The 126,677-nt window shown below is 39.7% G+C and overlaps 3 protein-coding genes across 4 annotated transcripts; all 3 read right to left on the bottom strand.

Annotated features, from left to right (window-relative positions):
- Window positions 1–31,854: 31,854 nt before the first annotated feature.
- Window positions 31,855–86,019, bottom strand: LOC310932349 (paired box protein Pax-7-like; the record flags this gene model as incomplete). Of its 2 annotated transcripts, none has more annotated exons than XM_083895655.1 (9): window positions 85,769–86,019; window positions 84,440–84,675; window positions 84,214–84,343; window positions 83,429–83,557; window positions 61,835–62,034; window positions 51,215–51,380; window positions 50,423–50,622; window positions 35,610–35,877; window positions 31,855–31,970 (listed from the first exon to the last, which is right to left on the bottom strand). In XM_083895655.1, the coding sequence occupies exons 1-9, from the start codon at window positions 85,851–85,853 to the stop codon at window positions 31,855–31,857; spliced, it is 1,530 nt and encodes a 509-aa protein (XP_083751781.1). In that variant the 5' UTR covers window positions 85,854–86,019. The 2 variants fall into 2 exon arrangements, with proteins under 2 accessions (XP_083751781.1, XP_083751782.1); XM_083895656.1 differs by having other exon boundaries at window positions 84,199–84,343.
- Window positions 86,020–99,439: 13,420 nt separating this feature from the next.
- On the bottom strand, window positions 99,440–113,767 carry mfn2 (mitofusin 2). Its single transcript, XM_083895315.1, has 18 exons — window positions 113,446–113,767; window positions 111,842–112,023; window positions 111,298–111,433; window positions 111,005–111,167; window positions 110,779–110,903; window positions 109,594–109,702; window positions 109,332–109,439; window positions 108,335–108,488; window positions 108,105–108,172; window positions 107,743–107,864; window positions 107,124–107,250; window positions 106,680–106,784; window positions 104,959–105,061; window positions 104,016–104,236; window positions 103,714–103,869; window positions 102,623–102,819; window positions 102,350–102,484; window positions 99,440–101,878 (listed from the first exon to the last, which is right to left on the bottom strand). Exons 2-18 carry the CDS (start codon window positions 112,017–112,019, stop codon window positions 101,809–101,811), a joined length of 2,277 nt encoding a protein of 758 aa, XP_083751441.1. The 5' UTR covers window positions 112,020–112,023; window positions 113,446–113,767; the 3' UTR covers window positions 99,440–101,808.
- Window positions 113,768–119,627: 5,860 nt separating this feature from the next.
- LOC310931997 (zinc finger protein PLAGL2-like) lies at window positions 119,628–120,917 on the bottom strand (the record flags this gene model as incomplete). Its single annotated transcript, XM_083895251.1, has 1 exon — window positions 119,628–120,917. One exon carries the CDS (start codon window positions 120,915–120,917, stop codon window positions 119,628–119,630), a length of 1,290 nt encoding a protein of 429 aa, XP_083751377.1.
- Between the last annotated feature and the right edge of the window lie 5,760 nt (window positions 120,918–126,677).

Below are 126,677 nucleotides of genomic sequence, written 5' to 3' on the forward strand. Positions count from 1 at the left end.
TTAATCTTAACAAGAAGTAATTAATGAAAAACAAAAGTAATGGTTCCTTCCTCGACTGAAGGGAAACCCAGAGTTTGGTCACACCGTTGAACCCAGATCCAGATTGCCCCACGAGCCACCGAGGGTACGATTGAAATCAGTGCATGATTTAAAAATGTTTTTTCTTGACCTTAATACTAAGTTCTTAGTGTAACATTTTACTAAACTAACTGGTTAATTAGACAAACGCATACATACATACGTGTGTGTATATATACACACATGGAGCGGCACTAATTGTACTACTTGTGTTTCCAGCTGCTGGAAGCGAGGAGGGCTGTTTTAACCAAGGATGAGATGGACTTCCGTCCGTTCTCAACTATAATCGGGCGTTATGGGGAACAGGCGAACGTCGCGGAGGACGGCTGATAATGGCTGAGAATCACAGGCGTTCGGGGCAGTTATCTGGCGTGAGCGGCGCCGATAATCTGGGTTTTCATGCAGTGTTTACCCTGACGCCTCCCTCTACCCTCTCTATCAAACCTCTCTTGCCACATTTGATTGATTTTCCCCCAGATTACACTCTTAGCCTCTGCCTTACTGACACTCACTTCCATCTCTACTCTACTTTACCTTAATGCCCTCTTTGCCAGTTCATCTGCCCTCTAATTCCCCCTCACTCCTACATGTGCTGGTACCTACATAAATCTAATTTGATTTCCTCTCTTCATTATTCTATTTACTGACTGCAGAACTTCATACAGTACGTCCTGTCGGCTGTTGGAATGACATGAACTCATGCTCGATAGAACTGATGACGAATCAGAGCAAATCAGTATCTTATTATGTCTAGCCTCTTCTACCCATCTTAGTGCCATCAACACTGTGTAGACCCCTAACATATCTGATGTTCTCCTATTTAGTCCAATTCTCTTTGCTGGTACAGCTGCCCCAAATCCTGTCACTCCTGTTTCAGGTTCCTTAGCTCCATCTGTATATATGATTATAAATTCACTATATTCTCCCATTATATGACACTTAAATGCCCTTACCAAATCTATTTGGTCTTTTCCTTTCCTTTTAAGCTTGAGCAAGTGCCAGTCTATTTCTGGACCCTCAAGCATCCATATTGGTGTCACTGGGTAAACTATTGTAGGGCTTATTGTCAATTCTAATACGAGCACCAACATGACTTTTAAAGAGCCCATATTATACCCTGTTACCCCAAGTTAAACTAGTTCCTGATGAAATATTTTCAATGGATTCTTGTTCAGGGCATGCTTGACTATGACTGTGTACAATTTCAAGACATTCAAAGATACTTTTGGGGTCTTTTTTGAACAAAAAGTTAAGTCACTGCCTAAGTGCATGGATCGCTTTCCTGATTTTCAAAAATTCATTAAAAATATTCCTTAAGAGATATGCAAATATATTCAACGGATTCTTGTTCAGGGCGTCGTTGACTATGACTGAGTACTATTTCAAGACATTCCAACATACTTGGAATGTCCAAGTGCATGGATCGCATTCCTGATTTTCAAAAGTTCATTAAAAATATTCTTCAAGAGATATGCAAATATATTCAACGGACTATTCTTCACGGCATGCTTGACTATGACTGAGTACAATTTCAAGACATTCCAACATACTTGGAATGTCCAAGTGCATGGATCGCTTTCCGGATTTTCAAAAATTCATTAAAAATATTCTTCAATAGATAAGCAAATATATTCAACGGATTCTTCTTCAGGGCATGCTTGACTATGACTGTGTACAATTTCAAGACATTCCAAGATACTTTTGGGGTCTTTTTGGACGAAAAAGTTGAGTAACTGCCTAAGTGCATGGACCGCTTTCCTGATTTTCAAAAATTCATTAAAAATATTCCTTAAGAGATATGCAAATATTTTCAATGGATTCTTGTTCAGGGCGTCGTTGACTATGACTGAGTGCAATTTCAAGACATTCCAACATACTTGGAATGTCCAAGTGCATGGATCGCTTTCCTGATTTTCAAAAGTTCATTAAAAATATTCTTCAAGAGATATGCAAATATTTTCAACAGAATCTTGTTCAGGGCATGCTTGACTATGACTGTGTACAATTTCAAGACATTCCAAGATACTTTTGGGGTCTTTTTTGAATAAAAAGTTAAGTCACTGCCTAAGTGCACAAACTTTCCTCATTTTCAAAAATTCATTAAAAATATTCCTTACGAGATATGCAAATATTTTCAATGGATTTTTGTTCAGGGCGTCGTTGACTATGACTGAGTAAAATTTCAAGACATTCCAACATACTTGGAATGTCCAAGTGCATGGATCGCTTTCCGGATTTTCAAAAATTCATTAAAAATATTCTTCAAGAGATATGCAAATATATTCAACGGATTCTTCTTCTGGGCATGCTTGACTATGACTGTGTACAATTTCAAGACATTCCAAGATACTTTTGGGGTCTTTTTGGACAAAAGAGTTAAGTCACTGCCTAAGTGCATGGATCGCTTTCCTGATTTTCAAAAATTCATTAAAAATATTCCTTAAGCGAAATGCAAATATTTTCAACAGATTCTTGTTCAGGGTGTCGTTGACTATGACTGAGTACAATTTCAAGACATTCCAACATACTTGGAATGTCCAAGTGCATGGATCGCTTTCCGGATTTTCAAAAATTCATTAAAAATATTCTTCAAGAGATATGCAAATATATTCAACGGATTCTTCTTCTGGGCATGCTTGACTATGACTGTGTACAATTTCAAGACATTCCAAGATACTTTTGGGGTCTTTTTGGACAAAAGAGTTAAGTCACTGCCTAAGTGCATGGATCGCTTTCCTGATTTTCAAAAATTCATTAAAAATATTCCTTAAGCGAAATGCAAATATTTTCAACAAATTCTTGTTCAGGGTGTCGTTGACTATGACTGAGTACAATTTCAAGACATTCCAACATACTTGGAATGTCCAAGTGCATGGATCGCTTTCTGGATTTTCAAAAATTCAGTAAAAATATTCTTCAATAGATAAGCAAATATATTCAACCAATTCTTCTTCAGGGCATGCTTGACTATGACTTTGTACAATTTCAAGACATTCCAAGATACTTTTGGGGTCTTTTTGGACGAAAAAGTTAAGTCACTCCCTAAGTGCATGGACCGCTTTCCTGATTTTCAAAAATTCATTAAAAATATTCCTTAAGAGATATGCAAATATTTTCAATGGATTCTTGTTCAGGGTCGTTGACCATGACTGAGTACAATTTCAAGACATTCCAACATACTTGGAATGTCCAAGTGCATGGATCGCTTTCCTGATTTTAAAAAGTTCATTAAAAATATTCTTCAAGAGATATGCAAATATTTTCAACAGAATCTTGTTCAGGGCATGCTTGACAATGACTGTGTACAATTTCAAGACATTCCAAGATACTTTTGGGTTCTTTTTTGAATAAAAAGTTAAGTCACTGCCTAAGTGCATGGATCGCTTTCCTGATTTTCAAAAATTCATAAAAAATATTCCTTAAGCGATATGCAAATATTTTCAACGGATTCTTGTTCAGGGCGTCGTTGACTATGACTGTGTACAATTTCAAGACATTACATTCCAACATACTTGGAATGTCCAAGTGCATGGATCGCTTTCCTGATTTTCAAAAGTTCATTAAAAATATTCTTCAAGAGATATGCAAATATTTTCAACAGAATCTTGTTCAGGGCATGCTTGACTATGACTGTGTACAATTTCAAGACATTCCAAGATACTGTTGGGTTCTTTTTTGAATAAAAAGTTAAGTCACTGCCTAAGTGCATGGATCGCTTTCCTGATTTTCAAAAATTCATAAAAAATATTCCTTAAGCGATATGCAAATATTTTCAACGGATTCTTGTTCAGGGCGTCGTTGACTATGACTGTGTACAATTTCAAGACATTACATTCCAACATACTTGGAATGTCCAAGTGCATGGATCGCTTTCCGGATTTTCAAAAATTCATTAAAAATATTCTTCAAGAGATATGCAAATATATTCAACGGATTCTTCTTCTGGGCATGCTTGACTATGACTGTGTACAATTTCAAGACATTCCAAGATACTTTTGGGGTCTTTTTTGAATAAAAAGTTAAGTCACTGCCTAAGTGCACAGACTATCCTCATTTTCAAAAATTCATTAAAAATATTCCTTAAGAGATATGCAAATATTTTCAATGGATTCTTGTTCAGGGCGTCGTTGACTATGGCTGAGTACAATTTCAAGACATTCCAACATACTTGGAATGTCCAAGTGCATGGATCGCTTTCTGGATTTTCAAAAATTCATTAAAAATATTCTTCAAGAGATATGCAAATATATTCAACGGATTCTTCTTCTGGGCATGCTTGACTATGACTGTGTACAATTTCAAGACATTCCAAGATACTTTTGGGGTCTTTTTGGACAAAAGAGTTAAGTCACTGCCTAAGTGCATGGATCGCTTTCCTGATTTTCATAAGTTCATTAAAAATATTCTTCAAGAGATATGCAAATATTTTCAATGGATTCTTGTTCAGGGCGTCGTTGACTATGACTGAGTACAATTTCAAGACATTCCAACATACTTGGAATGTCCAAGTGCATGGATCGCTTTCGGGATTTTCAAAAATTCATTAAAAATATTCTTCAAGAGATATGCAAATATATTCAACGGATTCTTCTTCAGGGCATGCTTGACTATGACTGTGTACAATTTCAAGACATTCCAAGATACTTTTGGGGTCTTTTTGGACGACAAAGTTAAGTCACTGCCTAAGTGCATGGATCGCTTTACTGATTTTCAAAAATTAATTAAAAATATTCCTTAAGCGATATGCAAATATTTTCAACGGATTCTTGTTCAGGGCGTTGTTGACTATGACTGAGTACAATTTCAAGACATTCCAACATACTTGTAATGTCCAAGTGCATGGATCGCTTTCCTGATTTTCAAAAATTCATTCAAAATATTCTTCAAGAGATATGCAAATATTTTCAATAGATTCTTGTTCAGGGCATGCTTGACTATGACTGTGTACAATTTCAATACATTCCAAGATACTTTTGGGGTCTTTTTTGAATAAAAAGTTAAGTCACTGCCTAAGTGCACATACGTTCCTCATTTTCAAAAATTCATTAAAAATACTCCTTAACAGATATGCAAATATTTTCAATGGATTCTTGTTCAGGGCGTCGTTGACTATGGCTGAGTACAATTTCAAGACATTCCAACATACTTGGAATGTCCAAGTGCATGGATCGCTTTCCGGATTTTCAAAAATTCATTAAAAATATTCTTCAAGAGATATGCAAATATATTCAACGGATTCTTCTTCTGGGCATGCTTGACTATGACTGTGTACAATTTCAAGACATTCCAAGATACTTTTGGGGTCTTTTTTGAATAAAAAGTTAAGTCACTGCCTAAGTGCAAAGACTTTCCTCATTTTCAAAAATTCATAAAAAATATTCCTTAAGAGATATGCAAATATTTTCAATGGATTCTTGTTCAGGGCGTCGTTGACTATGACTGAGTACAATTTCAAGACATTCCAACATACTTGGAATGTCCAAGTGCATGGATCGCTTTCCTGATTTTCAAAAGTTCATTAAAAATATTCTTCAAGAGATATGCAAATATATTCAACGTATTCTTCTTCAGGGCATGCTTGACTATGACTGTGTACAATTTCAAGACATTCCAAGATACTTTTGGGGTCTTTTTTGAATAAAAAGTTAAGTCACTGCCTAAGTGCACAGACGTTCCTTATTTTCAAAAATTCATTAAAAATATTCCTTAAGAGATATGCAAATATTTTTAATGGATTCTTGTTCAGGGCGTCGTTGACTATGACTGAGTACAATTTCAAGACATTCCAACATACTTGGAATGTCCAAGTGCATGGATCGCTTTCCGGATTTTCAAAAATTCATTAAAAATATTCTTCAATAGATAAGCAAATATATTCAACGGATTCTTCTTCAGGGCATGCTTGACAATGACTGTGTACAATTTCAAGGCATTCCAAGATACTTTTGGGGTCTTTTTGGACGAAAAAGTTAAGTCACTGCCTAAGTGCATGGATCGCTATCCTGATTTTCAAAAATTCATTAAAAATATTCCTTAAGAGATATGCAAATATTTTCAACGGATTCTTGTTCAGGGCGTCGTTGACAATGACTGTGTACAATTTCAAGGCATTCCAAGATACTTTTGGGGTCTTTTTGGACGAAAAAGTTAAGTCACTGCCTAAGTGCATGGATCGCTATCCTGATTTTCAAAAATTCATTTAAAATATAACTTAAGAGATATGCAAATATTTTCAACGGATTCTTGTTCAGGGCGTCGTTGACTATGACTGAGTACGATTTCAAGACAGTCCAACATACTTGGAATGTCCAAGTGCATGGATCGCTTTCCTGATTTTCAAAAGTTCAGTAAAAATATTCTTCAATAGATAAGCAAATATATTCAACCAATTCTTCTTCAGGGCATGCTTGACTATGACTTTGTACAATTTCAAGACATTCCAAGATACTTTTGGGGTCTTTTTGGACGAAAAAGTTAAGTCACTGCCTAAGTGCATGGACCGCTTTCCTGATTTTCAAAAATTCATAAAAAATATTCCTTAAGAGATATGCAAATATTTTCAATGGATTCTTGTTCAGGGCGTTGTTGACTATGACTGAGTACAATTTCAAGACATTCCAACATACTTGGAATGTCCAAGTGCATGGATCGCTTCCCGGATTTTCAAAAATTCATTAAAAATATTCTTCAATAGAAGAAGATTGTATGTATGTAAGATTTTTCCTACATACAGTTTTAATACATGCTTAATATTTACTAATAAAGGGTTAATATGCTACTCATATTCATGTTAGTAAGCACCTAGTTAATAGTTAGTGAATCTTTTATTCCCTGATCTAAAGTGTTACTGATATTTTGAATGCTAAAATGCTAAAATAAATATATTATTATGCATGAATGTTCAAATGTAACAAAAACATAGTAAAGTGAATTATTATTTCTTGATAAAGATGTCAAAATTATAGTTATTTTTCTTGCATTCCTGAACAGAAACATTGGTTTTAGTGGTTGAACGTTGATTCATTTCTGACTTCTCAGAGCAGAAGTCCAGTGATTCGGCTCAAATCTGGGTTAAAAAAAAAGGTGAATTCAGTTTGTTATTTGCCATATAATTAACAATAAATAATTCGTTTTTTGAGTATAAAAACCGAGTTAAGAAATGGAAAACATGTTGAATTGAAGTCTATGGGACATTGAGTCTATCTCTCACTTGATTTCTAAAGTAAGTGAACATTTTCCTCAGGAGTCAACGGTTTAAAGCCTAGTTTCAGGTCTTCTTCACGTGATTTTGATGCCCATTTGTATACATTTTGCTCCCATTCAGTGGAAAATAGACGTCTGTGAACGTAGTTGCGTGATCTCAACACGGCGCCAGGCAATAATCATGAATCTAGAGCAGGGCTCTCAAACTCAAATGACCTGTGAAACCAATGCGCATCTATTGTGGTCAAGTGGGAAAAAACTGGCCAAAAACATGTAAAAACAACTGTTCACAATATCACATGTATACTTAATAATACTATTTAGGATGCAAAATTAATGTATTAATATCAAAAACAGACATTTATTTTAAATTATATAAATAATAGTGTGGACAACTGTAATTAAAATTCGTACCAGGAGCCGTTTTGGCCACTGCCGTTCGTTTAATAATGGGATAATTATGACCAAATGTCTTATTATTACTGTTATAAAAACATATATTATATCACCTCACTGGCAGCTGTGCTTTAGCTAAAAGACAGTGAGGTCCATGTTTTCATTATAACATGATATTAAGTAGGGGGGGCCACATGTAATCGATTGGGGGGACGCATGTGGGCCCCCGGGCCGCCAGTTTGAGACCCCTGATCTAGAGGCTTCGAAATAGCAGTTCAGATTCCTGTAGGTGACGTTACGACCTGGTTGAAAAACAGCTCTAACAGACAGACGTGGAGGCTTCAAACGTCCTCTGTGCGTCGGGATGCGTTTTGCAGACTTGCACACCCGTGATCCTCTTGTCGCCGCTCTATTGTAGCGCTTTAATCTGGAGCTGCTTACACGTGTACAGACCTGCGCTGATCCTGAAGCACCTAACGCCGCTTTACTGCCTGCATGAAAAGGAGGACTTTTTAGGGCCACGGGTAAAAGGAGCCTTCGCATTAGGCTGGTGTTTGTTAAAGCTTTGGGACATTTTCATAAACACTGACCTTGTCAGGACCAGTCGTCCTCATGGAGACTCATGGAGAAGCAGAACCTCGTTACTCATGAGAATTAAGGCTTTTAAAAATGTGCTCACCATCATGTAAATGACTATATTTTAAGATAAAGACATGTTTTAAGGTTAGGATTAGGATTAGCCAGTAGTAGTTATGGTTAAAGGTAACAGGTATAAGTTTGTCATCCCTTAACATAATGTATAATTACTCAAAATATTGATTTTATATTCTTTTATACCTTTATTTTAATGTGTGTGTATTGCGTGTTGCCCCTCCCTTTTATTTCTTCTTCGTGGGTTTTTGTTTTAAATATAATATCTTGACTCCGCCCTCTCCCCTTTCACTTTATGATGTCAGAGAGTTGAGTGTATCTAAATACATCCTGTTGTTGTTTTAATGTATTTTTGTTAAATCCTGTTTTATAATATTTACCATTATTGTTTTTGTCGTGTATTTAAAAACAAAAAAAACAAAAAAAAAAACATGAAATTTATGAAATTATTTTTTATTAAATTATTATTTTACTCACTGTTATTGATTATTGGTATTTTCTATCATTACAAAATCCTTCGCTGGTTTTCTGCTAATCGAGATGATGAGGAAATTCATGAAGTTCACAAAACACTAAATTGTGCAGGGAGAGACTGAGGAACACGTCTCTATTTCTTTATTTTAAAGACAACAGTTCTAATATATCACTATGTTTCATCAACGATGACCACACATGAGGAAAATAATAATAAAGATGATAGATTTGTGGATAGAAAATGTCTGCTTGTTATTTTCAATGATGTCATATTCTGGAAAGTGCAAAACACATTTTAAAAATGCTGAAATGTACAAACTCTGAAACACTTTTACAATTGTTGTCTTCACCGCAGATGTAGCAGAATACTTAGGCTTATTTTTTGCAAGATCTTCTCGTCGAAGCCATTTCATTCCCTTGTAATATATAAAAAAAACAATAAGTCATAAGTTGGCACATGGAAAATCTTGAGAATGTGTTTATTGCAAGAAATGACGTGAAAATGTAAACAAAAACGTTAAAAAAACAAATATATAGTTGACCTGATTGAGCAAAAACAAAGTGATTTTTGGATTCAGCACATCAACATGATCCTAAATCAGCTAAAAAAAACAAAAACTGAAACAATACATTTGGTGTTGACCAGTGTTATTGTTTCTTGCTGTTGTGACTGTTTGTTTGTCCCAACTGTGTCTAAGGGTGAATTCCAATTCCTTGCTTAACCCTCAATCTCAAAAATGCTCCCTCTAGTGCAAGTGCTGTCCTGATTCTCAGAAAAATTAAGTTGAGGGGCGAGTTTAAGGGCTGTACCGCCCTCAATGTTGAGATTTTCCCAGACCACCCTTGGGAGCAAGGGCTACCCAGAATGCATTGCGTGTTTTGACAAAACAAAGATGGCGTCGAAAGCAGTGAAACGAGTACGCTACAAATTAAGCATTTTCTTTGTTAATAGGGATATAAAAATGATGAAAACCATTGTATTATCTTAGTTTAGGCCGATATTATGGATTACTGACGTCATTGTTGCGTAACATTTCTTTTTATTTTACGATCTTTTGTCAATAGCCGGCGCGGACAAGCGATCGTTTGCTATGGTTTACTTTTCAATAAGCCGTGGTGTGTGGTAACTGTCAGCTGAATATGTCCGTGGTTGTGGTATTTGTATGAGTGTCATCTTATAACTAACTGACGACCTAATAACTTGACTGACAAACGGAATCGTAATAAATAATCCTGACGTAAATGTGTTCTTCTTCTTCTTCTTTTTTGGAGTTGACAGACTGGAACGCAGCTTTCGCGTTATACTGCCCCCTACAGTCTGAAGACGTATCTGCATTTAAGGGGTGTCCCATTTCTAAGTGACAAAATAACTCTCAACACTTGGTTTTGAGGGCCAGTTAAGATTGAGGGTTAAGATAGGAATTGGAATTGGCCCAAAATGTCCCACTCGTGCTCGTCTTTAGTCCAGACTTTTCTGTGTCGATTTCCTCACTACCTCGTTACCTCATCCTGAAACACGACTCCGTCTCACAGACACTGGGTTGTGCAGCTGTCTGCAGCAGATCCAGGTTCTCAGGAACCGGTCCCGAGCCTCAGCTGCTCAGTGACCCAGAGCCTGCGTCACTTCTCCACGGTCTCAGCTGACGTCTGGACCTTCTGCTGCATTCCTGCTCTCCTGCGCCACTCTTCATTCCAGGATTTTCTCCTGCTCTTTCCTTGTGTTTTTTTTCCCTCCACTAAAACCCCAGCGGTGTCCACTCTTCTGTTCACAGAGTCGTTTCATGTGAGTCCAGCGGTTCCTGTTTCTGCTCTGATCCCCAGAGTCGCATCGTTCTGCTCTTCCTTCTGTTCCCTCAGAGTCTTTTAGGGTTGGATTTATTGTTTGCACTGTTTGTCTGCCAGCTAATTCCTCTGTAAGCCTCTTTATTTCACATTAAGCCATCCACACTGTACCTATACCTGCTTCACTACGTCTGCATGAGAGTCCTGGTGGAACCAGAGCTGTGTTCAGCCACTGCTCGACCACATCACAGACACTACTGTTCAAAAGTTTGGGCTCACCTATACAATTTATGTTGCGTTTTCCATTAAAAGTCAGACTTCTATTCATCAAAAGAGTTGAAAAATGAATAGAAAATATAGTCAATGTCACGATCCACATTTCATGGCGTCTATTTTTATTGTTGTTGTTGCCTGCTGCTCTCTGTGCTTCTCTCTGTGTTCACCCTGCAGGGGGCGTGGTTGACCTAGTTCCCACATGACGCCAGAGATGACGTCCACCTGCGCAGTTCCTGCCCAGCTGCGCCTGATCAGCAATCATCCGGGCATATAAGGCAGGACTTCGCGTCTCTCTGGTGTCAGTTCCACGTTTTCGCTTAGCTGGTAAATGCTTTCATACTACGCTACTAGAATTCCTGACGTTTCCAGTACTCACCTCAATCTCCGTATTCAGGTCTCCACGTCTCCTGCCGAGAGAAGAACACCGAGTCTCCGCGGATTTCCTACCACTCCTGGAATCGCCTACTCCTGTTTTTCTCTACCGCATTCGTCTCTTCCACCACGACGACGCGGCTTCACCTCTCCTCAACCTTCGTGGATCATCACACCCTCCTCGCTGTACATCTCGAGTGAGTCCGTTCCGTGGGAACGTGAAAGAACGAACTGTGTTTGCCACGAAGGAGTCACTGAGGATCTGGTCTGCTGCTGTTTCACCCTCTCTTGTACTGTCACATTCTACACCCTCTCTAGCGCGTGTATTTGTGTTTATATATATAGATATATATTTATGTTCTCGTTCTTAATAAATATTATTATATATATACTCGCCTGTGTCCTGCTCTGCATTCGGGTCCAACTCCCTAAAGATCTAGGTTTCCCCTTTAAAGGGAAACGTAACAGTTGGAACTGACCAACTATGGACCCGGCAGACAGAGACTTGATACACCAGGCGTTAGCTTCTCACGGCGAGGCCATATGCAGACACGAGGGCCTGCTAAGAGACGCAGCCAACGCCGTTCATGAGCTAACTGCTAGCCTTCAGCCGCTGCTAACTTCCGGGTTACCTGTTCCACTGCCTGCTCCTTCTCCACCAGCTACCCCTACGTTAGCCCCCGCGCTAGCTTCCCGCGAACCATTTGTTCCTACCCCCGAACGATTTTCGGGGGAACTTAATAAATGTGCGAGTTTCCTGTTTCAATGCTCACTTGTTTTTGACCTACAACCTAGCACTTACCCTACAAGTCATGCTAGAATCGCGTTTGTGGTAAACCTGCTTACTGGTAGAGCCGCTCAGTGGGCCACGGCCTTCCTTAGAGATGATCACCACCGCTCCATCTCATATACTACGTTTTCTACGGAGTTAAACCGGGTTTTCGACCAAGCGTTTCATAATAGTGACATTTCAAACCAACTACTTTCGTTGAAACAGGGTAACTCATCTGCCGCTGATTTTGCCGTCAGTTTTCGCATATTGGCATCTGAGAGTGGGTGGAATGACGCTGCTTTAAGGGCCATTTTCTTACGTGGGCTTACAGACGAACTACGGGACGAATTAGCTACTCGCGATATAGCACCCCATCTTGAAGTGTTAATCGAACTAGCAATTCGCATTGACTGTAGGCTCCGTGAAAGACGAATGGATAGACGACGTCACTCTACTGTTCGTACCCCAGATACCCCACATTCTTCCGTCTCTTCTTCTCTGCCTTTCCCTTCTGCTAACGTGGTTAGCCTTCCTGAACCCATGCAGCTGGGGCGAACACGTTTATCGCCCACGGAGAGAAGACGACGGTTACAGTCTGGAGCTTGCCTATACTGCGGACAGACTGGTCACGTCATGTCGTACTGTCCACATCGCCCAAAAAGCCTGAGTTCATCAGCGCACGCAGGAGTGCTGGTGAGCAGGACCATCTCCTGTCCTGCACCGACCCGGGTCTCCCTGAAGGCTCAACTTCGCTGGAACCAGGACTGTTTTTCCACCACATGCCTGGTGGATTCTGGAGCCGACGAAAGCTTCATCGACACGCATCTGGCAGAACAGGCTGGCATTCCTACGATCTCCCTGCCACAACCCAAGATCATCTCGGACCTCAACGGAAATCGGCTGGCTGAAGTGACTCTTCGCACCATTCCCCTCACCTTGGTCTTGTCTGGTAACCACGTCGAGGAGATCCAGTTGTTCCTCATTCCGGCTTCCTCCGCGTCAGTGATCCTGGGTCTTCCGTGGCTGTCCCTTCACAACCCCTCCTTCGACTGGTCCTCGGGTCGGTTGTCCAGCTGGAGTATCCCGTGCCATTCCCGCTGCCTCAGATCTGCTCAACCTTCGCCACAGAGAACGGCCGACGTCCCACCAGTGCCTCCCGACCTCTCCGGCGTCCCAGAGAGTTATCACGACCTGGCGGAGGCATTCTCCAAGGATCGGGCCCTCTCGTTACCTCCTCATCGTCCATACGACTGCGCCATTGATCTCCTTCCCGGCGCCACTCTTCCTTCCAGAAGACTCTACAACCTCTCACGCTCCGAACATCAAAGCATGAATGACTACATCAACCAGTCATTGTCTACCGGTCTCATTCGCCCCTCTTCTTCTCCTGTAGGGGCAGGATTTTTCTTTGTCGAGAAGAAGGACGGATCCCTTCGTCCATGCATTGACTATCGTGGGCTAAATGATATAACGGTGAAGAATCGTTACGCCCTTCCTCTTCTAGACGCTGCTTTCAACCCCCTCAGTAAGGCCAGAATATTCTCCAAGCTCGACTTGCGAAATGCTTATCACCTGGTTCGCATCAGAGAGGGGGACGAGTGGAAAACGGCGTTCAACACTCCCATGGGACATTTCGAATATCTAGTCATGCCCTTTGGCCTCACTAACGCTCCTGCAGTATTCCAACACCTGGCTAATGACATTTTGCGCGACATGCTGGACAAATTCCTCTTCGTATATCTGGACGACATCCTGATATTTTCTGAGACTGAAGAGGAACACGTCCAGCATGTCCGACTAGTTTTACAGAGACTTTTAGAGAACAAACTGTTTGTGAAGGCCGAGAAATGCATGTTTCACACAAAATCTGTTCCATTTCTTGGTTTTATTGTTGAGCAAGGCAGTCTTGCACCAGATCCTAATAAGATCTCTGCAGTCAAGGACTGGCCGACACCCACCACCCGGAAGCAACTACAACGCTTCTTGGGGTTCTCTAATTTCTACAGAAGATTTATTAAGAATTACAGTCGCATTGCTGAACCTCTTACCAGACTTACCTCTCCCAAACAGGCGTTCCTGTGGTCCAATGATGCCGAGACTGCTTTCCTCCGCCTCAAGGAGATGTTCACCTCAGCCCCTATCCTCTCCCACCCGGATCCTGAGCTCCAGTTCGTGGTCGAGGTCGACGCTTCTGACACCGGGGTAGGGGCGGTCCTCTCCCAGCGAGACCACAACGACCAGAAACTCCACCCCTGCGCCTTCTTCAGTCGCCGGTTATCCCCTGCGGAGAAGAATTACGATGTCGGAAATAAGGAACTCCTGGCCGTGGTCTTGGCACTACAAGAGTGGCGACACTGGCTGGAGGGGACCGCCCAACCTTTCATAGTATGGACCGACCATAAGAACTTGGCCTACCTCCAGAACGCCCGTCGCCTGAACTCTCGCCAAGCTCGCTGGGCTCTGTTCCTAGGCCGCTTCAAGTTCTCATTGACTTTCCGCCCTGGTTCCCGGAATGTGAAGCCTGATGCACTGTCTCGACTCTACTCACCAGATCCTCCGGAGCTGGAACCGGGGACCATCCTACCGCCGTCTTGCATTCTGGGCGCTGCTACATGGCCGGTGGAAACAAGAGTCCGCGAGGCCCAGCTGACCGAACCTGATCCCGGAGGAGGACCTCCTGACCGCCTCTTCGTCCCAGAGGCTACCCGCTCGGAAGTTCTCCAATGGGGTCACTCCTCTAGACTGGTTTGTCATCCTGGTTCTGCGCGCACACTCCATTTCCTGAAACAACGCTTCTGGTGGCCCACCATGTCCCTGGATGTCGCCACCTTTGTCTCAGCATGCCCCGTCTGTTCTAGAGGCAAGTCGTCGAATCGCCCGCCTGCTGGACTCCTGCATCCCCTTCCCATTCCCCATCGCCCCTGGTCTCATATCGCCGTTGATTTCGTCACTGGACTCCCTCCCTCCAATAACAACACGACTGTCCTCACTGTCGTAGACCGCTTCTCCAAGTCGGTTCATTACATCCCCCTCCCTGCCCTCCCCTCTGCCATGGAAACAGCCGAGACGTTGGTCCAACACGTATTCCGGATCCATGGTTTCCCTATGGACATCGTTTCAGACCGTGGGCCTCAATTCTCCTCCCAGGTTTGGAAGGCCTTTTGTGCGGCACTGGGGGCGTCCGTCAGTCTTTCATCCGGTTACCATCCACAGTCCAACGGCCAAACAGAAAGAGCAAACCAGAGCATGGAGGTGGCGCTACGTTGTGTCGCCACTCGCCACCCTGGAGACTGGAGCAGTTTCCTTCCATGGATAGAATACGCACACAATTCTCTCACCTCGGCTTCTACTGGCGTCTCCCCATTTATGGCTTCCCTGGGCTACCAGCCTCCACTCTTCGACTTCCAGGAGAGGGAGGTAGCGGTTCCGTCAGTCCAGGCCAACATGGAACGCTGCCAGGCTGTGTGGGTGGAGGTCAGAGCATCCCTCGAAAAAGCTTCTCTCCAATCCCAGAAGCAAGCTAATCGCCATCGCATCCCCGCCCCTGAATACTTACCTGGCCAAAAGGTTTGGCTCTCATCGAAGGACCTCCCTCTACAGGTAGAATCCCGAAAACTGGCTCCGAAGTTCATCGGCCCCTTCCCAGTCGACAAGGTCATCAACGCCACCTCCGTTCGCCTCAAGTTACCCCAATCCCTGAAGATTCACCCGACGTTCCATGTGTCACTCCTGAAACCTGTGATCGAGTCGGATCTGGTCCCTCCCTCTGACCCCCCTCCACCACCCAGGATGATCGAAGGCGGTGAGGCCTTCACAGTTAACCGAATTTTGAATATTCGCAGACGCGGCCGGGGACACCAGTACTTGGTCGATTGGGAGGGGTACGGTCCGGAGGAGAGGTCATGGGTTCCACGCCACTTCATCCTGGACCAGACGCTGATCCAGGACTTCCACCGTGACCACCCAGATGTTCCTGCCTTGGCGCCAGGTGGCGCCCGTTGAGGGGGAGGTACTGTCACGATCCACATTTCATGGCGTCTATTTTTATTGTTGTTGTTGCCTGCTGCTCTCTGTGCTTCTCTCTGTGTTCACCCTGCAGGGGGCGTGGTTGACCTAGTTCCCACATGACGCCAGAGATGACGTCCACCTGCGCAGTTCCTGCCCAGCTGCGCCTGATCAGCAATCATCCGGGCATATAAGGCAGGACTTCGCGTCTCTCTGGTGTCAGTTCCACGTTTTCGCTTAGCTGGTAAATGCTTTCATACTACGCTACTAGAATTCCTGACGTTTCCAGTACTCACCTCAATCTCCGTATTCAGGTCTCCACGTCTCCTGCCGAGAGAAGAACACCGAGTCTCCGCGGATTTCCTACCACTCCTGGAATCGCCTACTCCTGTTTTTCTCTACCGCATTCGTCTCTTCCACCACGACGACGCGGCTTCACCTCTCCTCAACCTTCGTGGATCATCACACCCTCCTCGCTGTACATCTCGAGTGAGTCCGTTCCGTGGGAACGTGAAAGAACGAACTGTGTTTGCCACGAAGGAGTCACTGAGGATCTGGTCTGCTGCTGTTTCACCCTCTCTTATACTGTCACATTCTACACCCTCTCTAGCGCGTGTATTTGTGTTTATATATATAGATATATATTTATGTTCTCGTTCTTAATAAATATTATTATATATATACTCGCCTGTGTCCTGCTCTGCATTCGGGTCCAACTCCCTAAAGATCTAGGTTTCCCCTTTAAAGGGAAACGTAACAGTCAAGACATTGACAAGATTAGAAATAATGATTTTTATACAAAATAATCATTTTGACCTTTTGTCAAAGAACCAGCAGAACTGTTTTCAGCTGTGCTAACATCATTGCACAAGGGTTTTCAAGGGTTTTAGCCTTCTAACACAATTAGCATTTAAGTTTAAATCTAGAGCTGCAACTAACGATTATTTCCATAATCGATTCATCGTTTGGTTCAGAAAATGAAAAAAAAAAACTTTGAGTGGTGTTTGTCAAAGCTGGAAATGACAATATTTTCGAATGTCTCATTTTGTTCACAAACCAAAGGGATTCAGTTTTAATCATTTCTTTGTTATATGAAGCAAAGAAACCAAGAAAATATTCACATTTAAGAAGCGAAAACAATCAGAAATCTTGTTTTAATCATGAAAAAAAGCTTCAAACTGATTATCGATTACCAAAATAGTTGGCGATTCATTTAGTAATCGATTATTAATCGTTTCAGCTCTATTTAAATCCAATTAAAACTACAATAGTGAATAAACTGCAGCGTTTATATCAGTGGATATAAACGCTGTGGATCAGTGATATTTTCATGCTTATTTTATGATTTACACTACTGTTCAAAAGTTTGGGCTCACCTATACTATTTTGTTGTGTTTTCCATTTAAAGTCAGACTTTTATTCATCAAAAGAGTTGCAAAATGAATAGAAAATAAAGTCAAGACATTGACAAGATTAGAAATAATGATTTTTATTCATAAAATAATCGTTTCAATCAAGGGTTTTCTCATCATCCAATAGTCTTCTAACACCATTAGCAAACACAATGTACCATTAGAACAGTGGAAATGGGCCTCTATACACCTATGTACATATTCCATTAAAAACCAGACGTTTGCAGCTAGAATAGTCGTTTACCACGTTAACAATGTATAGAGTGTATTTATGATTCATTTAATGTTATATTCATTGAAAAAAAGGGATTTTCCTTCAAAAATAAAGGACATTTCTAAGTGAAATCAACTCAGGCGTTTCGTCACAAATAAAAACGTAGTTCTTCGTCCCCTTGTTTCCAATCCTTGTTCTAAACCTGGAAAGGTCTCATTTACTGTGAGCGTCAGGGTCACGACAGAGGATGTAAAGCGCTCGTTTCGACATCGCGGCATAAATTGAACGGCCCCGAGTGCGAGTGTGGACGCGGCTGTGAGCTGCAGAGTTTTTCATTTGGGAGTTTGTCACATTTAATCTGTGAAGAGGCCTGGAGGACTGGTAAATATCAATATTAACACTTAGGCCACATCATGATTCATATTTGATTTGGCCACAGTGGCACAGGCAGCTCATGCATGCATAAAGAGGCCTGCTCCAGCTGTGTCTCCATGTGTGTGTGTGTGTGTGTGTGTGACAAAGACTCACCATCATCATATACTGTGTGGCGTCTTATTCTCTGCGTCACTCACAGAACGATTGCTCTTAAAGCCCAAAGAACTCTGCACACGTCCAGGTTTTTGTGGTTTATTCGTCAAAAACACAAACCAGAAACAACAAAAAGGTTATTTTACACATTTTACATCAGTGTAATGGAACAACATACTGTATATAAATAATTGTTTTTTCACTTATTTTCACTCATAGTATTTGTGAAAGTGTCAAAGTGGACTTGTTGTTATTTCTGTTTTATTTGATCTTTTTTATGGTTTGGTTGTTACTTTTGTATGTCTTGTAATGTATTGTAGTTGTTTTGAGATGTTCATCTTATTGTCCCTTAAAAGTGCTTTACAACAAAAAGTCACACTTTAAAGGTGCCATATGCAGTGTTGGGGGTAACGCGTTACAAAAGTAACGCAATTACAGTAATGTATTACTATTTGCTGTAACGCAGTAATATAACGCATTACTAATACATTTTCGGTAATATTTTACTCGTTACAATCTAAGTAACGCGCGTTACAACGCATTTTAACCCGTTTAGCTGTTGTTTTTTAAATAATTCACCAACACCGCGAGACATCCCGACAACAGAAAAAAGCCGGGACTCGGGAGCAAGCGCGATTTCCTGTTGTTGTTTTTTTCTCTCCTGTTGAGGCTGATGATGACAACAGACACGGCGCAGCCGGACTCTACGTTTGCGCGATGGACATTCGCCCATTATTTTCAGTTCCTCAAAGAGAAGGAGAAGAACATCATTGTAAAATGCAACCTGTGTGCGACACCGAGGGAACTCTCGACGTCAAAAAATAGCACCAGTAACTTAAAGAAACACCTGGACCGGTGCCACGCTAACACTAAGCTGGAAGAGAGGGATGAACCTGCGGAGAAGAGAAAGAAAAAAGAGGACGAACATACGGGACAGACAAAGCAACAAAAGTTAAGTTTCTCTCGGTCTGCCATGGTTGAAGCCAGAGAAGTGAGGAGACTGGTGGCAGAATTTATTGTGGAAGACATGCACTCCCTATCAACGGTAGAATCGCCAGCGTTCAGAAAGCTTGTCAGCAAAATCCCCGTGAGCAGCAACGACAAGGTAAGCTAACGTTGTCATAGAGAGTGGGCCATGCGGCCATGTATCTACCTTGTTATCATTTTAAATAACAACCTAAATAGCGAGTCCGTGCTGTTGAGGAGAAGTGAATCTCTCATGTTTTTTATTTTTTTTTATTTATTTTTATTTTACGGATATGCGAATATAGTCTGACCAATTTAAAAACAGCATGAGTTTAACATCTAGCTATCTTCTTAATTTTTCAGCATGTACTGCCTGACAGAAAAACATTCGCCAAAGATTTGGACAAGGCATATGCTGTCATGGAGAAGGAGCTGAAGAAAATACTCGAAGCCCAGCAGTATGTGTCAACAACAGCAGACATATGGAGTGCCAACAACAAAAGTTTTATGGGGGTCACCGTGCACTGGATTGATGCAGATACCTTGGCACGAAAGAAGGCTGCAATAGCTTGTAAAAGATTTAGGGGTAGACACACATATGATGCAATTGCAACAGAGCTAGAAGACATTTTTTCTCAGTATGGACTGACATACAATAAAGTGACTGCATGTGTGACGGACAATGGGAGCAACTTTGTTAAAGCCTTCAAGGAGCATCAGCAGCTTCAAGTGGAGTTGGAGGAGGAGGGGGAGGAGGAGGAGGGTGATGGTGAGGTGGAGTTCACAGACCTTCATAGTGTGCTTACTGCCGATGATGCGCAGCATGGACAATGTGTACTGCCTCCCCACCATAGATGTGCAGCCCATACACTTAATCTAATTGCAAACAATGAGGTTGTTAAGTGGCTGGTATCTAATCCAGAATCAAGGGCTGTGTATCGTAGTGCTACAGCTAAATGTTCAGCAATGTGGACAAAGGCCAGCCGCTCCACCATCGCATCAGAGTGCCTGGAAGAGGTCAGTGAAAGAAAGTTGATTGTCCCCACAACAACGCGGTGGAACTCATTCTATAACGCCTATGCTCGTGTCATAGAAATGCCCCTCACTGACATAAATAGCCTATGCACACAGCTTCAGATTAAATGTATGAATGACAGGGAATACCAATTTCTCAAGGAATATTGTTACATTATGAAGCCTTTCACAGTTGCATTGGACATCCTACAGGGTGAGGACACTTGCTTTTTTGGGACACTTCAACCAACACTCGAAGTTTTGATGGCCAAAACCTTGGTAATGACACAGGGGCAGGGCCTATCGCAAATGACCACTGGGCTGCCTGAAGTTATTGTGGGAGCAATCAAAACTCGATTTGCTGCGACGATTGATTCCAAGGATGCACTTCAGGCTGCTGTTTCGCTGCCAAAGTTCAAGCTGCGCTGGGTAAAAGAAGAATCCAGAAGAGACCACATCAAGCTCCTCCTCACAACGGAGTGCCGCTCCCTTACAACAGAAGAGCCTACAGCCCTAATGCCTGATACCCCTCAACCTGCTGCTGCTGCCTCCAGCGAGGATGACTTTTTTTCTTTTGAAGTACAGCCCAGTGCCACAGCTGATGCGCCCATGTCAGTGGAAACAGAGGTAATGTCTTATCTCAGTTCTGCCCCTGTGATGGAAAGCCTGCACATGTTTCCAAGGATTAAACAAATTGCACTCCGCTATAACACCCCAACACCATCCAGTGCACCAGTAGAAAGACTTTTCAGTCTTGGGAATCTTGTGCTCACCCCAAAACGCAACCGTCTTGGTGATGGACGCTTTCAGCGCCTTCTCCTGATGCGCTTCAACAGATATTTCAGTCAAGAGGGTGGTGGAATAGGCTAGTCCCCCCCACTACACCCTAGAACCAGAAGTAGGCTATGTCCAGGCCATAACTGCCTTTATAGTTCTGTTTACTTTACCAGCCTTCTAGGCTGCATGCTACCTCTGTTATATAGGCCATTTGACAGGAACAGGTTTCTGTGAAGAATTCATTTTTTATTTTCAATTTTATGTTTATTTATTTATCCAGTCTTACATTTTTTGTGAAGTTGGGAGTGAAATGACTGATTTGTATTTCATATTTGCCAAATAGGCCCATGCACTTTATTTTATTTTCAGTATTCTTGAAGTACCGTATGTGCTTTAGCTAGAGTTCTAGCTATAAGTGATTGAAATTTTACCAGCCTTTCTGTGGTAGCCTACGTTGTAGCCATTTTTTTGGCAAATTTCCTGGCTTCTCTGGCCTGTGTTTTATTGATTAGCCGTTGTAGTCTATGTTTAGATTACATGTTAATGTTTGTTGGACTCATAAAACAGAAGTTGTGTCCATTCAGTGCATGGCATCTTTGTTCTGTAAGCTTGAATTAAAAGAGAATAAAACAATATAAACTAAAAGAAAAAGAGATTGTGTGTTTGTCATATTATAAGGCTATAGGCTATGTTATAGTGGGCTCTAACTCTATTTTGTTTCATATGAATAGGCCAGGACTTTAAATATTTGCAGCATCTCCATCATAACTTACAGACTTTGATCATTTGTCTGCTTATATGATTCTAACTGTCATTGTTACTCATTGTATTGTGCCATGAGCCTTTACTGTGCCTATTATATTAAGTTATTAGTAGCTTTAGGGGCCTACACAGTCATTATGTTACATCATCCTCCACTGAATGTAAATAATCAGCTATAACAATCTGCAGTTTAGCATTTTTAAATGCTTAGTCATATATTTCTGTGGCTATTTTGTTGAAAGTAACTCAAAAGTAATACACAAGTAGTGTAACGCATTACAATTCAGAGATAGTAATATTGTAATGTAACTAATTACTTTCAAATGACAGTAACTAGTAATATATAATGTATTATATTTTGGATGTAACTTGCCCAACACTGGCCATATGTAAGAATGTGGCCAAAAACGGTTACTACACTCAAATTCAAAAAACAGAGGTCTTTTAGGTTTCGTTTTCTGACGTAACTGCCGAGACTCTACCGACTGCAATGATTGGTAGACGGCGGTAGGTGGCGCCACATGCCAAAACATGATTTCAAAACATAAACATGATTTGCAGTCTGCAAAATAGTTTTTTAATGCAAATATTTTGTCTGTACTGTTGTTGTTGGTGAGTTCAGTTTGTTATATGAACATTATTCCTGAGTCTCTGTGACATATTAGGAGGATTTTATGGCCAGTTGATTTAGATTTATTACATAATGCACCTTTAAAGGTGTTGAGATAATCACGAGATAATGGCAGGAAATGCCCTAACGTTCAAAAGTTTGGGCTCACTTAGAAATGTCCTTATTTTTGAAGGAAAAGCACTTTTTTTTTTCAATGAATATAACATTAAATGAATCATAAACACACTCTATACATTGTTAATGTGGTAAACGACTATTCTAGCTGCAAACGTCTGGTTTTTAATGGAATATGTACATAGGTGTATAGAGGCCCATTTCCACTGTTCTAATGGTACATTGTGTTTGCTAATGGTGTTAGAAGACTATTGGATGATTAGAAAACCCTTGATTGAAATGATTATTTTGAATAAAAATCATTATTTCTAATCTTGTCAATGTCTACAATGACTATATTTTCTATTCATTTTGCAACTCTTTTGATGAATAAAAGTGTGATTTATTGTGTTTTAATGAAAAACACAACAAAATTGTATAGGTGAGCCCAAACTTTTGAACAGTAGCGTAAATCATAAAATAAGCATGAAAATATCATCACACGTCAGATTAAATGACTCCACTGATAACAACACTGCAGTTTATCCCCAATTGTGATTTTAATTGGACTTATACTTGTTTGCTAATGGCGTTAGAAGGCTATTGATGATTAGAAAACCATTGAAAACCTTTGTGCAATGATGTTAGCACAGCTGAAAACAGTTTTGCTGGCTCTTTAACGAAAGGGCAAAATTGTTATTTTGAATAAAAATCATTATTTCTAATCTTGTCAATGTCTTGACTATATTTTCTATTCATTTTGCAACTCTTTTGATGAATAAAAGTCTGAATTTCAGGTGCTGCAGTATCCAAGTTTTAAATATTAGACAGTTGTTACCTGCTCTTGTTGCTCCCATAGATCTGTAAAATCATCCACAGCAGCAAAGCTTTGTTCCTCAGATTCCTCTCCTCTGGTTAAAGATGTTTTAAAGATGTTTTTGAGATTTCTAGCAGCTACTGACAGACCAGTATTTAAGTGTCTGACCATGTTTCCCTGCTCCATCACACCTGATTCACACGAACGCCTCGTCATCAGGCGTCTGCAGAGCTCACTGATACTGATGACTTGATCTGGATCAGCTGATGGAGCAGAGAAAACCTGTAAACCCTGTAACACAGTGGGTTTACTGAGAAACTGTTACTGTTATATTCATTGAAAAAAAAAAAAGTGCTTTTCCTTCAAAAATAAGGACATTTCTAACTTTTGAAAGGTAGGGTAACAAAAAACAAACAAAAAACAAACAATTAACACAGAGACGGACGATATCGTCTCAAAATGACACCATAATAATCCATGATGTCACAGTAATTATATTTGGATTTCACAGCATTTCAAAGTAAAAGTGTTTATTTTTGGTGTAAAGTTCACAATAATTTAAAAAAAAAGGACATTTATGATGCAAAATGAATCCATAAATAACCACAACACACAGATTACAGATAAAAATGATGATGATGATGACCTCTGATTTACATCATGTAGATTTAAGCTGCATGAGGCAAATCATGGGATTTGTTACATTTAAGTAACTGACAATGACCCAGTACTGGTCTAAATTAAAATATATAATACTGACAATAATAATACTTATTTATAATGCTTAAGTTAAAACCTCTCAGTAAAGATGTGTTTCTATATTATATATAAATATAAAAATATATACACTACCGTTCAAACATATAACATTAAATGAATCATAAATACACTCTATACGTTGTTAATGTGGTAAACGACTATTCTAGCTGCAAAACCCTTGAAAACCCTTGTGCAATGATGTTAGCACAGCTGAAAACTGTTTTGCTGGTTCTTTGACGAAAGGGCAAAAATGATTATTTTGAATTTCAAAAAAAAAATCATTATTTCTAATCTTGTCGATGTCTTGACTTTATTTTCTATTCATTTCTCGACTCTTTTGATGAATAAAAGTCTGACTTTTAATGGAAAACATTTCGAACGGTCGTGTACCTTTAAGCTCCGTGAGGCAAATGTGTGATTTGTCACATTTAAGTAAGTGACAATGACCCAGTACTGGTCTAAAAATATAATAACAACAATAACACTTATTTAAAAGGCTTAATTTCAATAAAAATACATATATATATATATGTGTGTGTGTGTTATTTGTTGAATCCAGTCGGGCGTTGGTAGATCATATGTGCGGCTGTCAGCTCAGAAATCCTCTCCCCTCGCTGAGGCTGATTGAGGTCCTGGTGTCAGAGCAGAGAGGTTAGTAAGACTCCCAGCCTCCTTCCTCCTGGCTTAATTTCAAAGTGCTACTGGAATGATGAGATTAGAATGAGAGAGAGGTATAGTGGGATGATGTGAGGGGTGGGGGGGGGGGGAGTGGGGGGGGCAGGGGTACGAGAGCAGAGCAGGCCATGATGGAACAACAGAGGATCTCGGTAATCGTACTCTTCAGGAGGCTGCTGCAGTCAGACATAAAAGACGGGAGATTTAAGGGAAAAAGCCTGACACTAAACGAAAGACGTGGACGTTGATAGCGGCGGTGTGTGGGTGTGTGTGTGTGTGTGTGTGTGTGTGTGGACTTGTACTTGCGGCATACTGAGGACCAGTGAGGGTTTTTAACCAACAGAGTGAGGTCATTTTTACGAAGTGAGGACATTTTTGACCGGTCCTCACTTTGTTTTCATTGAAATCACTTCCTTAGGTCGTAAACATGCTTTACGCTGTTTTCCAGCCCTGGTGTTTCACATACGTTTTGCTCTAGGGCTCCACCTGCAGACATGTTATGGTACTGCACCCAGTAGTTCTTTATAGATGTCATTCATGAAGTAGATATTTGTAATTGTGTTGATTTATAAAGTGGAAATGCTGGTCCTCACTTTGTCAGCACTTTTACCCGGTCCTCAGTATGCAGCAAGTACAAGAATATGTGTGTGCTGTTGTACTTGTGGCATACTGAGGACCAGTGAGGGTTTTTAACCAACGAAGTGAGGATATTTTTGGCCGGTCCTCACTTTGTTTTCATTGAAATCACTTCCTTAGGTCGTAAACATGCTTTACGCTGTTTTCCAGCCCTGGTGTTTCACATACGTTTTGCTCTAGGGCTCCACCTGCAGACATGTTATGGTACTGCACCCAGTAGTTCTTTATAGATGTCATTCATGAAGTAGATATTTGTAATTGTGTTGATTTATAAAGTGGAAATGCTGGTCCTCACTTTGTCAGCACTTTTACCCGGTCCTCAGTATGCAGCAAGTACAAGAATATGTGTGTGCTGTTGTACTTGTGGCATACTGAGGACCAGTGAGGGTTTTTAACCAACGAAGTGAGGATATTTTTGGCCGGTCCTCACTTTGTTTTCATTGAAATCACTTCCTTAGGTCGTAAACATGCTTTACGCTGTTTTCCAGCCCTGGTGTTTCACATACGTTTTGCTCTAGGGCTCCACCTGCAGACATGTTATGGTACTGCACCCAGTAGTTCTTTATAGATGTCATTCATGAAGTAGATATTTGTAATTGTGTTGATTTATAAAGTGGAAATGCTGGTCCTCACTTTGTCAGCACTTTTACCCGGTCCTCAGTATGCAGCAAGTACAAGAATATGTGTGTGCTGTTGTACTTGTGGCATACTGAGGACCAGTGAGGGTTTTTAACCAACGAAGTGAGGACATTTTGGCCGGTCCTCACTTTGTTTTCATTCAAATCACTTCCTTAGGTCGTAAACATGCTTTACGCTGTTTTCCAGCCCTGGTGTTTCACATACGTTTTGCTCTAGGGCTCCACCTGCAGACATGTTATGGTATTGCACCCAGTAGTTCTTTATAGATGTCATTCATGAAGTAGATATTTGTAATTGTGTTGATTTATAAAGTGGAAATGCTGGTCCTCACTTTGTCAGCACTTTTACCCGGTCCTCAGTATGCAGCAAGTACAAGAATATGTGTGTGCTGTTGTACTTGTGGCATACTGAGGACCAGTGAGGGTTTTTAACCAACGAAGTGAGGACATTTTGGCCGGTCCTCACTTTGTTTTCATTCAAATCACTTCCTTAGGTTGTAAACATGCTATACTCTGTTTTTTAACAGAGGTCCTCACTTTGGTACAAAACCCCGTTTTCCAGCCCTGGTGTTTCACACACTAATTGTATCACTTTTTAGGGCTCCACCTGCAGACATTTTATGGTACTGCACCCAGTAGTTCTTTATAGATGTCATTCATGAAGTAGATATTTGTAATTGTGTTGATTTATAAAGTGGAAATGCTGGTCCTCACTTTGTCAGCACTTTTACCCGGTCCTCAGTATGCAGCAAGTACAAGAATGTGTGCGTGCGTGCGTGCGTGCGTAAGTGCTCTTGTACTTAGGACCAGTGATGCTTTTTAACCAACAGAGTGAGGTCATTTTTACAAAGTGGGGACATTTTGGCCGGTCCTCACTTTGTTTTCATTTAAATCATTTCCTTAGGTTGTAAATAAGCTATTCTCTGTTTTTTAACAGAGGTCCTCACTTTGGTACAAAAACCTGTTTTCCAGCCCTGGTGTTTCACACACCTTTTGCTCTGGGGCTCCACCTGCAGACATTTTATGGTACTGCACCCAGTAGTTCTTTTGTAGATGTCATTCATGAAGTAGATATTTGTAATTGTGTTGATTTATAAAGTGGAAATTGGAGATGCTGGTCCTCACTTTGTCAGCACTTTTACCCGGTCCTCAGTATGCAGCAAGTAAGCAAGTACAAGAATGTGCGTGCGTGCGTGCGTGCGTGTGCATGTGCATGTGCATGTGCATGTGTGTGTGTTCTTGTACTTCCGGCGTACCAGTGAGGGTTTTTAACCAACAGAGTGGGGTCATTTTTACGAAGTGGGGACATTTTGGCCGGTCCTCACTTTGTTTTCATTGAAATCACTTCCTTAGGTCGTAAATAAGCTATTCTCTGTTTTTTAACAGAGGTCCTCACTTTGGTACAAAAACCCGTTTTCCAGCCCTGTTGTTTCACACCCTTTTTGCTCTGGGCCTCCACCTGCAGACATTTTATGGTACAGCACCCAGTAGTTCTTTGTAGATGTCATTCATGATGTAGATATTCTTAATTGTGTTGATTTATAAAGTGGAAATGCTGGTCCTCACTTTGTCAGCATTTTTACCCGGTCCTCAGTATGCAGCAAGTACAAGAATGTGTGTGTGTGTGGTAACACAACGACTCGCTCAGTTTCTTTTGTCGTGACGTAAAATGATAAAAACCAGAGCGGCCCAACAACGGCAGCTCGGTAGGAGGCAGTGAGCGATCTGACAATTTATTTTGCCGTTTCTTCTTCTGTCTGTTTCACAGCGCTTAAGTACACGACTTACATGCTCGCATTATTATTAGCCAATCATAACAATCTGTCTCTCTCTTGTAAGCTGATTGTAGAGAGGTGTTAAAAAATCCCCTCACTGTGCTGATCAGACAGCTGGAGCCCAGGTACATAATATATCCCAGAATAATTATGGGATTTAGGGAGATGTTAGGCTTTGTAAGTGCTCTCATTGTGACAGCGTTTGAGTGTCTGACAAAAGCGCGGCACCCCGAACGCACACAATACCCCAGAGGCTTCTGGGAGGAGGAGGAGGAGGAGGGGTTGAATTTCTACAGACTTGTCCTTTAATCACTGCATTCCTTGAGCCACACTTTGACTTCGTTCGCTGCGACGTCGCTGTTAAATGTCTCATCTTCAAGATTATTTGTACTTTATTAAACATGGACTTTTAAGACACTGGATATAGACCATTGTCACTGCTGCATCATGGGTAAAACACATTTATAAATGAGAACTTTTAAGCTTTGAGAGGTCAAAAGTCAATATTATCAACATTAGCTGAGCACTCTTGTTACAGTCAATACTATATTATCATATGAGCACTTGTACATGTTCAACACTAAATATACAAGTACAAGTACAAGCTACATTATGGGTAATTTTGCCATTTCTAAAAGGATGCTACTACTTTGCGGCTAACTTGGCGGCGAACCTGTTTCCAAAGGTAAGCTAGCAAGGCTACGACTAGCATTAGCGTAGGGCTAACATAATACGAACACTGTGAAACCTTGCTAATTTCGACGCTAATGCTAATCGAAAATGAAAACAAATATGACCACTTGTACATGTTCAACACTCAATATACAAGTACAAGCTGCATTATGAGTACTTTTAGTCATTTCTACACAAACACATGAGTATTTACTTGTCCATTCTACTTCATGTAAGTACTCATGTGTTTTCTGCATTGTTGCATGAGAACAAAGTAGTCAATACTATATTATTATATGAGCACTTATACTGTTATATATAAATTGTTGAGCACTAAATATACAAAGTAGTTATTTTTTTGTACTTTTAGCTATTTCTACATAAATACAAGAGTGCCAATTTGTCAATATTACACTAAGTGAAAACTTACTATATTATCTAAACTATATTATTATATGATTACTTACGAACTCACTAAGTACTACATGTTAAAATGTTCATGCTAGTGTAGCTGTATGCTAGCTAGAGTGCTCAACTGTCACTATACTGTACTGCTACTGTTGTACTGTGTATATATGTATGCATTATACGTTTTTTTTTACCTTTTGTATGAATACGTTGTTGCCATTTCTACATAATCATGAGTGCATGTTTGTCAATACTACAGAATATTATGATTATTAGTACTTGTACTGTGTATATTAGCTTTGAGCAGTAGCCATTGTTGCATTGTGAGTATTCTATAGTTGTGTATGAGTTACTAAAGACATTTCTTGGTGGTCTTTTCTGCATTGTTACATGAGAACTTACAGTAGTAGTCAATACTGCATAAGTTGAGTACTACTATTATTATACAAGTATATGTAGCATGAGCAACACTTACGTACATGTGTTAATTCACATAAATAAGGAGTGAACTGTGGACTTTTAGCTTTTTAAACATTTAGAGTATGTGTGTATAGATGTAGATGCTTTTCATATATTGTTTGGACCCAAATGTGTATCTTTTATATATATATATATATGTACATATACATATACATATACATATACATATATATATATAATTGATTATAAATTAGTACCAAGTAGTCAATAAACACAGTAACAGTTCATTCCTCCAGTATATTTAGCTTATTTTATTCTATCTATATTTGTATATTTTGTGTCTCAGAGTTTATTGACTATTGATTATATTTACTCTATGTCCTCACCACTGTGCACTGCTGGACATTTAATTTCCCAAGGGATCAATAAAGTTGAAGTCTAAGTCTATTCCATCATTATTCTTATTATTATTATTATAGGACATTTTACAGTATGTGACGACAGCACAGCCGTGTGGTCTTGGTCCAGATGTAGAGCTTTAATGAACAGACAGCTACACCAGTGTTACAGCTGACACACCAAGGAGTAAATGCCAGTACATTATTATTATATTTTTTTTTTTCTAGTCTATTACGTCATACAGGTAGAATAAATTATATAACACACATGCCAAAACAGGAAAAAAAAAAAAAATAAATAACAGAAGGAAACAAGGAGAGTCAGGACCAAGAGGTAAACGGGAGGAGTGTGAGGGTGTAAATAAGCATTTCTGTACATTTGATCCTTAATGTTCTCCTTGGTTTGCAAAAAATATTATGTACACGGAAGGTAGAGTATATAGAATATTCCCACAGTCAGCGTTTTTCAAAGAGAGCGGCATCCTGTGGGAACATTCATCACATGGCGTTATCTTCATTATTAGCCCATAATGAAACACTGAGCGTCTGGAATGATATTAAATACTGAAAGTTGCATTCTTATGATTGGAATGACATGATAATGGAATGATCCTCTGTTTATCTCTCATTGGAATTCTTATCTCATCTTTCTCCACGTTAACGCGACGTCTATTTATACCATAGATTCTCAAATATTCAAACAATAGCAATGGAAAACGCCAGGAAACGTCAACAGCTAAGAACAAGCAATGATATAATAAATACGTCAATATTAAATTAAACACTTCCTTCAGATTTTACATTACATCGCCTGGATAAAAGATGGCAGAATAAGAAGTAGAAAATTACAGAACAACATATAGTGAGATTATTTGCAGCAACAAAGAAAGATAAGATGGGAAATTTGCATTAATAGTAAATTAAGATAAATTATAATAAAAGGGCTAAATTACTAAATATTATTGAGGGGAAATTAGACTAATACTGTAAATACTTTTATTTGAGAATTTATGGTATTTTCCTTCAAATTTTGACCAGTGAGCCGAGGCGAAAACAATTCAGAAATGGACGCAAAGCAAAGATTATCGATCATGTTGACGGTGTCACGGGCCGTTCTGCACGTATGTTCAATATGAACATAATATATACGACACAGCGCTACGTTTACTCACGTGAACGCGGACGAAAGAGTGAATCATTACGGAAGGCGAATGTACGCAAAGGTCGATCAGAAATCCATTTCTGATCAACGGCGGTTGTTGACGTCGGTTGTCGTGGCGACGCCCAGTCACGGTCGTCGTTTGGTATGGTCAAAGAGTTAAACGTGAAATAAGCGACGAGCAAAAGGAAATTAAGAAAAAGAAACGGTAACGGTTGGCTGATAGAAATCCTGCAGATGACAGAAAGACGGTGGTGTCGTCGACAAAGACACACACACACACACACACACATGGATTTCCGAAGGCCGATTGTTTCTTAAAGCTGCCTAAAGAGTTAAATTGATCTTTTTAAATTAAGTCAGTTTAAGGCAGAATCAATGCCATTGTTAACAGTAACGTTTACATTCATTTCTGACACTTAATCCAAGTCAAACTTGACCCTGGTTGGTCGATCGGATCGATCCAAATCTTAGTTTGAATAAACCGCTGAACTTTCATTGTATTCTGAATGTTTCCTGCTCCTGTTTGAGGGTTTTTTTAAATATTAAAATGATTCCGGTAACACTTTAGATTAGGGAACACATATTCATATATTAACTAACATGCATATAAGTAGCATACTAGCCCGTTATTAGCTAATATTAAGCACATATTAACACCTTATGCACCTAATGATTAGTAATAAAGGGCTAGTTTGCTACTTATATGTGTTAGTAAGCACCTAGTTAATGGTAAATATGTGTTCCCTAATCTAAAGTTTTACCAAATATTATATATAAACCATGCTAAATGGACCTTAAACTTAACCTTTAACAGTTTCATGGCCCACAAATTGTCATCCTAACATGTTTGAGCAGCTATATTATTATTATATCTTGTTTATGGATTGACTTGATCCATTTGGGAATGATTTAAAGGTTGGAAAACGATGATATAACATGTTAATATCAGCCCTGTATATGAAGCTATGACACACACACACACAGATCTGTACGGATGATAATAAGAGGTGCAGGTTCTGCTGGTGACCACGTGTCTTTGCTGTTGTTGTTGTTGATGTTGTTGTTGTTTAAACGTGGCGCGGTGAGCGCTAGTAGGCCTGACCCGTCTCCACCTGCAGCAGTCCCAGTACGGCCGAGTGGTCGGTGAGCTTCATCCTGCGCTGACTGGACAGACCCACGTTCTTGGCCAGGTAATCCACCGCAGCTGGAGACGACAGGAGGACGAGTTAGAGAGAGTTCCTACACGTTTGAGTCCACTTTAAACATCTGAATACCAATTATTAGATGCTTATTATGTAAATAAATGTATATTTAATTTTAGAAATTGAGATAATAGTCTGGAAAGAACACAAACATTTTTCCATACTTTTTTCCCTTTTTCCATACTTATCCAGACCTGGAAATGACTCACAAATAAACCCACAGGAAAATGTCTTAAAGACCATTTTTAAACACACACACACACTGTTTCCATGACTTCAGAGGCCTAATCTGAACCCTGACTCCAATTTTAATCCTAACCCTAACTTTAAATCATGTCTTCACCTTAAAATGTAGTCAATTACTGTATGGTGACGAGAGCTGAATCAAATATTAATCCATTACTAAATGAATCGTCAACTATTTTGATCATCGATTAATCGCTTTGAAGCTTTTTTCATGATTAAAACAAGATTTCTGATTGTTTTAGCTTGTTTTAGTGTTTTTTTGCTCCACATCCAACAAAGAAATCATTAAAACTGAATCATTTTGGTTTGTGGACAAAAACAAGACATTCGAGAACATCGTCAGTTCCAGGTTTGACAAACACTGATCAACGTTTTTTTAATTAATTGATTATGTACATAATCTTTAGCTGCAGCTCTAATAGTGACTTGATTTTTGTCCCAGAAAAACATAGACATAATGTGACTTTAAACAGTTCTGGTCTTGGGCTATTTGCTGTTTTTCTTTGGGCGCACACAGACCTGGCAACCCTGACACACACGATAATTAAAGGCGCCATACGTAAGAATGTGGCCAAAAACGGTTACTACACTCAAATTCAAAACACAGAGGTCTTTTAGGTTTCGTTTTCTGACGTAACTGGCAACCCGTGGTTGCTCGGCAGATGAGACTCTACTGACTGCAATGATTGGTAGACGGCGGTAGGTGGCGCCACGTGCCAAAAACATAAACATGATTTGCAGTCTGCAGAAGATGTGAATATTTTGTCTGTAGTGTTGTTGTTGGTGAGTTCAGTTTGTTATATGAACATTATTCCTGAGTCTCTGTGACATATTAGGAGGATTTTATGGCCAGTTAGTTTAGATTTATTACATAATGCACCTTTAATGCATGTGTTGTGTTGACGCCTCATCACGCCGACTGACACAAGGACACAGTTTGACAGACAGACAGACAAAGACAAGGACAGACACATAAAGACACGTCGTCACCAGAGTAAGTGTTTTTTGAAAAGCTGTCATTAGCGCGCCGCATGTTTTTTCCTCTCAGACCAGGAAGTGTCGCTCCTCCCTGCGTTTTTTCTGCTACTGATAACGCAATGTTTGTGTTTGCATGTGTGTGTTTGTGTGTGTTTGTGCAGTTGGGGGCTGTAAGTAAGTAAGTAAGACAGCGTCAGTTAGGATGTTAGCGTGTGCAGAAAGGAAGCTGTCAGTCTGTGCTGAGGAATGAAAGAAAGAAGAGCCACCTATGGGTGGGCAGGTCTGTCTGCCAACATGCCAGTCACTCAGACACAAAGTGGGGGAGCAGTGTGTGTGTGTGTGTGTGTGTGTGTGTGTGTGTGTGTGTGTGTGTGTGTGTGTGTTTCACATGGGTTTAGCAAGCCCCTTTAAAAAGGAGGCTGTTTTCCCTGTCAGCCAGGTTTATACCTTAAATCCCTGTTGAGCAGCTGCACTGAGCGTCCTCTGCCTCCGAGATACAGCTCATCTGATAATACACACTAAAACGTAGGCACGCGCACACACACACACACACACGCGCATGCACGTGCACACACACACACGCACCTCAGCTATTTTGACAGTATGTACTTTAATCTGTCGTGAGCTTCCTGAATTAGAACAAGAAAAGAGTCAAATGTCTCAAGTAAAGAAGTGAAAAGTGTTAAATCCGTCTGCGGGAGGGAGGGGAGGTGTGTGTGTGTGTGTGTGGGGGGGGGGGGGGGGGGGCAGATATGGTAGGTGGTTGTTGGGGCAACAACAAACAACAAACTTCATCTTGGTTCAGCTACAAGATCACATTTTCTTATCGAATTTCTTTGTTTAAAGTAAACAGCATAAGCTGTGTCCTGTTGTTAGCACGTGATGCTAATTTATATAGCAAAGTGCACTTTGTGTTGACTTAAATTTGTGTCGTCATTATTCACTCACACAAAATAGGTTTGCAAGCAAAACATAAATATATTCGAGAGCAAAAGAGAATAGGTTTGCAAACTCGCAAGTTCAAACGTTCTGTTCGCAAATTCAAAAAAATTGCTCGTGACTCGAGCTAAGTCAATATAGGATCATTTTTTTCCTCTTTGGCTAAATCCAGGAGCCAGGTCAAAGGCAACCAATAGAAACTCTTCTCTCATCCACCAGTGTAGGCCCCGCCCATTAAATGCAGCTGGAGCAAAACCTTTGAAGCCACAAGCTAATTTTTTTGAATTCGCGGGCAAACGTCCGAACTCTGACGCTCGTGTCTGTGATCCAGTTTCTTAAGGACGAGCTCAAACAAGGATTTTATAACCCTGGAAATCCCTCATGGAGGCAGAACTGGTTTAAACCATTTCCTTCCTAAACATGCATTTCGATCATAAAGTAATAAAACATAGAAAAAAAACATGCATATGAATGAATTAATGAATGAATGAAAAGGAGACACAAAATTAACCCTGTAACACCTAAGCTTCAAAATGTCAACCTGTCCCATTTTCAGTTTAGTGCTTTTTCCCATTTTTCCAGAACCCTTACAGTAGAACTTTAAAATACCTTTATACCAGTAATTTACTGCATTTTAAGAAAGGTCAAGAAAAACAAAAAACGTTATTTGATTTTAGAGTTTTATTTAAAAAAAAAAAAAACATTGTAGTTGTACACGAATAAGAGATTTTGTATATATTTTAATTTCGAAATGTGACCAGTATCCAACATATATAATACGTCTTTGGTGTATTTGTCTGTAAAATATGATATGTGATAAAAATGCGATGCTTTGTGTGTGTGTGTGTGTGTGTGTGTGTGTGTGTGTGTGTGTGTGTGTGTGTGTGTGTGTGTGTGTGTGTGTGTGTGCGCGCGTGGAAAGAAGCCGATTGGCCGGCTTCCTGCATGGATGTCAGTGAATTTTTCCGCGTAATTACGGTAACGCAAAGACACACGTGTCGCTCGGTGTTAAAGGGTTAAACACCTACACACAAACACACATATATGTATATATATATATACATACATATACATATATACACACACACATATACATATATATAATATATATATATATATATATATATATATGCATGTTTAATATACACACACACCAAATTAAGGAGCATAAACATTAGCATAATCCCCCCCCCCCCCCCACACACACACACACACACTCACAATGTGTTTATATGACATTATATGACATAATAGTTCTATCATTGACCTCCACAGTAATTAAAAAAAGGGATGAAAAGATAAACCGTTGTCCACCTTGACTTAATTCATTTGTGCAGCTTAAATATCATCAGGTTTCTGTGTAACGATGAATCTGTGGCTCTGTCCATGGTGCTGATCTGGTGTTTTTATCTGTTTTAAACGAGTGAAGTGGTTCTGAAGCTGTTTTAGGGGTTAGTATATGGAAAAGCAGGACTCACTCTGGCCGTACTGACTGTACTGGTATCCAGCAGCCGCCACAGCTGAGTCCATGCTGTAGCTGGTGGAGCTGTAGGTGGGCGGGCAGTAAGACTGAGACGACGGCAGGCTGTCCACCGTCTTGATGGAGGCCTCGGCCGAGCGCTGGCTGCAGCTGGTGGAGATGACGTTGGACGGAGAGGAGTCCAGGGCGCCGTGGAGCGGCGAGATGGAGAAGTCGTGCTGCGGCTGCGAGGGAACGCCGCCGTGGTTACTGAGGATGCTCATCACCTGCAAACACGCAGACACAAACTGTCAACGGGCGGTTTTTCTCCTCACAAAACTGGACATCTCAACCCGTAACAATCAGAAGACGAATCCTTGAGGTTGTGATGATCACGTGACTCAAATTTCCTCCTTATATGGGGTAGAAGTTTAGAAAAACGTGGTTATAATGGTCATTATGAGCCCTTATATATACATATTTTAGAACTGCAAGTAAATGAGCATGCACCCCAAGACCGAGGAAGCTAAATGGAACCCAGCAAATCATTCATTTGACGTATCTGCATCTGTGGTTTTCCTGTCAAAATGGCTCATTATATGATTCAGCTGACTCAGCTAACTACAAGTGTATCTGAGCTGTCAGACAAACCTAAATGATCTAAATTATTACAATAAAACAACAATAAAAACTCCAAATCACAAGGAAAATAAGGTACAAATAGTTTACTGGGTTAGTATAGATTTCATAGATTAAAAAGACAAAGCTTTTATGACTGTTATGAGTTTTTGTCTCTTTCATCAAGAAGCAGCAGGATTAAGACGCTGCTGAGGACACAGGTGCAGGTGGACGCTCATTTCTGTTGTGTGTTGTTGTGAATTATTTTTGAACCGACGGTGTTTTTGTCGACAGTGATCGCTTTAAATCAGTTTCACCAAATCAGATTCTCGATGCATTTGTTTATGGAATGATTTGTTTTGCTCAAACCAAGTAGTCCAGTGTCACTCAATTGACTACAATCTCAGATTAGTGAGTATTTCAACTCACCAGAGTCATGGAGCAATGGCAGAGTGGTGGTCAATATGCGTGACCAGTACACAGACACTCCTTATGGTCTGGTCAATAAAAGGGCACACCAAAATGTGGACTCTTGTCACTTGTCAAAGACTTTCCAATGCTGTGCGATTGGTCTGGACTGGACTTGGAACAAGCACGCGAGCAGAGGATCTCAAGTTAAATACTTCCTGTCATTACTCTAGGACTTTTGTTTTGAAATTGATCCTAATACTTGTAAATAAAAGCCTCTTTATTGATAGAGTTGTTTTTGGATAGTTACTCTGTTTTGTCACATACAATAAAGTTTTTCTTTGTGCGTTTATATGACGTGTGTTGAGAGCGTCTCCCGCTGAGCTACTGTCAACACTATAAACCCCTTAATCAAGCTAATTATAAAGCATCTCTGTCAGAGTCCATGCTGTGTGGATACAAACATGTTAGCTTCATTATATTCATTCAGTTGTTGATATTAGCAGGTTGGTTTGTGCAAATACATCTTTCAGAACTTGTGCGCCGTGATTTTTTAAGTTAACCTTAAAAACCTGACAGTTTTAGTTCTGTTTTTCAGTAAAAAACAGAGGAGGAGGTGAGGGTGTCACACAGGTGGATAAGAGGAGAGGGCGTACGGGGGGTAAAGAGCCCCCCAGGATTCTTCTAGGAGATGTCAAAGCCTGACTTGAGGTGAGAGGGTGAGGGTTTTTTTTCTCCTCCAGCAGCCTGACACGTCTATTCAGGGCAACAAGGAGGTGGCCTGTCACTGCAGAGCGGCCCATTGTGCTGCCTGAAAGTGGAAATTATTCAAATCTTCATATTTAGCATAAGCTCGCACACACATCAATTAAAAGCGCAAGGATTAAGGAGGGGGGGGGGAGAAATATTTGGGCGACCGTAATAAAGAAAACACAGGGGTTCCTGCCAGTGCTGGAGAATAGCTGCAGTCGACGACGCTGAGTTTGTGCGACCTCGAAACTGTTCCCCTCTCTTGTTATTGACGCTCAACAGCAGCCGCGTGTGCTCATACAGTGGGTTATACAGGCTGCTGTGGAGATATTCACAGGTTTGGTAACACAACCGTGATCATTACAGGACTTTAAATGTTGTCATAGTGAGTTTCTGAAAGGTTTTAAGTTAGTCCACGTGTCTACAGATGACCACATCAACACAAACGTGTCTTAAACTCTTTTGAGGAGATAAAGGCGATGAAAACATTTCCTGTCTATGAAATAACATGCATTTATGTATTTTACTACACACCATAGACTTTATAGTGTGCTATTGTTTTGGGTAATTTGTGATTTAGCAGAAAATCACTTGTTTTGTTCTTTATAGAATTAAAGATTATTTTAATTAAAGGTGCATTATGTAATAAATCTAAAGCAACTGGCCATACAATCCTCCTAATATGTCACAGAGACTCAGGAATAATGTTCATATAACAAACTGAACTCACCAACAACAACAGTACAGACAAAATATTTGCATTAAAAAAAAACATTTTGCAGACTGCAAATCATGTTTATGTTTTGAAATCATGTTTTGGCATGTGGCGCCACCTACAGCCGTCTACCAATCATTGCAGTCGGTAGAGTCTCAGCTGCCGAGCAACCACGGGTTGCCAGTTACGTCAGAAAAAAGAAACCTAAAAGATATCGGTATTTTGAATTTGAATGTAGTAACTGTTTTTGGCCACATTCTTACATATGGCGCCTTTAAACACCATATATTAAAGCCATATAAATGTTTGCTTACTACTTAAACAATGACTGAATGGGTATTTGTGTTATTGATTCAGTTCAGATTTTCATACTGAAATTGATCAAAAACAGTGATGTTAGCTAAGATGACACTCTTACGTCTTTAACAGACAGATCTTTAGGTCTTTGTAATGTGGCTAAAATATATATCTTCTAAATACAACCACAGAGCAAAAATGTACATACATTTGCTGTCATCATAAGAGGAGACGATAGACAGTGATTGTGACACTAAAAGGAAAGATGAATGATAGAAGAAGACAGGTCAGGGGGAGGAGACCAAGAACAACGTGGATGGGTAAAATCAAAGAAGAAGAAGAACTAATGTCAGTCCCTCATTAATCCTCAGTCAACCCCACAATCCACTCACTTATTTACTTTATTCAGCAGCAGACTTCTTAGGCTGCTGAGTTTCAAGTTGGCGTTAACTGTGCGAGTATTTACAGATTGTATAGGTGTACTTTGTGTACATGATATAAATAAAGCTCCACACAATTATCAGCAAAGGTTGTTGGTTTGATTCCTGCTAGTCTACATCCTGGGGCAAAGACAGTGTTGATGTTGCAGACACTTTCCAACGCTGTGCGACTGGTGGACAGACTTGGAACAAGCACGCGAGCAGAGGGTCTCAAGATAATTATGTGCAAATGTTTGGGGTCGCCTATTCAATTTTTGTTGTGTTTTCTATTAAAAGTCAAACTTTTATTCATCAAAAGAGTTGCAAATTGAATAGAAAATATAGTCAAGACATTGACAAGATTAGAAATAATGATTTTTATTCAAAAAATAATCATTTCAATCAAGGGTTTTCTAATCATCCAATAGTCTTCTAACACCATTAGCAAACACAATGTACCATTAGAACACTGGAAATGGGCCTTTATACGTCTATAAAACCAGACGTTTGCAGCTAGAATAGTCGTTTACCACATTAACAATGTATAGAGTGTATTTATGATTCATTTAATGTTATATTCATTGGAAAAAAGTGCTTTTCCTTCAAAAATAAGATAAGTGAGCCCATACTTATGAACAGTAGTGTATGTTCCAATGGTGTGGCTGAAGGAGACAATTTGGTTGATATCAAATTCAAGCACTTTTTAAAGACTCTCCAGGACCAATACACCACAACTTCAAGGACCAAATGTGGGAGGACAACTTTTAAGTCCACTGTTACTGATGTGAGACACGCTCAAGTGATCGTCCTTGAGATCTTGGACTAAACCATGTTTTTGTCTGTATACCTGAGCGTGTGCAGTGGTGGTAGAATAACGTTTATGCCGCTTATAAAAAACTCATCACATGCACTCACGCAAGAGCAGATGAAAGTTTTCAGTTTTGACGCCTACAATCAAACCACGGGAGCTTAGCACTTCTCTACCCACTCACACACTTAGTCAGTCAGTCAGTGAGACAGCACCCTGGGCTCTATTTAGAGACCAAACACACTGAGGGATAAATAAAGAGAAATATATCCTACAAACATTCCATCAGTGGGTATGATTTAAATTCCTCTGCCTTTTTTTTTTTCTGGCAGATTCCTTCAGTAGGACTTATTTATTTATCTATCTATTCATTTATTTATTTAAATATCTAAAGCTCTTTGCTCAGCCTCTTGCCAAAAACGAAAGCAGCGTCTGTTTTTCCAGGCAATTTTCTAATTAACATCTAACCCCCTCCTCCCCTCTCCACCCCTCCCCTCTCTGCTCCTCATTATAGGAGCGATGTAAATATAAGTGCTCATCCGTTTTGATTTGATGACATGGGCGCGTGCCAAATGACAGCGTGCCCAGTCTGAAGTCTGAAGGGCTTAGTGCAGAACTCTAACAGCAGCTAAGACTAATATTAGGCAGCGGTGTCATTGACATGCAGGTGAACACAGGGAAGAGGAAGCTTTTTAATCCTGTATTCAGGCCCTGTGCTGCCCACTGAATCTGCTACAGTGGCTTTTTAATTTAGCTTTAAATGAATTAAAAACAAAATTGACAAAACAACTGTCCTTTCAATCAGTGGCGAGAGTTCATAACATTTCAGTTTCATGTTTTATGAATATTTTTGATATCTTTAAAGATGTATTGACTCAACATTTCCCACCTAAATAAGTGGACCAGCGTGCATTTGACAGCGCTTCATTCAAAGTGAATGAGAAGCGTTTTTTTCCGTTGACCTCTCTGTTCTCTGCTGCATTTACATCAGGGGTTCTCAAAGTTTTGATACCTGAGGGCCAATTTAGGAACCCAACATTGGACTGAGGGCCGCCAAAGGAAAAAAAAAAAAAAAAAAAAATAGAAATAAATCCCATTTGTAATAATTTTAATGACCAGATTGCAGTTCTACAGTTTAGCGTTTAATTAAAAAGTAATTTAAACGTTAATATAATAACGCTTTATAATTTACTGGGTAATTACCCAGTATTTTGTTCTTACCTTCTAATTACAGGTTAATACCAAGTAACACATTTCTGTTACCATATATTTACTGGGTAAATAGCTAGTAATTGGGGGCTGTAGCTACCTGCTTATTACCAGCTTATAACCCAATAATACACTAAAATTCACCATATAGAAACCAGGTAAATACCCAGTATTTTTGTTTACACTCTGTATCCAGTAATGTCCAATAAACATTTAACAAGCTTAGTAGCTCCTGGATTAAAACTATCAACTGTAATTCATTGCGGGCCGCCAGAAATGTTTCTGCGGGCCGCCATTGGCCCCCGGGCCGCACTTTGAGAACCAATGGTTTACATCCTCTCATTCCTTATCTCTTGTATCGTTATGTATTTTTTAAGTGAAATTAAAATGTACTCTTAAAAGAGTCTGTTGATACGATACAAATGGGATATTTTGCAATATATTGGCTACTGATATAAAGCAATATTTCCCCCCAGCTTGGCCTATTTTAAGACAAAACTCATTGTACAATAACAGTGTAATACGCAAAAATAATATACAGATTTCTTTGTCTATAAAAAGGTGAAGAGATAATCAAATGACTGAAATCATGATGCCCTCTTCAAATATACCTGTTTATGTGCAGTGCTTTGTGCTCCTTTATGTCTAAAAATACCTCAGTTTTAATGTATTTGTTGGCTTTTTAAGACCATTTCTGGCAGAAAAAACCTGCCCCTGTCCAGACCAGGTGTCCTCATGGAGATCTAAACCTGGTTCTAATGAAGCAGAACCTCATTCTTGAGGCACAGATTACATTTAGAGCCAATATTTGACGTGTGGTTAAGGTAAGATTATGAATAATGATTCATTTAGGTCAGGGGTCTCCTCTGGACCACTGAAGGGGCCGGTCAAGTGTAAAAAAAAAAAAAAAAAAAAAAAAAAACTTTTTGAGAAAAAGATATAGAAATAATAATATATTGGATGATACTTCACATAAATTCAAAATAAAAGTGTTTTTTAATATGGAACAATAAATAGTTTCACAATATAAATGTATTTGTATGATGCAAAATCCATTAACAAAGCAAAATACAGAAATAACTCATAAATCATAATTTGACATCTGGTCACTGTCCTGATAAGAATAGCTGTGCAAACCTGCGTGTGTGTGTGTGTGTGTGTGTGTGTGTACAACAAGTAGAACAGGGGGACCCCGGTGTCGTTAAACACCCACAAACAGGGGACTCCACATTGAACAGGGGACATTTTTCAAGTCCGCTGTTTGTCATGCTTTAAATCGAGCTAAAATCATGTCTAAGACGCTGTGGTGACATTTTTTAAATATTACACTAAGTGGGGACTTAAGAGATAAAGCCCATACTCAGCAGTGCCCCTGCTGGCTGGAGCAGGGATTTTCAGACCTCATTGGCACACATCGTAATTGTTGTTGTCCAGGTGTGTGCGTGTATGTGTCCTTGTCTTTCTGTCTTTCTATGCTTGTGGGGACCACCCCCTGGACAACCACCTTTGTTGTGGGGACATTTTTCCTTGTGGGGACATTATGTCTGGTCCCCACAAGGAAAATGCAAGAATGACCCCGATGGATGATCTGTCAAAGTTTGAGCACAGAGGTCCTCATAGTGTGTGTGTGTGTGTGTGTGTGTGTGTGTGTGTGTGTGTGTGTGTGTGTGTGTGTGTGTGTGTGTGTGTGTGTGTGTGTGTGTGTGTGTGTGTGTGTTCTTGTACTTGTGGCATACTGAGGACCAGTGAGGGTTTTTCACCAACAAAGTGAGGTCATTTTTACGAAGTGAGGACATTTTGGCCGGTCCTCACTTTGTCTTCATTGAAATCACTTCCTTAGGTTGTAAACATGCTATACTCTGTTTTACTCAATTTGGTACAAAAACCCTGTTTTCCAGCCCTGGTGTTTCACACACTTTTTGCTCTGGGGCTCCACCTGCAGACATTTTATGGTACTGCAACCAGTAGTTTTTTATAGATGTCATACATGAAGTAGATATTTGTAATTGTGTTGATTTATAAAGTGGAAATGCTGGTCCTCACTTTGTCAGCACTTTTACCTGGTCCTCAGTATGCAGCAAGTACAAGAATGTGTGTGTGTGTGTGTGTGTGTGTGTGTGTGTGTGTGTGTGTGTGTGTGTGTGTGTGTGTGTGTGTGTGTGTGTGTGTGTGTGTGTGTGTGTGTGTGTCCAGAGGTGCAGAGGCTTCTCAAATATAATTCAACAGCCAGTTTTTTGGGTTTTTTTAGGGTTATTGTTAATGGAAGTGCATAAAGAGTGGTGGCACAGGGTGTAGTGGGTGGAGGTATAGGGGGTAGGGTGATAGAGGAGCCCCTGACTCCCCCCCCCCCACACACACACACACACACCCCACCTCCTTATCTCAGGCCGACAGTTGTCAGGAATCCCGAGCAGAGGCCTGAGTTAGCGAGGCAGGCAGGCAGAGGCCTGGGGATATGGATCAAAGAGACGGAGCTGGAGAACCAAAGCAGCTCTGATCCCCAACACTGAAACCCACTCTATTCTATCCTCACTCTCTCTCTCTCTCTCTCTCTCTCACCCTGACATCAAATAGCGAGCCAGTAGAGCTCCACCATTCCAAAGCAGGCTAAATCTTCCTCTCACAACAAACCAGGGAGGAAATGAGAGAGAAAAAGGAAAAAAAAATTGTGAGATGTGTTGATGTGTTTGGGGGGAGGAGAGGGGTCAGTGTGAGGAGGAACAGTTTCATCTTCACTGGCAGGTCACTAAGTTGTCTGACCTGACAAAAGGGGATTAGCTGGTCCAGCATCACTGTCTGTCTGAGTGAAGAAGAAGAAGAAGAAGAAGAAGAAGAAGAAAGAAAAGCCCTTCAACAGAATAGATTTATGAGAATTTGTCAAAAAAAAAGTGTGATTTAAAAAAAAAAATAATAATTTAAAAAGCTTTATTTTTTATTAGTGTGGGGGAGGAACATCTGTGACGGTGAAGCTTTCTATTTACACATGCAGTGCCATCACGGCAACGCCATTCCAAGGCTGTCATTTTGTCTTCCTGTCAATAAGCCGGGGAATTGGCTGCACACTCACACTCATGCTCACACTCACACTCACACACACTCACGCTCACACACGCTCACGCTCACGCTCACACTCACACTCACACTCACACACACTCAAGCTCACACACGCTCACACACGCTCACGCTCACACTGGCTCACGCTCACACTCACACACACACACTCACGCTCACACACACTCACGCTCACTCACACTCACGCTCACGCTCACTCACACTCACACACACACTCACGCTCACTCACACTCACACACACTCACGCTCACACACACTCACGTTTACGCTCACACTCACACACTTACACACACTCACACTCACACACACTCACATACTCACACACACTCACACACTCACACTCACACACTCACACTCACACTCACACTCACACACACTCACACTCACACTCACACTCACGCTCACACTCACACACACACCATCTCCATCTCTGCATGAAAAGTCCAAGCCTCTAATTCTCTCCCATTCAATTTGAGAGGAGGAGGTGCAGGAATGGCTCGTGTGAATTACATTCCAAATGCAATATAGCTGTTTCAAATTGAATTATTGCCTGTCAGACGTACGGCAGGGCACACTGGTGTCTCTCTGCAATTTTGAAGATGTGTGTGGGGGGGGGGGGGGATTCGCCCTACATTGTTATCTCATGTAAATGCCTGGGAACATGATGAAAGGGTCAATGGCGGTGAACCCGTAATGGAAAAAAAGCTTGAGCGGCGATTCAGAATTGACTTGAGAGGACGATAAACCCATTTACCTTCAGATGAATTCACCGCAGCAGTTTGTTTATGCTATAGTTTGTTTGTCGTCATCACAGACGCTGATGATCTGCTGTGAAACTTCACATTAGAGCTGAGCAATTAATGAAATTTGAAAGAAATCTACGAGTAAAGGCTGCAATTTTATATTTCTCTTTTTCTATGTTCAATGTTGCACCAATTTAAAATAAAGCGTTCATAAATACATGTTGGGAATAATTCCTCATACTTGCATAAGACTAATAAGAACAGTCCAGTTTTAAATCTATGGTGAATGTTGAATATTGTGCTTGAACACAAATCAAATTGCAATTCACAATATTGGTAAAAATTGCAGTCCTCCTTCACGTTGGATTCTAATTTTATTTTCTGTATTTCATAATTTTAGGGCATTATTTTTGCCGTCCCACCAATTAACACTTAGTGATGACACGGCACTGATCCTCCTTTGGGAAATTACCGCGGGAATAATGCACATCTCCTTATATGGATATCCTGTGTGTGTGTGTTTATAGGTCACATCTTCAGGCTTTTTTTTCCAAAATGCATTGAGTCAGAGTTATGATTCATTTTAAATCATATTTTGATATATTTTTATTTTTTATTTTATATTTGGTAATTACCGCGGGAATAATGCACATTTCCTTATATGGGCATCCTGTGTGTGTGTGTTTATAGGTCACATCTTCAGGCTTTTTTTTTGAAAATGCATTGAGTCACAGTTATGATTCATTTTATATCATATTTTTGAAAGAAAAACTCACAAATTAGACGTCAGACGTGGTTTATAGAGTTGGTGAAAATATATAGAATTTGATTAGATAAGACACCTATAGTATAGACACCAGAATGATTTTAATGAAAAATGTAGAATTTAAAAGAATTTGCATTTATTAGGTCCAAAAATTGAGGTCTAAAATCCTACAAAATTAAATATTGTACCTTACATATACTGTACACACACACACACAGTCTAATCCCTGATGCAAAGCAAAGCTGTGTTGTAGAGAGCGTGTGCAGCATTACACTCGTGCATTGAGATTAATAATCACACGCTGTAAAAACACCTCTCATATCCCCGGCTCTTTTGTTGCTAAATCCCCACCCCGGTCCCCGGGATCATATGTTGCCATTGTCTGCTTTTTTGCAAACCACAGATACTGCACATGTACGCGTGGAGCCTCAAATACTTGTCGACTGTGTCACCTTTTTTCTTTTCTTTCTACAAATCCTCTCACGTGGTCTTCTTGTTAAAGTAAAGACGGAGCGAGTGAACTTGAACGTTCCAGCTCTGCAGGAACAAGTGAGGATGAACTGTGTGGAATCAGAGAGTAATTACAGGCTAAACACACTGGTGGATTTAATCCACTGCAGTTGTTAGTTATGTGCATCAAAGCGATGTTTTCTGATTAGATCCAGTGAGTGTTTCTGCTCGGAATAATCACTCTGGAGTCTCGTTTGGATTGGTTTGATATGGGTAATCTTTCCATCCTCGTGGACACAAACAGTGATGCACAACTGATGCGGCTCCATCCCTTAAAAACTGAACATTCTGACAAAATATCACATTGGAGCCCAAGTTCAGACCAACATTATGACTGCAAGAACAACCAGACAACCAGAAAAATCAGTGTAGATTCTGACAAACCAAGCAAACTGGTGTCTTTACACTGTGGTCAGGGACAGATGATGATGAAATTGTTGGTTAATTAATTGTAGGTTTGTGACATCCATTTGTTAGATGTGAGTCCACCATCAACCACTCATGAAAAAGAGTCATTTGTGTCCATGAAAAGGCTAAAGGTTTTCCATCCCCTTCTCAAAAATGACAATTATATCTGTGCAATTACAAGCTCGATGTGAATGATCGTGTATCAAAATAAAGATAACGTCTCTAACTGCACAAAATATGATATGATAAGTGTCCGTCACTCCGTCAAGGGACAACGGAGACGGCAAGTGCTGCGATTGGTCCTCAGGACAGGCCGAGCTAACGCTGCTTTGTGCCGGCTCACAGTGCGCACCGAGTGTCCACAGAGGCGGAGCTGATCACCGCTGACAATGTCGCTGCCAAACTATAAATACGTCATATCTTAACACACACAGCACATGTTTAGACTCTAAATGGCCAATTTCTCGCCTCAAATTATCGTAAAACTGCGTTTCATGACACAGAAAAGTGAGAAACGGCCACTGTTTCAACAAGAGTCTTTCTCTCTCTTTCTCTCTCGGACGCCATTGCTCACTGTAGCCAGAAGCACAACAACCTTGCGCAGCGACCCCTACTGATCGGGCGTGAAATTGCAGCACGTATCTGTCCACGACGCAGAAGTATGAAGGCTCGAGGGGTCTACGTGGTTACGCAGACGGAGAAGTATAATGTGGCCTTAAGAGCCAACTGTAGCTATTGTATCTGAATATTATTGGTACTGTTACTTATATTTCTGCAAACAAAGCCTATTGTGGCCATCGAACATTAATGTTGTTTATATTGTGACTGTTTTACCCAAATGTTGGTGGTACTGTAACTGTACGCAAATTGTATTGTACCTGAATGTTGGTGGTTTTGTTACCTTTTTTGCACAAAACTAGCAGCCATTTCACTAAATAAGTGCTAAATAATTTATAACATTTTGTATCTATTTGTATCCGTTTACTGTACATGCAAAAACAAAACAGTAGTACAGGGGTTGCTGGACAGCCTTCTGAAAAGCTGGCCCTCCAGAAATTGTATACATGTATTTGCTACTAGTCAAAACACTTAGATCGTATATAATGGGTAATTTGATGAAATTAGAAACTATCATTTAAGTTCCAGATTATTAATTGCACTCACTGTTGAAGGTCTGTTTGGTAACTGGCCTTTTAATATAGAGATAAATGAAGTCAGTAAACTAATAATACAGACAAAAAACTGTGTCACACTGTGAATCCAAACACTGGACTGAAAAGTCATAATTCCTCTGAATGATGACACAAAACCAAAACGTCATAAACGTAAGGTCGACAGAGGATGCGACAGAAGGATATAAATGACATTTCATTAGAGCGGCCTGCAGTCACAGCAGTATCTGTTGACGACACAACGAGAGACATTAAATTAAAGGAGTGATCACACTCATTAGTCAGAGAGATTATTTCTTTTCTGCTTTTCCTCCCCTGAAGAGTCGAAAAGGATTTGTTCTTCAAATGAACATCTTTCTCTTTGAAAGTTCAAACCACCGCCTGTTTGGAGCCACGGGGTCAGACAATCTGGTTAAGTGTTGGCGCTCGGGGGATTCATTTCATTGTGAAACTACATTGTTTTAATTTGGCCGCGAGCGCCGACATACGCGCGGTTAAAGAAGCAATTAACGCCAAGTCCTCTGGATAACTCTGAACAGCTTTAATCTAATAATAAAAATACTGGTAATGTGGACATAGATGTTCACATGATTGCGATTCACGTTTGAACTGAAATTGCAGAGCTAACAGAATTCACAGAGGATTTGAAGAAGAATAATTATGTCTGTTTTAATCTGATCACTGGACTCCAGTGATTATACGAGACTCGACACAATTCTAACGGTTTTTTTTTACTACTCATTCTTTGTGCATGCAATATTTTTAAAGGCGCCATACGTAAGAATGTGGCCAAAAACGGTGACTACATTCAATTTCAAAATATATTTTAGGTTTCGTTTTCTGACGTAACTGGCAACCCGCAAAACATGATTTTGAAATCATGTTTTGACATGATTTGCAGTCTGCAAAATATATATTTTTAATGCAAATATTTATGCTGTACTGTTGTTGTTGGTGAGTTCAGTTTGCTCGGCAGCTGAGACTCTACTGACTGCAATGACTGGTAAACGGAGGTAGGTGGCTCCACATGCCAAAACATGATTTCAAAAAATAAACATGATTTGCAGTCTGCAAAGTATTTTCTTTAATGCCAATATTTTGTCTGTACTGTTGTTGTTGGTGAGTTCAGTTTGTTATATGAACATTATTCCTGAGTCTCTGTGACATATTAGGAGGATTTGATGGCCAGTTGCTTTAGATTTATTACATAATGCACCTTTAAGTAACTGTATGTTCAATGTATTTATATAACGATTTTTGGGAAATTTGCAAATATCCCCATGTGGGATGGATAAAGGATAATGTAAACTTTAGATTAGGGAACACATATTCACCATTAATTGGTGCTTACTAACATAAATAAGTCACATACTAGCTCTTTATTAGTAATCATTAAGCACGTATTAACACCTTATTCTACGTAACCCTATTCAACCTTTATTACGACATGAATTAAGATTTTTCCTACATAAGGTGTTAATACATGCTTTATATTTCCTAATAAAGGGCTAGTACGCTACTTATATGTAAGTTAGTAAGCACCTAGTTAATGGTGAATATGTTAATCTAAAGTGTTACCAGGATTATTTTTTCTTTTCTCGTCTTGATGACGACTCAAAGCTGCTTCACACTAGAGTTTTGTTATTCACACTCATTCACTCACACTGTCATACAGCGCCTCTGTGTGCTTCATACCCATTCATAATATGCTAACATTCACATATGCTACCGACGCAGCCGTCAGGAGCAATGTGAGGTTAAGTGTCTTTCCCGGAGACTCGGGAGTCGAACCCGCAACCTTACGACTTGAGAGACAAATGGATCTACCGCTGAGCTGCCGTCGCCAAATCCAACCCTGATATTTTCAGAGCCGCTGCTCTTTGGAAGAAGCCTGTGTGTAATTACGCAGAGGTCAAAGTGTCAAAGTCCTAATAACAGCACAAACCCTGTGTGAGGACTTTCTCTGAAGCCGCCTTAACCCTTCAACTCTGACATTCTGACACAACAAAACTAAAGCAGTGGAATGAGAACGTTCACCGCTAAAGCTATAGTTACAGTGAGAGACTAGAAATGGTTTGAACACTACACTCTAAGGAATAAGGGTTCCAAAAGGGTCCTTCGACAAGGGCTGAGGTTCTACCTGGAACCATTTTGCTTCTGAAAGCTTTTTCAAGGGTTCTTGGTAACACTAACTGTTCCAGTGAGAACCATTTTGATCCAGAGAACCCTTTAAAACCCCTTTTCTGGAGGATTTTACCTCACATCTTCAGTTCAAAGACATGCAGATTTGGGCAAATTGGACACTACATTGACCTCACCTTTCACCCTTTGTCAGCTGGGATTGGCACCAGCGCCCCCTGTGATTGATGGATCTTGCAGGCTTGTGCACATCAGGATTCCCCATTCTCAACTGCACTACACTCTTAGAAATAAGGGTTCCAAAATGGTCCTTCTAGGGACTGAGGGCTGAGGTTCTACCTGGAACCATTTGCTTCTGAAAAACCCTTTCCCCAAAAAAAGGGTTTTTCATGGGTTTTTGGTAACAATAATGGTTCCAGTAAGAACCATTTTGACCCAGAGAACCCTTTAAAAGCCCTTTCCTGAATAAAGGGTTTTAAAAGGGTTCTTGGTGGAACCCTCCAAAAGGGTTCCAGGTGCAACCTTTATAAAAAGGTTCTACCTGGAGCCAAAAAAGGGTTCTCCTATGACCTTGTATGGTTCTACTTAGCACTTTTATTTCTAAGAGTGTACCTCACACATCCTCAACAAATCCTCATCACAACAAATCCACGTCTTTGAGTCTGGTTCTGTCAGAGATTTCTTCTTCTGTTTAAAGGCAGTGTTTTCTCTCCACTGATGCCTCTAGCGTTTGCTCATTGTGTGAATTGTTGGGTTTCTCTGCTCTGCATGATTTGAACTGAGTCCAGCGTGTCTTACCTGCGGGGCGAGTCCATTGCTGACCGGGTTGACGTGGTTGCTCGGTGCCGCGGAGCTCATGAAAGTGTCAGAGTAGCTGGAGAAGCCGTGGCGGTTGGAGGTCAGGCCGTAGGCGGAGCTGCTGTCCGTGCCGGACAGACTGCTCTGGTGCATGGTGGACGGAGGTAAAGGCTGAGGACGGTGAACTGTGCCGACGCCATCTGAAGAGCAACACACCACCGTATGACACTACTGTTCAAGAGTTTGGGATCACTTAGAAATGTCCTTATTGTCCTATATGTCCACTTTTTTTCAATGAATTAAATGAATCATAAACACACTCTATACATTGGAAATGTGGTAAACGACTGTTCTAGCTGCAAACGTCTGTTTTTTAATGGAATATGTACATAGGTGTATAGAGGCCCATTTCCTAAACCATCTCTTAGAACCAGTGTTCTAATGGTACATTGTGTTTGCTAATGGTGTTAGAAGACTATTGGATGATTAGAAAACCCTTGTGCAATGATGTTAGCACAGAAAAAAACAGATTTTGCTGGTTCTTTGACGAAGAATAGTCAATGTCAATGTCAATGGTCAATGTCTCGACTATATTTTCTATTCATTTTGCAACTCTTTAATGAATAAAAGTGTGACTTTTAATGGAAAACACAAAATTGTTTAGGTGAGCCCACACTTTTGAATGGTTTTGAATGTCAATCTTAACAGGACGTGTGAAGATGTAGCGTCTTAAAAACATGCTGGTATTCTGCTATACTTACAGCATGCAAATGCAAATAAAGTCTGTTCTACCTTGAGACAGAGTGTTGGTTTGGTAGCTGGAGTCTGGCAGCTGGTACGTAGAAAGCGTCGGCATCCCTGTGGGAGGAAATCCACCCGGCAACAGGTGGTTGAACGCCGCGAGCTGATTGGCTCCTGCTTGTTTTCTCCACCTGGCTCTGCGATTGCTGAACCACACCTGAAGAAAAACACACAAAGGTATATCTTTGTGAACTTTGTCGCCTTTGCTGTGATGTGACGCGTCACGACACATGCCCTGTCGGCGTCTTCTTCAGGCAGATTAAGTCTGTTAGTGTTAGTAATAGTGAATTAATGGAACCGTTTATGTGCATGAGCTCGTACAGACGACACTCACCCAGGACCATATCTTTGCCATTGTATAATTCAGGACTTGTTTGACATGTCTGCAGACTGCCATAGTGTTTTAACTGCTACTGAGGTTTAGGCATAAAAATCATCTATTTAGAGCCAGAAAAATATCATGATTTCCCCCTCATAGCATGGCCCATGGCCAGGTGGAGAGGAAAGCAAGGTCCCAAACAAACCCCGGGTGCTGCCCAGTGGCTGCCCACTGCTCCTAATCCTAGGAAGGTTTGTACACTCTTAGAATTATAAGTGCTAAGTAGAACCATATAAGGTTCTTGCACATGCAGATGCGAAGGCAAAACCCCAGATTATTTAATTTATTGATGTAGTATTCAAGTTGGTTTTCTCCTAGTAGAAAATCTGACCGAGATTACCAAGATTACCTCGTCAGAGCAACCCCAACATACACTCTTAGAAATAAAAGTGCTAAGAAGAACTATATAAGGTTCTTCGGCTTGTCCTCATAGGAGAACCCTTTTTGGCTCCAGGTAGAACCTTTTTTATAATCATAATTTTATAATTTGGCGGGTTCTGCCAAGAACCCTTTTAAAACCCTTTATTCAGGAAAGGTGCTTTAAAGGGTTGTCTGGATCAAAATGGTTCTTACTGGAACCATTAGTGTTACCAAGAACCCTTGAAAAACCCTTTCTTTGGGAAAAGGGTTTTTCAGAAGCAAACGGTTCCAGGTAGAACCTCAGCCCTTGTAGAAGAACCCTTTTGGAACCTTTATTTCTAAGCGTGTAGTAGAGGATGAGTTAAATAAATGCAGACAAGGAATTAACCCTGCGGGGATTAATAAAAGTAAGAACAGAGAAACGGGATTAAAGCAAATGTTGCACCACAAGATTGAGTCTTGAACCATGCCGTAAAACTGGTGGTTACTATGTGAGCAGCAGAGCAGTGTGAAACTGGTTCAGTGTGGTTGTGTTGACACCAGTGCAACTCTATTACCATATATTTACTGGGTAAATAGCTAGTAATTGGGGGCTGTAGCTACCTGCTTATTACCAGTTTATAACCCAATAATACACTAAAATTCACCATATAGAAACCAGGTAAATACCCAGTATTTTTGTTTACACTTATTGGTCTGTATCCAGTAATGTCCAATAAACATTTAACAAGCTTAGTAGCTCCTGGATTAAAACTATCAACTGTAATTCATTGCGGGCCGCCAGAAATGTTTCTGCGGGCCGCCATTGGCCCCCGGGCCGCACTTTGAGAACCAATGCTCTGAATGAACCCAGGGTTAAACGGGGTCATAACTGCTGTAATTTCAATATTCAATGCTGCTATAACTGTGCAATATGATCACATACATGAACTCATGACGTCTGCTGATGGTTCATGATTGTTCCAAACCACATCTCGTGGTTACTTGTACGGTGACAATAAAGTCGTCTAAAGCTAAATCTGATAATAAAAATAAATCAACTTTCTATGTCATCAATGTCATTTTTAAAGGTTTTTTTGTTTTAATCTACAAGAGAAGATCTTGAATCACAAGGAAATCCAAACAAAATCCTTGGCATGGAAGAGAAAGTAAGCGGTATGCCGAGGGAGTGTGGGTGTGTTTTATAATGTGTAAATGGAGCGTGTGTGTGTGTGTGTGTGTGTGTGTGTGTGTGTGTGTGTGTGTGTGCGTGCTTAATCATGCGTTGTTCCTCACTGGTCCTGAATGCAGCCTCAATAGAATGAATAGAGGGCCAAAGAGGAGGGTCAGGAGGCGTCAACATCCGACCGCTAAACGCTTCGCTCATGGCCGCTCAGAGCGACCGCCACAACCCGCCCACCGCACCACGTATAGATCTATAGTGTTACAGCTCATTCCGTTAAGTCGCTCTACGCACACGCAGTTAAGTCGGTTGTGAAAAAAACTCGAGGTCTGCCATTCACTCGCACTTCTGCCCTTGTCCCAGTGTTTACTGAATGAAGTGTGTCAGCCTCCGCTGAGCTAACGCCAACCGCTATGAGTTTGTAATTAGCTGGTTTCCGGGTTTTGTTACCATGTAGAGTCCATTCTTTATGAGGACAGAGGATACAATCCGTCTCCTTGTCAGTCAAATAAGTGCATTACCGTTCAAAAGTTTGGGCTCACTTAGAAATGTCCTTATTTTTGAAGGAAAAACACTTTTTTTCAATGAATATAACATTAAATGAATCATAAATACACTCTATACATTGTTAATGTGGTAAACGACTTTTTTAGCTGCAAATGTCTGGTTTTTGATGGAATATGTACATAGGTGTATAGAGGCCCATTTCCAGTGTTCTAATGGTACATTGTGTTTGCTAATGGTGTTAAAAGGCTATTGGATGATTAGAAAACCCTTGTGCAATGATGTTAGCACAGCTGAAAACAGTTTTGCTGGTTCTTTGACGAAAGGGCAAAATTATTATTTGGAATGAAAATCATTCTTTTTAATCTTGTCAATCTTGTCATTTTGCAACCCTTGATGAATAAAAGTGTGACTTTTAACGGAAAACACAAAAAAATGGTATAGGTGAGCCCAAACTTTTGAGCGGTAGTGTATATTGTTGTTATGTTTTGTCACTGTTGTCTTCTGCATAAATATATATATTTATATATATATATTATACTTTGACTCCCAATCACATTATCTGTCATCTATGTGTTCGTGTCGTCCAGCTTTGATAATTTCGATGAAGTCCAATTTCAGTCAGCTAAAATGTTGACATAAATCCTGCTCACACAATAATTCATTTGGCAACACTTTAGATTAGGGAACACACATATTCACCATTAAAGGGCGCCATATGTCAGAATGTGGCCAAAAACGGTTACTACACTCAAATTCAAAATACCGAGGTCTTTTAGGTTTCGTTTTCGGACGTAACTGGCAACCCGTGGTTTGTTTCGGCAGCTGAGACTCTACTGACTGCAATGATTGGTAGACGGCGGTAGGTGGCGCCACATGCCAAAACATGATTTCAAAACATAAACATGATTTGCAGTCTGCAAAAAAAAAAATTTTATGCAAATATTTTGTCTGTACTGTTGTTGTTGGTGAGTTCAGTTTGTTATATGAACATTATTCCTGAGTCTCTGTGACATATTAGGACTATTTTATGGCCAGTTGCTTTAGATTTATTACATAATGCACCTTTAACTAGGTGCTTACTAACATGCATATAAGTAGCAAACTAACTGTTTATTAGTAAATATTAAGCATGTTTTAACACCTTATATAGGAAAAATCTTAATTCATGTCAGAAAAGAGGTAGAATAAGATTAATACGTGCTTAAAGATTACTATTAAAGGGCTAGTATGCTACTTATACACGTTCGTAAACACCTAGTTACTGGTCAATATGTGTTCCCTAATCTTAAGTGTACATAATCCTTTAATCGTCCCACATGGGGAAATTTGCAAATCTGCCAAAAATGTTATATAAATGCATTGAATATATAGTTACTGAAGAATATTGTCTGCATGGTGGTGCCATTCATTTTATTCTAATGTCATGTAAACATAGTGTTTGTGTCTATTGTGCAGTGACACACACTAATCTGATCATCTAAAGTATTTAACAGTACATTGATCCATAATTTACTAGATAAAAGTGACATTATCTCTTGTTTTTACCTTGTCATATGTCATAAATCATAAAAAGTCAGTACCTAAATATTCACTATTAAATGCAGTGTAACAGACATCAACTCAGTGTCATTACATTTAACATGTAGAGCACGCACTGTCAGCTACAGCAAAAACAGGAGCCAAGAGCAGGGCTGAGATAATAAAAAAAAAAAGAACTAATTATTGAAAAAAATGTAGAAGAGAAAACAGTTGAGGGTCAGAAAACATGAAATAACTGAGGAACAAAGAATCAAACAAGACAGAACAGATGAAGTCACAGAGAGAAAGAGGCAGGAATAATAAAGACAACACACAACAGAGGGAAAACTCAGGAAAACCAAAGTCCAGGAGTCAGACAAACACACAGTTTCTCCACAGTCAAAAACATCACTTTTTCACTTTTTCACCTTCATCTGCCCTCAGTTTGAACTCAATATGACACTCGTTTCATTTTCAGCTTCTTAATTAAAGACACCGAACAGAGCAAAACTAAAAGAAAACACTCACTCACAGAGACAGAGACACTGTGATGATGCTGCTCACACTCTGTGTCCCACTTTGACCACATAAACGTACAATACTGTTCAAAAGTTTGGGCTCACATAGAAATGTCCTTATTTTTGAAGGAAAAGCACTTTATTTCAATGAATATAACATTAAATGAAACAGAAATGCGCGGGGGCCAGATGTGGAGTGATTAATTGGTCTTAAAAATCTGTGTTAAAACAGGTCTATGCTGCTTTAAGGCGTGAGTTGACCATAAACTACATTTCCCACAATGCACGGCGATTGTGTTACCCGCAAAGTGACGGCACCGCCACCAGATCGCAGTGTATCATCGTATATGCATCATGGGACGAGTGAAATTGAATAAGTAATAAATACAGAAAGTTATTTAGCAATATGTTACGTAGTAGTTAGCTTTATTTTACGTTATATTTGGTTACATTTAGTTACATTTATTCTCTATGACAGTTATGACGTCTGGTTTTTAATGGAATATGTACATAGGTGTATAGAGGCCCATTTCCAGTGTTCTAATGGTACATTGTGTTTGCTAATGGTGTTAGAAGACTATTGGATGATTAGAAAAACCTTGTGCAATGATGTTAGCACAGCTGAAAACAGTTTTGCTGGTTCTTTGACAAAAGGGCAAAATTATTATTTGGAATAAAAATCATTATTTCTAATCTTGTGTCAATGTCTTGACTATATTTTCTATTCATTTTGCAACTCTTTTGGTGAATAAAAGTCTGACTTTTAATGGAAAACACAACAAATAATTGTATAGGTGACCTCAAACTTTTGAACGCTAGTGTAATCCATGCACATGCACACAGCAGAGCACAGCACACCATGTCCAGAGCTGTAGCAGAAAAAAATAAAATAAAATAAAATAAATTATATGCGTCGCCTCCAGCTTTCCACCCAAACTCACTTTCTCCAGGAATCGGCCTTTTTTTTTTTTTTTTTTTCATTCGGAGCAAATGAAATTATGTCTTTCAAGTGGAGAACATCATTTGGGCTCCTATTTCTGTTCAGGAGACTCAAATAATTAGAACAGGTGCTGAAACCCTGAGGTTCTTCTGTAAGAGAGGCAGAACAAGTAGAGTGTGATCAACTCACAGTCCAGGCTGCCTCTGGCTCTGTGTGTGCGTGTGTGTGCGTGGGCTCTTGTCTTTCTATGCTTGTGTGGACCACCCCCTGGCAAAACACCTTTTTAGTGGGGACATTTTTCCTTGTGGGGACATTATGCCCGGTCTCCAACGTGGTCCCCACAATGTGGTAAAGACATGCAGGTGTACGTGCATGCTCGTAGGACCCTTTTTCTGCTATAAACACTGACCTTGTAGTCCGCATGGAGACCAACACCTGGTCCTAATGAGGCAGAAATCTTGTTTATTTCAGTTTAACTGGTTATGGCTATCCATATGCTGTCAATGCAGTGTCCTAAGAAGAATAGCTGCACACACTTACACTACCGTTCAAAAGTTTGGGCTCACCTATACAATTTTTCTATTCAAAGTCAGACTTTTATTCATCAAAAGAGTTGCAAAATGAATAGAAAATAAAGTCAAGACATTGACGAGATTAGAAATAATGACTTTTATTCCAAATAATAATGTTGCCCTTACGTCAAAGAACCAGCAAAACTGTTTTCAGCTGTGCTAACATCATTGCACAAGGGTTTTCAAGAGTTTTCTAATCATCCAATAGTCTTCTAACACCATTAGCAAACACAATGTACCATTAGAACACTGGAAATGGGCCTATATACACCTATGTACATATTCCATTAAAAACCAGACGTTTGCATTTACCACATTAACAATGTATAGAGTGTGTTTATAACTCATTTACTGTTATATTCATTGAAAAAAAAAGGACATTTCTTAGTGACCCCAAACTTTTGAACGTTAATGTATGTCCACGCCTGCTCCTTTAAACTATTATAAGATGATTTTAATTTCTTCATTTGCCTTTAAACTAACTTTTTTGTTGTTTTTCCCCTTATTCTGCATCATCTGACGTGTATGTGCAGGGTTTTGTGTGTTTGACTCAAGAAGTGCATGAATAACATGGTTGTACAGCTGTTCCTAATAAAGTGAAGAAATGCTCTGACAAATTTTAAAATGTAAAAATAATACCCCAAAAAATTGCTATGTCAATAATTAATTGGTAAAACAATGGAAAAAAGCAGCAAATACAATCATAAAACAGCTGTTTAATAAGAGAAGACGACGCCTGCGTTAAATTCTGTTGCTGTAACAAATACATTATGACTAATATTGGACGTAATTCCAGTGGAACATAAGATGAAAGTTACAGGACAAGGAAAAATCCCCCAGTGAAGTTCAGGCAGCTGAAATTTGAACTTAAGTCGAGCACTTAGGAACATTCCAGCGCTGACATGACACAAGACGAGGGGAATGCAGGTGGACGACGGAAACTGATGACATGTTTCTGCTTGTATCGCTTCTTATTATTAAAGTGACTTTATCTCCATCTATAAATCTGTTAGAACAGCTGACAGCTGAAGTGTCTGACACACGGACTGACATCAGACACATCCTGCACAGTCAGAAGAAGACTTCCTAGGTGGTTTTTTCCTTTAATAATTTAATTTATTTAACCAAACACCAATTGACAATCAGATTTAATCAGATTAATCACATGGTAGCTGTGGATTAATCACGATTAATTACCATTCGTAAATATGCCAATTTTCTCTTTATTGTAGGAACGGAGAGATAAATAAAGTATGTGAAAATATAAATGTAAAGAACAATAAAACACTGTAAATAACATGTAAAACCCTATACAAACTTAGTAAAAAAAAAACATTACATTGTAAAGAACCTACACTACTTCTACTAGTTAGCGTTAGCATTAGCATTAGCGTTAGCTAGCATTCTGACGCTAACGTTAGCTGCTGTCTGCTGTCAAAATAGTTAGACAATTTTGACAGCCCTAGTATTTATATATGTAATAGAATGTTGTATATGATACATTTAATAATGGGATAATTATGACCAAATGTCTTATTATTACTGTTATAAAAAACATTGCTAGGAAACATATAATATATTACATTCTATCACCTGGCAGCTGTGCCTCAGCTACACACTGTGTTTAAAAGATGCTGAGGTCTAGGGGCCATGTTTTCATTAAGTGGGGGGGCCGCATGTAATCGATTGGGGGGCCGCATGTGGCCCCCGTGCCGCCAGTTTGAGACCACTGGACTAAACCAAGCATCTCTGACGTTTACAGACGATGGTGCCGTTTCTGTGAGAACATGGTCAGAGGGTTAGGACTGTTTTGAAATGATTATCAGGCTGAAGTGAATCATATATCCACGGTCAAATGTGAGCTGTGATGATTCTGAAGTTGAATCTGCTTTTATTAATAATGTGGCTCGTAATCGGATCCTAGAAGAGCGTCTGTGAACGTACAACATGAACTCAGAGCTCGAAGCAGAGGAAGTGAGATGTTCAGACTGTTCAGTAAAGGGATAGGAGCTTGAATTCATATCAGAATATTCAATCATAATGTTGTCGTAGCATATAATATTTGTGACGATATTTCACAGAATTTCAAAATAAAAGTGGAACGATAACGGTTTATATAGACAATAAAAGCGTATGTCATCAAGACTTTTAAGACGAGAAAGGTGCTATATAAAATACAGAAGATAAACTAGTGCTGGGCACGTTAACGGCGTCAACGTTTTTTTACCACCGACTTAACAAATCAAGCAGTGATTAGGCAGTTTGTGGTCTAGCAGCTAGCTAGTTGTTAGCATGTCGAGCACCACGCCAAGTCTTCCTGCCCCCCAAAAACTTTAAAATATACAATTCTTAAAGTTGACAGAGCATTAAATCAGTCCCAAGATATAATGTACCAGTCTGGATTTGATCATGTTTTTGTAATAAACAGACTGCTCTAGTTCAACTATAGGCACGCTAACGGCCCTAAAGGAGCTAACGGAGCTAACTGGTAAAAGTGCCTGGACTTTGGGCACGTTAACGCCGTTAACCACCGCTAACACGCTAACCCAGCGCTAGAAAAAAACTCATTATAACTTGATAATAAGTGCCGGGCCACATGAGGCCATGATCCGTGGGTTTGACACCTCTGCGTTAGCTACACATCTTACTAAGAAGTGGCTACTAAAAGTGTAAATGTTCAATTTGACCATTTCAACTCAATGGACAGTTGATATTTGACAGCAAATAAGCACTGACGTGTCTTTATGGATCATTTATTGCTATTGAAGACCTTGAGCTGTGACCTTGAGCTGTAGCCAAACATGATTATATAGTGAATCATGTTCAACAGTGGACGTCGGACGAACACTGTGTAGGTTTAGTCGGTATCAGAGCTAAGTGCTCTGGTGAGGTTTTTCTCACTCTCTGAGTTCCTCTGGCTCTTGATTGATCCACGTTGCTGCTGTGGATTTAAAACAAAAATCCCACGAGACGCTCGTCCAGACTCTGATGTGATCTGCTGTGAATTTTTTTTCAATGAGTGGTGGGCTTGAAAGTGGTGGGAAAAACAGATTCAAGCCAAGATGTTGGGCAGTGATACATCCATGAGGAATGTGGCCCAGCTAACAGCTGCTGTGAGAGCTCCACAGAGCTTCCTCCACAGGGACACGAGTTCCCTGAGCTGAGATGGCACAGTGTGTAGCTTCACACTGTAATACAGTACAGTCAGTCTGAGGCCTGTTTTCAAACAATCAGCATTGGCCGATTATTATTGAATTAATCAGTCTTATACATGTAAGTTTATAGGTTTTGGGGTATTTTTAATTCTTTTTTTTTTGCATGCTTTTGTTTAAATTTTTCTATTTCTACTCCTATTTCTGTTCTTATTTATCTACACATTATGCTATTGAATCAATTTAAATTCCCCCGATAGAGAATTAATAATGGTGCAGTTAATTTAGTGCTAACGGCGGTTAACAGCGCTTCCATGACGACTGAGGGGAAAAAGATGTGCGTGACGTTATGTTTATGTGACTGCGCATTGTTAAAGAGTCTCTAAAGTAATGCTAAAGTTTAAAAACAGAGGCACACATACGCAGTACACAGGTACGCTGGTTATTTGTTTTCGTTTCATAAACAGACCACTCCAGTTCCACTGTAGGCGCGCTAACCGGCGCTAAACAAGCTAATGCAGCTAACGGAGCTAACTGGTAAGCGGTGCCTGGTGTCGCGGCACATAAACATGACGTCACGTGTGTCTTGCGCTAACGTGGGCTAAACTAGTGATCTTATTCCATGCAGATGATACTCTGTTGTATGTGTTTGATATAAAACAGTGTTTTCTGTTTACCGTTGCATTTCAGTAATTGCTAACACTGTAACCTCTATTCCTTTGATACTCTTGATTTTTGGTCATTTTATAATGTCTATAATGTTATGTCTCTTTTCTTATGTTGTTTAATGTTTTATGTAAAACATTAGCTTGTTGTTGAAAAGTGCTATACATGCCATTACTTTGATATTTTTATTTAAATTTCCAGCAACTTTTACTTTACATTTCCTCTAACTGTCTTTGTTGCTCGTTACTACCAAATAAAAGCAGAAGAAGAAGAGTTGGTCTATTATGGTCTGTATTCATATAGAACTTTTCTTGTCTTGATGAGCTGCTTTACATGAGAGTTTTCACCCATTCACACATCTTTCGTATTATCCATTCACACGCTGCTCAAGGACACATGTAGACTAGCAGAGCCAGGAATTGAATCCACAGCCTTCCAGACGTTTGATACTTAAAGTTGCCATACGAAAGAATGTGGCTAAAAACAGTTACTACATTTAAATTCAAAACACAGAGGTCTTTTAGGTTTTGTTTTCTGACGTCACTGGCAACACCGTGGTTGCTCGGCAGCTGAGACTCTACTAACTGCAATGATTGGTAGACGGCGGTAGGTGGCGCCACATGCCAAAACATGATTTCAAAACATAAACATGATTTGCAGTCTGCAAAATATTTTTTTTTAATGCAAATATTTTGTCTGTACTGTTGTTGTTGGTGAGTTCAGTTTGTTATATGAACATTATTCCTGAGTCTCTGTGACATATTAGGAGGATTTTATGGCCAGTTGCTTTAGATTTATTACATAATGCACCTTTAAGTATGGAGGGCAGTACGTTACCTGGACCCTGGCCTCGGTCAGTTTGGTCCTCTGAGCGAGCTCCTCTCTGGTGTAGATGTCGGGGTAGTGAGTTCTCTCAAACGCCTTCTCCAGCTCCTCCAGCTGCTCGGCCGTGAACGTGGTCCGACTCCTGCGCTGTTTCCTCTTCAGAGGAAGGTCGGGCTCCGACTCCACGTCTGACACCTCGTCCATCCGACTGCCTGGACAAAGACACACAGGGACTCGGCGTCAAAAACCAATGTGCACGGTCAAACAGTCTCACAGATCCACCAGGAGATTTCAAAGTGGGTCACTTTTTATTTCACAGATTATGCAACAAACTTAGCATGCTAATTACATAGATAGATAGATAGATAGATAGATAGATAGATAGATAGATAGATAGATAGATAGATAGATAGATAGATAGATAGATAGATAGATAGATAGATAGATAGATAGATAGATAGATAGATAGATAGATAGATAGATAGATAGATAGATAGATAGATAGAATCTAGCTTGGTAGCTCGTGAGCTAACTACATAGATAGATAGATAGATAGATAGATAGATAGATAGATAGATAGATAGATAGATAGATAGATAGATAGATAGATAGATAGATAGATAGATAGATAGATAGATAGATAGATAGATAGCTCGCAAGCTAACTAGCATGCTAACTAGCATGCTAACTAGATAGATAGATAGATAGATAGATAGATAGATAGATAGATAGATAGATAGATAGATAGATAGATAGATAGATAGATAGATAGATAGATAGATAGATAGATAGATAGATAGATAGATAGATAGATAGATAGATAGATAGATAGATAGATAGATAGATAGATAGATAGATAGAATCTAGCTTGGTAGCTCGTGAGCTAACTACATAGATAGATAGATAGATAGATAGATAGATAGATAGATAGATAGATAGATAGATAGATAGATAGATAGATAGATAGATAGATAGATAGATAGATAGATAGATAGATAGATAGCTCGCAAGCTAACTAGCATGCTAACTAGCATGCTAACTAGATAGATAGATAGATAGATAGATAGATAGATAGATAGATAGATAGATAGATAGATAGATAGATAGATAGATAGATAGATAGATAGATAGATAGATAGATAGATAGATAGATAGATAGATAGATAGATAGATAGATAGATAGATAGATAGATAGATAGATAGATAGATCTCTATATCAATACATCATTTCCCAGCATGCCTCAGGGCACAGTGCAGAGAGGTGCTAATCTCTCAGGACCACCTTGGTGATGTGTGTTACACCATTCTTTCACTGCCTGAGGGCAGCGCTGGAAATAGTCCCCAAACATGTTTTACTGTGCAGCTGATTTCACTCACATACACTCGCACTCACTCACACAATGTGTCCACTCTGCTGTGCACGAGGAGCCATGAGAGATTATCTGATCCATGCAGATACCCACTTCAAATGAAGCTGCCAACTGCTTACCAGGATCGGAGAGCATTCATAAAAGAGACATAATGCTGCGCCGTGTGTTAGCGTCGACTGTGGCGTGATGTCATACTAACACATGAAAACACGTCAGCTGTCACACGGGATTTCCCACATTTCATAACCGGGCCAGATTTCTTATTTCTTATCTCTGCTTTTCAAAACTTCTGCAATAAAGACAATCTGAAATTTGAAAAACAACCTGAAGACAACGAAGCCTTCACTGTGGCATTTTATGCTGAATGTATTTATATATTGTGCTTTTCTTGTCGTGATGACCACTCAATGCTGATTTACACAACACTTTTGCCATTCACTCATGTATCCATACAGCACAGCTACTCTATGTGCTATCAAACCCATTCACACGGGCTTAAGAGTCTTGCACAGGGACACGTGGAATCAAACCCTCTACCCTCAGGTTTAAAGACGACAACAACTCCTACAGAAAGATGTTAAAATAAAACCTAAATGTTTCCTCTGTGACAGAAACACTCATTGCAGTCGCTCGACTGGAATATTTAGAAGAGAGTTCATCTGCTGCACGTCGTCTTACTGTACAACGACAACTTTGTATGAACGTATGATACAAATGTCAATAGTTTTGCTTTGAATCAACTTGGTTGAATTGAAATATGTTTATCCCAGAGCAAAAACTACACACTGAGGACTACATAAAAGTACAATACTGTCTATATTATAGACATAATATATAAATAATATATATATTAAAATATATATTTAACGAAGAAGGAAATATATATTTAAAAGGATCTATTGTTTTTTTTATGTACAGTTTTTATCTAATTTACTGTGCCTGTTGTCTCTCGTACCTTTTTGCACTGATGGGAGTGTTTCTACCTCAATTTCGTTGTACTTTGCAATGACAATTTAAGATATCGTTAGCCTAACAGCATAGTTGACTAAGTCATATTTGAATGTTTTCGGAAAAAAAGAAAAAACACATTTTACAAGTACATTGGTAAAGTTATAGGCAGATATCACGATTACCAAAAAAAAATGACTTAGGCAATTATGCTATTAGGCTAACGATATTCTATTCTATTATATTCTATTTCCTGCCAAGTGTTGGGTTTGTGTTCACTCACAGAAGTAAGGCAAGTAAACAATAAACAATAAGAAGAGCATAACACATAACTCGGTTTTAGTCCCATGGATATAAATCTTGTAAAAGCACGACGGCAATCAATAAATCACCAAAAAGAAAAAGATGTTGGTTAAAAAAAAGCAGGCAACATGTACATCTTTGATCTTTGATTTCAAACAATGTGACACACGACCCGACGACCTTTAATTTAGTCTGTAGAATTGTAAAAATGTGAAGTAAATATCAGTAAATAAGTAAATGGATGTTAACTTAAGGTGAGGAACAGAGTGGGCGTTTAAATCATCATTTTTATTTTTCAGTCAACTTAATAAACCACAATATGGACTAAACGAAGTCTAGCCAGACTATAAATAACCAGAATACAGTCCAATATTTAATTATTTTTAAAAACACGTGTAATCCAGACTGATTGAGGTGTTTATCGATGGTTTATGAATCATATTCCCTCTCTACTCGTCGTTCTCGTGCTGGTGAAACGATGAAGAAGCGGCTCGTCGTCAAACTGAGCCGAGACAACGACAGGGTCGACTCTGCACTTTAATTAAACAAGGAATTATGGGATTAGTGTGAGGCTCCTATTACAGCCCGGTGGAACTGTAACACACACACACACACACACACCCCCCCCCCTAGCTGCACCCCTGTGGAAGCTCCTGTTAGAGAATCCTCAGTGGATTACATGTGGCCCAAGGACATGCTGCTGCATTCATTAAATCAATTCTTTTTTTTTTAGCGTTGCAAAGATTTGTTTTCCTATAAACCAAGGTAAAAAAAAAAAACACTGATTTAATTTTTTTAAAGAACCCCCCCCTCCACACACACACACACACACACACACACACACACACACAGTGTCTGTTTTGTTTGTTGCTGGTGGGGTTGATGCAGGACTCGGGGGTGAGTGAGTGAGGGAGGAGAATGGAAGAAGGAGCAGTAACTCAGCGTGACAACACTTGAGGCCTCTGCACCGACTGCATTCACTTAAGTGAAGGGAGTGAGCGGCGAGTCCTCGGGGGGGTTGGGCGGGGGGGGGGGGGAGTTTCCGTGAAGGGACGGACTCTGTTTGTTTTCCCTCCACATCACATGCTGCTGGATTGAGAGGTGGAGGGAAAATACGGTTTTGGCCTGCACCTGAGAATAAACTGCCTTCAGACTTCAGTCTTTCTTTCGTTCTTTCACAGGATTATGGGAATTGCGGCCTTCACACTTCACAGGTGGAGCTTCTGTGTGTTGTAGCAGAAATGCTAAAGGAAATGAATAGAAATTCTTATTCTTCTATGGATTTAATGGAGCATTCTGTTTCTATTAAAAGGCAGAACTGGTTTGATGATTGAATGATGAAGTCATTCTCTTAGTTTGCACTATTTATTCCTGTTGTTTTGTTTAAACAAACCTATATTTTTAATGTTATATATTTGACTTGTATTTGCCTTGTGATTCCAAATCTGTGAAAGGTGCTGTATCAATAAAATGTACTTATACCTTCTTACGTACGTACTATTTCATTATCGTTCTTTGTTTTCGTAGCGTTTATTTATTTTATTTACTATCCTTATTTATTTACATATTTATTATTTTTGTATTGTATTTTTTTTGGAACCTATTTCTTATTCTATTTTTTTTTCTTTCCTTTATAAAACCTCCAACTCTATCACTTTATTCACTGCATTTCTACGTCATAGTCAGACACTGAGACTCATTAACGGTGATAATGTTGCCTGTTGTTGCAGGACGTTACAATAAAGTATCTATAATATATATATATATATATATAATATGATATATAATGATGTCCATGGATTAAAACTGAACCGTAATAAATGTACGACTGATTTAACGTGAATCGTAGGGTTTTTTTTTTTTACTGCTAACGCAAGTGGCAGCCATCTTGGTATCCTAGACTCTTAGAAATAAGGGTTCCAAAAGGGTTCTTCTACAAGGTTATGAGGTTCTACCTGGAACCATTTGCTTGGAGGGTTCTTGGTAACACTAATGGTTCCAGTAAGAACCATTTTGATCCAGAGAACCCTTTAAAACCCCTTTCCTGAATAAAGGGTTTTAAAAAGGGTTCTTGGTGGAACCCTCCAAAAGGTTCTACCTGGAGCCAAATAGGGTTCTCCGATGAGGACAAGTTGGAGAACCTTTTTCTCTACTTAGCGCTTTTATTTCTAAGAGTGTACGTTGGGGTTGCTCTGACGAGGTAATCTTGGTGATCTCAGTCAGATTTTCTACGAGGTAGAAAACCAACTTGAAAACTACATTAAATAAATGAAATAATCTGGGGTTTTGCCTTCGCATCTGCGTGTGTGCACGTATCTGAGCAGAGATTAAATTAAAAAACTGGGTCACCTAAGAGTGGAGTGTGGAGTTTACGGCGCAGCGTTTGGTATCACGCGCTCACAGCGGCTCCACGCTCGCTTTGGAACGGCAGCACAATGAGGATCCCCGGGATGAAGGAGAATAAAGTTTGACAGGCCCCGGTGCATGAGGAGGGTCAGCCACTCACACACACACACACACACACACACACACACACTCTCTCTCCAGCTGATAATGGAAAGCAGAGATTATGCTAATGAGACAGACGCCCAGAGCCGATAGAGAGGCTAAACCTGGACTTCATCTTTGTCTCAAACAGATCCCTCGATTGGCACGCTACGTCTTATCGGGAGAATGGGTGCATATGCACACACACACACACACACACACACAGGCGCGATATAAATAACAAACAGCCTGGTTTTTGTTTTGTTGCAGAGTGAATACGATTGTATAGAAAAACACATCCCTGCTCAGATCACACTGGCACTGTGTGCTGCAGCTACACACACACACACAATGTCAAACACACACACACACACACACACACACACACACACACACACACACACACACACAGTCTTCCTCTAAAAACACAAATCTAATTAAGCAATTATGAACATTGTGATTAATAATGATAGCTGTAATTCCATTCTCCTGTTCCAGGGAGACTCTTTTATCACCATGTTTAACAGCCTATTGTGTTTTTGCAGTGTGTGTGTGTGTGTGTGTGTGTGTGTGTGTGTGTGTGTGTGTGTGTGTGTGTGTGTGTGTGTGTGTGTGTGTGTCATTTATCTTCAATAGAATAAAAAAGTGAAAAAAACCACTGAATTCTTCTTTAAAAGTTGACTTAACGTCACAGTAAGAGTATGTATTTTTATATATATATTTATATATATAATGTGTATATATATTTATTTTTTTGCGCCCCAATAGAGTTGATGTTTAGCCTCAATATAGAGATGTTTGCATTTTTAATTAGTTATAGTTATAGTTAATTATATTACACTTTATTATTGTTTATTTATATACATTTTATTTTAGTTTTTTATTGTATGGCCGTTACTTTTGCCCATTTTTATGTCTTTTAATTCATTTTAGTGCTTATATTCTATTGCTTTTGTATTTTATTTTGTTTTATTTTATTGCACTTTGGTTCACTGTGGATTGAGATTGGACGTCAAAATGATCAAAATCAAATAAACATGTAGCTGATATGATATATGATATATGATATGATATTATAAACCACTTAGAATTAATATTTAATGAACAAAACCACGTCATGTTTGAAAGTAGTGAAGTTTCTACCTTTTAATGCACCTGCATCAACAAGAAGTTTGCGAATAAAGGAAGATAAAGACTTTGAGGGCGTTTCATGAACGTAATAATTATGGGTTATTTTGAAGATCATATTAGTTCCAGTACATTTCGGTTTTGTTTCACTGACGTTGACTCAACCACTGACTACAGTTAATAAGGAGAATGTTGTTGACGATGCCTGGGTTTTTGTGAGGACATGAAAGACGGAGAAAGGTTTGATAAGAATCTGAGCTTCAGGGCAGGATTTACCTGTACACCGACACCTTCTCCCACCAAGTCAAGTCAAGTCACTTTCACTGATTTCACTTGCACATAATCCCAGACCAGGAGTCTGAAGTCTAGGTCGAGAACCCACAGATCGTTTTAGAGTCAACAAATACATTTATGCTAAATATTTTAAAGGTTTAAAGGTTGCTTTATCTTTTCAAAATAATGTGCTACAAAAATGAGTGCAAAATAATCAGAAACATTATATAAAGCACTGATTTGCTGTTTGGGTCACATTCTGATTCTGGGACACTGTGAGTGTTTCAGAAATATTAGTGCTGGGCGCGTTAACGTGGTAGCGGCAGTTAACAGCGTCAACGCTAACGCACGTTAACCCATGACGACTGACCGGAAAAAGACGCGCGTGACGTCATGTTTACGTGACTCCCGATTGTTAAAATGAGTCTCTAAAGTAACGCTAACCTTTAAAAACAGAGGCACACATACGCAGAACACAGGTACGCTGGTTATTTGTAGCGCTGCTCTTTTCCTTTAATAAACAGACCGCTCTAGTTCCACTGTAGGCGCACTCACGGCGCTAAAGGAGCTAATGCAGCTAACGGAGCTAACTGGTAAATGGTGCCTGGAGTCTGGTGTCGCGGCACATAAACATGACGTCACGCGCGTCTTTTTCTGGTCAGTCGTCATGGAAACATGTCATGCGTTAACATGCGTTAACATGCGTTAACCTAGTGCCCAGCACTGAGAAATAATGTTATTTTATCTGGTCCCAATGCACATTTACTGTTCTGTAAACAGTTGAGTTTGGACAAAAATCACCATCCATTTTCCCTTTATATATCTAATGTTAAGCGTAAATGAACCTTAAATCTCATGGCAGTTTGGAAAAAGCTTGCATTAGCTAAACTAGCATAATTGATCAATCCAAGCCAATCTTGTCAATGCCCCCTTTCCTGAAAAAAAAAAAAAAGAAACTGGTTGTTCATGTTTACCACTGACTTAACAAATTTAGCAGTGATTAGGCAGTTTGTGGTCTAGCAGCTAGCTAGTTGTTAGCATATTGAGCACCACGCTAAGTCGTCCTGCCACCCAAAAACTTTAAAATATCAAATTCTTTAAGTTGACAGAGCATTAAATCAGTCCCAAGATAATGTACCAGCCTGTATTTTGTCATTTTTTGGCGCTGTCATTTTCTTCTTCTGTGAACTGACTTCTTCTATTATTTCCAGGTGTTAGCTAGTAACCAGTAACTAGCACTTCCAGTGACAGTTACTGGTCTTTGAAACAAGGGAATCTTGTTTTTTTTACACATAAATTCTACAAACAAACAAACAAACAACTATAGAACAAGTAAACACGATAATTATAATGGTACATATCACCAGAGAAATAACACACAACGAGCAGCTATTTGTCGACAGGCTTCGTTTCTGCAACGCTGTCCATCAAAAACTGGCTCCGCCCTTTCAGACCTAGCGACTCCCAGAGAAGCCGAGCTTCCGTGGAAGAGGCGTTTTTGCCACATTTGTCGTCCCATGGAGAACAGGTGACGCTGAGCTTCGAGTGGTTTCAACGCATATATAAATATACAAATCTGAGCAGCTGTGAAGCTCATGATGTCATCAGTGTTGTAAATGTACAAGAGTACAAATACTTTGCTCCTAAGTACAAAATTCACGTACCTGTTCTTTACTTTGTTATTTATATCCCCACTACATTTCCTCTAACTGTCTTTGTTACTCGTTTCTACCAAATAAAATCAGAAGAAGAAGAAGAGTTGGTATTATGGTCTGTATTTATATCGAGCTTTGTTACACAGCTTTCACCCATTCACACGCTTCAACGTGGGGTTAAGTGTCGTTGCTCAAGGACACATATAGACAAGCAGAGACAGGAATTGAACCCACAACCTTCCGTTTGAAAGACAACACACCCTACCACTAACATACTTGTACTTTTACCCAAGTATCACTTTTAAATACTGCATACAAGACTGATGTTGACAGGCTGCAGAGGAGGCCGTGACAGTTCTTTAGCCATTAAGGCCTTTTTCACGCGTCTTATTGGTCGACTGCATCAGTGACAAAGTGAGCTCACCTTCAACAACAGAGGAGCGAGAGCTTTTCAGGGCCAATAGAGGCAGAACAGCAGGGGGGCCGGGGGCCATGAAAGAGCACAAAGTGGCCCAGTGAACTCTGTAGGACTTCAGTAAACACTTCCACACTGAGTCACTGAAGCCGAGCAGCCGAGCAGTTTAGAGAATAAAGGAGGTCAAACGGTGCAGAGGAGCAGCAGCAGCAGCTGGGGGAGGATCATGGAAACGTGTTTGTAAAAAGGTATCACAGATTATAATCCTGACAAACACACAACGCAACGTCTGCATGAAGTCTAACTGCTCACTTTTCTACACAAGAGTATTAGAGACACAAAAAAAGATCATTCAAGAATTCTAGAGTTTTATTTTAGAATTCTGACTTTTTTTGTCACATTATCAACTCTCTGACTCTAATCTCAGAATTCATATTTTCTGACTTTAATCTCAGAATTCATATTTTCTGACTTTAATCTGAGAATTCTGATTTAACTCAGAATTCAGATTTTCTGACCTTTATATTAGATTTCGGACTTTCTCTGACTTTTTTCTCACAATACCAACTTTCTAATCTCAGAATTCTGACTTTAAATCTCAGAATTCTGACTTTAAATCTCAGAATTCTGACTTTAATCTCAAAATTCTGACTTTAATCTAAGTATTCTGAGTTTAATCTCAGAATTCTGACTTTCTGAGTTTAATCTCAGAATTCTGACTTTCTGACTTTAATCTAAGTATTCTGACTTTAATCTCAGAATTCTGGCCCTAACACTCTTGCATACTTTTCAGTATAATCTCACCTGCTGCTGTGAGACTGATAAAGGACTAAAGCCCAATTTATACTTCTGCGTAAAGTGCTCTGCGTAGGCTACGTAGAGACTCTGCGTCGACGCAGAGACTGTCGAAGAGCCTCTGCGTCGTCTCCGTCTGCACGAAATATTTTTTAAGTGTCCGTCACTCCGTCAAGGGACAACGGAGACGGCAAGAGCTGCGATTGGTCCTCAGGACAGGCCGAGCGAAGCTGCTCTGTGCCGGCTCTCAGTGCGCTCCGGGCGTCCTGACAGAGGCGGAGCTGATCCCCGCCGATAACGCCGCTGCCGAACTATAAATACGTCATATCTTAACACACACAGCACATGTTTAGACCCTAAATGGCCAATTTCTCGCCTCAAATTATCTTAAAACTGCGTTCCGTGACACAGAAAAGTGAGAAACGGCCACTGTTTCAACAACAACAGTCTTTCTCTCTCTTTCTTTCTCGTACGCCATTGCTCACTGTAGCCAGAAGCACAACAACCTTGCGCAGCGACCCCTACTGATCGGGCGGGAAATTGCAGCGAGTGTCCGTCACCACGACGCAGAAGTATAAATGCTCGAGGCGTCTCCGTGGTGACGCAGACGGATAACGCATACGCTCTCTATAAGAACGTGAATATCACCACAGATAAATAAATTCATCCACATTGTTTCCTGTAGCTAAACAGTTTCCTGCTGACTCTGACGGTTCCATTCGATAAACTGAGAAAATCCCAGTTTGCTGAAATCACACAGTTTTCATGTGAATTGCAGAATAGCAGCAACACTGAGGAATCTGAGGGTCTGAACAGTGACTAATGAGGCTAAAGCCAAAGTTTTTTTTGAAAAAGAAGACAAAAGAAAGTAGAAATAAAAATCTGCCAGTTGGCACGAGGGGCTGCTCCAGCAACAAAAGGCCTGAAAAACTGCGACGTACGCTGCTGCTGCTGCTGCTGCTGCTGCTGCTGCTGCTGCTGCACACGCTCACATTCACACAGTTCCACCATTGTTTCTCTGCCTTTTGTTTCCCACACGGATCCACACAATTGTGTTTAGACAAGAACTTATGCAGGCAGGAGTGTTACAGTAAGCAGCAGTAAGAAGAAGAAGAAGAAGGTGCAGCGTTGTTTTTGCAGCGCCCGCACTTTTCTCGTGATGCGTGGAAAGTGTGTGTGTGTGTGTTCTTGTACCTGCAGCATACTGAGGACCAGAGGGTTTTTAACCAACAAAGTGAGGTTATTTTTATGGAGTGAGGACATTTTGGCCGGTCCTCACTTTGTTTTCATTGAAATCACTTCCTTAGGTTGCTATAACATGCTATACTCAATTTGTCAAAAAAAAAAAAAATCAAATTTTGGATAACATAGTATGACGTTTTTGTCAAATTTGACCAAAAATATTTGGTCAAATTTTGGACCAACAATTTTTGGTCAAATTGTTTTTCAACTTTTGGATGACATAGTATAGTATGACGTTTTTGTCAAATTTTGGACCAAAAATTGGGGGTACATTTTTTTTTTCAAAGTTTGGACGGCAGTATAGTATGACGTTTTTGTCAAATTTTGGACCTAAAATTGGGGGTAAATTTTTTTTTCTATTTCAAATGTTGGACGACATAGTATAGTATGGCTTTTTTGTCAAATTTTGGACCCAAATTGGGGGTAAAAAAATGTTTTCAATATTTTGGACGACATAGTATAGTATGACATTTTTGTCAAATTTTGGACCAAAAATAATAATAAAAAAAATAATAAAAAAATGTTTTCAAGCCCTTTTTGCTCTTGGGCTCCACCTGCAGACATGTAATGGTACTGCAACCAGTAGTTCTTTGTAGATGTCATTCATGAAGTAGATATTTGTAATTGTGTTGATTTATAAAGTGGAAATGTTGGTCCTCACTTTGTCAGCAACCCAGTCCTCAGTATGCAGCAAGTACAAGAATGTGTGTGTGCGTGCGTGCATGCGTGCGTGTGTGTGTGTGTGTGTGTACAAACACAGAGCAGCAGAGTTCTAAAGTGGCTCTGAACTCAATCCAGCCCACACAAAGATGTTGGCTTTATTATGTCTTAGCAAACTGATATTAATGCAAAGTCTTTATCTTCTTTCCTCCACAGGCTCTGGCGTGCATGTGTCTTTATTTAGTAGATATAAAAAAAAAATAGCCATAAACAAAAATTGCCGACTGTCAATATAAATAGCGATAAAGATTAGAGCCTCGGGGGAGCAAATATAATAATAAGACGCTGCTCTTAAGATATACTCGACACAGCAAAGCCCTCGGTGGACAGCTGCAGGCTTAGAGGGAGCAACTGCAGGAAGTTTTTAAAAAGACCAATAGAATAATCTTATTTTGGGAAAGAAAGTAGATTAACAATCAGTGTGGGGGTTTTTGCAGAGAACATGGAGTGATTTCTCTCTCTCTCTCTCCGATTGTGGCTTTTAAAAGCTTTGAAAAGCAGCGATGTGATGGAGGGATAGAGGTGAGCGTTTCATCTGCAGCTTGTCAAGAGCCATTCTTCTGCTCATATCACTTTTCATGTTAATCTGGGGCAGCACAAGCTTCTTTTTCCCTCATATATTATGTGACACACACACACACACACACACACACACAGTGTGCAGTATATGGTCATAAACCAGTTCAATATTTTTCATTTATTTTCCGTTCTCACCCCCGAGGACACGTTTCCTCTTCTAATCCAATCACGTGTCAAACTTCAAAAATCGTCCCTGACGCCTCGACTCACACTTTGATTATTACGGGCTTCAAAGAGACAAAGTGTTTGTTATTATTGTGTCACCATTTCGTCACGTCGTCGCCTCTGACTCTGCAGAAAATACTGAGAAACAAGAGACGGCGAATTCAAGTCAAATCTGTCTTCCTGCTGAAGACAACCAGGAAATAAACACATATTAAATAGCCACTAGGTGGCGACTAAAAAGAACTCTGTGAGTCAGTATTTCTCAGACTTTAAAGTCTTTTTCCAAATAGAACCTGTTGTCACTTTTGTGAATGATGTTCTCATTTAGAGGAAATAAAGATTATAGTACGACATATTATCAATATTAACAGGATGATTTCACTATTTTTGGAACAAAAGTTAGCTGGTTGTTTTTTGAGTAAACATGACTTTTACTCATGTGGAGAGACTAAACCTATGGAGGACCAAAAAATACAAAACAATAAATAATTAAATGCACATATAAATATTTAAATACATAAATACATTTAAAAAACAATACATTTCCATCATGAAAAGGGCTTTTTGTGTATTTGTACACGTATGTATTTATTTATTTGTCTATTTAGTTATTTATACATTTATTTATTTATGTATGTATACATTTATTTATGTATATATTTATACACTTATTTACATATTTATACATTTATTTTTGTATATATTTATTTATATAGTTATTAATTGTCCACATTGATTTATTTAATAGATAGATATTTAATAGAATTTATTCAATAGACAAATAAATAAATAAATAAATGTGATATTTCATAGAATTTCAAAATAAAAGTATCTGTTTTGATATGGAACAATAAATTTCCACGATAAATAAATGTATTTGTGATCGAAAAATTATATTGACGAGCATAATCCCTCACTTAAGCCTTAACCTTAATCTTAACTTGACCTCAACTCAAATCTTAGCCCAAACTTAAACCAGTTCTGTCTCATTAGGACCAGGTTTTGGTCTCCATGAGGACTGGTGGCCCTGACACGGTGTCAGAAAAGGTCCTAAAGAGGTAAGCATCAGCAGCAGCAGCATCAGCAGCAGCATCAGCATCAGCAGCTTCAGCATCAGCAGCACAGAGAGCAGAGGAGAAGCGTTTCCCTTTCAGCTTGAGTTGTGCTGTTGTCGAGCTCGATCGTGTCACTTTGAGCCGAGTCTTTTCAGAGGTATTCAGGCGTCTGCCTTCAGGCCACAATGGCCGCCTCTCTATAAAGTGTCAGGCTGTTCTGCCTCAGGCTTTTGCTTCTTATTGTTTCCTTTCCTTTAATAAACTTGGAGGAGTTCATCAGCTCCTTCAATGCAAATGTGCCGAGCACAGAGACGAGAACACACAGGGTTTGCTCCAGATTCTCCACGTTCACATTCAGGGTTTTTGCCTGTTTTTCTGGTTAAAAGTAAAAGCACACATACGTGTATGTGTGTGTGTGTGTGTGTGTGTGTGTGTGTGTGTGTGTGTGTGTGTGTGTGTGTGTGTGTGTGTGTGTGTGTGTGTGTGTGTGTGTGTGTGTGTGTGTGTGTGTGTGTGTGTGTGTGTGTGTGTGTTCACTACAAATATAAACAACTGTGGTGACGTTAAGACGGAAAATCAACTTATCAGACTTATTTTCAGTTTTCAATATACATTTTCAAGCTTACAACAATTTTTAGTATATATTTAATATTATAGACTTAAACCGATGCATTATGTGTATTTAAATTCATAAACTCATTGGTTTCTACTCTAGTTTTGAAGCTGAAATGGAAATATTTGATATTTCTGAAACGTAAATGGCACGATTTGGAGAAAGTCATTCCCCTGAACTAATACTTTAAATATCACAGTATTTTACTGATTTAATACATATATATGTATGTGTATGTGTGTGAATATGTGGCTAAAATGACTTAAATGCAGTGATGAGAGAGAGAGAGAGAGACACGGCCATTAATCCACTTTCACACCTTTCAGTGGCAGGAACGTTTAACCCAAACACACACACACACACACACATATCAAAAGGAATACCGAGGCCTTTATGCTTCAGTAATCTCTGTATATTTAAGGTCATTTTCCAGCCAATTACACTCGGATGGCTGCGTTTCCTCCGTGGATTGATGGAGGAAAGCCAGGAATAAGCCACCTAATGTCTACACACACACACACACACACACACACACACACACACACACACACACACCTCTGTATGGAGATTTCAATTTCCACAGCATCTTTAGATTCACTGCTATTATGAATAATCACATACATTATTATAATAATAATAAACACCTTTCAGTCTGTGTGTACAGAGATTTAGACCAAGAAGAAGAAAAATAACAGATTTTAACTTTATTTTAACATCTAATAACAGCTTTTCTGTCCATTTTAAAGGATCAAATCAACATATAATCTCCTGAGGATCATGAAGATTGTTCTAGGCACTTTGTCTCCTGCAGATTCACATGTAAATGAAATAATAAATGAACATATATACGCATATATGTGTATATAAAGTTGTATATAAAGTTGTAGTGCGGTGTGTTTTGTTCCTGCAGCTCCACAGCTCCTCGTTAATCTGTAATCTAGCTCTCGGCCGTTGTTATGAGCTGGATTAAAGCTTAACATCGATATATAATTTACTGCATGTTAACAATTTAAAACTGTTTAAAATGAAGAAAAACACAAAGTTTACTAACACTTCAGATTAGAACACATATTCACCTTTAACTAGGTGCTTACTAACATATATAAGTAGCGTACTAGCCCTTTATTAGTAAACATTAAGCATGTATTAACACCTTTATGAAGGAAAAATGTTAATTCATGTGGGAATGGAGGTAGAATAAGGTGATAATACGTGCTTAATGATCACTAATAAAGGGCTAGTATGCGACTTATGTATGTTAGTAAGCACCTTGTTATTGGTGAATATATGTTTCCTAAACTAAAGGTTGATTTAAAAACACAAACACCATGTTTTTGCCGTGTTAGCTCTGAAATGAGTTTTTGTCTCAATGCCCCAAAAACAGGCGATTCGCCGGAGTGAAATTACCGCAATAACCACGTGTTGTGCTTTGACGTGTGACAGAAACCGTTGGATTTTTTTCCGACGTCGCGCAATTATGGCAAAGCAGAGAGTAAACGGGTTAAATGTAATTATTCAGATTGACACTGCCGTTCAAAAGTTTGGGCTCATATAGAAATGTCTTTATTTTTGAAGGAAAAGCACTTTTTTATTCAATGAATCTAACATTAAAGGTGCCATATGTAAGAATGTGGCAAAAAACGGTTACTACATCCAAATTCAAAATACCGAGATCTTTTAGGTTTCGTTTTCTGACGTAGCTGGCAACCCGTGGTTGCTCGGCCGCTGAGACTCTACTGACTGCAATGACTGGTAGACGGCGGTAGGTGGCGCCACATGCCAAAACATGATTTCAAAACATAAACGTGATTTGCAGTCTGCAAAATATATTTTTTAATGCAAATATTTTGTCTGTACTGTTGTTGTTGGTGAGTTCAGTTTGTTATATGAACATTATTCCTGAGTCTCTGTGACATATTAGGAGGATTTTATGGCCAGTTGATTTAGATTTATTACATAATGCACCTTTAAGTGAATCATAAATACACTCTATACATTGTTAATGTGGTAAATGACTATTCTAGCTGCAAACGTCTGGTTTTTAATGGAATATGTACATAGGTGTATAGAGGCCCGTTTCCAGTGTTCTAATGGTACATTGTGTTTGCTAATGGCGTTAGAAGACTATTAGATGATTAGAAAACCCTTGTGCAATGATGTTAGCACAGCTGAAAACTGTTTTGCTGCTTCTCAAAGTCATTATTTCTAATCTTGTCAATGTCTTGACTATATTTTCTATTCATTTTGCAACTCTTTTGATGAATAAAAGTCTGACTTTTAATGGAAAACACCACAAAAATTGTACAGGTGAGCCCAAACTTTTGAACGCTAGAGTAAAGCTGCAGTACACCCGCTTCACCACAGGACGCAGCAGAGAGAGCTCATCGGCCCACATGTTGACATTTCATTAATTTGTTGTTGTCGTATTGTTTGTTTTGTGTATCATTTGTTCACGAGACGCCTCGAGGCTTCCGACCGCCCTCGCCCCCACTGTTTGTGTGTTTTTTTTGTCGCCCGTTTTGCTCTTTGTGCGTCGCCTCCTCCTCTTTTGTTGCCTGATCGGTTTCCCCTCGGCTCCTCAGACGAAGATTCTGGGCTAAAATGAAAGGAGGAGGATTAAAGGACGGCAGCTGAAGACGAGGGGACGCCGCTGCTCAAAGACCTCGTGTCTCACTTCATGTGTGTTTGTTTTCTCAGAGGTGTCAGCGAGGCCAACAACAACAACAACAAGTGGCTCAGGACGCACACACACACACACACACACACACACACACACACACACACACTCTGCTGCAGTGACGACAAACATCACAGCTGAAAAACACGACCTCACATGAGGAAGAACTGAAGAGTGATGTCATTGTGTCACTGTCATGTCATTAAAGGTGCAGTGTGAACAATTTCATTCTACATTTTAGATCATTTTTGGGCAGAAAATGTCGATTAAAAAATAAATTTTTACTGTCATGTAATCTTTGTAAAGCCATTTAGTATTTTACTGTCATTTTTCTTCATTAATACTGTATTTTTATAACATATTTTACAGTAACATAGCCATATTGTGTGTATAAATGCAGTATTTTTGTTGTGATGTCATACAGTACATTACTGTGATTTAGCAGCATTTTTCTTAATTAATACTTCATTTTTCTTCATTAATACTTCATTTTTTGTATCATATTTTACTGTAACATAGCCACATTGTGTGTATAAATACTACATTTCACTGTTGTGATGTCATACAGTACATTACTGTGATTTAGCTGTATTTTCCATTACCATTAATGTATTTTACTGTGATTTAGCGGTATTTTTCTTCATTAATACTGTATTTTTATATCATATTTTATTGTGATATAGCACGGATCGTATAAATGCAGTATTTCATTGTTGTGATGCCATACATTACTGTGATTTAGTTGTATTTCCCATTACCATTAATGTATTTTACTGTGATTTGGCAGTATTTTTCGTCTTGATTATTGTGTATTTATAACATATTTTATAATAATACAGTAAAATATGATGTGAAAATGACAGAGATATAGCAGTATTGCTTGTATAAATGCAGTATTTTACTGTTGTGATGCCATACAGTGCATTACTGTGATTTAGCAGCATTTTTCTTCATTAATACTGTCATTTTCACATCATATTTTACTGTAATATAGCCATTTTTCTTGTATAAATACTAAATGTCACTGTTGTGATGTCATACAGTACGTTACTGTGATTTATCTGTATTTTCCAATATATATACTGTATTTTACTGCATTTTTTGTCATGAATATTATATTATTTATGATATGTTTTACTGAGATATAGCAGTGTTGCTTGTATGAATGCAGTATTTTATTGTTGTGATGCCATACAGTGCATTACTGTGATTTAGCAGCATTTTTCTTCATTAATAGTGTTACTGTTGCATCATATTTTACTGTAATATAGTATTTTTTCTTGTATAAATACTACATTTCATTGTTGTGATGTCATACAGTGTTTTCCAATATAATTACTGTATTATACTGCATTTTTCGTCATGAATATTGTATTATTTATGATATGTTTTACTGTGATAGAGCAGTGTTGCTTGTATAAATGCAGTATTTTATTGTTGTGATGTCATACAGTGCATTATTATGATTGAGCAAAAATAATTCTGTTTCCTGATCATTTTGTTGATGCAGTGTTATAGTTTTAGATCTTTTCTTTCTTTATGTTGCGTCTCTGTTTAACATTGACCTGATGTTTTTGAACGTTTATTTGTGATAAAAGCTGCTGTATTTGGGGCTTTTCTTCTGTTGTCGTGGCCGTTTTAAAAACATGTGAGTTTTCATTCTGACGTAAGGTGAAAATAACGCCATCACGAGGATAAATGATGTTGTTTTTTAAATATTTCCTTTAAAATGGTGGATTTTTTTTTGGTACAGCAGCAGCAGCAGCATCATCAGGGCAGAGGGAGGAGGGAGGAGGGAGGAAAGCGGAGGTTAATCCCAGTTTAATGCACAGATGCTCAGTCCAGGACCAGCACTGTGACGACTGTGTTATCTCCAGCCAACATTTGGGTTCTCCCTCAATTTCAACCCGGGTTAAAATAGCTGGGGAGGAAAGTGCGCGGCAGAGGGAGCGATGGCGGAGTGAGAGCGGACGCCCGGGGGTTTAGAGCAGTGCGTGTTATTAATAGCTGCAGCAGCACAACTTCCCACAGCCTGCGTTTGCTCTCCGTTTGCTTCTTTAAAGAAGCTGCTTCTTGTCACTTGTCGTGGATTTGTTTGAAGTCGTGGCTCCGTCCTCGCTGTCGTCGAGCCTCTTTTCTCTCAACCAGAGATTAAACGTTTCACTCCACTAACTCACAGTGAGCTTCCTCTTCCTCCTCTTCCTCCTCTTAAAGTACAGATGTGCATATCTACACTGAGGAGATGCTGCTTTTAAATGTTAATAAAGACACTGGATACAGCAGTTGCTGAAGAAACACAATTATCACATTGTAAAGGCTGCAATTTTTGTATTTTCTTACTATTTATTGATTTACTATAATGTATATATACTTTAAATGGGTCAGATTTATGTGTTTCTGGTACTTATTTGACACAGAGGTAATTATTTTACCATAATATAATCTTTATTCTTTTTTTCCTTTCCTTTTGTGTAATATATATTTTTTTGTATTTGTGCACCTTAGTACATTATATCTTAGAATATGTCGTGGAGGAGGATCATTAAAGTGTTAATTTTTTAATATAATATATAATATAGTAAGTAGATCTCTGATTGTTATTTCTTAAAATGTGAATATGTTTTGGTTTCCTTGAAGAAAAATTAAAAACATTTGAAGAAATTGGCGTTTTTTAAGCTGGGATCAATATTTTACAATGTTTTTTATTTGTTTTTTATTTTATTTTATGGAAGAAACAACTATAATCAATAATTAAAATAATCATGAACGCATGTTAGAAGTGGATTTACACCTTCAACTTATCATATTTCCGTGTCAGTAATGCTCCGTTTTGATTTAAAACGAATATTATAAGTGGATTTTTAACTGAGCATTAACGTATATCGCAAATAAACATATTTATCATAATATTAACATGTACAATCTGTAAAAACACACTAAAAAGAGATGAAAGGTGTACTTTAAAGACACACAGTGTGTATATGTGCAGATATATGTCAGAACACGAGGACTGAAGAGCAGAAAAATCTCCATGTAATCTCAGAATAAAAGACTTTTTACTGTTATTTTTACATTTAATTGTATGTGCATGAGCATTTTTGACAGGTTTTAACACTGGCCTCATGTGCATGGAGCCTATGTGTGTGTGTGTGTGTGTGTTAATGCTGCTCTATGATAAATAAACATGATGACAGTCACACACACACACACACACACACGTGGAGCTCCTCCAAAAGCAATCGCACAAAAACAAATGAAATGAATATTTTAAAAATACAATCTAAAGAGAACACAAGAGAGGAGGAAGAAAAAAAAAAACCTTGAGAATCTCCTGATTTTTGCCGCCGCCGGCTCTTCACGCGCCACCAAGTCAGCGGCGGAGGAGAGAGATGAAAGTGAAAAGAAATAAAAGGCTCAATTTAATCTGCTTTAAAGCTGGTGAGCAGTGTGTGTGTGTGTGTGTGTGTGTGTGTGTGTGTGTGTGTGTGTGTGTGTGTGTGTGTGTGTGTGTGTGTGTGTGTGTGTGTGTGTGTGTGTGTGCGTGTGCCTGCGAGTGTTAGAGTGAGGCCTGATAGGGGATAAATATATTTCTTACCAACGCCTCGCAGCTATTACACTCCACTCCGACACAGGCGTCCATTCAACGCACAGAGCTTTCATTAGCAGCTGTAATAGGCTAAGTCTTGAAATGATTAAACGCCAGAGTGTGTGAGTGTGAGAGTGTGTGAGTGTGACACACACACACACACACACACACAGAGAGAGACACAGCAGCAGCTATAGGCTGATGAGCTTCAGCACGAGGTGACAGGGAGGACACTCATTCAAACAAAATTATATATATATATATATATATATATATATATATATATATATATATATATGTGTGTATGTTTATCAACTTTTGATTAAAAATGTGGTCAGAAAACTACAGGCCTACTACACGACAAAGAATATCAAATCACAGCAGTGACAGTGGTGCACACAGATATTTTAGGGGCCAAAAGAAGGGGGCTCCCCTCTCATATTCATGTTTTTATTTCAATAAAAAAATAATAAAACACTGTTTTATTTATTAAAAAAAAAAATTTGGCACATACTGAAGATAAAAAATATGTATTCATGTGTTTCGATATTTTTGAGAATCAAGGGGAAAAAATGGCGGTATATTTTATCAGATGTATGCATATTATTCATTGTTTTGTATATTATATGTATATATTCACTAAGATACGATGAACGCATGAAATGAGGTGGTGATTCATTGTGTTTTATCTATTCAAACTAATGCGACGTATCACAGAAATAGAAATAAGTAAAGTTCTGAGATGTTTGACCTGTTTGCACAAAACTTAAATTTAAATTCACATGGTTTTTTTTGTTTTGTCTGTTTCTCCTTTTTTTTAGAAAGCGTTTGCCAAACATTAGCTGCTAAAATCATATTTCACGGCGCAATAATTCAAATTTTATGAATTAAATCTTCGAGAAAACACTTTAAATTATCTTCCGTTATTATTATTTTAATATTATTGCATTGTTATTAAACAATAATAGTAATAATATTATTATTGTTATTATTATTATAAATAAACTAGTTAATCAACCTTTATAGAATTCATTGAGCCTAATGCAGGTTGTTAAATAATTTATAATTAATTATGGCACTAATAAGATAATATTTGTATGTTAAAAAAATATATTTTAAACAGCAAATAAAAAAAAAAATTTATATTTGTGGCCTTGTATTAAATGTGACTTGTTTTTTGTTTTTTTTTCATTAAGGCCTGAGTATTTTTTATTATTTCATTGTATGTGATGATGATGATGCTGATGATGATGATGATGCACAGCCTCCGCTGCTGTCACTCAGCTTCTCTAATTGATATTGACTGACACATCGGTCATGTGTCAGCATCACTTTCATGTGTGTGTGGGGGGGGTTGGGGGGGGGGGAGCATTTACGCAGCATTTACGCAGAGTTTACGCAGCGCCACAGGAGCCTGATCCGCTCCAGCGCCCGCATCATAAATGATTAAGCAGCCGCTGAGTCTGCGGGGAAAACTGCGCAAAGCTGCGAGACCCGGAGGAAGAGGAGGAGAGGAGGAGGGGGGTGCGACAAAACGCCCGTTTAAGACCAATTTGTCCTCCAGTTTAAAGAAAGCAGAGTTTGTGTTTTCTTACCTTTGTCGCCCAGGATTCCGTCGATGCTGTGTTTGGTTTTCTTCTCTCCGTCTTCATCCTTCTTGTCGCACTCGTCGTCGTCGTCCTTTTTCCCGAACCGAGCTCGGAGAACACGACTGATCGAACTCACTGTGGCGACACACACGATCACAGTGACGTCACTGTCAATCTCCACGACCATTAGAATAATAATAATAATAATAATAATAATAATAATAATAATAATAATAAGCACATCAATGATAACGTTATAATTTCACTTATAATAAAAATATCCATGATTAAAATGATTTAATATCAGAATAATAATCCAGAATAATCCTAACATTGTAATTACACTGATAACATCTCCATTATTTACATAATTATTTTGTATCATACACATACTTATTATAATATTAATAATAATAAATCAATAACATTAATACATTTTCTACTATAATGATGCATATGCATAATAATAAAAAAATATTTATAGAAAAACGTGGTTTGAATGAATTAAAACACTTGATTTTTCATTAATAGATTTTAGATAAATCATTAATTAAAGGTTATTTATTGGTGAAAATCAGTCAAAAATGATATAATTTCAACAGTAAAGATGATGATTTGATTGCCTTAAAATAATAGCAGTGTAAAACACCATAAATTATTCTAATAATAATAATCTAATCATTGTATTTTTTTCCTAACGAAAACCATGCTCCAAATCTTCAGCGCTATTAATGAACGAACGTAATAAAATGAGACAAGAATTAAAAGCATCTTACCAGGAGAGGCCTCACCTGAGGGGACTGAGCTTCTGTCGCACACACCGTCCTTCAGCAGCTTGTCCCGGATCTCCCAGCTGAACATGCCGGGATTCTCCCGCTTATACTCCTCTATGCGCTTCTCCACGTCCGGCGTGGCCACCTGCTGCAAGGTCAGAGGGAAAGACAAGACTTTTATTATTATAATAATTATTATTTTATAATTATTATTATTATGTCTTATCGCCGCCCTCTTGCTCACCCTGGGTTTGCTGCCTCCTATGGCTCCGGGTCGGATGGACCCGGTCTCCTGGTACCGGCACAGGATCTTGGACACGCAGCCGTGGGAGACCCGCAGCTGGCGGGAGATGACGCAGGGCCGGATCCCGTGGTGCGCCATCTCCACGATCTTGTGTCGGATGTGGTTGGGCAGCGGGCGGCCGTTGATGAAGACTCCTCCGAGCTGGTTGACGCGTCCTTGGCCCAGAGGCGTAGACACTGTGGATGAGGAGGAGGGGGGGGGGGGGTGAGGTGGTCAGCTGAAATTTTAAAAAGGCCTTTTTTTTCTTTTTTCTTTTTTTTTTTTTAATTCACGTGTCTCGTGCTGTGTTATGAGCGCGTGTCATTGACCCTGAAGAGCAGGTGAAGAGCTCTTCACTGCTTCATTATTCACGTCACGCTCTCACAACACTCATGTCACATCAGAGAGATTTACATTCCCAGACGGAGGACACTTGAAAAAGCAATCGCATATTCTAAGGAAATAATAATAATAATAATAATAATAATAATAATAATGGATTTAGATTTGTTTAAAATGTGTGCAATTTAATTTCAACAAAACATTTTAAAAAATCCTTTTAGAAACACGTGTACAGTATCATTTAATGATTTATTTATATTTAAAGGCACGTGCTGGCACTATGTGGGGGTTAAAATGTGACTTTAGTGTTTAAGATATTTTCCTATTTGTCTTTAACACAAAATCATTTTATCACAATAACCAAATAATAATAAAAAAAAAAAAAACTGTGCCAAATTACGCACACGTCAAAATGTGGTTAATTCACAGCTCCACTCAACAATTATTGTCATTTTTGTTGTTGTTGTTGTTGTTTTCTAAAAACTGAGCACAGTGTTAAACAGTGCACTGGATTTGGTTGTGCACGTGTACAGTGACAATAAAGTTATGTTGAATTTAAATAAACAAAAACCAGCATGTTCTGCACTCTTAGAAATAAAAGTGCTAAGTAGAATCATAAGGTTCTTCGGCTTGTCCTCATAGGAGAACCCTACCTGGAACCCCTTTGGAGGGTTCTACCAAGAACCCTTTTAAACCCCTTTATTCAGGAAAGGGGTTTTAAAGGGTTCTCTGGATCAAAATGGTTCTTACTGGAACCATTAGTGTTACCAAGAACCCTTTAAAACCCCTTTCTTCGGGAAAAGGGTTTTTCAGAAGCAAATGGTTCCAGGTAGAACCTCAGCCCTTGTAGAAGAACCCTTTTAGAAGAAGAGTGTGGTTTGTGAGGGAGTGTCGAGAAGAAAAGAAATGAAAAGAAAAAGGAAAAGAAAAGAAAAGACTTGACCTCACCTTCCAAAGGGAATCCGGTGCGTGGATAGTTCTGTCCGGGAGCCGGGCGCATCATCCGCGGTACCGTTCCTGGCAAGGACGACATTGTACCATTAAAAATGTTGAAAAGGGAAAAAATATATTTAAAAAAAGAAAAAGAACAAGAAAAGAACGCAAACAAAAAAATGGTGGTAAAGTTTTCTTGTTGTCCAGATCGAGTGCAGCTCTGTTGGTCACAGGCTGAAGAATGCGCGCGCCCGCGTGTGTGTTTGTGAGTGTGACAGATCCACGGAGGGAGTGATGAGTGTGTGAGTGTCAGTGAGTGTGTGAGTGTGTGAGTGAGTCCCACACCGCGAGGACTTATTGGCTGATTTAACCGCAGTGAAGCCTGGACGACACTGAGGACACGGAGACACTGTGTGCGGGACAAGTGTGGACCGGGGGGGGGGGGAGACCGGGGGGGGGGGGTCCTGAGCCGTGATAGGTCCACGAGAGGCGTCCTCTTATTCGAGAGGGAAAAGCTCCAACAAGTGTGAGCAGCCAATGAGAGCCGAGGACACACACACACACACACACACACACACACACGTGTACGACTGTCTTAGTGGGGACACTCATAGTCATAGACATAGTCCCATAGACCCTGAAACTAAACCTTAACAAACCTGGCCTAAACCCAGAAAAAGCCCTTAAAATGTCCCCAAATGTCCTCACAAACATACACACACAAACACCCTCTCTCTCACACACACACACCTTTTTTTGTACAGCTGTCTTAGTGGGGACACTCACAGACACAGTGCAGTTACTCCTAACCTAACCTTAACTTGAACTTAAATCTGACAATAAACTTAATCCAGAAAAAGGCCCTTAAAGTTCTGAGGACTCTCAAAAATGTCCCCAAATGTCCTCAGAAACATATACACACAAGCACCCTCTCTCTCTCTCACACACACACACACACCCCTTTTTTTTGAACACCTGTCTTAGTGGGGACACTCATAGAGACATATTCCCACACTACATATCCTCTAACCCGGAAAATAAACCTTAACAAACCTGGTCTTGACCCAGAAAAGGCCCTTAATAATGTCCTCACAAACATATACACACACACACACTCACAGATCTGTTTTTGTACAACTATCTTAGTGGGGACACTCATAGACACAGTAAAGTTACCCTTAACCTAATCTTAACTTGAACTTAATTCTGACAATAAACTGAATCCAGAAAAAGGCCCTTAACGTTGTGAGAACCCTCAAAAATGTATCTTTCTATATATATGGAGGGTTAAAGTGTATTTTTCTGTGTATATGGTGAGTTAAAGTGTATTTTTCTGAGTTAAAGTGTATTTTTCTGTATATATGGTGAGTTAAAGTGTATTTTTCTGTGAGTTAAAGTGTATTTTTCTGTGTATATGGTGAGTTAAAGTATATTTTTCTGAGAGTTAAAGTGTATTTTTCTGTATATATGGTGAGTTAAAGTGTATTTTTATGTATATATAGTGAGTTAAAGTGTATTTTTATGTATATATGGTGAGTTAAAGTGTATTTTTATGTATATATAGTGAGTTAAAGTGTATTTTTATGTATATATGGTGAGTTAAAGTGTATTTTTATGTATATATAGAGAGTTAAAGTGTATTTTTCTGTATCTATGGTGTGTTAAAGTGTATTTTTATGTATATATGGTGAGTTAAAGTGTATTTTTATGTATATATGGTAGTCCCTCTGCTCCTGTCCTGACCTTTACACTGAGAAACTCCCTCACACAGACTGATGCGTCTCATTAGATTCACCATTTTCACCATTTCACCGTCTCTGTCCTCACATTTCTCTCCATTCAAAATTGCTTGGGCACAGTAGAAAATTACTATTGCATATATTATTGTACAGGAGTCAGACAAGATTTACATATCTATATATATACATACATATCTATATATATGTGTGTGTGTGTGTATACTGTATATATATACATACATATTTATATGTACTGTATATATATTTTTATATTTATATGTGTATATATATATATATATATATATATTTATACATATACATACATATGTATATATTTATACACACACATACATGTATATATACCTCTCACCCTACATGGCCTTCATGTATTGAGGAAAATGACTGAATGAAATCCTGATATCTCAGCGATTAGAAGTGTTTCATGCGATCATCACACTCTTCAGCTGATTTCACCACCTACACAAACATTCACCTTTAACATTATATGCACAGGTATAATACACGGTGTGATAAGTGTATGTATGTGTGTTCTTTTACTTTTAGCCCACTTAAAACTTCAAATATCAGCTTTCAGTCACACTGTTTGGTCTATATATACAATTAAAGACTGGCTTGGTGGAACACTACAGTGACGATGGTGGAACACTACAGTGACGATGGTGGAACACTACGGTGACGATGGTGGAACACTACGGTGACGATGGAGGAACACTACGGTGACGATGGTGGAACACTACAGTGACGATGGTGGAACACGCGGTGACGATGGTGGAACACTACAGTGACGATGGTGGAACACTACGGTGACGATGGTGGACCACTACGGTGACGATGGAGGAACACTACGGTGACGATGGTGGAACACTACGGTGACGATGGTGGAACACTACGGTGACGATGGTGGACCACTACGGTGACGATGGAGGAACACTACGGTGACGATGGTGGAACACTACAGTGACGATGGTGGAACACGCGGTGACGATGGTGGAACACTACAGTGACGATGGTGGAACACTACAGTGACGATGGTGGAACACTACAGTGACGATGGTGGAACACTACAGTGACGATAGTGGAACACTACAGTGACGATGGTGGAACACTACAGTGACGATGGTGGAACACTACAGTGACGATAGTGGAACACTACAGTGACGATGGTGGAACACTACGGTGACGATGGTGGAACACTACAGTGACGATAGTGGAACACTACAGTGACGATAGTGGAACACTACGGTGACGATGCTGGAACACTACAGTGGCGATAGTGGAACACTACGGTGACGATGGTGGAACACTACGGTGACGATGGAGGAACACTACGGTGACGATGGAGGAACACTACGGTGACGATGGTGGAACACTACGGTGACGATGGAGGAACACTACGGTGACGATGGTGGAACACTACGGTGACGATGGTGGAACACTACGGTGACGATGGTGGAACACTACGGTGACGATGGTGGAACACTACGGTGACGATGGTGGAACACTACGGTGACGATGGTGGAACACTACGGTGACGATGGTGGAACACTACGGTGACGATGGTGGAACACTACAGTGAAGATGGTGGAACACTACGGTGAAGATGGTGGAACACTACGGTGATGATGGTGGAACACTACGGTGACGATGGTGGAACACTACGGTGATGATGGTGGAACACTACGGTGACGATGGTGGAACACTACAGTGACGATGGTGGAACACTACGGTGACGATGGAGGAACACTACGGTGACGATGGTGGAACACTACAGTGACGATAGTGGAACACTACGGTGACGATGGTGGAACACTACAGTGACGATGGTGGAACACTATGGTGATGATGCTGGAACACTACAGTGACGATGGTGGAACACTACGGTGATGATGGTGGAACACTACAGTGACGATGGTGGAACACTACGGTGACGATGCTGGAACACTACAGTGACGATGGTGGAACACTACGGTGACGATGGAGGAACACTACGGTGACGATGGTGGAACACTACAGTGACGATGGTGGAACACTACGGCGACGATGGTGGAACACTACGGTGATGATGGTGGAACACTACAGTGACGATGGTGGAACACTACGGTGACGATGGAGGAACACTACGGTGACGATGGAGGAACACTACGGTGACGATGGAGGAACACTACGGTGACGATAGTGGAACACTACAGTGACGATAGTGGAACACTACGGTGACGATGCTGGAACACTACGGTGACGATGGTGGAACACTACAGTGACGATGGTGGAACACTATGGTGATGATGGTGGAACACTACGGTGATGATGGTGGAACACTACAGTGAAGATGGTGGAACACTACAGTGATGATGGCTGTGAACCAGTGACGGTTCTGCTCGTGGAGCTGTGACGAGCCTCAGCTGTGAGGCTTTTTTCAGCTGTGGTTCAGACGAGGACAGCAGCCAAAGAACAGTTTCACACTCAGATTCAACAGAATTCTTCCTTATCTGTTCAAAGTGAAGCAGAACTTGTGCATTCACTGTGTGCACGAGCTATGTAAATATCTTTAGTATTATCCTTATTCAAACACTGGTGACCTGAAACCTGCAGAAAAAGCATTTTGTACAAAGGTTCCTTGCATTTAAAGAGTCTGAATGCAGAGTCTGACACTAGAGGGTGACAAACTCTAGGCCACGGCTGAAGAAGACTGAAGAGAGAAAACAGGATTCTTATTCTCTAAATGAAGACATTTCCAACAAACTTTAGCCAACACTTGGTCTGTGACTCACCGTCTGTGGAGAGAAGAACATCGTCGATGTCAGATCTGATTCATTGGTCCTGGTCTGAAGGTCTGACGTCCTCACGTTGACCTCGTTCAGCTTCACGTGCTTCAGCTGTTCCTTTAAACGATCAATCAGGCAAATCGATTTGATTCAGAAGTTGTGTTTTTGTCTTTGTTTGTTTGTTTGTGAGCAGCAAAACGCTATTATTTATAAGATTTATTTTTTTATATAGAGCCAGGGCCGGCCCAAGCCTCCATGGGGCCCTAAGCAAAATTTGATTTTGGGGCCCCTCTGTTACTGCCAATAATAATGATTATTGATCATTCACACACCTACTATACTAAAGGTACTTGTTCTACTTACACTTGTAAAAATAAATTTGAGAACTTTTTGTTGCATCAGATTTGCAAACTTACAGAAAAATCTTTCAATTAATATTTGGCAAAATCAGCAACTCCCCCTACTGGCGACACAGAGAATCACATGACACATAAAACCAAACAGTTTATAAATAAAATATTAAGATATAAAGGTCAGAAAATCTAAAAATGTGCACAATATTTGGAGGAGGGATTCAAAATACACTCCTGTAATACAAATATTTGACTTTTATATGTTAAAAAAAAAAAAACACAGCATTAACCCTTTAAGGTACACACCAAGAAAAAAGCAAAGGAAAAATGATTTCTTTGCATTTTTTATTATTTTATTTTATTTACTTATGATAACAATAATGAAAATCAATACATATATATATATACGTATGTATATATATACGTATATATATATATATACTTTTTTTTTTCTTTTTTTTTTAATTAGACCCTACAGTATTTCAGATACAGGCCTCTACCAAACGGTTGAGACGTCTGTTCATAATAAATAAGAATAACATTCAGAACAAGTCACATTAATTTAGTGTTAGTGAGTTCAGCTTGATGCATTTTTCAATGAGATATAGTGACTTAAAGTGAGGTCGCCCAAATGGTTGAGTAGTACCTTAAAGGGTGAAATAAAATAAAATAAACAAATACTTCAATAATAATGTAAATCAACAGAGGCAACTGGAACAAGGTAATAAAAATGGTTTATAAATAAAATATAAAGTTAAATAATCACATCTGGCAACTATGTAAAAACTGTGAAAAAGCTTTGGTAAAAATGGGGAGAAAAATTCTAAATAAACATAAACACAATTTTTTATTTTTTTGCTCTTGGGGGCCCTCTAGTGGTCACGGGGCCCTAAGCAGCGGCTTAGTTCGCTAATGCCTTGGGCCCGGCCCTGTATAGAGCGCTGAACACATAAATTAGCTGCCCACAGCTGCTCTAAAAGATCAAAATCATACTAATATGACTCTGTCATGGTTCATACGCCACTTATGAAGATGTTTTTAAAGCTAAAAAATATAGTTATTATTCATTGTTAGCCATGAATTATCAAATGTTCTGTTTTACAAAAAAAAAAGCTGTCAAATGATGGTGATTTACTTGCATTCCTGAACACTTTAGTTTTAGTCTTTGAATGTTTACGCTTAATTACATTTGAACCAACTCAAATTTGGGTAAAAAAAAAAAAGTGTGAATTCAGTTTATTATTTTTATATATATGTATACATATATATACACATTTATATATATAAAAACAAGAATCAACTATAGTAAGATATGAAAGTGTATTAACACTGGGGGGAAAAGTGCTTCGTGCCGTTCACAGCAACACATGGAGGGAGAAACAGGAAGTGGACGAGTTAATCCGACTGATCCAAAACAACAACAACGCGGTTTTCACGATAAATCTGAAAGTGAGTCTGAAAAGTCCGATTTGCTTTGACGAGCGTCGAGACAAAACTCTCCTCAGTGCTTTAACTGGAGCCGTTGACCACTGTTTGTCTGGCTCATTATTTGGATATTGCGGCGTTCCTAAAGTGGTGCAACAAATGGTTGCAACAAATCACCAGTTGTTGATGCGTAATCGATCAGTCGGGACGGAAAAGGAGGAGGAAAGAGGAGGAAACAGGGCGACTAAAGAGAAGCAGCAGCTCTCCATAGTCTGTTCTGTACTGTAGAACCTTTGAATATAAGCAAATGTCCATTATACTCAGAGCACTGTTAAATGAGTTCACACGATGCTGATTAAACCTCTGTTTTTGTCAGTAAAGTACACAGGAAGTGATTCATTTCACGTGAAGACAGGGGGAGGCCACAGTGACACTGCGCTAGTAAAGCGAGTCGGCCGCAAACAGGGAGTCAATGGCAAGCTGTTTTAGAATTTAAAGCTCGATTGGATATCTGTAATTCAATTCTTTCTAGTCAAAAAGAACATTTCAGATATCCACAACGCCATTCTTCCTAGAACAAATGACGCCACTTTTGCCATTCTTGTGTATTGTGCTTTCAATTTCAGATAGGTAACCGACTCAAAGTCAAGGCTAACGCTAACCGCTTAAGAAAGACTCACCTCATTAAATCTACGTCTGCATGCGTGTAAAAATACTTTATCTCGTCATCAGAAACTCTCCTGCGTGTACTTTTAGAGTTCCACGACACACATTTGTGTTTACTTCACGTCAGGACTGCGGCGTTAGCATGCTGCTGAGTCCCTAGAATAACCCTGGAATAGTCGTTTACCACATAAACAGTGTATACAGTGTATTTATGATTCATTTAATGTTATATTCATTGAAAAAAGTGTTTTTCCTAAGTGAGCCCAAACCTTTGAATGGTAGGTTTAGGGTTTTATATATTTATATACAATCAAATTGTTTTATATATCGTTAGCCTAATAGCATAGTTGCCAAACAGTCATATTTGAAAGTTTTCGGAAAACAAGAAAAAACACATTGGTAAAGTTAGCCAGATATCACAATTGCCCCAAAAAATGACTCGACTAGGTAACCGACTCAAAGTCAAGGCTAACGCTAACCGCTTAACAAAGACTCCTACCCCTGTATAAGTGTAAAAAATACCTTTATCTCGTCATTAGAAACTCTCCTGCGTGTACTTTTAGAATTCCATGACACACATTTGTGTTTACTTCACGTCAGGACAGCGGCGTTAGCATGCTGCTGCTGCGACGCGCGCGCGGGTTGACGAGCCCGTGCTTTGACAGCGGCGTTGTTTTCCCTCGTCTTGTCCTCGCTGACATGTGCTGTCCTGCAGCCTGGGCGTCATGTGACGGGCAGCCTGCGTGTTTGCGTATAAATCAGTTAGATCAGCCCCCCCCCAACCCCAACCCCACCACCACCACCCCCCTCCTACAAATGTCACCAAAGAGAAAAGGGCTAGTGTGATCCAGCGTTTTTTTTTTGCGAGTAGCAGCCCCCATTTAGCACGCAGTGTGTCTGATTGGTTTCACTTAATCGATCTTGGTGACTGAGCCATGAAAGAGGCGCTGAAAGAGCTGTGATCCGCGTCCACAATGGCCCCAGTTCACCGAGGCGGCAGCGAAAAAGCCCCAAAACTACATGACTTTCACCTCGATCTCGACAACAAGAACGGTCTCTGCGGAAAAAACAGAGGACACATGAGTCTACGCAAGCGACCGCATTTCACTTTTTTAAAGATTCAAAACAGAAAATCCTGATCGTCGGGGAAGAAAATGTACGAACCTTTCAATTAAACGCCACCGCGTCCGAAAAACCCGAGGCCTCTCCTCGTCGTCTCCTTGAGCGTTACTCGCTCAGCGGAAAGCACGGAGGTCTCGCTAAACAAGTGAAACACAAATGTTAGCTTGAGCGCTAATCCAATTTCAAATGGAGGTAATTATTATTGACATACGATTTCAACATCCATTTACATGTGTGGAGTTGTGGGGGTTCCGTTGACTCTTTTTGGCCACCGTAGCCAAACCTTAGCAATCAACATTACGCCATGGCGTATAAAAACACTCACACACACACACACACACAGTGAACCAATCAAGACCTAATAAGTGGAAAAGTCCTGGATCAAACTCAGACTGATTTGATTGTCGCTGTGGTTTCAGGGTCAAACTCCAGGGCCACACATGAACGACCTGATCGGAGCGCGGAGGTGATCAGTCGTGGATACATTTCACTGAATATACGTCCAAAATAAAGAGACAATAATGTCTTATTAAGTGAATAAATGCAGAGAAAACAGAACATCCTGAGCCCAGTGAGGCCACAAACACACACACACACACAAAGACTCCCACAGCAGTGGAAACATAGCCAATTTCTTATGGTCGGGTATTTTCCGCACTTTGCTTGCGTGTTATGACTCGGCTCGCGAAAAAGCATCGCTAACTTGTTCCTTCACAGGCGATTACAGCGAGAACAAGACGGGCTCTCAGGCCGGGGCAGAGCATGGGACCTTCACGGGGCTACGAGCCACCTCCGGGATCAATGTTGCCATTTTGCACATCAAGCGAACCGGATCCACCATGCAAGATGCATTTCGTTTGGCTCAGTGGCTTCTGTGAGGCGGCCATTCATCGGGGGCAATTCTTCACAGGAGTAAAAGTGGAGGGAGCGTCATGAGGAGGGAGCGGCTGGAATAATATCTGCAGACTGCACGAGATCCAATCGGACACAATGCTATCGATTAGTGGCTAAATGTGGCTCTTTTCCTGCTTTAATGATGATAATAATAATAGTCATTATAGAGGGATTCTATAGCTCTGTAAATAAACTAGAGGCAAGAGAAGTTTGGGCTCACCTATATAATGTTTGTTGTGTTTACCATTAAAAAAAACACACTTTTATTCATCAAAAGAGTTGCAAAATGTAGAGAAAATATAGTCAAGACCTTGACTATTGACATTGACGTTGACTATTCTTCGTCAACGAACCAGCAAAACTGTTTTCAGCTGTGCTAACATCATTGCACAAGGGTTTTCTAAGCATCCAATAGCCTGCTAACGCCATTAGCAAACACAATGTACCATTAGAACACTGGAAATGGGCCTCTATACATCTATTTATACGTATATACATATATATATATATATACAATCAAATTGTTTTATATATCGTTAGCCTAATAGCATAGTCATATTTTCTAAACAAGAAAAAACTATTTTTTTAGCAAGCACATTTGTAAAGTTAGCCAGATATCACAATTACCACAAAAAAATTACTTAGGCTAATTATGCTATCAGGCTAACGAAATGACTCAGCACAAATATGTCGCTAACAGCCTCATACGTTCATAAATGGTCTAAAATGCTTAACTGATGTCGGTCAGAGAATCTAAACTCTAGTTGCAGGTAGTTGTTTAGGTAACCAACTCAAAGTCAATGCTAACGCTAACCGCTGAAGAAAGACTCACCTCATTAAATCTACGTACAAATGTGTCGCTAACAGCTTCATAAATGGTCTAAAATGACAAACTGACATCGGTATCAGTAGATACTCGAGTTTGTGACGTCCAGCTCGTGTTTATCTCCAGTTTTCCTAGCGTGAAGTGACCGTGTTACGCGTTTCTTCTTACCTTTGACAGGAGGCTAGCTCCTCCGCCGCCTTTCCCTGGACAACAGATGACAATACTTAGCTTCAAGCTAACTCTGCTAACTGCACATGGAAATAAAAACTGAAACAGCACTTCCTGTCCCTAACAGAACGCTAATGAAAGAAGTGAAAACACACTGGAGTCGTTAAACACAGGTGAGGTTTCATCAGGGGGCGGAGCAGACGACCACAGGGGCGGGGCCACAGGACAAACACAGGAAGTAGAACGGGACAAGGTTCACGCACAAGGAAGAACAACAGAAAACAAGTATATAAATATTTGAAGTCGTAGTTGTTATAAATAGTGTAGTGTTTTGAATTGAAATATTTGCCTTAAATGATAACAAATGCTGAATATTAAACGGTAGTGGCATTAAATCAGATTATTTCTAAGTCTATGAGATCTTTAAGTTTCATTAACCGTGTAAAATAACTGTTAAAATAATGACTCAATTCTCCAAACGTCTGCACAGCAACTCAAATATGAAAGAGTAAAGAATGCAGAGTGATTTATGATCCAGGATCTGTTTTATTTTGTTAAAAACTGATCTGCTTTTGTTAAAAAATGAGCTTTCCAGCCGATTTGGTCATTTCTTATCGCCCCACAGATGTGATTTCAATAACTCTATATTCATATTTTGTTTTATTTCGAGTTTTATATATAACGTTAAGTCATTTAAGTTTCTTTTCTTTAGTTTGTCAAGCATTTCCTTCTAATTATTTCAAATTAAGAGCACATTATTATAAAAGGGTGCTATTATTAATATTGTTATTATTTAGCTGCTGATTCGTCTTCACTGTCACAATAACACCATCGACACACAGAGTCACGAGGACATGAACACACACACACACACACACACACACACACAGTCATGTTTTGTACTTTTACATCTGTGTTCTGTGCGGATTATTATTCATTTATTTATTTATTTATTTATTTATTTATTTTTCCGGTCACAGTGTGTCGAGGGTTTGAGACCAATATCAAGAGAGTCCTTTATTCGTCCCACAGTGGGGAAATTTGCCACGTTACAGCAGCAATTAACAAGAAAAGAACAATATAATAAGTTATTAACACTGAGACTATATTAAAAAAATTTTTAAATATGTTAATAAGTTAGATAATGAAAAAAATTTATACATTTATTAATTAATCCCCCAAAAATGGGTCATAACTGGAACTCTTTGAGACAAAACCTTCACAACAAATAAAAGCCAACTAACACCTAAGAGCTAAAGAAAAGTAATGATACTTTTTTGATTTCATTTAAATTCTCACTTTAAAACTAAAAGATTGTGCATCTGACTGACCTTCTTACGAATAAAGTTGGATTGACGACAAAAGATTGATGTCAGAGCTCGTTTTTATATATTTACATTTACGCAGTATTTAAGAGTTGTTGTTGTTGTTGTTTTAAAACTGGTCTTTGCAAAGTTTTGACCCAGAAAATATTTCTGTAAAAGTTTCTGCTGATATGAAATGTTGAGCTCCTGATTCCATTAAAACACTGTCAATGATGCCTTTAAAATGACATGAAGTGAATTCTATTTTTATTTTTATGCCATTGACTGGTTTCACTTGAATCCATTTTGTACACAGTAGATAATATATACATATATACACACATATATATATAGGAAACTGGGCTTCCTCGCATTACACTTGATTTTATTTATTTATGTAATATTTGTTTAGTGTATTTATTTTTCTGAAGCCTCTCTTTAATTTGTTTTGTTCTGTTTGTATGTTTGCTGTGTGTGTGTGTGTGATATTTAAATTCATTCAGATTGGTATTAGACTTTAATTGTGAGTCATGTTTGTGCAAAACGCTTTATTATTATTTAATATGGTTTGTTTTTCTTATTCCAGTTCACGCTGAAGACTTTATCTGTAGGTCAGAATTAGAAAAACTTTACTCTTTTACTGTAGCAGAAACGTATTTGTGTATGTTTGTATTTTTTTTTTAACAGAAAAGTATATTTTTTAAGAAAATTTATATTTTTTTAATTAAAATTTTTTATTCATTTATTTATTTTTTTATTTTTTTTAACAGAAAAATATATTTGACGTGGCTCGACACATCAATCTAAAATATACTGTGAAATACACAGCATAAAAACAAGGTACGTTAATAAATGCAAAGTGACATAGTACATACAGTGTATATATATATATGTATATATAAAGAGAGTAGGAGTGTTTTTATTGTTTCTATTGAGTGAGAATTTAAGAACTTATCATTTTCTTCATGTGTATTTATTTAGTGATGTGATCTGAACTTGTTTCTCTCTTATTGATCAAACTGCACTAAGTTGCATTAAAATGTGCTTCTCATTGTGTGCAGCAGTCAGTGATGTCACTCTGCCCTCTGCTGGACAAACTATGAAACAGGGCAAAAATCACAGTAATAACAAAATAACTCGAACTAACTCAGTCGACTCTCTCTGACTCTTATTAGATATATAGTTATAGATGTTATTTGGGACTATGATAACGCTCTTGAACACCTGATGAACTTTGTTTCCCTGTATTATTTATTCACAAACATTTGCTAAACCAAAACCTAAATCTGCTCATCTGCTTTGTTTAAATCTCAGATTTTGGTAAATAACAAAAAAAAGTAACACCTTACCGAGTGATTATGAGGTTTTTCCTTATTATTATTATTATTATTATTATAATTATGTTTTAGCTGTACTCTATCTTTAATGTATTTGTTAATTATGTCACCAATGTGCTGTTTGTTATTGTATACATGTTAGTTTTGGACACTTAAATTTTTCAATAATTATATATTAATGTTAATGCTTATTAGTATAGTTTGAAAACGGAGGTGATCCCGTGTACATACATTTAACTACTATACTGCAATATATCCATTTTATGCAATTTTTTAGGATTTTAGTTGACTCAGTGTTCTAATTTAAATTTCATAAAACCTTAAGAGACCACAGTGCTATGACAAATGTCTAAATATATGCAGAAATGTATAAATAAACAGGAGGTCAAATGGTGATTATTAATGACAGAGTAGTGCAGAAGGGGTGAGGATTAAATATGCAATATTTAGACAATATGCTTCTTTTTAAAATAAAGCCTTCACACATTCATTAAATCAATGTTGTGCTTAGAGCTGCAACTAACGATTATTTTCTCGATAAACAGTCTGGTCCATAAAATGTCAGAAAATGTTAAAAAACGTTGATCAGTGTTTGTCAAACCTGGAAATGACGATGTTCTTGAATGTTGTTGTTTTGTCCACTAACCAAAAATTATTGAGTTTTAATGATTTCTTTCTTATGTGGCGCAAAGAAACAAATAAAATATTCACATTTATGAAGCTAAAACAATCAGAAATCTTGTTTTAATCATGAAAAAAGCTTCAAATCGATTCATCGATGATCAAAATAGTTGACGATTAATTTTAGTCATCGATTAATAATCAATTCATCGTTTCAGCTCTAGATGTGCTACATTCCTGCTCATGTACAAATCTGTGTTTGGGCCTCAGAGGTTTGGCTTTTGTTGATATTCTTTCCCAGACATTCATAAAACACACGTGTGATGAATTGAGTGTTTAAAAAAGTAAACAAATAAAAAGCACGTTATGGATGACAGAATCCAAATCCAAGCGGTCACCACCACCAGTTCAGCTCATTAAACTGCATATTCAAAGTCTCTCTTTCAGCTTTGCCACCTTTATTTTCTTTTCTTTTCTTGTTTTAAATACATACAAGTTGACAGATCAACAAACGACAACAACAACAACCACTGCATGCAGGATCTGTAACCTCCCTGAAGCCAAACATAACAAACACAAGCTCAAGTGGAAAAAAATAAAGAGGAAAAAAAAAAGAGGAAAAAAAAAAGCATAAAGTTGATAAAGTGCATCACGTCTTTAGTCTCCTGCTCACATGGCAACACAGTGAACGGCTGCAGACACAGACTGGGACAAACCCACTCACGGCCTCTCTTTTACCTTGGTTTTCGTTTCGTTTTCCCCTTTGTTTCCAATGGGAAGGCAAATCGTTAATGATTATTATTATTATTATTATTATATATATATATACACACACGTCTCAGAAACCAAAGGAATGGATTTGCCCTCTTTCACACGCCCGTATGTCGTGTGCGTGTTTTCAGTGCACATTAAAGTTCCGATTACTGCCGCGTGGTTTTCAGGGTGGATTTTTAGAGAAAGCAGGAGTTTGACATTATTCTAAAGCAGCTGAAATAATCACTTCCCTCTTTAAAACTCCGAACATTAACACTTTGATAATGTGGAAACGGCTGGATCACGGTCGCTGTTCTACAGAAAACAGAAAATCCCTTCAATCAGACAAAAAAAGACAATGACACGATCGCGGTGTTAAACGTTCAGCTATCTGGATTGTCGATGATTTACATTAATGCATGCCGCGTTTACATGACGACTGACCAGAAAAAGACGCACGTGGCACAGGAAGCCAGGCACCGTTTAACGGTTAGCTGCGTTAGCTCCTTAAGCGCCGTTAGCTCCTTTAGCGTCGCTATCTCCTTTCAGCGCCGATAGCTCTTTTAACGCCGTTAGCACACCAACAGTGGAACTGGAGCGGTCTGTTTATTAAACGAAAAGAGCAGCGCTACAAATAATCAGAGCGTACCTGTGTACTGTGTATGTGTGCCTCTGTTTTTAAAGTTTAGCGTTACTTTAGAGACTCGTTTTAACAATCAGGAGTCACGTGAACATGACGTCACACGCGCGTCTTTTTCCGTGTGCTTTAGCGCCACGGACGCCCAGCACAAGCAATTATATAAACGCAAGTGGGAGGGGGTAAAAAGTGAAAACATTTGCTTCATACTTCCATGCTGCTGCTGCTCCATGCTCAACTCAAAAATCCTCAAATCTATTTCAGTTGATTGACAGATGCGTGTCAAAGTTTACTTCATGGTTTTCCTGCTTTTTAAACCATCTCAAACAACATCTTTGGCGTTTTCTATCCGTGCCAAAGACTTATGAGACTCTTTGACTCTTTGTTTGGACATTTTAGGGACGACTTCGTCACATATGATCTGCCTGGATTTATCCTCGAGCCTTGCTGAACACTTTTCTTCGTCTAAACTAAAGAAAAGCCAATAATCACGCCTCCCGTTTCCCTCCAGTGTTGCAGATGAACACATTTCACCGCCAAAAAATGCACTTTGTTCCTCCTTAAATTAAGACTACAACTCATTAAAAAATTACATATTTTAAGAGCCGTTTCTTTAAATAGTCCCGTCTTCAGTGGGAACCTGAATGCATCTGAAGCAGGAGGCCACAGGAAGTGGAGGCCACAGGAAGTGGAGGCGTCGACCCACAGCTGAAACACCTGCAGCTTCCTGCTAACGCGCCGAAACTCACTATCCTCAGCAAACACGACGCAGTAAATGTAGACTTCATTATTCTCAATTTGATGATATCGTGAAATTCTAAATAACGGATACGATAAATATTGCAATAAATATTGTACCGTCAACTGTGATGGAGACTTTTACATGGTTACGTCCCTGTGACAAATAATTCTGATTTCCACTGAAACGTTTCAGTCACACGTGTCTGGACTTTCTGTGTCTACATCATATACAATGTCTGTTTCTAACTTTAGTGCATTATTGAACGACTTCCCTCTCTTCGCCCTCCTGACTTCAGCATGGCACTCAGTGTTTAACGCGCATGAACTCACAGAATCAGACGCACACGTGTCACGTTACGGCAGAGTTCAGTGGAATTACAGGAACGGAGTTTCTGACAGGAGCTGGAGTCACAGAAGAGGAAGAATAAAGATGCAGGAAGAGAGTTCAGACTTCACCTCTGCCGTTTTCTTATTTGTTACCTTCTATTGTGTTACGTTGGCGTGACCTCACCCTGAACTCACAATCATGCATCCATATCACGGACATCCAGTAGCTCCGCCCCCTGTCAGGCCTCTACCATTCACTCCTCCTCTTCTGTGGAGATCATCGTTGACGTTTTCCTCCCAATTGTTTTGTTCAGTGTGTCAACTTCAGCAGCTCCTCCTCCTCCTCTGAGCTGCAGTCTTTACTTACTGTGCTGCAGATACTGCTGCGTGAACATGTTCAGCTCGCTGTCCAGCCAGCCCGCTTTGTTCCTAACAGCAAAGACACACACACGTTCATCAACGTTAAGACACAATACTGTTCAAAATGTCCTATTTTTGAAGGAAAAGCACTTTCTCTTCAATTAATTGAAATACACTCTATACATTGTTAATGTTGTAAACGACTATTCTAGCTGCAAACGTCTGTGGTTTTTAATGGAGTATGTACATAGGTGTATAGAGGCCCATTTCCAGTGTTCTAATGGTACATTGTGTTTGCTAATCTCGTTAGAAGGCTATTGGATGACTAGAAAACCCTTGAAAACCCTTATGCAATGATGTTAGCACAGCTGAAAACAGTTTTGCTGGTTCTTTGACGAAAGGGCAAAATGATTATTCGGAATAAAAAAATCATTATTTCTAATCTCGTCAATGTCTTGACTATATTTTCTGGACCTTTTGCTGAGCCTGAGGATCACAAACACGACATCCATATAAAAAATAGATATTTGACATTCTTACCGCAGCAGCTTGGCTTTGCTCTGCAGACTGTCCAGCAGCTCCATCTTCTTGTTGATGTCGGTGATTTCATCCTCTAGATTCTGGCGCGTGACGTCCACCTGCTGGCAGAGCTGAGCAAACACGCCCGCCAACTCCCTGACGAGCACAGCAGCAACACACACACACAGGATTAGAAAACAGTGTAGTAACACAGGACGTCAATCAGCAGCCATATTGGAAGTCAGACCAGACAACATGTGCCGACTGAAGTGTGTTCAGTTAACATTCACTCACTGCTGGACTTGGTGGCTGCAGTTGGATCCAGTGTAGCTGACGATGAGCTGCAGCTTCTCGGTGGCGTATTCCACAAACTGCCTCTTAAAGGCTCTCTCTTTGGCCTTGGTGGTCCAGGTGAGCCGCTCATAGACGTACAGGAGCCCGTAGAGGCCCACGGACAGAGCAATGAGCCGCCAGCCCACTGCCTTCCATACCTGCAACACAACCACAATCACTTGATCAGATGCGATCCAAAAACCCTTCATATCACAGTCTGTAATAATGTAAACAAGAGAGGCATCTTGTGGGGCTGCTTATTTCTTCTTTATGGGAGAAGGATATTAGTGACATTAAAGGGGATAAATGCATTGCATAACCCATTTTCTACAAATTAAGCTAGTTCACTGGTGTCCTAATGAACACTGTGACATGATTTGGTCAAAATACCTTAAGGATGAAGCACCACAGCAGTTCAATCACCCTGCCAAAACAGCCCTGTTCAGAACGCTCTCTTTTGAGTGCCTGTCTCTTTAAATATGCAAATGAGACACAGGAAACTACGTCAGCGTCACTGAGGCTAACGGCAGCTAACAACAGTTAGCATTTGGAAAGAGTCATCATTTGCCGACTCTAGCCGGCACATTGCCGTCATATGTAAAATGTAAATCCTCTGAGGCTGGAAGTTTGTGTAGAACTCTGTGCTGCACTGTGCAGAAAAGAATAGAACACTTCGCAGACTTCTGCTCTTCAGGATAATATTGCCCTCGCCTGCACTCTCGCATTTTTTAGGGACAAAGCAGAGCTCCACGAGACAACAATTCCAGGAATGTCTCATTGTGACGTAGCAATGAGTGCAGAAGTCAACATGGTGTGTTTTATCTCCTGTACTTAGACTGAGGCGAACCACAAAAACATGACTGAGTCATCTTTTTTCACACTTTGGCGACTCATAGGGCCTCCAGAGTCCCAAATATAAGGATTAAAATGATTAAATAAGTTAATTTTGTATAATATGGCTTCTCACTTACACAGTAACAAACCTGGAGCAACAACAGAAGCTATAGGTAAAACTAATGTGATGGACTATCATATTTTGTCTGTGTCCTCACCACGCCGCCAACAACCAGGACTCCCATGGAAGTACGAGAGGTGAGGGATGCGAGTCCCGTCACCATGGAGACCATCAGCTCCTCCTGCGTCATGGAGCTCTGTGGGAACGGAGGCATGCTGGTGCTGACTGGAGTAAGAGCCATGGGCCGAGGGACCTGCAGGGAAACGCACCACTGATGAGCTCTCTGTGCTCCAACTGTCACTCTGCAATGTCAATTATTATTATAATAATAATAATAGTAAATAAATGTCCCAAATGAAATCCCCTCAGCTCTAAAGGCGTCACTAATTCTAGCGTCACCTGGTCGTTGTAGCCCATGAGAGCCCTCCGCGTGTTCTTGGGCCCGAGGAAACGATTGACGAGCATGGTCCAGCCCAGAGAGAAGTGGAAGCCGATGTCCTCCTGAAAGTCGCTGCAGAGCTTGTCACAGGCCAGGTCATAACTGAGCGAGAAGCACTGGCGAGGAACCAGCTTGTCGAACTGCTCTCTGACTGGACCAGGGAGCAGAGGCTTCAGACCCTCTGCACAAACACACAAACAAAGGAAAGACACCATGTTTATTTGTATGACATGAGATGTAGGACTTTTGATTTACCATTTAGAATTCACACGCCTGTAATTAGACAAGTAAAACATCTCCATGCTATTATGCTATCAAATATCACTGAGTAATCTTTGAAATCAAAATTTGCTTTTAATCCATTCTTTGGCATCATTATTACCCACGTACAAAAGGAAACCAAGACATACTCTGGTGTCTAAAGTCTTGATTACCTATAATATTCTATTAGATGTACATATTTTCATGTTACTTTTGTGTGGAAATTTCCTTATTTCTGAAGGAAAATCACTTTTTTCAATGAATATAACATTAAATGAATCATAAACACTCTATATACATTGTTAATGTGGTAAACGACTATTCTAGCTGCAAACGTCTGCTTTTTAATGGAATATGTACATAGGTGTATAAGGGCGCATTTCCAGTGTTCTAATGGTACATTGTGTTTGCTAATGGCGTTAGAAGGCTATTGGATGATTAGAAAACCCTTGAAAACCATTGTGCAATGATGTAAGCACAGCTGAAAACAGTTTTGCTGGTTCTCTTTTGCTGAATAAAAGTGTGACTTTTAATGGAAAACAACAAAATTTTATAGGTGAGCCCAAACTTTTGAACGGTAGTGTATTTAAACTCATTAAAAGACGACTGCAGTGTCTCAGGTGTTGAGTGCAGCAGTGTTACCGATCATGTCCGTCTGCGTGGTCTGCAGGGCGCCGGTGATAGAGGTGGAGCATCTCTGTGACATGTTCTTGCCCAAACCGTCTTCTATGTGCCGATGAAGCTCCTACAACACAAAAGACAAGATCTTTACATCCATCTATAAAGGCACAATAACTGACGCAAACATTACAGAGTAAATCACAGTACAGATTCAAACCTGACAAAATATTCTTATGCATCAACCCTGGCCTAATCTAAAGTTTTTGGACCACTCCTGTTTAATCATTCACTCTAATCTGCATTCAAAGGCAAATTATTGTTCACAAAGATTGGTCAAAAAACGTAAATGGTCCAAATATGAACTTTATTTGTAAAAAATCTTTTTTTAAATACTGATGGATGCTGCTATGCATAGGCTTTTTGCGTTAACCCTCTATTTTTACAATATTTTTACTTTTTTTTCAATATCAAGTAAAAGTAGGAAGTCATATTTTTATAAATGTTAATCTAGTTAAGTGTGTTTGGACAGATGTAGTTCATATTCACGTGCATATGACAATGTGCAATTTGAATTTAATTAGAGCTGAAACAATTCATCGATTGTTAATCAATTACTAAATGAACCGTCAACTATTTTCAGAATCGGTTTTTCATGATTAAAACAAGATTTCTGATTGTTTTAACTTCTTAAATGTGAATATATATTTTTTTTCTTTGCTGCGCATACAGAAAGAAATCATTCAAACTGAATCATTTTGGTTTGTGGACAAAAACAAGACATTCGAGAACATCAACGTTTTATGGACCAAACGATTCATCGATTACGGAAATAATCGTTAATTGCAGCTCTAAATTTATTACATGTAGTTGACGAGAGGTTGAAGTTTGCGGCTGTTGGACACGTTCTCTGGCCTTTGCTTTCCGTCATCACGTGTTCATCATCATGAGTTAAGTTTAATTGTCCACGTAAATCAAATGAGATTTCCCGAGTTAAAAGAGGACATCACAACATCACAGTCTGAACTGCTGTTACATAACACAGATTACTTTAGATTATGCTTTATGCAGGAGAGCAGGGATGAGTTTTACACTGTGCTGCAACACAGACAAACAATAATTGCTCCTCAGTAGAGCTGCAACTAATGATGACTTTCGTAATCGATTAATCGTTTGGTCCATAAAATGTTAAAAAACGTTGATCAGTGTTTGTAAAATCTGGAAATGATGATGTTCTCCGATGTCTTGTTTTTGTCCACAAACCAAAATGATTCAGTTTGAATGATTTATTTGTTATGTGGAGCAAAGAAACCAAGAAAATAAACCAATTAATCGATGATCAAAATAGATGACGATTAATTTAGTCATCGATTAATTGTTTGAGCTCTACTCTTCAGGAATAATAATACAAGTCATTACCGTCACCTTTACCCCCGCATTAAAATATCTAAAAACAACAAGACTGCATTGATATATTATTGAGTAGTGTACTTGTTAGCCAAAATGTTTCCCACATATTTTATAACCACAGAAATCCATATTTATATTGAATGTAATGGACAGTTTCATTCATTTCTGTTGCCCTTTAATGATGTCAGTTTATCAGTTTATTTTTATATGCTGAAAATCCCCACAGAATAATAAACATTTGAATGCTTTACATCCTCCTCTGTAATCAATGAAATGACGAAGTTTTGGTCGTTCTCAACACGAAGGCTTGTCTTGGGAGAAGTTTAAAAACTCACATTCTTGTAGACCTTGAGCACGACTGACGACGGATGGAAATCCAAATGAAACTCGTCCACCAGAACATGAAGCTTCCTGATCTCCTCGGCCATGGCGTTAGACACCTGTGCACAAGAGACACTTTGGTACTACATGGTAAAGTTTACCCTGACCTACTAATACACACTTCGAGTATTACATCTACTAACAATGGCAAGTGTAAGGAAGTCAGACACAAGAGGGCTCGAGCAAAAATAAAGCGGTAAACACATTTTTAAGATAGCTTTCACTGCTATGCAGCTGCGTTCGACTCAATTCTCATAATAACATAATCCAGAGTTCATGGATTTAGTTTATTCAGACTAATATTTGATAAGAGGGAAGAATCCACTGCATTTCCACTCACTGCTACTATGAAGAAAATACACAACTCAAACACTGACATTACAGGAGTGTTATATCACCTGTTTTTCCACCTCCTCTGTGATTTTCTTGATCTTGGTCTTACAGTCCATGGTCAAAAGGTCCAGCTGCTTATCGATGAACTCCAGTCGGCACTGACGATCTTCTTTGGTATCAAGGCAATAGACCCTAAACACACAAATACACACACATACACCATTAGTGGGCAAAAGAAACGTGCCTTAAACTGTAGTGTAGTGATTATGTAAAAGTGCTAAAGGAGACAGATTATGCAAAATCAACTTTTTAATCATTTTAATCAGAGGATTTACATTTTATATATGACGGCAATGTGCCGGCTAGATCGGCAAATGATGGCTTTTCCAAATGCTAACTGCTGTTAGCTGCCGTTAGCCTCAGTGACGCTGATGTAGTTTCCTGTGTCTCATTTGCATTTAAAGAGACAGGCACTCAAAAGAGAGCATTCTGATCAGGGCTGTTTTGGCAGAGTGATTGAACTGCTGTGGTGCTTCATCCTTAAGGTATTTTGACCAAAGCATGTCATAGACATGTTCATTAGGACACCAGGGAACTAGGATAGCTTGGAGTAAATAGGAAAAATAGGGTATAATATGATTCCTTTAAGATGAAGACATTTGTCTCTTCTTTCAGACGACTCACCTCTGCTCTTGTGCAGCGATGTGAACAGAATCCATGATGTAGCGCAGAGCTTCAGAGATCTGCTTGGCTCTGACTGTGTGCTGCTCAAACTTGGTCTTCACTGCCGACTGTGAGATGCACTCCTGCACAAAGCAGACAATGACCAAGAAATTAAAAGACGACTCAAAGTGTCGCTGAGATCGACTTCAAACATCTAGATTGCTTAGATAATTTTCACAATTTCTATAAGCAGTATTTGAATGCACTTCATTTCAAGAACAAGCTTTGTTTTTAAAAAGGTAACCTAAATTAAGCAAATGCACTGTTGAATAAATATGCATCAATTAAAGCAAATTTCTATTTTCTTATTTCAAGGATCTTACCTCGAATCGCCTCTCAAAGTTCTGGAACTCAAACATTCGAGCTTGAAATCCCTCAGCGAGAGCTCCACCTGTAAAAAGACCAACACAACAGTTCAGAATAAAACACTGAATATTGTCCAGATGTGAGAGCCACAGTTTTCCATGTCAAACAAAGTTTTTCTCATTTCAAACACATTAAGTTCAAATTGCACGGCTTTTTGCCAGACTATTTTCTTTACTGCCACACTCACCTGATTCAGGCATTCCTTGAGCTTTCTGCACCCGGGCCTGGAGCACTTCTTTGGCCGAGACGAAAAAGATCCGGTCCGTGGCCTGGGTCCGGTCCACCACGGTCAGCTCGTCCACCAGGAAGTTTGTACAGCGGTCCATGTGCTGCCTTCGAACCTGAAACAGCATCACAAAACATGACTAAAGGTTGAATTTCAATAAGTATTTGAGAAGGTGAAGAACCACAGCTGTGTATTGAGCAGAAAGGAGGGTGAGGGTGCAGTCTTTTCTTATCTGATGTATCGTAAGTCAAAAATAAATGTTTAATCTGCTAAAGGGAGCCCTGCAGAAAGAGGTTTGGAGCCATACATGTCAAAACAGGCTGATCGTGGACAATATTATTAGGGATAGAGCCGAGCCGAACCAGTATCGGGTTCCGATACACCCGGATCGGAACTCAGGGATCGGAAATTTCCGATCCAGCTGCAGAGAGTTCCGGTGCGTCCCTGCTTTAATGTTAATCTGCTGAAATGTCTCCACAAGTGATTCTCTGACTGCTCTGCTCGCTGTCTGCAAAAAGTAGAATGGATTTCCTGAACGGAGGCGTGTCTCAATGAGGCGCGGAGTAATGATGCACGCCTCTGTTCAAGAAATCCATTCCACAGTTTCCAGCCAGCTAGCAGGCGAGTATTATTGACCAGTGAAAAAAAATGTCACCAGCTATAATGCCAAATAATTAAATCAATGATTAAGGGTCCGTCCACACAGCGACAGTGTTTTAGGACCTGAAACTGTATTTTTTTTTAAACAAATGCAGGCATCGGGATCGGATCGGATCGGGAGTGAAAAAAGTGGATCAGTGCATCTGTAAATATTACAAGATGAGGACAAAAGAATCAAGTGAATTGATGCTTCCATCTATTCACTAGGTTGATTTGTGTTGGTTGGTTGAGCAATAGACTTAAAATATCACAACTTTAACACTTTAAAAAAAAGGCTTCATAATGTTTGCTTACGGACCTCCTCCATGTATTCAGGTTCTGAGGCTGAAGCATCCCAGCGGTTGTTGAGGATGAAAATGTTGGGGCTGGAGAGCCGCTCGTTGACCTTGTGGAAAAAGGATTTCTCCTACAGGAAGAAGACAGAAGTGACAGCGGTGTCAAAAATCTCAACACTACAGCTGCACTCGAAGCGATCGCACACATTTGCTCCACTTTAATTTCATCATTAAACTTCGTTGCCAGCTTCCTTCCAAATGAAATGCACAGCTGTCCCGTCTTACCGTCTGCATGAGCGTGGACTCAGAGTTGGCCACCAGGACAAACACGTCAGCGTCCAGGCAGAACTTGTCGATCCAGCTGTCCAGCTCTGTGGTAACATCAATACCTGGGCTGGAGAGGGAAGACAGGATGTGAACTAAATAAGCCACTGTTCCTCTACAACTCAGCACAGTGGCTTTTAGGTTAGATCTGTAAGGGTCACCACAGGGGGTCAACCAGCTTTTTCAGTGATGCCGCATATTTGATTTGGCAGACATATTTGTGGACCAGATGTAACCCTCCCACTTTTATCAGATAATTAGGGCTTGGGACAGGCACTGTGGCTTTTTTAAATAAAGGGCAGACATATATTTACTAGTGCTGGGCAGCGGTTAGCGGCGTCAACATTAACACAGATTAACGCATGACGCGTTTCCATGACGACCGGCCGGAAAAAGACGCACATGATGTCATGTTTACATGCTGCGGCATCGGAATCCAGCCACCGTTTATCAGTTAGCTCCGTTAGCTGTGCTGGCTGCGTTAGCTCCTTTAGCGCCTACAGTCGAACTGGAGCGGTCGGAAAAAAAGAGCAGCGCTACAAATAACCAGCGTACCTGTATATTGTGTATGTGTGCCTCTGTTTTTAAAGTTTAGCGTTACTTTGGAGACTCATTTTAACAATCTCGAGTCACGTAAACATGACGTCTCACACGCCCCTTTTTACGGTCAGTCATGTTTATGTGCTGCGGGACCAGAGTCCAGTTCGCTCCGTTAGCTCCTTTAGCGCCGGTTATCGCACCTACAGTGGAACTGGAGCGGTCTGTTTATAAAACGAAAAGAGCAGCGCTACAAATAACCAGCGTACCTGTGTACTGAGTATATGTGTGCCTCTGTTTTTAAAGCGTTACTTTAGAGAGTCACGTAAACATGACACCACACGCGGCTTTTTTTCAGTCAGTTGTCATGGAAACGCATCATGCGTTAACATTGATGCCGTTAGCGTGGCCAGCACTAATATTTACATGTTGTTGTCAGTTGTAATGATGGAAAAACACTGAGGATGAGTTTATGAAGATGTGAATTAAATGGCGTATGTTTGCATGATTAGATGGGCTGAGACAGTGGAAAAGTGATATGTGGCCACATTGTCATTGCTGAGAGATGATTCTCCAGTACTATGGAGATCTAGTGATACAAGGTCTCACCTGTCAACCAACACCAGATCATCCCTTAGCAGAGCACACTTTGCTTTTGGCCACATGACACAGACTAAGCTGCCAGCATCCAAGTCCTCATCCTGGTGGAGAGCGTGGGCCAGCTGGTTCACTGTCTGTTAACACACACACACACACACAGAGTTCAGCAAAACAATTAGTCCAGCATACCAGTGTGCTTGTGTACATGTTAAGGCTCTAAATGAGCTGTGCTCACCTTTATGCTCTTCTTCTCCTCAGAGCCTTCAGTGAGGATAAAGGCCTCATTGCCATCAGTGCCCTCCACCCTAAGAAAGCAGTTGGTGGTGTGTCCAATTCCAGAAGGCAGCACCTTATCACACAGCATGGCGTTGATCACTGAGCTTTTCCCATTACTGGTCCTGTAGAGCAAACAACAAGCCTGTCACCGGGTTTAAATTCTAGTTATATCTAGAGTAGGCCAAAAATCAACATTTGTAGATGTGTCATGGCTACACAGAAAGTTAACAATTCATTTGCGAGTGCACATACCTGCCAAAGAAAACCACCTTCATGTGTCTGCGAGCGAGCACCTCACCAATACCTGCCACCTTGGCGAGGTAACCGCGCACCTCCTGGACCTGCTCCTCTGTGGTGACCGGGTCCAGCTCATCATTTTTGTATGCATCTGAAATGTGGAGTGCGTTAAACAGACATCGATGCATCACAGCACACAGCAGACTTAAATACAGGTGTAGCTTCAATCTCATGATCAAGGGGATTCTGTATAAAACCACTAGTGACACATGGAAAAACAGAAATAATGTGAAAGATCCAACATAGAAAGAATAACACTGACTTTTATTTATGAGTAAAAAGGTGCTTATTCTGCTCACAAACCCTCAATCTTAATCAGATATCTTATTGGCTGCATTGAAGGACTTTGAAGAGAAGGTATGTGTGAAGAACTTTGAACTGTGATAAGAATTGAATGGTGGGAGGAGGCGTTACACCTCGCAGTGAACATTATCAGTGGGATTAAAACGGGATACAAAGGGTGAGAGTGCAAGCGGCAGGTGAGGTTTGGTCGGGGTACCTTCTAGAAAGGATGCACTCTCCTTGATGTAGGCCCCGAGTTGTTCAAAGATCCCGTTGATCTTCTTCTTTGCGGTGACAAAGTGCTTCAGAGGCGATGCGTTCACTTCCGCCATCAGTCTTTTATCCTTCTTGCCGTGGACTGCGTTAGTGTTGGGACGCGGGAAAACCAGAGACATGGCACTGGACGGAGAGAAAATCCAACGTCAGAGACATGTTTCGCTGAAAGAAATCTGACATTTACAGGGGGAGTGATGGAAACATGATATCTATTATTAATGCATTATTATTGTGGACTGACTACATATAGTAAATGCCTTTAAATGATAGCCCATTAGCCAGGAGCAGCCCACTCACTTACCATGCACGGCCGGCAAGACATTTTAAAACTGAAACTCTACATAAGGTCCCGGCTAGAGTTACAAATCCTTTGATAATGGAATGCAAGGTGTCACTATAAAGGTCGCCCATTAATATTCAATAATTATATTATTCCTTTGATTATATTCAGTATGAACTATAGATTAGAATCCAGGAGAGTAAAGAAGAATGAAGGATGAACGATTCTGTTCAGGGATTCATCTTCAAAATGGAAGAAGACGACTAATAAGAATTATATTACAAGGAAATTATTAGAAGACTGACTTTGGGTTGCACCTCTTGATGTACAACCAATAATCTGAACATGAAATATTGGAATATCCACTGACTATTCCTGTCAATTAGAAATTAAAATGTAAACAGCTGAAACCTACGACAATACAATTCAAAACTATATTAACTACAACGTGTTTATTTCCCCCACACCATGTATATCTTAGCTTTCTCCTCGGAAATCTGATTTTCTCGATCTGTTTTTCTGGCTAATTATTGTGTTATTACATTGTTCGGTGCTAGAAACAAAACAAAACAAAACAAAACCCCATCAGCAGCTTCCACACACAGACTGTCAAAACAAACGCACCTTTTCTTTTGCGTCATTGACATAGAACGTATTTAAACCCGCAGCTTCTGCCGACTGTGGCGTGTTTACGTGATTGTTGAGCAGACTCTGTGTCTCTCTGAAATATGGAACATTAAATAGATAAATAAAGCTTTTAAATCTGTGACCGTGAACGCCCCCTGTCTGTCTGGACGAGGCCATTACTCAGCTGCGACCTTTCACACACTTTCAAGGTAACATTTAGGGCACGGTCCACACGCCTCTCTTGACTCTTTCAACCGTACAACAACTATCCACAACACAAATCTGTGGAACCATCCAGTTGAAACATACTCCATTATATTCCAAATGCGCATGTTAGCCCGCGTTAGCATTCGCGGCAGCCAGCATGTTTAACGTCAAGCCCCCCCTGATGATTTAAGCTAGCGAATGCATTTAAAGTCACATGGATGTCCCTCTGTCTTTGTCTCGAATCACCGGTCCATGTGCTCAGTCTGTCACAGACGTGAGTGACATGACAGCGCGTCTAATGTGGATAAATATGTGCTAAAGTGCAGGCTAACTAGCTTTTATGATAAGCTAATTTACGCTAAGTGAACGCTAGCTGATGTTGTGGCTAACCGGTGGCTCAGTGTTAAATGTCTCGGGGGGTGAGGACTTACCGTGGTCGGGCTCGTTCTTCACATATACTCCTCTATCATCCTGGTCCCGGCGCTTCGTAAATATCGATTAGCTAACTAGCCGCTGATTAGCGCCTGTCTGACTGATGTAATGAGCGCCGGATGAGTCGAGTAGAACGTGCGTCAGTGCATTCACAGAAGGACGCTCGTGACAAACTGCTCCTCTCTCTTTCTTCAGCAGCAGCGTCGCTACCACACAAACGCATTAAAAAAAAACGTGTGTTACAATACGGTTGTTTTTGTTGTTTTCCCGTAGTTTCGCTGACAGTTAGCTATCGGCACACACACAGCGTCCCCGCCTCCGTTTCTCCTGTCTGTCTTCTGCCTTCTGTCGCCACAGCGCCCCCTGCTGCACCGACGTGACTTCTTCCTGAGCAGTGACGTCACCGAGTGGTGAAAGTTTCACTCGTGGTCAAAAACAACACAAAACAACATATTTAGACACACGTTTCCACCTCACATGTACATATTATGTAACAATTGAACTATCACTATAAAGGGAAAATGTAGCAAAAAAAGCAAACTGGTTTTAATTTTTGTCCATGGTCTTCTGGATTCCTCTGAACTATAAATAAATATAATATAAATTCCACATCCTTTTCGGAATTTTAACATCTTTTTTCTTTATTTTCTTTCTCCCAAATATGCCTCTTCTCCTCGTTCACTTGCTGTTTGTTTACATTCGCGAAGCCATCAATATGGCCGCCACGTCCCAGAATGCAACGTGGTGCCCGAGCCCTAAACTATACTATACTTTCTAGAAAAGGCTAAATCAGGGGTCTCAAACTCAAATGACCTGGGGGCCAGTGCGCATTAGACCCCTGGGTTAAATGTTATTAGTAAGGCATACTTAGATTTCCTTTTGGGTTGACATATCAACAGCTGGTTATCGATAAAGATGGATAATATACACTTAGATATGCTTTATTTGGGGTAAATAACAGTGATTCTTGCAAATGGAATGCATTCAGCCACTATTTTAAAGTTCTTGTACCTTAGTTTAGTTTGTTAAATTTACTGTATCCTTGGTTGATCTAATCGGCATTATCAAACAGATGTATCCCATATATCTGTGTTCCAACTGATTTCTACATGGTTTTACAGTGTACTGGGAGCATCACAGCCACCAACTGGTAAGAAATGTTGGCCGCATCCAAGTATGCCTCATTTGCAAATAAATGAATGGTCTACATTAATCAATTCAGTTTTATCATAATGATGGAAGTGGTTTTAGCTCTCTTCTTTCAGCCTCATATTTTACAAAGGAAAGAAAACATGTTTTAAGAACTGGCATTGTTCTATGGCAAGTTATTTACTCTAGGGTCCAAAATGTGGTAATGTATTCCATACACACCTTTTGTAAAACAACACAGAGACACAGTGGAAATCTAAATATTTATTTTTATTTTGTATTACTTGATGTTCAGATAATTAGAAAACGACAACTCCTTTTCACTGTATTCTAGTCTATCAAGTGATAATACAAACGCCTAAAGCAAAACTTGTCGGGAGTTAAAGAAATCTAAGGAACCTGCGTCGGAGCGGTTCTCAGAGCCGACCTGTATGCAGGCGACGGGGTAAAAGTGAACGATGGTTTAATGAAATGAATACTGGTCGTGTGTCCCCTTCTCCACGCTCAGTCTGGAATGTTTTTAGTGTAGTGGCACAAAAAGAGAGAGTAATATCCAAGCCATCGATTTAGAGCTGCAACTAACAATTATTTTGAAAATCGAGTCGTCTTTAGAGAGTTCTCGAATGTCTTGTTTAGCGTTAATGACTTCTTAATTATATGGCGCAAAGAAACCACAAGAATTTCACATTTAAGAAGCTGAAAAATCACATTGTCAATTAATAATTGATGAGTTATTGCAGCCCTTAACTAGATATGTTAAATGAAAACATGTTATTGTTTGAAGAGCAGCATTCCCGTCCAAAAGGACCTCCTATACAATCATTTTGGATGGCACTAAGCCCAGGATACAGCGAAACCTGCCCATACAAGCTCCAGTGAGGCGTGGAGACTTGTTTTAGTGGCGATTTTGCGGAGGCACCGTCATTAAAATTCCCCGTGTCAAGAACACCCGAGTTAAAAAGTAAGTAACAGACGAACGTCCACGGCGTGATCGATTGCACAATCCAGACACTTTGGTTTAGTAAGTGCACGTTCCCAAAGTCGTGCCCCGCCAGTTTACAATGACTCAAACCAAAGTCCGCCAATATGGGGGCCTTCGTGAACACTCAAAGTCTGGCGATAGGTCTGTTACGACGAGAGGAGAAGCAGCCCTAAGCCTCTGGTGTCCAAAGGCTGCATTTCATACCAACTGAAAACTGATAACAGGGGATGGTATTCGGGTACTTTTGCAAGTAACTTTTGTGCTAACACAAACGAGGACATTCATTTCCTGAGCCTACAGTTTGGTTTGATTTAAAGGGATAGTTTGGAATTGTGGACATAAGACCCATTTTCCAACTCAGCCGGTGTGATGGAGACGTTTTCAAGAAATTTCATTCAGTTCTTCTAGTTGCCGAGTTCGCTGGTGCTATGGCTAGCGCAAGTCAATGGTACCTGCTAGCATGGCATTAGACACGCTCATACCGACTCCACAGTGCACCCGAGGCAAATCAACTGTAACGGCAGACTATCTATGTACTATGTACATATCTGTGTTGATAGAATGTTTGAAATAAAACCAACATTGCAATTTGAAGGATTTATGTCTCAGCAGCGCATCATACTTCCTGTTAGGCTATGAAAAAGAAAGTAGTCCCTCAAAAATTCATGTGATGCGAGGTTAGTTTTGTTTCAAATATTATTCTATCAACACAGACATGTACATCGATAGTCTGCCGTTACAATTGATTTGCCTCGGGTGCACTGTGGAGTCGGTATGAGCGTGTCTAATGCCATGCTAGCAGGTACCATTGGCTTGCGCTAGCCATAGCACCAGCGAACTCGACAACTAGAAGAACTGAATGAAATTTCTTGAAAACGTCTCCAGACGTCTCCATCACACCGGCTTAGTTGGAAAATAGGTCTTATGTCCAAAATTCCAAACTATCCCTTTAGGTATGCAAAATGCAACGATATGTAACCCCAAACCCTTGAACACTGAGACACAACACATCATTTTAGAATAGCAAACAATGATGCTGCGTTCAGGTGAAGTGCTAACAGTAGATAGCATTCCATCAGGCAGCTGTGGAATGCCTTCAGACTGAGGCCAAGCTTCTCAAACACGGTAAACATTCCAGACTGAGGAGGCGGAGAGAGGGGAGACGCCGCGTTATAGCACAACAAAGGCAACGTGAAGTGACGCATAATGTGCCACTTATTAAGCTAAACATCATTCTGTTGAGCTAACCTCAGTAAAAAACTATGGAGCTATCATCAAGTACATGTGCTTGTTCTGACAAAAATAAAACTATACAGTCATTTTTCTCTGCAGTTAGACGGACAGTCGCCTGTCTCTTTCTCTGAGGTAGTAAATAAGTAGAAATATCATTAAAGGCAAGTACAGAGAACTGTTTGACTCCGGAACACACCGCTAAAGTTTTCAGTGTGCGCCCCAGTCCTTCAAAGTTGATGTCTGAACATAATCCCACATCTTCACCAGTGGTAAAATAAAAACAAAAACAAAAAAAAACTGCCTAACTGTTACAGGTTAAAACTAGTCCTAATGATTTTTGCAGAAAGATACATGACAAAGTAGAGGTAGAAAGTCTGACTGAATTATAACGTCAATGTCTGCCACTAGATAAAAAGTTTAGATTCATAAAATCTACCTTTATAGTTTCAATCTAATGGCACAAATAAGAGCCAACACAACTAAAAGCAAATACAAAATAGAAACAGAAACCCACAGTTCTGCATGTTTGAGGTACAGATCAAATTCATCTTTTTTTCTTTTTTTTTTTAAATGTCGTAAGTGCTTAAACCCAGTCGAGAGATCGGACGCTCTCAAAGAGGCACAACAGTAGCATTTTAAGACATCGGTGCAACACATTGAGGCTTGTTACAATCCTAGTGAGAGAAGTCCTTCAACACACAGTTTGTGGAATTAAGGCAGAAGAGAAAAAGATCATCTGACTCCGTCGCTCTTTAAATATCTTCTTTCCAATATCGCAAAAAGCTTGAGGCCTCTAAACATCTCCACTGCTCTTGATCAACTTCAGGAGTGGAGTGTTACCAGAGGGCAGCTGGCGGCTCGGATCCACGATTCCCTCCGTGCTACAGTGCGACTCTGTGAAAAGGAAACCCTGAATCTCAGCCGACCAGCTGCTCCTCTACTCCTGCTTCTCTGGCCGTCCCCGGTCAGGACGAGAGAGAGCGAGGGAGGGAGTCGACCTTTGTCAAGTCCTGAGAACATCAGAACCTGTTTCATCCAACACCAACATCGGAAAAGAGAAGATACGAGGAGGTACACATGCTCTGGAAGACCTTTCTTTTTTTTTTAGAACGTATTCTGAAGTCAGAAATTACAGATGCAGTCTGTGCAGATCCAGTGGTTCAGTTTGAAATGAACAGGGCAAAGGGAGCACTTTGACTATTTCTTTTTCCTGATGACAATGCCCTTCTAAAGCAGTGTCTCCCAAACGTTCTACATAGAAAAAAAATAGCAAACTATTGTGACCCAAATCACAATATAAATCATGACGAGAGCAAATTTGTGCACAAAGTAGCAACTAATCTGTAACACCCACTATCAGAGTTTGAAATTGGTAAATGACATGTTTGAGAAATGAATTACAACTTCATTTTATGCTTGCTATTTAAAACACGTCAATCTTCACTAAAATTTGTTTAAGGCCCTAAAAAAAATTTTTTTTAAAGAAATCCCCCATGACCCATCAGTGGGTCCTGACCCAGTCTTTGGGAATCACTGTTCTCAAGTACCCCAGCTTACGGGGGAACACAAATACCGATTGGTTAACGAATCTCAAATCGTTCCTTGCGATTAACGAGGCATGTGTACCGAGCATGCAGGTGAAAGTGGCAGAAAACTGAAATCAGAAAATTTTGTTCAAATTTGATCTGACAAAAAAAAAGAAATTCTGTTCGCAGAAGTTTTTTACTCACTAATTGAGGAATTGTTTGAGTCAGCATTTTGCATGCATTAGGATCCTGTAACCGCTGATAAAGGAGCCAATACTATGACTATGACTGACACTTTCCTGAATATTGATTATTTTTTACGAGCAGTACAAGTTCAAACTCTGGAAAATGTCCAAACTCAATACGTCTGGGCATGAGCTGCAGTTTTGTGACCTGCATTGATGAAAATGAAATGTTAAGTGCATTTAATTATGTGATCCTATGAAATACAGTAAAAAAAAATAGAAATGATATCCACATAGCATTAAATGTTACTGTGCTGCTGCGATCTCGGGTAACTGCATTTAAAACTTCCTATAAGGAATCCCTGCTTAAGAGTTTCTCTCTTACACTTTTACAGCGTACGTCAAGAGGGCGACAGAGCCTCGCTCTCGACGTTGGGTACATTTAGCGCACTTGAAAATCAGAAGGTTTTAAACGGCGTTTCCATCTGCTGCTGAACTCAGACAAAGCAGGTGGTGTGCTGTTGGATTACTGACAGGAAAAGCTTTTTAATGAAATGTTTTAGTGCATTAAGCACCAACTAACGTATGCAAACAGTGCTGCAGAGTTTGCATTTAAAACATTTTAGCTTGTACTCATCTTTAGGTCAATTATGCTCAATCCAATGAAATAAGTAAAACTAATTTCCCGATATATGATCAAACATATTTTCAAACCTATCCAGATAAAATATTTCTTCACATGGTAGTGTAGTGTCTTGTATAATACCCTACAATTGAATGACTCAGCATTATGCAGCACCTGTGACAAGTGTGTTAAGTGCATCCACTGTTGGTTGAGGTCCTCTGTTTTGGTTGCAGTGAGACCATCACATTTCCTCAAAACGTTCAAGCTTCCTTTTTTTTTTAAATTATGAGGTAATACTGATGAGGTGATTTGTTGTGTTCAACAAAATAAAAACTACAAAGATTAGCATCATAAGCACTGACAGGCGAAAGTTAAACTTTTTTTTTTATACAATAATAAAAGATGCTATTCTCACTCATTCTACCCTTTTCATTAAAAATCCATGAGCATGACAAGGCAACATTTGTGAAGACAGAGCTGCTTACTGCTGAAAGGCCTGATAGTAGTGAGGTAGGGAGCTGGAAGTGCTCATAGCAGGACTGCTGTACGCCTGAGGTAGTTGGCTGTGGTTGTGGGTTCCAGGGCCCTGGGGTACGTGAGCCTGTGGAGGCTGGAAGAAGGTGAACGGCCCTGGTGCCTGCGAGGACAGCCCAGTGGAAGAGGATGGAGAGGAAGTGGCTGTGGTGGCAGGTGGATAGCTCATCACTAACCCTCCCATCCCCATGTGGGGGCTGTAGGGTGGCAGGCTGAAAGGCAGGAAACCCAGCAGCGGCCCAAGGTCCATGTTGGTGGTGCAGGACAGCTCGGCTGAAGAGACAGCAGGGCTCCGGCACAGCAGGTGGGAGTCGCCGCCAGAACCTTCGTTCAGCACCTCCCTCTGGGGGGAGGCAGAAGTGGAGGTAGAGGAGTTGACGGCACTCAGGTGAGGAGGAGGCGGGGCACTCTGCAGGTCCAGCAGGAAACTGTCCACATCGGCACGAGGATATGAGGTAGATCCGTGCTGGTACCTGGACATGTTGCTGTAGGACTGCTGCTGTGGAGCTGCCGGAGGCTGCAGGTGATGGTGGTGCGGGTGAGAAGGCTGGGGGGCCATGTGGCGACCCACGCCCATGGTAGAGGGTAAGGTGCCCTGCATGAGGCCATGCGGGTGGCCCATCCCAGGGACAGGATTGGCCATGGGATAGGAGTTGTACATCTCCCTGGAGAAAGTCTCCATGGGCTCCTTGGGGATGGAGCCCATGTCAGAGGTCACAGGGCTGGGCTCCTTCACTGGGCACTGGGTGGCAGGAGTTGACGTAGCCACAGGAGTACTGGGTGCACAGGATGGCATCAATCCTGACTCCTGGGCATGACTCTTCTTCAAGTGGCGGGTGAGGTGGTCTCTACGGCCGAAACGCTGTGCACAGCGGGGGCACAGGAAATCGCGGCGACCAGTATGCACCACGGCATGGCGCCGCACATCTTTGCGAGTGTAAAAACGGCGGTCACAGCGCTCACACGAGTACTTCCTCTCTCTCACGGGCACTGCGGCATTAGCGTTGCCCTCTGACGGCGGAGGCCTGTCCGTATGGCTGCCAAGGTGCTCCAGGAGGGGTGGTGCCCCCTCTGGGCAGGACAGGCCCGTTGAAGTGCTGTGGGCTGCCACCAGGTGGCGTCGATACCCCAGCTGAGTGTTGTACTGCTTCCCACACTCCTGGCAGTGAAAGAGCTGCCTGCTGGCTGGGTGGCTCTCCTGCAGCTGGCTCTTCAGATGGTCCTGCTGGTGGAACATGGTCTAGGAACAGTGCTGGCTGTGCTGCTGCACAAGGACTCTGGCCAAGAGCCTGAGCACACACAGACAAGACTCATGAGGATTCTCCAGACAGCTGACCATCAGCCTGTACACTGCTGGTCCTCTTGTTAACTTAGAGTGCTAGAATTAATGCTAAGTGCTGCTTGTTGAGAGTCTGACGGTTTCTTGTGGCAATGAGTAGTGGTCTGTCCTGCCTTGCTAGGGCCAGCCTGTGTCCAGCACTTGGTTTCTGTGACAGCAGCTGCCATAGCAACCCCAAAAGGGCTGCGGTGATGAGGAGCTTTGGAAGCCCTGACTGGATTGCTGTGTTTCCTGAGAAGAGCTCTTGTTGTTGGCCCACAGTCTATTTTAGTATTCTGCAGACCTGGACACCACAGTCACAGCAGCTGAATCACAGAAGCAAACCTGCAAACCAGAAAACAGTGTCAACCATGTGCAAAGCATGCATATTAGCTTAAATGCTACAGCACTACAGGAAGCATGCTGGATGAGCAGATGTTAAAAGATATTTATGTGGGTTGCTGCTTTTTATCCTTTTCATCGCTATCATATTTATTAAACATAATATGTCTATACATGTGTGGACCTCGTCACGACCAGTGGTCCAAAACCTGGTCCTAATGAGGCTTAAGGGCTAAGATTTGAATTAGGTTAAGGTTGGGGGTTAGACATTAACTAGCTATAGATAAGGTTCAGTATAACGCTTTGGTGAGGCTGTCAGAAAAACACATTTAACAAAATATTATCTGTGGATCATATACGCTAAAATTGGCTCTCTCACTGATTTTTATAGATTGTTCAATTTTAAATAATCTTTATAAATAAATAATAATTTACAATGATGATAACAACAGTGGTCATGTTATTTTTGGACATTCACTTAAACCAAAAAAATGTTACCACAGAAAAACACTTTCAACTCACTTTATAATGATAATTCTCACTATAAATTAGGGCTGAACATTGAATCGAATTCTAATCAAAATCGCAAAACTGCAATTTTCAAATCGCAGGAGGCGCAATATTTGTTAATGCCAAAATGTGTGTCAAAATATAATTTCAGACGAATAATTATTGTAATAATGTTTTTCGAATGGAAAAAAAAGATGTTCATTCCCTCCGATATGGCGAATCATATCGCAATTGCAATTCCTGTTTAAATAATGGCAATTAGATAATTATTCAAAATCATTCAGCTCCTATAAATGTCGTATAATTACAGGCTGATAATTTCAGTGATTTTATGGACTAATAACAACAGTTGTTGAAAACAAACATTTCATATATTTAACACAAAACATTCAATGTGTTTGTATGTGTTAAGCCTCAAATAGTCTTTCGGTAAAATCAGTAAAAATTATTATTAGTCGTATTGTTATTGAATTATTGCACGAGCCCTCATGTCACAGCGTGAATAAGTTAACAGGGGGTTTGATATTCATTTTCTCAATCAACAAATATACATTTTCGCATTCTGATTGCTGTTGTAGTTGCCAATGGTAGGCAGCTACTTACTACAGGTGAAGGTGCATTTTTTAAATATTTACTAATATTGTGAAATGATATTTCACACCATTTCACAATAATGGCAGATGTCAACAAAACTTTACCTGTAGTAAGTAGCTGTCTACCATTGGCAACTACTACAGCAATAAGATGGAAAAATGTCTATTTGTTGATTTTTTTTAATTTGTTTTTTATACTTAATTTCATACTATTTCACAATAATGGCAGAAGTCAACAAAACATCACCTGTAGTAAGTAGCTGTCAACCATTGGCAACTACTACAGCAATCAGAATGAGAAAATGTCTATTTGTGGATTTTTGGTGAATTTTTTTAATTTTTAATTTCATACTGTTTCACAATAATGGCAGATGTCAACAAAACGTCACCCGTAGCAAGTAGCTGTCAACCATTGGCAACTACTGCAGCAATCAGAATGAGAAAATGTGTATTTGTTGATTGAGAAAATGTCTTTCGAAAACGAATATCGTACCTCCTGCTAACTTATGCACGCTTCATGTCACTGATAACCCCCTCATTGCGTTCATTTTTGGGTCAATTACGGCGCAGAAAGAGGAGCTTTTCTTCGTTAGTCGGTGTTAAAAACCCATCATTTACTCACATGTCTGAATAAACGCATTCATTCGTACGCGTGTGCTCTTCTACTCAACAGTCACGCCGAATATTTCCACGGAAAAACTTTACTCAAACGTCTCGATGACGAGGAAAATGGGGGGGGGGGGAGCAGGCAGCGCCATCTTGCGGATCCTCATCACGGAGTTGCCGTTAAGCATTAATTCACACACTAACACAAGTTCAACTCAACAATATGTTTCACCAAGTACCAAAATTAATGTTAAACACGAAACTGAATGGAGTGGTGACGAGTTAGAGCCACAGTTTGACTGAAGTGACCGAGTATGAGCGGGTAGAAAGTGGTCCGCTGCGGTTGGTACCAGACCGGAGCTAAATTTCACTGCTAGCCCGGCTGCGGCCACAAATGTCGGCAAGAGAGGTGATACTCGGTTCGGTGCTCGGAGGTTTTTTCCTGTGCATTTCCACTAGTGTTTTTTTTTTTTTACAGCGATGCATGTCGCAGATTGGAGTAAGCGTGGATTTGCGTGTCGCCGGGCACTGAGCGGAGCCAGCATGCGGGTTAAAAAACAAAAGATGAGCGCTTCACCAAGTTGTACCGGAGTTTGTCTTGCGGGAGCTAACTCCTCTAACGTTTGACCGAGCGTGGTTAGCCTCCGGCTCGGCTCGGCTCGCATGGACTAAAACGGTACCTACCTGTTGTGCCTCGGTCCAGCTCTTCGTCCAGCCTCCGTTTCGCCTCGACATCGACATTTTTAGGACAATTTTGAAGGATGTTTATTAGAGTCCGGGCCTGGACTGCTGGGCGCCGCGCTGGAAGCCATGCATTCTGGGAGAGTGACGTCACACCCCGGGCTCAGAGGAACTCCAGCAGCAGTGTGTGTTGCTCTTGTCTGTGGGCTGTGGTGCGTGCAGCCCGCGCTCATTCGTACGTGTTATTAATGTGTGTTCATCTATGGAGGACCAAACCTGCCGTAATAATAAATACATAAATAAATAAATGTAGGTGAACAGAAATAAATAAAGGTGAACAGAAATGTAAAAAATAAATGTGAAGCGTTTATTTATTTATTCATTCCAGTATTTATTTATTCATCTATGTATTCCTGTATTTATTTATTTATTTATCATTACGTCAGGTCTGGTCCTCCATATTCAGCTGATATAATAAATGTACAGTAGTGTTTTGTACACTTAACACAACAACACACACACACACTTAATGTCTTATATTATTATTATGATGATGAAAGATGACACAAAGTATGCAGAAAGACACAAAAATATTAGTGCGTTTCCAGTGCTGCTGATAAATAGACACATGGCGTAAGTATTTGACAAATTGTCCATAAATCTGTTAAAAATAAAATACATACATACATATATAATTAATATATATATGTATATATAAATATATACATATATATATTCATAATAAATACATAAATTAATAAATAAATGTTAACAGAAATGTAGAAATAAATGTGAAGCATTTATTTATTTATTCTTGTATTTATTTATTTATTTATGCATTTATTCCTGTATTTGTTTATTTATCATTATGTCAGGTTTGGTCCTCCATATTCAGCTGATAAAATGTAAATAATATAAAATATAAAAAATAAATGTACAGTTTTGTACATTTAACACAACCACACACACACACACGTAATTTCTTATATTATTATTATTATTATAATGATGAAAGATGATGCTGATAAATAGACAGATGGCGTTGTCCAAGTATTTGACAAATTTTCCATAAATCTGTTAAAAAAAATACATATATATATAATTCATATGTATACATACATATATATATATATTCATATATATACATATACATATATATATATATATGCCCCAGAGAGTCTTGAAGGACCAGTGTGTAAAATGTATGTGACAAAAAAATATTTTTTTTTAAATAATGTTTTTCATTACACACAGAATTTGAGTTTTGATGCTCAAGGCTGCATAGGTTGTCCAACACACTTTGAAGGGAAGGTTGGGGGTCAGGGATATTCAGCTGCAACATGCAACTTCACCAATAAACGTTGCACACAGTCAAGTGGGAACTGTCTAAGACCTGGATCATATTAGTAATATCAAAAATAGTCTATGCTACACATTTTCCCTGAAATAATCAATTTTAGGGCAGCTGCAGAGGCAGTGATATAATGATATATGTATACAATCTGAGTATTTCAAGAGAAACTGCTAATTGACTATGTTACTATCTCTTGGGTTTAAGGACAATAAATAAAAATATTATAAAAAATATCCAGTGTTATGGATGAAAATGCTTGTTGATGCCAGAGGTCGGAGGAGAACAGCAGGAATGCAATCCTGTGTACCTAATAAAGTGGTCTGTTAGTGTAGTCTTTTATAACCTCAATATAGATGACCAAACCTTTTGTTTATTTGACAGATCACTATCTACCTATATGAAATTGTATATGGATAAGCTGTATTAATAACTTAGCTGGATTATTGCAAAAAATGTCAAAAACAACCCGCACAAGGTCCTAAATCAAGTCCTCATTCATTTCTTCAGGCGGATTTTGGGCCATAACCTGTCCGTTATAACCCATGGTTTAATATATTAAACCAATCTGTCTTTTACATTTTGAGCTATGCTGCCTACAAACAAAAAATGTACCTCCATGGTGAAAATAATTACATAAAACATTGTTTTTGAGCACCATTTTAAACCAGATAATTCCAGATTTACACCAAAACACAAATCTGCTTTAATGTAGTAGATGCATATATAGCATTATGTGTTAGAATTGGGTGAAGTAGATTTCTATTTCATATGCAGCCTACGTGTTCTTCACTAATAATAATGCTCCTGAATAATGGTGATTTGTTATGTGACCTGGCCTCTCGATAGAATCCATTTGTCAAAAGATACAGATGGGAAGAGCTGTTCAAAAAGTATTCCCCTCCAGTTTTTAGCGACTATCTTTATCTGGAGCGTTGAAATGCAGATCACATTTGGCACAAATGTTTCTCAGGCCAAAGACGAGGGTCTGTGTTTGTCCTTGGCCAGGATCATGTGATGGATGCTTTTATTGTACTGTAACCCATTCATTTTACCCTCACAGAAGATGACTTCAGCGAATATATAGAGTCCAGTTCAGGGACAATAACGTTAGTGCTTGACATTGTATTGTTCAACATTCTTCAGAGTTACATTCTTTGCCAGTTTTCTATATACTTTTATAGATTTGCTCCCACTGCTAGGTTTTAGGGGGTAGGTTTAGGGTAAATAATCATAACCAGTTCATGCTTAAATTAACCAAAATTCAAATTTAACCAGTTCCTCAAAAAATGTGGTTCATATACATATGTACATATACACACACACGATATATATATATATATGTATATATATATATATACATATATATATACAATTCAGCTAACATTATGATATTATATGCTATAATATAATGTTTATACATATATATGTATATACATTATATTATGTTATAATTGTAACCAATATAACATAACATAATATATATATAACATAACATATAACATATATAATATAACATATATGCATATATATATATTTGCATATACGTTATGTTATAGCATGTTTCAAATGTTTTTCAACACTGTTTCACACTAG

Source organism: Microchirus variegatus (genome assembly GCF_963457635.1).
Source record: "Microchirus variegatus genome assembly, chromosome: 9".
NCBI classification, from domain to species: domain Eukaryota; kingdom Metazoa; phylum Chordata; class Actinopteri; order Pleuronectiformes; family Soleidae; genus Microchirus; species Microchirus variegatus.

Excerpts from the sequence above, each read along its gene's own strand:
- mfn2 (XM_083895315.1), bottom strand. The coding sequence starts at position 112,019 with ATGTCTCTGGTTTTCCCGCGTCCCAACACTAACGCAGTCCACGGCAAG. Across the intron at positions 109,440-109,593 it reads AGTCCACGCTCATGCAGACG|GAGAAATCCTTTTTCCACAA; the intron begins GTAAGACGGGAC and ends TTCTTCCTGTAG. Across the intron at positions 107,251-107,742 it reads ATCGCTGCACAAGAGCAGAG|GGTCTATTGCCTTGATACCA; the intron begins GTGAGTCGTCTG and ends TTGTGTGTTTAG.